Here is a 134862-nt window from a genome sequence, read left to right as displayed (position 1 = left end):
GGAGTCTGCCCTTGGTTAGACTAGTACAAAGCTATGCCTTCTAGGGAATTTGAAATGCTGCTGCTTTTTGGCGTGCAGTGTGGTTTTAATGCACAAACCAACCAGTGGCCAGCTGGCCATTCTGGGAAAGACCAGGCTTGTCCTGAAGCACAAACCAACTATTGGCTAGTCAAACCGTTGACCATAGCAGTTGCTTTTATGTAGGCTGGAGCCAGTTTTAGGTAAAATGCTTAGAGCCCTGTCCCTCAAGTATTAGATTCAGCTGTAGAGTCCTAGCAGATTCTCTTGATCCTAGCCTGCCTTGGCTAGAGAATAAATCTTCCTTCCTGTGCCCTTGGTCCTTTTGTCAAAAGCAGCCTGTTTTTTCAGCTACACAATTCCACATCTGAGCAACAGATATGAGATTACGAATGTAAAATGCTTAGAAATGAAACATGACTTCTTTTGTGCAAAAAAAAAAAAAAACAAAAAAAAAACCCCCTAAGTTTGGCTTTAGGAAAAAGTATGTCTTTTTAAAAAAAAAACAAAAAACCACAACAAACCTTTGTCTGAGAGCATTTTAGTGTCTCTTATGCAAATGTTCTGCCTTTGAAGTTATGGGGGTGGGTGGGTGGGTGTGTGTGTGTGGAGTACAAACAGTCCTGCCCTGAGATGTCTGGACTGCTTACCCATTCTTTTGCAACATCACATTTGAGACTTAACGATGCATGGGTTTGTAAAGCTGGTACAACTGAGACATCAGGCATCTTCTCTTCAAAAAGATAAGTGCGCAGCTCTGGGAGTATACAACACTAGTCACTTCATGGTGCTTCCTCAGAGGCTAATATACTTGACTATTTTTACTAACTTGTTTTCTGGTTATAAAACTGTACCATGGCTGGGCACATTGAACAATCTAATAAAGATTAGATACTTGGAATATGTATAACCAGAATTTTACCTTCGGGGGGGCAGGGGGAATGGGGAGGGAGGGTTGGAGCGTGTGCATGCACTTCTCTGAATACTAACAGGCTTAAACAAATCTGCTCCAACTTTGCTCCTTTCATCTTTATCCAGTAAGAACAGGGCCCTGCCACTGCCTGTCATAGTTTGTTAAACCTACTGTGACCTCATGCTCTCAGACTGTACAAGTTTATTTACACAAGTAATCGTGATACAGCTTATGGGGTAAACTCTGCTACATGTAACTTCTTGATGCCCAGAGCCTGCTTCCTGTGGCAATGCCTGACATAAGGGGGTTTCAAATTTAGTTTTTCCTTGTGCTGAAAAACTGGTTTAAAGGATGTTTTTGGGAATACTAACTAGGATCTCTAGACATGCAATCCTCACTCAGACGCACTTTAAGGGGAGACCTGGCTTTGCACTTTTTATTAAACTTACTATTAACACAGCTGATCTATAGCATGCTGCACGTTTTTCTTTTTTCGGGCAGGGGGCAGGGAGGCTTCTCTCATACTCCTTACCACAAAGTGTGAAGGTAGATGCACTAAACTCTGATCTTTCCAGGGCAGTGACAGAACTCCCTCTTTCTCTAACAGAATGTAAAGTTTCCCTACAGCTAAAGGCTTGATGGGGGGGGGAAACTTAAAATAAGGCTGCACTTTTGATTTGTGGAGTGTGTGGGGAATGGGAGTGGTTGATTCCTTGCAGGGTGAGATGCTGCCACTTGTAGAAAATCTGAAGATTCCAGTAGTCTGGCACTCTTAATTTTGTTTCAAATGTACATATTTCCCCCCTGCATCTGTATCACTTGTCATGCAACGGACTTGACGTAGACTCACTAGATTCTTTAGAATCTGTTACAAATAAATACAGTGTATTAAATTCAACAGATTTGTTGTTTACTTCACACACAAGGGTAGGGTAGCTTTACTATTTCAGACCCTGCCCCCACTAAAAATGACTGATCGATCTACAAATTGGATGAGTTGGCATGAGATTGGAGGACTGTGTGCACAGTCCTTGGAATTTAGGTTCTTTTAATCATGGTGTCTAAATGCTCCTTGTTTGCACTTCAGGCAGTTGAGTCCCTAGAACAGAGGCTTGAGTAAGCGGCAGGAAGAGAGAAGTATGCCAGCACCCAACAAGATTTTTCTACTTCAATATAGTGCACCGTTCCTTCCGGAGCTGCTTGTCAAATCACTGGCCCTGGGAGGGTGTTAACAGGCTAGCAGTAGTTGGTAGGGAATAGTTTATCCCACAACATTTGGCCTCTGTGAAAATTGTGTGGGGAGTATTTAAACACTGCTGGGGGCAATCTTACTAAGTGGCAGCAATGGACTGTAAAACACTGACGGAGCCTCAAGTGGGTAAATTGCTCAGCTGCTACAACTAGATGTGTGAACATGGTCTTAATGTCTCGTGGGGTAGACACCTTAGATAGGTGCAAACTTTCAGAAATGCTTAGCTCCCCTCTGGTCACTTGAGTTTAGCTCTCAATATTGAGCTCTCCTCGTGGGGGTGTGAGCTGTTCTGAAAATGCTGGCAATAATCACCATGCCTAGCCAGCTGCGATACTTCCTTATTATGGGAAATCGAGCTCGAACTGCCTGAAGTTCGGTTACAGTAGCCATGAACGGGATGGCATCTCCAGCAACAAGAAACGCACACTTTTCTAGACCAAACACCTTGAGGCCAAATCCCCTTTGTCCCACGTCCAGTGTGGCTGCTGCCATTGGGCTGGCACCAGCCTAACCCAGGCAGGAATGCACCCGTTGCTGTACAGCTGTTGGCTTCTACTGAAAGCTACACCTAGCCCTGCCTCTTAGGATACTTGCGCACTGCTTACAGCTGATGCATCTAGTTGGTGTGTAACTTTCATGAACTAAAACTTCATATCCCGTTCAAAACTCCTTCTACCCACCCCAAGTGTGCCTTAGCTTGCAGGGGCTGGGGAGAATAGAAAGTCATTTTAAAAGTGACTCTCTCTAGTTCCCTTTCAGGTTGTCTTCTCTATGCTACCCCTAGGTCCCACAATGACTGTGCATGAACTAGTGAATAAGCTGCCTCTCTCAATTGGTGTGAGCCTGAGTGGAGCAACAAAACTCCTGACAGAGTTGTCAGGGCCTTTCATTGTTGGAGCGGATCAAACTATACAAAGGGATGCTGGTGGAAAGTACTAGTTATCAGAAAGGAGCTATCAATGTTTACAACTGAGATTTGGGTCCCTCTTGTTTAACCAAATAAAAATATATATTTTCTCAAAACGTGGGGTCTCTTTCTTGCTTTGAACAAAGAGAGAGGCATGTTACAGCTGCGAGTGGGTTGTATTCAAATTGTGTGCATACCTAAACTCCAGTAGTGGCATCTTCGTCCTAGCTCGGCGATGGGGGACACAGCGGTTCCATTAAGTCTTAAAACACCTGCTCTGGGCTTAATTTCTCATTTATAAAGCGATGTCTTTCCTAGTGTAGCATGTAGAGCTAAACTCCCAACAGTGCATCAGCATCCAGGGCCATGGGAGAGCCTCAGTTTTGCAGGGATATGGATGCAGCAGACACAATCCAATGTCTTGCTGACCGCATATGCTAGTGTCATAATGCAACGCGAGGAGATGCAGGCCATCATGAGCCATATGGTTTGCAAGGGGACAGCGGCAGTCCTGGTGGTGCAGGCTTGCTCTGAAGAACCTGTTGCTTCTTGACCCTTGTTAAGGGCTTTACTCCCAAACTGGCTGCTGGCTTTTCCATCAATCGTAGTAGGTGGCCCTAAGCCCCCCTCCCTAGGGCCATCAGTTTGCCATAAAACCCCCCTCCACCTCTCTCCATTTGAGGCAGTTGATGGTAAATGCCTTTGCTAAGAGGGCTGTAGGTGTTCCCTCTACAATCACCTCCCTCTTTTTGGGCTGGGGCAGGGCTTTCCTGTGGGCTGTGTACGCACAGGTCTCAAGGAGGTGGGGTGGCTGTGGTGCAGTGTGTAGGGTTTGTGTGCCCTTTTAGTGAACACCTACCTGTCAGTTGCTCTAGGAGCAGCACAGATGTCCGACTTATAGACTAAGATCTGAAGTCCGATGTGCCAAGCTTGCGGCACGGGAGCTCAACAGAAGGTCCCAGAAGTTCTGAGTTGCTTCCCTTAGGCTAGTGTCACCACTTTGCAGAGGCAGTTGCGGGCCAACAATAAGCCACCAGAACAGCCTAAGCTGCTGCAGTAACGTTGGCTGGGTGGCAAATATAAATACAGATTTGTCACCCCTACTCAGTGACGTTGAAAGGGAACTCACTGTATTTAATGAAACAGAGAAGGCTCACTGGATAGCTGAGGCCCAAGAATGAGAGTCAGATCTGACGTCTCTTCTTAGCCCTGCCACGGATTTTATGTGGCCTTGGCTAAAGTCATTTAACTTGTTTCCCCATCTGTCCATGAGATAGGAGTGCCTAGGAGGCAGGCCCGTTTTGGCACTCCAGGTCCATAGTAGAAAGTTAGTGTTTCCCAGGGCTTGGGCTGTACAATCTATGTTCATCAAAGTGCCTGTGGCTGCTGTTTCTGCCGTTGGAGGGGACAGGTCTCAGGAGGTGATGGTCTGGGCCAGGCATCTCAGAAAATGAACAAACAGCGAAACCCGGGAGCCTTGGACTGCCGCCAGCTCCGTGTTTTAAGGACACGCAATCTTGTAGCTCTCAGCTGTTGTCCTTAACTTTGGAGTTCAGAGGGTGTCACCCACTTTTATTAATGCCTGCAATTAAGATCCATTTTGAATGCCTGCCGTGACAGGACTAATCTCTGTAATTAGAGGTGGCAATTAGCTGATCTTTTACATTACACTGCAGTTTCCCCTCTAGCCACGCTGCCCCCTTGTTGCTGGTGTGATGCTGGGGTGTTAAATGTGCTAATGTGAGAGCACAGAATGAGACCAGCCTCTGTCTGTGAGGCTCCTCTTTCCATTTATAGCTGTGTTTAGGCGATCCGGCGCACAGAAGCTTTGCAGCCTGCCCGATGCCAAGCACAAGACAAATGTCTCATTGATCTGCAGATACGAGGAAGGCAGTTTGTTCCCAGCGGACCCGGGGCAGCAGGGATAGGACAGAGGACGTCACAGAAGTTGTCTGTCCCTTGACTGTGTTCTTGAGAGTGTAGGCAGCTTGCCTGATTAATGCTGTCCAAGCAAAGAGCCTGATTCTCTGAGGTACCGAGCACCACCTCCATTTCAAAGTAACACATATGCAGACGATAACTTGCCCTACTGCTGACTGGAATGAGCACATCTTGTATTCTGGCATCCAGCCATTGGCTGCTCACTTGAGATTATAGGTTAGGCTGAATTCCCACAAATGGGATTTTATTTTATCCTAGCATGGGCCCCTGGGAACACTTGAGAAACTGAAGGCTTGGCCCGTGGTATCTTCCCATTAAGATCAGCTGTAGAGGCGGTGTTCGCCAGCACGTGCCCTCTGCTTGCAGACTATTTGCCCTGCTTCCCTTACTCTACTGGGGATATTGTTTCTTATGGCTCTTGCACCTGCACCTACTCAAAGGTGTTTAGGCTCCTAACTTCCCGTTGGTGGCTTTTTTTGATCTCCTTTCTCTGAAGCCACAGTTGGAGATGAGCTGCTGCACAGGGAAGGCCAGGGCTCTGAGATGGCACCGAGGATGTTCTCTCTCCTGCGCTTAGCTGGCTGGCTCATGCTCAGGGTCTAACTGATTGCCATAGGTGGGGTTGTGAAGGAACGTTCCCCCAGGTCACACTGGCGGTGACCTTGCAGGCTTTTTGCCTTCCTCTGCAGCATGGAGTGCAGGTCGTTTGCTGGGATTATCTGGGTACACCTCACTTAGTCAACTCCCTGGCATCTCAGGGGCCTCAGCTATTAGCTCACTGCATCTGTGGCACATAATAGTTAGTCTCCTGTGGGCTGTAATACTTTGATCTAATTTCCGTTGTTGGGTTTAGTGTGTGGGTGTTCATAGAATCATAGAACCAGGGGGTTTGAAGGGACCGCAAGGGTCATCTAGTCTAACCCTCTGTGAGTGGCTTATGATATACAGGTGGTCAGTCTAGATGGTCCTTTCTGGCCTTTAATGCTATCTGGGCCCTTGTGCTTGAAGACCAGACACAATGCCTGAGATCTTCCTCTAGGAGGACCCAGCCTCACCCTGCAGGTTTGTCTTGCATGGGGGGGCTAGGGTTGGGAATGGGGATGTTTCCCTCTAGGCTGAGCCACTGACTTGCTATGTGAAGATGAGCAGATTGCACGAATGGTTAGCTCAGCCAAGCTAGTGCTCCTGCTCGGGAGTGTTATTTAAAACAAACCAACAAAGTAAAAAGCCCTAGATCAATTTATTTCCTGCATCTCATGGGTAACCCAACTACACAATACATGCGAGCCAGTAGACAGGTTATACTTTCAGCTCATCCATTGTCTTGGTTTCTGGCCCCGGGAGAGTCTCTTCGCTATTCCATTCCTCAGTGTCCCCGTTGGGAAGATAAGGCCAACGATCCTTACAGAGGTGGGGGAAGCGCTCCACAGAGGCTAGGTGTTCTGTGGGAGCCTTGGTTGTGGAAGCCGGCACGTTGACAGAGCTGGGCCAATGGGAAGGTTAAGATGAGATGTGATAAGCTGTCCCCTGCCGCGGTAATGAGAGGGAACATGCGTTTTCACCCCCTCATGCTAAACTCCGTCCTCAACCGCTCCTAACTGCCTATGAAACTTCTGTCCTCCAGCACCACGCTCATCTCTGCCTAAAACAGGACTGCTCTCCAAGAACACTGACCTGGCATAATCACTATCCAACTTGTGTTTGTTTCCAGCCAAGCAATCCTCATGGCCCGATCCTGGGAGGGTCCGTGGGCAGGCTCCTGACTTCTACTGCAGTCAGTGGAGTTTGGGAGCCCTCAGCACCCCAAAGGATCCATCCCAATGCCTACCGCTCCGGCTGATCCTTGCCCTGTCGTGCCACCACGGCATATTTACATTTCTTATCTTGGCAGTGTCAAAATGTGGTTTCACTGAGAGCAGTGTCACCCTGCCTTGGTTGCAAAGGGAGCAAGTGGTGTCCTGAGTGGTGTTTGTGTGGCCTACATTTTGTCTCTGAGCATGAGGAGGAGTTGGATGGGTTACACCCCTTCCCTTCCCCCCCTTCCCCCAGTAAAGCTAGCAGGGTGGTGGACTGTGGCTGGAACATCTGATTACTTTAAGCATCCTTCTTCTAATGTGCAATTATAGGTTGCTTCTGCTTGAAGTCCCTGTTAAATCCACATATTCACAGAATGACTCATGTAACTACTGCTCTCGTAATGAATGCTGAATGAATTCCTTAAAGACTGGACATCAGGTTAACGTGCTACTTACCAACCCGCCGCCCTCCCTTCCCCCCATTTTCAAATAGCAGTGGTGGAACCAGCTGAGCCAGTCCCCCACCACCCCCACCCCAAACAGCAGTCAATGGCTCATACTGTAGCAATTCCGGTATACTAGCATGGAAATGGCAAATTGCAAAGTACAGGTCACCAAGGGTATAATTACACTTAGCAGAGGGGTTTTCTCATTGCTGCAGCATAGATCTTCCGAAAGCATCAGCCTCCACTCCATGAAAGGATAATTGTCTGCCTAAGTCCATTTTTAGTCATTGAACTCTTTGGCCAGGGCTGCAACCCTGGGAAAAACAACCCTTAATTCTCAGCATGGCTGGACAGGCATAAAGCAAGAGAGTTGCAATGTAATTTGCAGCATTGGATCTACGTTAACATCCGCGGGAGTTGTGGAAAATCTGTGCTTCCTTGAAGGCTTAGGGCCCATGTTGCCGCATCTGTCTTGAGGGCTTTGTAATGGGCCCTGGCTGGGATGATTTGATTGGGGATCGGTCCTGCTTTGAGCAGGGGGTTGGACTAGATGACCTCCTGAGGTCCCTTCCAACCCTGATATTCTATGATTCTATGATTCTATGTACCTGATGGTTCTTTCTTGCAGAATTTGGTCTTTGAACCAGAAATACTAACTCTGGGCCAGAGTATAACTCTGTGATACCTTAGCACGCATGGAGTAGCGCCTTAATCCAGTAGTAATCCCAGTCAGACTACTTGTAGTGCAAGGTACTATTTAACATGAGTAAGGACATCACAATCTGTCCCTTAATGTCACTTAGAGCCCAGTCCTAAGGTGGGGCTTCATCCAGTCACATCAATGGAAACTGAGACAGCCAGCATCTGGCAGGAGCAGGCCTGTTGTTACTATTATTTAGTTCATTTATTATTTGTATTCCGGTAACACAGAAGGATCCAACCAGATCAATGCTCCGCTGTGCTAGGGGCTGTACAAACTTAGCGTAAAAGACATGCACACGAGCTTACGACCTGCATACCTGAGCGCGGGGAGAAAAGAAGGATGAATATTGCTCCCGTTTTGCAAATGGGGCCACAAGGCCAGCAAGATGAACTGCCTTGTCCAAGCCACTCAGGGAACCTGCGGCAGAGCAGGTCTTCTGAGTCCTAGTCTGGTGTTTAAGCTGCAGCCCCAACTTTCCTCTCTCCTTGAGCGGTGGAGACTAAAGAGCCAGTGAAGTTCAAGGCTCTGTTTAAGCAAGTGGAAATAAGGCACTGTGAGTTGGTCTGTGAGGATTTGATTTGGGCCGGAGCTTTTATCCATCTAGTCCATTGTAGGTATTGATCTGCACCGGTCCCTGAAGTGTCTAGTCACCCACAGGGGCAAATGTAGCCAGAGGACCTCAGCCCTGTGAGTGTTGGGAAGCTGCGGAAATAAAGGACTTTACAAAGGATCCATGACAAGATGCAGGGTTCGGGTCTGCTGATCTGATTCCCCGACACGCTGCAGATGGGTAAGCTGAGTATGCAGCAGGCCCTAGCAAAGGAAGCAGGAATTTCGTCTGTGTGTGTTGATGACAAACTAGCCATCTAATACAGAACCGCTCTGGCTTGGTGATAGGCATTGCTTAGACACGGACAATACCCACGTCTCAGGCATTTGCAAAACCACTAACGGACATGGTATCGCTCAGGCCCTAACTGTGGACAGTGGCAGTTACAGGCACTTTGGTCTGTTAAGGAGCTGGGTGTATGTGGGGGCTGTGTTTGTAAACTAGCTCAACAGGCTTTTTGCCAGACTTCTGCTGGTCACCTCTGGGGCCCGTGTTGGGTCGGGAGAGCTGACTTTCGAAGTTGACTCTAGCCTCGGCAACCTGTTCAGGTCGATTAGCCATCTCCTCCTCTGCCTCGCTTCTGTAGAACCCGAGCTGTCTGTCACGCGGAGGCCCCTGCAACCAATCCAGCGGCACCGGATCCCATGCTGCGGGCACACGCCCGGTCCTGTCCACCTCTGGCTCCAGAGTGCCATGGCGGAGACGAACCTTCCTAACAACAGCTCTGTGGTGAAAGCTTCCCATTCCATGCCCTGCAGACCCGGAGCCCTACAACCAAGTGGGCACACAGAGCTTGCTGCCATGGGCAGGTACCGTTATTGGTTCTCGAAGGCAGAAGGGGCTCTGGCATAGCTGGGGAGGGAGTGGGCCCTCATACATTGCTTTGGAGGGAGGGAGCCCCTCAAGTGCTAAACCAGCTCTAGAGATAATCCAAAAAGTCTGAAGGCAGAGAGCTGGCTCGCCCTCTTGAAGCCATGTGCACCTCAGTGGTGGGTCATAGTCACTGGAATGTGCCATTTAGAGGTTCCGCCTTTCTGGCAGAAATTCAAGGAAATACCCCACGGCGGGGCATTGACCCCTCCGAGGATCACAGCCAACTGGCTTCACTCATGAGCAGAGCCAAGCTAGCGTCAGGCCGCCTCCCTGGCTTGCCTCCTGGGTCACTAGCCAAGTTCCTTGTTTGCATTTGTGGAAAAGCTCCAGCTTACCTGGCTTAGTATTTTACAGGGACAGTCATCAGTTGCACACTCTGTTCTTCCCGTTTAGCAAGTACTGAAGGGCTAAGGCAGCCAGGGCCAGTTCAAGCAGCACAAAACCCCTCAGCTCCGGCATTAGACTCTCAACCAAGAAGGATTTCTGCTTCCCTTGGTCCGCTAGGTAAGGGGAAAATGTTATCAGTTACAGGGGGCTGTTGCTATCTCTGCGTGGCTAACAAGGCCAGCTACATGCTCAAGAATAGGACCAGGGAGGGATGCTGGTTTCAGTGCAGCGCAGGCCAGCGGAGGAAGGGGAGATGTTAGGTAGCGACGAAGCAATGTTTTTTCTCTTCCACTTCATCGAGTTGTCCCCGACGGGAAACTTCAGGCAACAATTCTGTTTTCCTTTTGGAGGTTGGCTATAGAAATAGGTCACTTCCAGCCCCAGATGGTCCATATAAGCTAATAGTCTCAAGTATTGTAACAATTCCACCACCAGCAACCAACTGCCGAGCTGTTGCTATTCTGTACCCCACGGGCAGCGACAGCGGGGAGAGAACATGCAGACCCTCCTGCTCTGTGTGGATGTTAAAGACCTTCAGGCCATTTTAGTCAGGGCCGGAGGTTGGGCTGATGTCTGGCGTGCGCTTAGTCGCGGTGATGTCCTAGTAGAGGCCCCAACTGAGACCAGAGGCCCATTGCGCCAGGTGCTGCACATGCCCGGAGTGAGAGACAGGCCCTGCCCTGAAGAGCTGACAATCGAAATGGACAAGGCAGACGAAGGCGGGGATGGGAAACAGGCAGGGAGAGGTGAAGTGACCCGGCCAGGATCAAACGGCAGGTACGTGACCAAGCCAAGGATGGAGCCTGGTGTCCCGTCTCCCAATCCAATGGCCAACTCACCGGTTCACGCGGCCTCCTAACCGGGTGATGGCTAGCTGCTGTGTTTGGGGGGCCTTTGGGCCAGGGGTTCACTTCAGGCCGTTATAACAAGAGAGAACATTTGCCAAAGCAGGATCTGCATTCAAATTGCAAACCTCCCTTCCATCTCCTGGTGTTGTGGGGTGTTGGGAACACAGGGTGAGCTGGGTCATGCTTCTCTCTACGTACAATACCAAAGGAGTACGGCTCACTCTAGGTTTGTGTGGGCGAGAGGAAAGCAGGCCCGACCCACGTTAGCTGTCACTTGCATAAACCTTCGAAGGCTGGAATTCAAACAGTATCCTATAATTGAGGAAAGCCACCCTCTAATTAGCCTGATTGGAGTCTGCTGCCTTGCTGTCTTTCATCCTTTCTTCTCCAGTTTTGTTTCTCTTTCTGGAATCCCGGGCCCCTTTTCCCTCCCCATTGCTGGAATTCCTTTCATGTTTGTTACCTCAGCAGGTGCGGCTGCGATTGCTGCAGGGGGACCGATCACGTGGCCTCCTCCGAAATGAAATCTAGCCTCCCATTAGGAAACTGAAACTTTGCCGGGAGCTCTGTCACTCTTTGCCAGCATCACTGCAGGGTTTCTCCTGCCCTGCCAGCCACAGTTTGCCGATGTGTGAAGAAGGAAGCTTAGTGCTGCAGAGAGGTGCCAATGCCAGACCAGCAGCCCAGGCTTCCCCCTGCAGCCTTCTGCCAGGGTGCTTCCGTCTGGACCTATACCAGGAATAGTTCAATCTCCGCAGTGAGGATTTCAGATAAACCAGACAAGTATGATCACTAAGATGGGGAAACCATTTCTGTATGGAGAGTGTTAATCACAGAATCAGAGGAGTGTGATCCACTTACTTAGTTACGTAGGTCCCTATCAGCATGGTATGTGAACATCTCACAGATGTCCAAGGATTTATCTTTCCAACTAGGGAAGAAATGTTATCCCCATTTTACAGATGGGGAAACTGAGCTACAGACTGATTGAATGACTTGCCCAGTGAGAATGTGGCAGAGTCAGGAATATAACCCTGACTCCCAGAGCACCAAGCTAGCACCTTAACTGCAAGACCATCCTGCCTTCTCCAGGGGAATTGGAGGGGAAGGGAATGAAGTTCCCTGGCTGGGATGATTTAACTGGGAATTGGTCCTGCTTCGAGTAGGGGGTTGGACTAGATGACCTTCTGGGGTCCCTTCCAACACTGATATTCTATGATTCTATGATTCTAAGTTAATTCTTTTGAATCTCTCTGATAAGCAGGCTAATTTTCCACAAGGGGGTCCTCGGTAGATGAGATGGTAAATTTGAAGCACAGGAAGCAACTGGTGTCCCAAAAGAGTCTGGGTTTGTATTCTATCCATCTGATTTCTTAGCGAAGCCAAGCTCAGCTCTATACACAACTTGCTCCACTTCTGAAGATCTCAGGGTTTCCTTATCATAGAATATCAGGGTTGGAAGGGACCTCAGGAGGTCATCTAGTCCAACCCCCTGCTCAAAGCAGGACTAATCCCCAATTTTTGGCCCAGATCCCTAAATGGCCCCCTCAAGGATTGAACTCTCAGCCCTGGGTTTAGCAGGCCAATGCTCAAACCACTGAGCTATTCCTCCACCTCAAACAGGTGGGAACGCAGGCCCCTTCCCTACGAAACCCATCTCTCTCACTGCCTGGCCACCCTGGACATCCCAACTGCTGGCTGGCCCTTTAAATCCGGGAAGGATCTTGTCATTAGGAAGCTTCTCCGGATAGTCAGCCTTTGTCTTTGTTCAATTTCAGCCTCTTACTCCTATTTACCCCAGGCACCATTCCCAGTTACTCCCCTTGGGCCTTAGCCTTCCTACGCCTAATCTATTGCCACAAGTCCTGAGCTCATACTCTGCCCTTGCGAGGTGCCATGTGCAGGTCGTTGGCTCATTACAGCCATGTGACCTTCTCAGCTGTTTGCTTTGTGGGTCTCCGCATTTCACCATAGTCGGGCTTCTCATGCAGGCTGCGAGGGGGATCCTAGGACACGAGCTTTGGGGATTGGAAAGATGGCTCTTTCCTGTAAATGGTTCACAGCTGGAGCCCGTGGGCAAAATTTGAGTAGGTGCCACTGACTTCGGTGAGAGATGGTTGTGTCTCTCTGCACGCAGGGTGTGGCTCTAACAGCTGGGGTGAAGGGGGATGCTGCTACTTCTGGCACCCACATGGTACAAACTCCAGTTCAGCAACAGTCCCGGGCTCTCCCAGAGGTTTGTAAGCTGCAGTCAGTGCGGTGAGTGCCCAGGGGCTCTGATGACACCACCCTGAGCCATGGGGCTCAGACCTGGACTTCTCCAGTGTTTGAGAGGATTCATAACTGGTCATCAGATAAGCCCTTCTCTGCTGGAAACCTCCCATTCTGGATGCATGAATTGCAAGCAAAGCTGCCTCGGGTGCCTGCCAGAGCTTCCTTCCTCCGCCTCTGCCTGTCCGGCTCGCTGCAGGAGAAGCATAATCTGCTCACTGGCTTCCTTCATGCTGGGTATTTCTGTGCTGCTGACTGCTTTTGCTGATGACCCTACAGTTGGCTGGGAGCTAGCACACAAGAGGGCCTGAACTGGAGAGATCTGGGGAGATTAGAGCAATGGGAGACTCAGTCTTAATCAACAGGCAGCCCTGGCCCTAGGAGAGAATATGCCAGGACGAGACCTGTCCTAGTAAAGTGGTTTTACTTCCTTGTCTTAACTGTGTCCCAACATCCTCATTCCATGTCGTGAAGCCCTCCAGCCATTGCAGGGAGGGGAAGTGACCGACGCAGGAATGTGGTTTTTAGGAATGGGACCACCATGTGGAAAAGTCTCAGACCCCCCACAACCTGCCCAAAGGGAGTATGCATACTTTGGCTGCCACTGTATTCACTTTGTGCCCCATGGGCCCTAGCTGGCCAATTGAAAATCCCCTGATGTAGGGAGCTTTCAAGGGATGTATAGCAGTATAGCCAGCTCCTAGCCTGCCCCTCCCCATCATGGTGTAGACAGGAAGGTAGAGCGAGCCGGCACTAGGTCAGTTCACAACTGGCAATAGGGTCCCACAGAGAACTCTGCCTGTTGGAGTAAATTAGAGCAGCCCCAAAATTGCTCTAACTTACACCCCTGGGCCAGGGCCTGTGCAGATTCAATGGGGGCACCAGAATGGTGTGATTTGCACCCTGGTGTCCCCCCGCCTGGGGTGAGCACAGGAGAGAATTTATTTAGAGAGGGACTCTAACCCTGAACACACCTGGGAGCCGGCATGTGGGCCTCGGTGTGTGCACATGTATGTTATAAGCTATGTGCATATGCTGATGGCCACCATCTTAGCCGACCCACCAGAGACTGAGCCGGGGACCTCCAGACCTAAAAGCAGTAGCTGTGACAGCTTCAGCCGCAGAGCCAGGCTTTGCAGCTGGGGCTGTAACAGACTCGTCTCCTCCGGGCTCTTTCCGCAGCTGGGGTTCATGGGCATCCCTCCCGTTCTGTGCCCTAGGAAACAAGCGAGGCGCTGGGAAGGCCCTGCGGAGCAGTAGCTGAGCAGAAGTGCAGCCAGCCATCTTGGTGCTTCCAAAGAGGAATCGTGTTGATGGGAAAGAAAGTGAAAGCAGAGAAGTCCTGCGCCCCTGGCCGGGTGAGTTATGGGGATGTCGGTGTGAGGAAGCGGAGATGGAGATGGGTGGAGAAGGCTGGAGCTGAAAGCAAAGCAGGAGACAGAATCTTAAACTCCCTCCAGCACCAAGTCAACCAGTGCCATGCCCAGACTGCTGAAAGGCATGCAGTAATCTGGAAGGGTCGGGAACCACCGCTCTGGAGCATTAAGGCATATCCTCAGCTGAGGCGGTGGAGTCTGGTTTGACGAATTCTGATCATGGACTGTCTCAAGTGTCAATGCGGTTTCCAATCCCTACTTCAGAGTTAGCACGCTTTCCGCATGCTTTTCTGCACTGGGTAGTTCCATTCCTGGTGAACCAGCACAAAGAGAGTTGATGGCTATTGCCATGTGTTTCTGCCATAAAGGGAGTATCTGGTTATTTGACAGCAGGAATCGCCCCAAGGGAGTCCTCATATTGCCAGCGTAATTAAGACATTAATCTAATCAGAGATCAGTGCGTGGAAAGACAAGTTCTGATGAAGTGGCGGAGGGGGTTGGGCATCTGGAAATGACAAAGCCACAAGTCAAAACAATGAAATTGATAAGAAAAAGCAGATACTAAATATATTACTTGTTATGTTAAATGTTGCCCGAGCCCCACTCACCCAACCACTCTGCTCAATCTCCTACCCTCTGTGTTAAGCAAATTCGTGCTCCACTTTTATCTGTGAACAGACTGGGATGGAAAGCTAAGCAGAGACGATGACTCCCATCAGCCCCCGCTCCACAGCACATCCCCTTCCTCCTGGCCAGGTAAGGGGGATGTTCCTGAACCGGGAAGTGGCTACAGCCTCTACTTGGAGGTGGCAGCTGCATGGCAAGCACGGAGCTGGAGAGATGCTCAGTTCAGAGCAGGCTCCCTAGGAACCATAGGCAGAGCTGGGTGGGGAACAGGCTCTGACTGCCAGATCTTACAGCTGGGTGCAGGTCTGTGTGGGGCTTACAGGAAGCAGCTAGGCAGGGAGCCAGTGCAGAGGGGCCCCAAGAGACACTGAGCCTGGCTTGGAAACCCTAGTTGCTTGCGTAGAGCTTGGAGTAGAGAGAGGACATCCCGGGCCCTGGGCTTGAAGAGCCCTGACTCTCGACTGGGCTGCCCCAGGAACATTCACCACTGTTGGTCACTCTGAACGGTTACTGTTTAAGCCTCAGTACTGAGGGTATTTGCAACCTTCCCCTTTCCTGCTAGCTCTAGTAAAATCCCCTTTCCCTGAGCCACATGTCTGAGTGGCTAGTGGGACTCGCCAGGGCTAGCATGTAAAAGGACTAGCAGCCTCCAGGTCATGGTCCACCTGGCACGCCACTGGCAGCTTGGGGTTTGGTGTGCTCCATTACTGAGCAGCCTCAACATTGGCAGGACACCTTGCAGAGAAACCAATGTGTGTTCTCCAGGCTGAAGCAATTCCCTCCAGACTCCCCCTGTGACCGCAGTAATTATTAAGCAAAGCTCTGGAGGTATGTGAAGAATGCAATGCTTTCCGTATCAGGGACAGCTTGGGCTATAATAGACTACGCTGTTGTAACAAATCTGTGGTCCCCTTGAAATTTAATAGCAACCATGGGGATAGCACTCATCTCTTCCTGCTCCTAAAGGATACATGCTACTACTAGAGCTCTAAGAGAATCTCCATTAGCCACTAGCAGCATAGGGCTGATGATGCACCGTTGAGATGTTTGGATTCCTCCTAGCATAAGGTGCTGGTACCCAGTTCACTAAAAATACTTATCCATGGCGACTCTTGCTCGCATGATCAGCAAATTTAAGGCTAAAAAGGAATTTTCCCAATATCAGCTGGGACTTTGTGGGATTCACCCTCCTCAGGAGCATGGTGGGAAGATGATATGGTAGGATCAGATGGGTGTATCTGATACCAACTTCCTGCTTTTCCTGCAGGTGGACGAGCGAGTTCTTGTCTCTCAGATAGAGACAATTGAGGGGATCTGGGGCAAGCGTGTTCCTGTGTGGGGCAGAGGTAGGGAGTATAATGATTCTGAAGTTTGGGGATGATAGAGATGACTCCCTCCCAGGGTGGGACAGGGAGGGCTCAAGGGATGGATAAGCCCTGTGTCCTATCTAAGGAGGAGCACCTGATTCTCCCAAAGTGGGACTTGGACTGTAATAAGTAGTTCAAAACAATCTGTGGGTGGGTAATAGAAAGTTGTTTGCTTTGTCCTAATGATCTGCCCTATCCCCACGTGTTGCTGTTATAAAATATTTAACTAAGCAAGAGCTCACGCCTGGGTGTGTGCCGGTCCGTGTGCACTCGTCCCCAGCTGTGTCTAAGCACACAGCCCATGCAGCAGGCTGTCTCCGCCTGAGGAGCGTGTGCTCCCCCCGCCCTATTATAAGCTGCCATGCTTCGAAAGGGGTGAGCTGGTAGCACTTGTTACTGTAAACGGTCATGAGCCAAATCCACCTAGCTGGAAAATAAAACACAGCAGAGGGATTTGCACCAGTGGGTAGATCCGTTTATAGCTGTGTTGCCAAGCGGTTTGGATGTGAATGGTGTGTGTGCGAAGGGTGCTGTGCCCCCAGGATTAGCACTAGTTGGACCCTTTGCTGGTGCTGGCAGAGCCAGGGATAAAAAGGAGCCAAGAAGAGAGAGCTCTCTTCTATCTCCCAGAGGAGGGCTCTTCAGGCCAGGTATGGTGGACAACAGAAAGTGATGTTTCCACTGCTCCTGCCCGTTCGGAAGCTAAATAGGCCATCATCCCGGGACACTCGACCCGAGGCCTTTCGCCAGCACTAAATTGACACGAAGACATGTACAAAGAAAAGGAAAACAATGACATGGCTGCTTCTGCTGTGCCCCCCAAGTCCACACGGTGCACCCCCACCTTTGCCGGTGCAGGTGGAGATCTGCCGCCCCCAGTGGGCTGTTGTAACAAATCTGTGCTCCCCTTGAAATTCAATAGCATTTAATAGCCCAGTGGGCTGCTGTGCACAAAGGCTGAGATTTTCCAACATGGCTAGTTGTTTTGGGTGCCCAGCTGAAGACATTTTAAAGGGATCTGATTTTCAGTCAACATCCAGCATCCCGCCCTCTGACAGTCTCCTCTAATCGCCGGGTCCTACACATGCCTATCACGACATGCGGTGCACCTCACCTAGTGCCCTACATGCCCCAGTAGCCAGGGGGGCTGGAACAATGTATATAGTGGGGGTGCTGAGAGCCATTGAACCAAACTGTAAACCTTGGATATGATGGCAACCATTTCAATCCAGGGGGTGCTGCAGCCCCCCCCCCCCCAGCACCCCTAGTTCCAGCACCTATGCCAGTGGCAGCTATGTGGATGAAACCAGATCATCTCTACGCTCTGGAATGAACTCACGCAGGACAATGACAAAAGACAAAACCACCACATCACCGGTGGGGGAACACTTTTCACAAAGCGATCACTGTCCTTCTGACCTGTCAGTCCTCCTCCTCAAAGGGAATGGCACAATGCTTTCAAAGGACAACCCTGGGAGCTTAAATCCATCGCTTTGATAGACACTAAAAATCATGCACTGAACAGAGAGGGAGGGAATTTATGGCTTATTCCAACAATCTATAACTAAGGCTACGATTATCAGAGGTCACGGAAGTCACAGAATCCGTGACTTCCAGAGACAACCATGACATTTTCTGCCCCGGGGCTGGAGCTGTCAGCAGGCAGCCCACCCCCCACCCTCCGCAGCTCTCAGCTGCTCCTGGCAGCGGGCCCCCAGGAGCTCCTAGCTGCCGGGCAACAGGGGGATCCTGTGGGTGCTTGACCCTCCTCCCTTCCCATTTTGTCAGGGATATTTTTAGTAGAAATCACGGCCAGGTCACGGGCGTCCCTGAATTTTTGTTTATTGCCCGTGACTGATCCATGACAAATTCTGAGCCTTATCTATAACCCAGTAACAACCCCCAAGCTGCTCCCCCCTCCCCTTTCCTTTCCTCCCAGTGTCTGGAGAGGTGTTAACTACTTATGCTAAACAATCTGTTCCACCTTGTATTTAGCTGTGACACTCCGAGGAAGTTTCCCAGACCTGAAGAAGAGCTCTCTCTTACCAGCAGACATTGGTCCAGTGAAAGATATTATCTTACTCACCTTGTCTCTCTAGGCTCCTCTAAGGCATGTCAGGTTGGGCACCCAAATTCACTAGCTGCTTTTGAAAATCTTGGCCATGTATTTGAGCATAAGCTTTTGTGAGCTACAGCTCACTTCATCGGATGCATCCGATGAAGTGAGCTGTAGCTCACAAAAGCTTATGCTCAAATAAATTGGTTAGTCTCTAAGGTGCCACAAGTCCTCCTTTTCTTTTTGCGAATACAGACTAACACAGCTGTTACGCTGAAACTTGGCCATGTATGTAAGCACTGGCCTGGGTAATTGCTGGGTTTGGTGGCATTCCAAATGGAAAGACACAATGATGGATTGCTAACGTCTAGCTGGTGTGGACACACGTGCATTTGAACTCCGTGTCTGGAAATTGGGGGTGAAGGCCTTCACAGAGGAAAGATGGCCCAGCGGCTGGGGAGTTAGCTGGGGATTTAGGAGACCTGGGTTCCATTCACTGCTTTGCTACCAAGAGTCCCCTAGTCTCTGCGTGCCTCAGTTCCCCCTCTTCACATTGGAGATGGTAGCACTGCCCAGCCTTACAGGGGTCTGTGAGGCTAAATACCCTAAAGATTGTGCGGTGCTCTGATGCTGCGGTAATGAGGGCTGGATAAGTAGTTTAGCTAGATAAAAGATAAAGGGAAGAAAAAATGATCCCAAGGAAACACCAAGACTTGACGTTTAACTGACCCACAATCTGCCTTTGACTGGTCTGGTTCTTATTGGGAGAGGTGTGGCTCCTGTGTCCGACTGAAGAGTGCAGGGTGCTGGTGGCTGGTTTTTCTACGCCTGTTGTGTAAAGCTACAGCCTCCCTTTACATTACTGACTCGCTGCGTGACTGATTTGAATTTTGCCCTGTCCCGCAGTCAGCCGCTTCTGGTGCAGCAGCTGGTCAGCGCTTAATACGTAAGGTTCACCTTGCCGGGCTCTGGCCGTCTAGTATTTCAGGGTTACAGCAGCCTTTCTGATCTGGCTGTGGTATCCCCGTGCAGGTTCCGTTGCGCTATAAGCTATTACAGCGACTTAGCGTTATTTATGTCCATAACACAGAGGTCATCGGGAAAGCCGAGGGGAGGGAGATGGCAGCATGACAATCGCATTAGTCCACAGTGCAATTATAAGGCGAAATTAATGTGCTTTTAAAGCAAACATTGTGCCCATTAAAGCCTCTGGCTGGGAGAGCCCAGCTGCAATACAAAGCCCTGCAGCCTACTTTAAGTTCTTAATTGTTCTTCGTGTGCATAAAGCAGCTGAATTATTGCTTGGGTTTGATTGGCTGGGGTGGGGGAGGGCAATAATCCAGCTGTTTTCTCTGCCAGCGGGACCGAGATGGATTTCTTACTGAAGGGAGACCAGCCGGGCAAGGGGTGTAAGCTAGAGATGGAAAAGTCCCTTTGACTCCATCCCCCACCGGTGCAATGGGCCTCCCACACCTTCCCTTAGGAGGCCGTTCTACCACTTAAATGATTGAGCTCTCAGGGAAGTTTTCTTGATTGACATGTGCACAAAGGGGGAGGTAATAACGTCCCTGGAGAAAGGGCTGTTCCAGACCCTCTCTAACGGGCTTTAGGCTTGTTTTGGGAAAGTGTCTGTATTAAACAGATGGGACCAGCTGTTCAGATCCGTGCACTAGAAAAGCCATAGCCAAACAGGGGGGTGGAATCAGGCCACCCCAGTTCCGTCTTGTGATTTGCACAAAGACAGCTCCACGGGATCCTCTGGGACTTGCACGCAAAGGACATTCTGGGGTGTAGTCTGCATGGTTGTGCAACATGGGCAATGGGCCCACAATACGTCCAGCAGGGAGGGGATGACCAGTTGAGCGGTGCTAGGGCTGGCCTCAGCTGTACAGGTGTGTTAATGCTGCTTTTTCAGCGTCCATGCATGCCAGAGTGGGGCAGCGGGTTATACCTGTATCTGGGCACCTCTGCCATAAAAAGTGCCCCAAATACCTCTGAGATGGGGTGTCTCTAGCATTCGCTGCCCCCTGCTGGAGGCCCACTGCCTTGGCACACCCTGCCCTGAGAAGGTGATAGTTCAGACCTCCAGGGATTGCCTAGAGAGGCCTCCCATGCACAATTAGCTGCAGGCAGCACCAGCGAGATTTGGTCCTCTGGCACCTAGCAAGGCCCAGAGCAGGCAGAGGCCTGTCACAGCCCAGCAGGCTGCTTTGCCTAGGGGCCAGTTCTGGGTGAAGCTAGGATGGGCAAGGAAGACTGTCCCTGCCCTAACCCAAGGAAGCTAACCCAGTCAGGCCTAGTCTTGACAACCTTGGTCTTGGACCTCTCTGAAGGAACTGTTTATATTATGGACCTTAACACCCTGCTGGTTGTTCTGAGTTGAGGTTTCATTTGTTTTCTGTGAACCCCAGAAGGGGTCTGGATGGAGAACTGGCAGGAGAGTGAGGCCACAGAGGCAGCAGACCATTGTGGAACCAGGCAAAGGGGGTGCTAGAGAGGAAGATTCGCTGCAATGCTGCATCCTGACATGAGAGGGTGCTCTGGTGGCGAGTGCAAGCACGCAGTTAGTGCAACAAACACTATGATCGTGAAAACGTAATTTAGCATTCGTGAATCATGTTTGTCGCCCTCTCTCTGTTAACTCATCTGAAACAGAGATCCACGGAGACTAATGCAGCCTGAAATAGATTCTGCATCTGAGGTTGCTTTTGGTCTCACTAGTGATGTCAACACTTGTGATTTTATCACAAGTCTCATGCTATTTGGTGTTTTCTCCAAAGCTCCAGCTTCTGGAGTCCTGTGATTACACGGAAACCTCAGCTGTCGTCATCTTCTTTTTAAAAGTACGTTTCTAGTAGAGCTGGTTGGAAATTTTTCGAGAGAACTGTTTGTTATTGATAAAAGCTGAGTCATCGAAATGAAAGTCTGGTGGGAAAGGGTGGGTTTCTTGACTCAAGAAAGTTTTGGGAAAAAAATTAAAAATTGTCAAAACGTCCCATTCTGACATTTTCTGAAGGAAAAAAAATCCATTTTTTCTGGTTCAAAATGACTTTCTATTTTTAAATAGAACCTAATTAGAGTAAAAAGATTATTAAAAAATGGTTGATGTCTAAATGAAATGTTTTGATCAACTTGAACCAATTTTTTTTTTTTTTTAAGATTTTCAGTTTGCAAAAACAAATTTGAGATTTTTGACTTTTCAGTCCAATTCAGGACAGGAATATTTTTCAAAATCTTGGAAATTTTAGCAGGACGAGAAAACAGTTTCCTTAATCGGCTCTAGGGTCTAACCCTCCTGTTTGTTGAGAAGCTTGAAAAGATGACCCCAAAACCAGAAGACAAATATAAAGGATCTGCAATTTTTCTTTTTTTAAAGTCTCATTAATTTGTTAAAGCCGATTTCATGATTTTGGGGGCGGGCCTGATTGATGATTTTTTGAAACTTTGGGACTCTGACCAGATGAACTGTGCTGTAATTTGTGTGCCCACCCACTATTACCCACAAGGGTTCAAAAATTATGAGCTGACACACAGAACATCATGAGATTGACTTAAAAACCATGAAACTTTTTTAAAAAATCAAAAATAACTTTTGGCTTCTTTGCATTTATCTTCTGGCTTTTGAGCAGTTAGGGAATATTTTCAGGCTTTTCTCTGCTATGAGGGCTAGAAAATTACTTTAAAAAGGAAAACAATAAAAAAAACAACAACCAGAGATTCTCATGTGATCCACTGACTCCAGGAGCTAGAGCTTCAAGAAAAACCACAAAGATTTGCAATGTAGTGTTGCCAGCTCCCGTTTGCCTCTTCTTCCCCCTACTGGATAAGAATTTAGCAGTGTAAAAGAAAATCCCTCCTTAAGAAGCTGGTCCATAGCCCATTAAAGTTAATAGGAATCTTTCCATTTTGGATCAGACCTTATGTGAACTGGTCCTGCAAGCCGATAGCAGGCTAAGGGCTTTGCACTCTCTGGGTTTGTTTAATGTCAATCTGATTGGGAAAGGGGCGTTCCATTTCTATTCACCTCCTGGGCCTCCCTTTGTTTCCATATTTGCTGTTCTAACCTGTGGTTTCAGGAGCAACCTGAAATGCCCAGCACTTCCGCTCAGCCCCTCGCTATGCTGTGGGTTTTGTTGTTTTTTTTTTTCATTCGAACCAGAGGGTCAATCAGATAATGATTATTAAATATTGACGCTCAGAGGGCTTTTTTTATTTAATGCCATGTACACACTGAAGGGGATTCATTGTTCAATAGGTTTCAGAGTAACAGCCGTGTTAGTCTGTATTTGCAAAAAGAAAAGGAGGACTTGTGGCACCTTAGCGACTAACCAATTTATTTGAGCATGAGCTTTCGTGAGCTACAGCTCACTTCATTGTTCAATAGTGGGCTAGAAGTTAAGGCATTGCAAACAGCTGCTCCCTGATACAAAGTGGCAATAAACGGGCTGTAAATGTAAACCCTACATGGCAAGGAGATGAAGGGAATTAAGTCTCGGCCTGCATGTGGAACTGTTATTCTGTGAGGTGATCCTAGCAGTTCAGTGATGGGGCGCTCTTCTCACTGAGTCAGAACTGAACCAGGGCTCCAGCATAAGGCTGGCCTGCTGGACTTGGTGTGTGGTGACTCATTTGGCCATGAATAAAAGACTCCATGCAAGGAGTAGGGGTGTTAGCCCTGGTGTCCTGGTGACATGCCATCTGGACAGGTAGGGTGACATTGTAGCCCCAATGGGAAGTTCGCCATTGACTTAAAGAGAGCTAGGATTTCATCCTCAGATTCTGCCTCCTTAAAAGGCCCCTGTAGTTGCAGCTGCAAAAGGCAGTCTTCACTTTCTGTGGAACTGTAGTGTAATAAGCTGTGCAAAGGGCATCCTTTCACCCCAGAGGTGGCTGCATTTCAGAGATGGGAGAATTGAGCCTGTGTAGAGTGTATAAATCAGTGTAAGTTTGTAAAGCACTCTTGGATCCTTTGGATCACTCTGGATGTTCATTGTTGTTGTTTCTCAATTGACCTGAGTCACCAGCTCCACTTCCCTAATGTTTGGAGCCTTGGAGGTGAATCATTGATTAGACCCATTATGTGGATGCAGACCGGCTGTGAAGTTTAGCTTTGGATCCAACATTCTCCAAAGACCTGGGGGTGTTTTGATCATAGATGGAAGATGGTTAATTTGGGCCCGTCTCTCTTCGTAATATTGTTGTCTCTGAGTTCTGTCATCTTGGAGATGAGCCTAATATGGAAATAGGAGTGGAGCTCTCTTCCTTCGTAACTTCATGCCAAGTCTTGTGCCTTTTGCTTTGATGTCATTAATGAAATGTGTGGCGATCTCCTTGAGGCTCTCACATCTGGTGCTGAGGAAGCTAATGGTTGTTTTCTAAAGTATTGGAATCTCCATCACTTGAAGTCTTCCAGTCAAAAGTGGATGTCTTCCTAAAGAGATGCTCGAGTTCAACAGGAGATACTGGGCTTCTGCAGGAATCACTGGGTGAAATCTATGGCCCGTGTAGGCAGGAGGTCAGACCAGATGATCACAATGGTCCCCTCTGACCTTAAAAGCTGTGACCGATCGACTGCAACTTATAAATCGATGTCCTCCTTTCTAGACAGGACACAGGCGGTGGGTTTTTACGTACGACAAAGCCAGCACCGCTGCAATTATGCTCTTCCTCACTGGATCCTAGACTTGCCTCGCTGCTGGTGGTGGGCCCCAGGGATATCAGCAGAGGGTCAGTGTATTGTACCGACGCTGCAACACTGCATGCCGTTGTCCCAGTCCCAAGTGCAGGCTGGTGTCTCCGGGGCACATGGTGGGGTTTTTTCATAGCAAAATGGGCTGCTGGAGTGACCCCGTTTGTGTGTTAAAGGTCCTCGTCTATGCAGAGGGGATGAATGCGTTACGCCACGAGGCAGGGACCGGAGCTCTGGCTCTTTCCCCCCAGTTGTAGCAGCTCACGCTTTGAGCTCTGGAGGTCCCGATGTGTTGGCCACAATAGTGGCCCTCACTGGGGTGAATTAAAACAGGAAGGTTGGGGGAGGTGGCTCAGACTGAATCTGACGCAGAGCAGGGGGTAGATCCGTTCTGCCAGCTGGGCCAGCTGCTGGAGTGGGCTGGGCTGCATGAGCTGAAGGGTAGGAAGACTGAGCCCCCCTTGAGAGGGACTGGAATGGGGGGCGCTGGGAGGAAGTGTCTGCCTTGGGGGGGGTAAGATTGGAACAGTCAGGGCTGTGCAGTCCCCGTTAACCCTCCCTGCGATAATAATGAGGCCCCAGTTATGCCAGTGACCCTGTTCTACGATGCATCGTCGTCTTCCAGCAGCTCCCGGGGGAGCCCCCTACCAGAATCGCAGCCTCACACAGTGACGTTGCAAGGACCTTTACACACGGGTCCTAGGACTGGCCCGGTTCTCTCACGCAGACCGTGAGCGATGCTTGGGGCTGGCGAGTTGCAAGCTGCGAGAGGTGAGAGCTGTTGTTTGAGTGGATTGTTTAATATTCCAGGAGAGGGTTTATCGGTGCAGGCAGCAGGAAAAACAACTATGCCCCCTGATCTGCCTCTGTTTTCTGATACCAGGGGCAGCGGAGTGGCCACCGTGCCTGGATCGGGGGCACAAAGGTTCCCTCCCTCTGGAAAAATGCTGTTTGCTTTTCTCACTGGGAGACAAAGGCAAATGCAGATGAAAAATAGAACTAGAGCTGCAGGGTTAAGCCTCCAGGGGCTTCCCCTGACCCGTTGGTATTGGTTAATTTTCCATGGAAATTGGTGACACAGTACAATATGCTTTGCCCCTGTGTGTCACCCTTCCTCGGAACGTCTTGCAGCATTTTACAAACATGCATGAATGGAGCCCCACGCCCACTCATGGAGTAGGGCAGGAGTAAGATCCCTGCCTCCCTGGTGGGGAAACTGAGGCACAGAGCTGTGGCATGACTTGCCCAAGTTCTCAGGAAGCATGAAGCCAGAGCCAGGTTTGGAGCCCAGGTCCCCTGACTCCCAGCCCTGTGCTTTCCTCTCCAAATCCATCCCAGGGTACAGTGGGAAGCACCTGCTTCATGAAACAGCATGCTGGTTGCACTCCAGCTGGAGGGTCCTGTAATGTTCTGGGGCAGGTGAGCCGTTAACCCTGGTAGGAATGATATTTCAGGAGGACACCTGTTCCAGGTTAGTTCTTGGCAGGAGGGGGCAGCAGCTGTAACCCCCTGCTCTGGTGATAGGGAGAACTGCAATCTGGATCCACTGCGAACCAGGCGGTGGGGGCTCTCCCTTGTATTCCGCAGGCAGGACACCCAGCCCCTGGGGGCCAAAATGGTACCGTCGTGTGTGCGGAGGGAAGCTTTGTTACCGTCCTTCAGCACCCAACCTCTCGCTCCACTGCTGCTGTCGAAGGCTTTGTCTGCACTGGCACGTTTGTCGGTAAAACTTTCGTGGGTCGGGGGTGTGAAAAAAACACACCCCAACCGACAAAACTTTCACCAACAAAAGCCCCAGCGTGGACAGCGCTATGTCGGCGGGAGATGCTCTCCTGCCGACAAAGCTACCGCCGCTCATTAGGGGGTGATTTAATTATGCTGGTGGGAAAGCTTACAGCGGCACAGCTCCAGCAGTACAGAGGTCCCTAGTGCAGATGCGGTCTAGGTGTGCTGGGTCCTGCGTCGGAGCTGGGGGCTGGACGCTTGGGATCCCTTCCAACCCGACATCTCTACGATATCACAATGCACCTATCTCGGGCACACGAGGCAACGAAGTCACCAAGTGCAGGCTTCTCCAGGGACTTCAGCTTCTAGCACACGAACCTCTGTCCTTATCCACCAAGCGCCCTGTCCCCTCCTTCAGACCCGCTCCTTCCAGCCTTCCTGGCCTCACCATTCATTCTCCTGCATCCTCCCTCTCCTGGTGTTGGCTGTTGTCGTCACACGACACCTGGCTTGGGCAAGCTGCTTGCGTCCAGGACCAAGTCTCTCTCTGTTTGCCCACGGCCTGCACTGCAGAAGGGAGCGTCAGTAATAAAGGATGTTTCGCTCCAGCACCACAGATCCCTTGGTTGGGATTTTTCAAAGGCGCCTAAGGGAATTAGTTGCCCGAGTCCTGTTGAAACCCCATGGCGGCTGGACACGCCACTCCCTCAGGAAGAGAGACATTAGTGCATCAGCCAGTGCTTCCGCGCTGTGCTTTGAGGTGAGTCTCTCATTCCAGAGGAGTCAGTGCAGAAGAATGGCACTTCCGTTCATCCTGGGATGTTGGGGTGGGGCTGTTCTGGACTCGGGTGCGACACAAGTTATATATTTCCCCCCCTCCCTTGACTCAGGGAGATGGGAATTTGCTTCACAGCTTCTATTCCTGCATTTGGAATCACCCACTTAATGAAGTCTGGGTAGGCAGTGTGGTCTAGTAGAATCATAGAATATCAGGGTTGGAAGAGACCTCAGGAGGTCATCTAGTCCAACCCCCTGCTCAAAGCAGGACCAATCCCCAATTTTTGCCCCAGATCCCTAAATGGCCCCCTCAAGGATTGAACTCACAACCCTGTGTTTAGCAGGCCAATGCTCAAACCACTGAGCTATCCCTCCCCCACAGCTTGGCGGTCAGGGCTCCTTGGGTTTACTCTTGACTCTGTCGTTGACTCACGAGTGACCTTGGGCAAGCCACTTCAATCTGTGCTCCAACCTCTCCATCTCTACAACAGGGGATAATACTATTCACCCGCCTTCCAGGGGCATGCGTGGTGGTGGTGATTAATGTCGGGAAAGTGCTTTGAGATCCCAGCTAAGCAGTGGTATAGATTTCTGAACAGCAGCTCTACACAACTGCTTGAGCGAGGAAATGAACAGCGAGCGAACCAGCTGATGGGTGGGATAATGTAGGTGGACAGCACATGGTTGTCTGAGTTGGTATTTGGCCAAGCTAATGCACCTGCATCTGGGGAAAAATGCCCAGGGATCCTTAGTGGCCCAAGGGCCAGCACCCCCCAGGGGAATGATTTGGCTCTAACTCAAAGGGGAAGCATGCCCCCTATGCTGCTCCCTAGTAGGGCTCTGGGTATTGACTCAGAAGGAAGAGAGTACCACCTTTATGCAGCATGTGGGTGCTCCTGGCCAGTCTCCCATCCGTAGCGTGACTCAGACCAACGCTGCTTAGGTTGAGATCAGAACAGATTAACCTTTAAGCAGGACAGCACGTTGTGCTCTTAGCCAGGGCGGCCGGCCAAACCAGAACTTCCTTCCCTACAACCCCCCCACACACAATGCGGAGAGGAAAGTGAAGGATCCTTATGCAGGAGTGGAGGCCTGGTCTCCTTTTACCCTGGATGTTTTAAGTATCACATAAAGTTCATCTCTGACTCACCAAACGCTTGTTAAAAACATTCAGCAGCCGGGAAGCTCCTTTCTGTGGTCTCGGTCCATCCAGCTGCTCCAAGCCTGTGCCTTGGTTGTTTAAAGACAAAGGGATTTTTGTCCCTACTGCCCCAGATGACAAAAGAAAATTTCAGTCCAAGTCCAAGAAGGTATTTTAAAATGCCTGAGAACGTTGCCACATCTCCACTGACATGCGCTGGGTGATCCCAAGGGAAATTGGGAATCAACTGTTTTAATGTTAATTCCACTAGGAAACCCTGCCTGGTGAGGCATGTTGAGACAGGGAGATAAGATCGGCCATGCTGGGTCAGACCAATGATCCATCTAGCCCAGTATCCGACAGTGGCCGGTGCCAGGTGCTTCGGAGGGAGAGAACAGAACAGGGCAGTTTATCGAGTGATCCATCCCCTGCCGTCCAGTCCCAGCTTCTAGCCATCAGATCAGCCATGCACTCAGAGGCCTGTGGCCCTTTAAGCCAGACAAATGGAGAACTTGCCTAAAAAGAGTGATGGGACTTTCCTGCTGCCTGCCTGAGTCTCTGCCCGTTTCTCTGAGTTTGTGCGTGTCAGCAAGTCCATGAGCTGTCCACCTTGTGTTTCATTATTTCCATCTTTGATTTTTCTTTCTATAGGGCACTTTAAAGAAGTAATTATTAGTGAATCAGGCATGTTTTACACTGGATCGAGTGACGGGCAACTACTCGCTACCCCTCTTTGTTCCTATCCCACAGCTGAGCACTACAGGTTCCATTGCAATATTTCCCCTTAGTAACCTAGTCGCTTGCCAGCTTTCCCAAACCCCTGTTTTATATGTAGTGATTGTAGCAGTGGGGGGTCTTGCCCAGGTGGTTTTGGAGAGCAGCAATCTCTCTCCAAGGCACACGAGTGTGCTTGGCAGGAAGGAGGGTGTTATGATAAGGCCCTGGCTTAAGACTTAGGAGATCTGGGTTTGATTCCCAGCCTCCCCAGAGTGGTGTTAGATAAATCACTTATGCTTGTTTGCTTTAGTTTCCCCATTTTCACAATGGGGCTGACAGTGCTGTTCTACCTCCCGGGGTGCTGTGAGGACAAACACCTTAAGGACGGTACAGCTCTAGGACTAAGGGCCCAGAATGGGGACAATCTTCAAGGCAGGAAGAGAGAGAGAGAGAGAGAGAGAGAGAGAGAGTGTGTGTGTGTGTGTGTGTGTGTGTGTGAGAGAGAGAGAGAGAGAGAGAGAGAGAGACGCACTGGGCCTGCCTCCTTCCCGGGGGTGTGTTGGAAAGCAGTCCTGAGTGCTGAAATACAAGATGTGGCTGTCACATCAGCAGCCTGGCAATGAAAGGCCATTGTTGCCCGGGGAGTATAAATCATTTCAGTAGCAGCAGAGGGTGGCGTTAGCAGAGGCCGTGCAGGGAGGGAAGCACTGGTACAATGCATATGAGGCAGATCCTGAGGGGGCAGATAATTCTGTATTGTCCAGCCCTTCCCACCCCAGCGTTTTCCATTCTCTTCCAGCGAGTATTTATCTTGGCCTGGCTGAGGACACCAGGCCAGGAATGTTTCCCCATCGCAGAGTGAAAGTGGAGGCTGGAATTGTTGGAATAGCATCCGGCTGAGTAACAGTTCTAACTTTATTCTCTGAAACAAAGCCCAGTGTCCCAGACACTGAGGTCTGTTCCAGCTCCCAGCTGGCAGTGTGTCCTGGGGCCAGGGCTGGGGAACGCACTGGGAAGGGAAGAAAATACTGTCTGTTAACAGTACAGGTCTCCCCCTGAAATTCTCATCGTGAAACCAATGGGAGCCCCCTTGCCCCACCTACACACCAGCACCAGAGGCAGCTAAGGGTATGTTTCTAGGGGCGAGCAGGACAGGAAAACACTGTCTGTCACCAGCAGGGATTTCTGAGACGTTAGCATACAACTTCTCTGCCACTGCTTGTTCCTAGGGGTGCGTCCCAGTGCAGCTCTCTGCAATATCTTTCCTCTGCTCTCTGGGCCAGTTGCTGAAATCCCAGTCAGCCCCTCAGTGTCCTCACTTACTGCCGTGCAACCCCAAGGAAGTCAGTGGGATTGCACAAGTGTCACTCAGGGTAGAATATTCCCCAAGTACATACTGGGCAGGGGGGCTTATGAATTGCAACCCAGTGTCATTGTGGGGGGGGGGGGGGAATCCAGGGGAAGTGGGGGCACTGTGCTTGCCTTTGCATTAGTGCTTGTGGTCATTGCTGGGGAGGACGGCAGTGTTTTTCCAGCAGGAGTTTCTGGCAGAGGTGCAATTAGGACTGCCCTCTGGAAAGCCTGGCAGGGTACTGGGACTGGCGAGAATGCTATTGCAGGGGCCACCCTTCTGGCCTCTGGTGGGAATGCAGGGAGGGGTGCTGCTGAGGTACTGCCTGGTGACTGAGGAGCAGCGCTGAGCCTCGGGGAAGTACTCCCAGGGCTGGCCCATCCAGCCCTGTCCGGCCTAACTGTTAGCAGCAGAGAGAAGAAATTATACCCACAGGGACTTGGAGAGAGGTGGGAAAATAGCACTTTCCTTTGGAGGGAAGAAAGCTAATGTTTTCTTGAGGACCCTCCCTCCCCTAGCCCGTGGGGTGGAAGGACTGCCCAGGTAACCCACTGATCAGCACGTGGGGCGTCCCCGATCTGCAGGGCAGGTGAGTCTGTTCGCGCTGTCAGCTCTTTAGCTCAAGCTGTAGCCACTGATGCTTACGGTGCTCGAGCGGGCCCTTGTTCAATCCTCAGTGCTGGCCAAGAGAGTAGTTTTCCCACCTGCATGCTCCCGAGCGCCTGCAACATTCAATCTATCTGAGCTGTTTATCCTGGTATTTGGGTGGTACCTCTCCCTCCGGGGAGACTCAGGCATTCCTGGGCATTCTGGTACTTCTGGGAACACCGTGACCCCACCCCTGCTGCTGTGACCTCGGACATACGGTGCATGTGAGGTCATGCCGCACGGGATCAGGGGCACCATTTTTTAAGAGTGCACAGCCCTGCCCCACCCCTGCCGGCGTGACTTTGCATGCCCCGTGAGTGCGAGGTCATGTCAGCGAGGGCGGAGAAGCGCACTCTTCCTAAAGGGCATCCCCCAGGCCATCCGATACTGCACAAAACCAGAGTCTGAGTACCGGACAGGGGCCAAACCCTAGAAAAGCAGGACTGGCCTGGTCCATACCGGATGAGTGCCCTGCCTAGTGCAAATAAAGGCAGGATTGTAGCCAGCCTGGGTAGCATCCCTATTCTAGCTTTCATCTAGCTAGACCCGGTGAACACCAGCAGCATAGATGTGAAAGGTCTGCTCTCAGCATCACTTCAGTCTCTGACCGGCTGCTCTCTACCCAGGGGCTGATTTTTGGGAAGACCCAGCGAGCGCCGGTCAGAGGAGAGGTAAATGGGGGTGTGCTGCAGAGCTGGGTGTTGTCTGCACCCTGTTGTCCCAGCAGGGTTCCCAACAGCTTCCTTAGATGTTCGGGGTGTTAATTAACGAACCACTGGCCGCCGGCGCCCTCCGGGAAGTCAGCCTCCTCTTCCTTGGCCGGGCCAGAGCTCAGGGGAGTGATTCCTGTGTGTTCTCGGGCTCCATCAGAGCCCGAGGGGGAGAATGGGACTCTGGCTTCTCGTCTTGTGCCAGAGGGAAGAAATCCAGCCGTCTAACAGGGGCGATGCTCCTTGTCTGTGAACTCTCGGCTGGCAGGCTGGGGAAACAGGACTGACAAAGGCCTTGAAGGAGATTCCCCTACTCTCATCTCCAGCTGGCTCAGCTGCTTCTGGGACCTACACAAACCCACAGCCAAGTGGGGGAGGGAGCCCCAGTTAATGGAGAGCCCCCAAGTGGGTGAGTCTCCAGTGAAGCATGGGGCTCGGGGGGGCTGATGCTGCCTGTGGTCGTGAGGTGATTGCCAGCAGTTTGAGGACTGTGTTTATGGACGCTGTCCCCTTCCCAGTACGGGGCTGGGGAAGCTGTGGGGTAGAGCATGGGGGCAGCCCCAGTGCGTGATGGAGGAAACCATGGAAACTGCCCCCTCCCGGGGCAGGCTCTGGAGCGGAGGGGAGGATGACCTTTGAGGGGTGAAAGGTGCAGAGAACAGCAACTTCCAGGACTCTGGGGGTGAGGTACCTGGCAACTGCCCCAGGGCCGTATCACCCAATTGGCCATGAGACCGAGGGCCACAATGCTCTGGGAGGGGGGAGGCAGAAGAGGGGTGCGGTAGGGAGCGAAGCAGGTGGGGGGACCCAGCAGAGCAGCTGTGCCAGCCAGCCCAGGGGACGAGCTATAGGAGCATGTTGGCTGGCAGGGGGTGGGCTCTCGGAGGGAGGGGCAGGATTGACAACTGGCCACGGCGAGCTGGCTCAGCCGAAAGCAGCGCCCCCATGAGAACACTGCCGACCTCAGGGGCATCGGGCACCAAGAGGCTACACGGGTGCCCACGACTGTAGGGTCTTCGGGAGCTGGCTGGCCAGCTGCAGCCCTGTGTGGGCTGAAGGGAGCCCTGGGGTTTAGAGGTAGTGAGGCAGCCCCCGCAGCCCAGGGCAGAGCCGATTCTGCCGGTCTGAAGCAGTGGGGACGGCTGCGCTAATGAGGAACAGCGATGCCATATGTTGTTTTCCTTAAATGAGACCAAGTTTTGAGTTGGAACGGGATCCATCCTTGGTGCCTGGCCCACAGGCAGCGTTCCTGCTGGAGACTCCATTGGGGTCTGGGTAAGAAAGCACTTGCCAAGACAAACATCTGAACAGAGCCACCACATATGTGAGAACGGGAAGGAGAGTTTTGGTTCCCTTGGCTCAATGCGGGCCGAGCCTCCTAACAAAGAAGTGCTCAGGCGTGCAGGGGCTGGAAATGGTGAAAAACCCAAAAGCCAGATCCCAAGGGGGCTGCAGCATGGAGTCCAGGCATCAGCCAAGGCTAGAATCTCCCCATGGCGCCCTGAGGTCTTGTTCTCACAGGGCCTGTCTATACTGGGGATTTCTGTACCTATGGAGCCGCGCCCATGCACTCCCCCCCAGGGCAGAAACGCCACGGTAGTGCAAACCTCGGAACCTCTTTGATGTTTCTTCCTGGCACAAAGTGCCCTGTTGGAGGCAGGCCCTTTAGCTGGACTGCCCAGGCTCGGTTTGATCGGATTGCCCTGCACCTTTCTGGCAGTGAGCCGATTCCATTGCATCTTTCTCTCCCTTGATAGGGTCATTGGCTTGTTATGGCTGGCCAGGTCCTCCTTTGCCCCCTCCAAAATAAATAAATAAATAAATAAATAAATAAATCGGTCAGTGGCCTGTTTCCTGGAAGAAACCTGTTTGCACAAACAGCCTTCAGAGGTTCCATTTTAACTGAATTGTGACCCTTTCCTGTAAGCTGAACACCAAAGAAGGCGTGAGTCAAACTGGCCTGGTCCACGGAGCGGTGAATGCAGGATGGAAAGTGTTAACGTAGCCTGGAAAATTCTGCTGGTCCCGAGCACAGATACATTTAATCAGAAGCACTGAAACCGTGAAAGGACAAAGCGACTCAAAGTCATCATTGTACTGTGACAAATCCATGGGTACGTAGAACTTTTTTATTGCCACCGCACTGCCCACTTTGAACTTTGTGGCAGCAGCAGGGATAGAACTCAGATCCTCCAGCTCAGAAAGCCCAAGCCCCTGTCACTTGACTTGAAGGAGAATCTCCCTTACCTTCCAGCAGTATAGGGCTAATGACACACAGTTGAGAAAATCTGGTCACACCTATAAGAGGGCACCAGTATGCACATACATGCTAGTCAGTTCATTACACTATTGTTATAAATCCAAGGTAAAATAATGTCAGCTTGTTAGAGCAACAGGGATCGGCTAGGGTGGGGTTTTACGAATGACAGATAAGACCACTCACTGTAGCCCTGGGCTTAGGAGGGTGTTGTCAGATCGAGGCTTGAGACGCAGTTGGAAGGAGGGGCTTTGCTGGTTTTGCCTGTGACTGAGTCACAGGTAAGTGTGGTGTTGGGCTACGTTGTAGGATTGTGAGGCGGGCAGCTGGCAGCTGAGTGATTGCACTGAAGGGATTTATAATTCATGTCGGGATACTGCCTAGCACTCCCAAACTTTGGCGCAGGACCCGTGGCGCTAGGCCCTGTACAAACACAGAAGAGAAAAACAGTCCCTGCCCCACAGCACTTACAACCTGAGTAAACACTGAGAAACGGAACTGGGGAATTCTTTCCTGCAGTCTTCACCAGCCCAATTCCAGATCCCTGGATGGCGGGGCAGGACCTCACTGACTCCCCACGGCATGCCAACAGCTCCCTCGGCTTTCCCAGCATGTCGAGCGAGGTACATCGGCTTGCACAGCCTGCTGACTGAGCTCTCCTTGCTTTCCCTGCTACACCATCTCAGCGACCAACTGCCCGGCCAAACCACAAACATTCGTTTGTATGAGTGGCTCAGCTGTCATATTGTGTTTTCTTTATTTTACCCTGAGAACAGTGACAGTATTTTCCTGGTGCCAAAACAAACCCGTCCCCCATCTCCATGGCTGTACGTCTTAGAACAGCTTCGCTTGCTGGCTAAATTCACCCCAGGAAAGCATCTGTGTGCGCTGGGCCTGCACTCTTCCTCATCTGTCTCCCCTTCCTTCTTGGCGCCTCTGTGCATGGTGGACAGGGACCATCCTCTCCCTTGGCTCTGCTCTGACCAGGTATATTTCACCCCCCAGGATGAGCACCCCTTCTGGGAGAGCTCGGGGTCCCTTTGGGGCTTGTTTATCAAATCCCCCGGGGGGAGCGGCAGGATTGCCCTGTGCACTCTGCTGCAAGGCGAGGAGGCAGTGAAGGTGGAGAAGGGATACCACCCAGTGGCTTAGTCACCAGCCCTTCTCCCTGCTGGAGATGCCAGCCACAGGAATGATCAACAGGGATTAGTCAGGGATCTAGGGTGGGGCAGCAGCTCTGAGAGGCTTGGAGAAGGTCCCAGCATCCCCATAGTCAGTGGGACGAATTCTGCTCTGAGTTACACCCCTTTGAGGTCAGTGGGCATGCACAGACACGGGCAGCAAAATTCAGCCCGACAGACCCAATTCTCCTGGCATGCCCAGGTAGATCAGGAGCGACTGCTGGAATCGCTAGCAAAAAGCCAGGGCCAGGGCAGAATCAGGCCCACTGTGTTTATTTTCCCACCCGTGTCCTGATCGTGTCCCCCGAAATGAATGCCATGTGCAGAGGCGCTGGAAGGGACACAGCCTCACCCAGCATCCCACAACAGGAGCGTTGATAGGAGGGGTTGAGTCCGCTCTAGCATTGGCGACAGGTGCTCTTTTGCCAGCCCCAGGAGCAGAATCCTTTGTTCCGTGACCAGCTCTGGCCTAGGCAGTGGCGTTGGGGAGGGAAAAGGCTGTGGTCCCGTGGATGGGGGGCAGTCATGGGACCTGGGTTCTGGCCTTGCCACTAGCTCGCTTTATGGCCTTAGCAAGTCACCTTAGTTTTCCCATCTGTAAAATGGGGATGATGGTACTAACCCACCTGCGGCTAACAGATGGGAAGGGCTGTAATATGAAGAGCAGGACGTAATTCCCAACAATTCCCTCTAGCTATGCTGAGGCAGAAACCTCTAGCTGCAGGCTTCCTGGGCAGCCAGTCCTTCCGGAAACACACCTTTTGTCCTGTCCGGCTTAGTCACTGACAAAGGGGGAAAGTGAGAAAGGGTGACAGGCCAGTGGAGGGTGAGAGAGAGCGTGGCAGGGTGGGATTCTCTAATCCCCATGGCAGAAGCCGCGGGATGCCACACAGGACTTTACCTCCCCTTCTCCAGACCACACAGAAATGGGGGAGAGGGGGATAAGCTAAAGAAGGGAGCTCAGGGTTGCAAGAGATACTTGGTGTGATGCAAAAACTCTCATCTTCACAGCCCCGGCTCTCTGCGGAGTGACGCAGCTTGCAGAGCTCAGTTTAGCTTGGGTGCAAGCAGCTACCTCTCCACTGGCTTCAGGCCTGCTTACAGCCGGGCTGGGGCCATGAGCCACATGGGCAGAGGGGAAGGGACACAGAGGAACCCCGAGGAGAGAGAGTCTGGCCCTCCCCAAAGCACACTCAGCCCAATAGGTTTCAATAACATTAGTAGGTGACTCCTGATCCTTCCCCCCCACTCCATTCCCTCTTTATTAATTGCTTCTGTCTCTTAGCAGGCCTGTCTCCCACGGACAGTGATGGATCGGAGGTCGTTGGGACTCACTAGAGATTGCTCACGTTGTCCGGGAGTTTCTTGTTTCACCTGCTGGACATCTGATACCCCTTCTTCTCAGCTCACGCCGCTGGCCAGCCTTTGGTACATTGACTCCCTCCCTCCAGGCGGAATGGAAGCCAAAGGGAGAGGGTCTTTTTCCCTGGGCTAGGGCAAAGTGATGCTTTTCCAGTAGATCCAGGCTTGCTTTCATACCATTTGGTTTCCTGCTCTGCTCGCTGGAAAGGCTTGTGAGGCCCAGTAGCCAAAGCCACCGGGTTCTGAGCAAGCAGCTGCAACGTGTCACTAAAATCCAGCCGTCCCCACACCCAGCACATTGGCCTGCGTGCGGCCACGGGCTCATGTTTCACAATTCCTGGTGCAATGTGTTTGTGGCCAGTGGTCTTTGGAGCTTTCTGTTAACATACAAGGGGGGGGGGGGGTCAAGTTGGTGCTGGGAGTCCAGGCCTTGATTGGAGATGGGGGACCAGAAGCCACAGAGCTACAGAGATTGAGTCATCTCTAAAAAGGCAGCCGCGTGGCAATCGGGAAGATGGTGGGAGGCCATCAGCTGCAGTAACGTTACACCAGGAAGGGAAAGAGGAGCAGAGGAAAGAGCAGGAGAGTGTGGTGCAGTGGGTAGGGCAAGGCACTGGGAGATGAGACCCATGGGAATATTCCCACTGTGCCGTTTAGGTAAGACACCTGATGAATCTGCCCCTCAGTTTCCCCACCCACCCTGTGCCAGCCGCAAACCCTGACTCCAGCATCCTCCTCTCCCTTCCCCTGCCTCGGGGTGCGATGGGTATTTCTCAAAAGGTTCAGTCTTTGCATCCAGTTTGGTTAAGCACCAAATATTCAGGTGCTACCCAGCATAATCTGAAACCCCTAGGTCTCCTGTGACCCCTCTTACGGAGGCTGTCCATAAATGACATAACAAATTTTTTGGTGATTTTTAAGACCCACACACCTCTTGTAACACCAAAACACACAAAATTAAGGAACCAAGGACCCATCCACACCCTAATGCGTTATGTCATTTATGGACAGCCCTACTGGGTTCTGCCCCAGACCAAGCCCCATAGATATGGAAACAACTCACCTACCAGTGCCCCCTTGTGGCTGGGTGTGGGTTTGCTGGGCCTTTCCCTTGGTCATCAGCTGCTGCCAGGACATGTGAAAGTTGAGTCTGCTTCTGGGGCTGCCAAGTCCAGCTGTAAGTGGTCAGGCCCCCAAGCTGTCTTCTCTCAGCTGCCCTCTTCAAAGTCTTTAAGATGTTCTGAGCAACCATGACCCCCCTGGAAGCCAGTGGCTGTTGCAGATGCTCACTGCCTGCCTCCTGAGATCAGGCCCGTAGGCAGGATCACATCAGTGACATAGGCTTATATTGTTTGGATTCCCCGCCTGAGACACCACGAAAGGGCCTAATTTCCAGAAGTGGGTGCTCTGTCTTTTCTGCAAATCTAGGCCTCTTCAAGGTGTCTCATGAGGGGCACTGAAAATCACTAGCCACTTTTGAAAATGTAGGTCAGTGAATTGCCATCCCAAACCCAAGCGTTCAAAACATGAGTCAGGCCCCTCCCCCAAAGTCATGAGATTGGCTTAAAAACCAGGGGATTTTCAAAACAGTATATTTGGGGCTCTTTTTATTTGCCTTTGGTTCTTGAGCCATCAGATGTCACATCTTGAAGTTTTTCTCTGCAACCACCGGGGCTAGAAACTTGCTTCTTTTTGTAAAGGAAAGCCAATAGTCTCATGTAATCACCTGAGTCCAGGAGCTGGGGCTTTAAGAAAAGCCCCCTAAAATCAGGAGACTCACCATAAACCCATGAGAACTGGTAACAGTGTCCCATAGCCGGTAGCTTTTCACTGCAGTTGGACAGCGGCACAGGTTGGCTGGCCTGGAGTTGGGCTCAGCTTTGCCGATGACACAGTAACTATTCCCCAGCTGATCCTGCTTGGATAGATTAATTGCAGGAATTGGATGCACCTGGGAAAGAGTCAGGACTGGGACACGGGGGCAGTTTAAGAAGGATGAGAGCTCAAGCCTGAGGAAGGCAGAAATAGTTTGTATTTTCATGTGGGATTTGCTGGGGTGGGGAGTCCTGTGAGCCGCAGCCCCAAAGGAAGGGTGAACCTTGAGAGACTGTAGTGTGAATACAGGTACTCAGTGGGCCTAAGAAGAGGTTGTGAGAAAGGCAGGCTGAGGTAGGAAGAAGCTATGTGGGGGTCCTGACTAGACAGACCTTGCCTGCTTGTTACTGGGTCCCTGGCCTGGAACCCAGAGGAAAGGGATGGCCTGGGTTCTACTGAGGAAGGTAGTGGAAAGACCTTGGAGACTAATGGAGTAATGATCTTGGATCAAAGACTTGGTGTGAGGCTGTTGGACTTTGTTACCCCACAAGCAGTGGGATTAGATGTGAGCTGGCTGGAGGGCTGAGTCGTGAGAAGAGGGGGCGACTGGAGGGGCTATCGGGATGAGGTGCGAGAGAAGACCCTGCCATGCCATTCCCAGTCATAGCCGGTAAGTGACAATTTAGCAGATTGCAATTTATTTACTGTCTTGTTCTCGCCAGAGTGAATCGTGGATGTCAGTGGGTCCAACTTGTAACCCTTGATTTCCTTTTTCTCATGTGTTTTGGAAAGAAAGCTTTTACCAGGAATTTTAAAATCATCAGCAGGACCATAGTGTTTCCTTATAGCTCGTTGCAGCTTCAGGGCACTGTGAAAACAGTCGCTAATGAGTGAATCCTTAGGAATGATCTGAGTCTTTTTGGCAGAACTGGTGAGAATTTATTTTACATTTAATCCTTGGAGAGGGAGAGAGTTTCTATAAGTGTCTTCAAAAACCACAATAACGTTCCTCTCCATGAGCACAATCAACTGTGGCTGCTTGATTCTCTGTGATTTTTTTTTTTTTTTAAGCTTCTGCCTGGGTTTTGGGAGTGGATTAAAGTGTAGCCACACAGACCTGTGTTTGGAACCCAGACTCGGGGTCGAACAATGAGATCAGAATCTCAGCTTTCACTTAAAAAAAACAACAACAACACTGCCCCAAATCCCCAACACCTCGCTTACTTATGGAGGCAATGAAAATCTTGGAAAATGTGGGCTGAGTATAACTGATTCTCTACCTGAGTCTGCAGAGAGCTTGAAACACTAGCTCCAAGAAGTGTGAACTACCCCCATTCATCTTAATTCAGAAACTTGCTGCCATCCCACCAGAGGTGGGAGAGTACCACCTAGGGCTCTGGCCATGGGAAGCCCTCTGTGGGTTGTGCCTGAGGCCCTGAGTTTCCTTAGTTTGGCCCTGTGTCTTGCGTTCATCACCTGTTGGTCTGCTGAGTGGAGTCAGTCTCGAGACTCCAAACACCTGCCTACAGCGTGCCAGCCTGTGTCTTGTACCCTTTGCCTCAGTGTGGTTCTCCTGGGCCAGTTCAGTGCCAACCATGGAAACTCCTGCAAAGATTCAAGCTGACTACAGCCCTGCATTACTTACTGCTGCCTTTGGGCTGGGCTCCAGTGTTTGGTCGCTAAGGCGTGTCACTTACTTGTTAAGCAACATCTCCCAGCATCAACACAACCTAAGAACAACTTCGCCTGCATGCCAGGAAACCAGCTCCTTACCAGACATGAAATGCAGGAGCAGATCGCTCAGCAACCAGACAGCCATCCCTCCAGAGAGGAGTGAGCCATGTTGGAGGGGACTAGACCTACCTCCAACCCTGGCCCCATTCTGTGCTGCCTGGTGCCAGCAGCTAGGACAACCTGTTATAATACTGAACTGATCCCATTTTATGAACCCTCTGAAAACCACTTACAAATGGAAACTGAATGTAAAAGCAACCAGGAGTCCTTGTGGCACTTCAGAGACTAACAAATTTATTTTGGCATAAGCTTTCGTGGGCTAAAACCCGCTTCATCAGATGAGTCCCACAAGTGGTTTGTAAGCATCTGTAATACCTTCTGCTGATGTGCCTAATAACGAACTATAACACGTTCCTCATGTCTGTAATATGCTTATAACAATTATTAATCATTTAACCCTCCATAGAAACCATTTACCCCTGGACCCTGTAATATAAAGCGTGACCATTGATGAGTTGATTTCATCCATAACTCCCAAAGGGCTTTACAAAGTAGGGTACCATTGTCCCCATTTTACAGATGAGGAAACTGAGACAAAGGCCCAGATCCTCACAGGTATGTAGGGGCAATGAAATCAATGGGAGGTAGGCACCTAAATACTTCTGAGCATCTAGGCGAATGTGACTTGCCCAGAGTCACCCAGCCAGTGAGTGGTAGAGCCAGGAGTAGGACTTGGGTCTTTGGAGTCCCAGTCCACTAACCTGTCCAGTGGCATTCCAAGCTCCTCTGGCTGGCCTGACCAGGGCTTCATGTTGGAAGCAGATGCTCAGCGGTGGAGGTTCTGAAAGGTCCAAGATGATCAGGTACCCTAAAGGAATGAGGGCAGGTCGGGTTAATTATCTCATTGCCCTGAAGCACAACTTAAATCTGCAAAACCTCAGCACAAGCCTCTCTCATTTCAAAGCATTTCTGCATATTTATATGGCACCCCCCCCCCAACCTGGCGCTAGGGTGCAGCATACTTTAGAACTGTGCTTGTTTGTTACATATAATGTTGCCATAGCAGCAGTCCCTCTTGACTCTCTCTAAACAATGGCAGGAGTTTGACGCTGTAAGCGGAACTTTATTTTCATGAGCTGGCTGCAGTGTCTGTGTATTGCTATCCTCTGCTGGTTGGAATCCAAACTGTGTGTCATAGGCCCTATACTGCCCACACCTCACAAGAGAGTCTCTTTTTCTCGTGTGAGTGGCAGCAGGCTGTTGGAACAGGAGGATCAAAGATCCTGTTGTGACGTGCTGAATGGCCCTGGTGTGCAGCATGGTGACAAGATTTACGGTGGTCAGACATGCCATTGCATGGTTCTGCTGCATGGCGTCTTGCAGGGAAGGGATATTTCCTCCTTGTCATTGGCCTCCTGTGGATCAATAAAGGCAGCCTGTCTGTGAGCAGGATGTTCCCCAGCAGCCCTCTTCTGGTTAGGTTAAACCCTTCCCAAATGTCAAGTTTATGCTTTAAAGCAGCTGAAAGAGAAACCCAACTCCACTCCGCTGGAGTTTTTTCTTTTGGCCGCCTGTGTGCTCCAAGCCAGGCATGCTGATGGGTGACTCAGAGGGAACGAAAAGGAGGGGTGAGACTGAAGTGAGGAGGACGGGGTAATGGGAAAAGGAGGGGAGGAGAAAAAATGGAAAGCCATGGATCGAAGAGGTTTGAGACGGGGGGAGAAAGATGGAGAAGAAAAGGAACAGTCAAAGAGGAGAAAGAGAGTGGAATGAAGCTGATCATCAAGAGCTGAAAATCTGGCCCCATCTGTGGGTGCTGAGCCCTCAGAAATCTGGCCCTGAGCTCTTGAAAATCTGGCCCTTCGCAACTTGCTGTCTTTGGCAACCAGGGGCCACCTTCACAAACTGGGATGGGGTCGGGGCCGGGGGAGGGACTCTCAATGATGCACAACTTGGAGGGTGCCTGCTGTAGAGAACGGTCTGCTCTTATGCAGGTGAAATGTATCGTTCATGTCCCCCCCCCCCCTTTTTTTTTTTTTTTTTTTTTAGTGCACTTTATAATTTGTGGCAATTAGTTCATTTAACCCGGTTCCATGGAAACGGAGCTGGTGGCCAGAAACACTCACTCTCCTGGACTCAGCCATAGCACCTCCAGCTGTGATCTCATTAGGTTTCATGAGCTAAGCAGTGTTGGCTTGGTTAGCGCTTGTCTCGGAGACTGTCCAGAAACACCTAGGTGTTACAGGACATGGTGCTGGATGAATCATTAAGGGCGCTAACGCTGGGGGGCTGTGCTGCCAGAGGGTCTGTATTTCAGGTGACACATAAAACCGAGACACTCCTTGCTTGTTGTTAAGGATCCCGATGAGACACTATGTGCAGGAGTTGGGTGTTCGGACGCTGAGTTTAATTGCACTCCAACTTGGGTAATTATGTCGGACGCCTAAATTCTCCCTTGCGATCTCATTCACCCCTTCCTAAAAATTCTCATAATCGATTGCTGCGTGCTGTTAACAGCTGGCGTGTTCCACCTCAGAGGGAGTTGCATATGAGCCGTGGGGCGCTTGGGTAAGTGTAACTTTACAGCCGTGGCGAGTCTAGAGAGGGTCTGGTGCTGAACACAGTTGCGATTTGATATTTTTTTTTTTTTTTTTTTTTTTTTTTTTTTTTTTTTGGACGTGCATGGATCTGGATCTGAACTTCTTGGCTCAGGCCTGCGAGCTGGTTCAGGGGCAGGGGGCAGCTAGCTTGAGAAGTTCCTCTCATTCCGATTTGCAGAGCAGCCATCATTCTCTGCCACTGATGCACATGGCTCCCCAGTGCACATTTAAACAGGACTGAGAGCCTGGCGGGCGACTGGGCAAGCTCACCACAGACTGACAGCGCACGGAGAATAGGACTTCCCCGACCTGCTTCTCCATAAGAGGAACTGTTGAACCACCACAGTGACGGGGCCCAGACAGCCCCCCATCCTCCCCTCCCTTGTGCTCCATAAGAGGAGAAAAAGAGAGGGGCCCCCTGCTTGGCTCCCCTGGCACATTCCATTCCTGCCTGTCACGGACCAATATAGCCACCAGCATCACTCCACGCACACGCCAGAGGTGCTGAGGCAGGCTGGAAGGAATTCAGCTGCAGTAAGTGCTCAGACACTCAAGGCAGCAGGCCCAGCCACCACAAATGAGGCGCGCCTCTCGTTTGGAACCAGGATCCGATCCAAATGCCATGGGCTTTGGGATTCTCAACTGGGAACTGGAAGCACGCCTGGGTGAGAGAGAACTACCACCATTTACAAATGGCACCCGCAGGATTCCCAACCCCAAGGTGCTTCGTGAGCAGTGTTTAGGAATCTCTTCTCCCCCCCCCCCTCCACAATGCAGCTGCTTCTGGGGTGGAACACTGTAGCAATTTAACAGCCCATAGCAAAACAATTTAGTGAAGGAAGTGAAGCATAATGTATCCGATTAAAACTGCTACGGAAACCTAAGGAGGTGAATGTAATAATGTAAACTGGAATTTATCCAGGACTCTGGTGATTATTAATCCTTTCCATGAGCAAGGGCTAGCCTGTGTCCCACCTGGTGTGGAGAGGTTGGGCTGCTTGTGACAGCTGTCAAAGGGTTAATTAACTCTGAGAGGTCGTGCAGTTAGGTAACAGTGCCCTGCCCCGGGTTATTTTCAGCCAAAGAAGTTTGTTCTCAGGACCTCATGCTTCTATCTTTGTTTGAGTGGCTGGCTGTGTTGAGAGTCAACATCTTGCTGAGGGAGGGCCGTGCCACACCTTCAGAAATCATGGGTAGGGGCCACATCAAAACATCAGGAGATCGGCTTCAAAAGCATGAGATTTTTTTTTTCTTAAATTCCTTTGTGGATGGTTTTGTATTTGCCTCCTGTTTGCCGTGCCTTTAGCCTGCCCTCACACCAGATTTGCATGGGTTGCTCCACAACCATAAGGACTAGAAACTTGCTTTTCTATGAGATCCTTACAGAATCACACGGCTTCAGGAGCTGGACCTTTAAGAAAAACACCAAGTAGCCTGAGAGACGGCAACCCAAAATCCCCAGCAGTCTCACACTTGCTTGTGTAGTGCAATTGATCTCCCCTAAAAAATACAGATGAGGTTGGTTTTTTTGTTTGTTTTTCTCTCTTTTCTAATTCCCTGTGGTGGCCGTGGATCTACTGTGTAACAAGTTATGAATACTGCATGTGAGCTGGTTATAAGGTGTTTGGGTTTTGTTTTTGTTTTTTTACTGTATGGATATTGTTTGCCATGTGGGAAAACAAGCCCTGGTCTACACACGCTGTCCTGTGTTGACCTCATTCTGTAAGTGTCTAGACTCCCGCCAACATAACTCGCCCTCTACACCAACTTAATAGCGCCCTTCCACAAGCGGCACAGAGTCAAGATTGACGTATTTAGGTCGATGCAGTGTCAATGTGGATGCCGTGTTGCCTACGGAGACTGTTGCTGGCTTTCAGAAGCCGTCCCACGCTGGCAATTCAAGCAGGGTAAGTGCTCCTGGTGAGGACATGCACCGCCGACACAAGGAGCCTAGTGTAGATGTGCACAAGTGATGTAATGCTGATTGTAAATTAGATCAACTTAATTTTGTAGTGTAGACATGGCTCAAGCAGGAAGAATAAAGAATGGCTCAGGATCTGCTGGTGAACGCTTCAGGGTTGAGAGACCCTGTCTCAACTGTTAGCTGTGAAGATCCTATCTCCAGGCTCCAGCCAACAAACAAAACCGGTTTGGCTGCATGGGGGTCAGTGCTGAGAACCAAGTTCAAAAGGACTATACACCATTAAACAGACTCCGTCCTGAGACTGGGGGCAGTTGCGGGGAGCTGTTCAGGTTCACAGTCAGGACCTGCTGGTGTCTGAAGAAGCTGGGCCTGCCGGGCTCTAGGTGAGAGGGATACATGTGCAGGAGTGGCAGAAGCTCCTTAAAAGTAGGGGGGCCACCGGTGCCTGAAATGTGGCTCCGCCCCCTTGCACGGCCCTTTCGTCCAATTCCACGCCCTCATGCCGCCAATCTCCGAGGCCCTCCCCCCGTCACTCGCCCTTGCAGCCAGTAAAAAGCGTGGGGAGGGGCTCTCTTCTGGGGCTCCCACACGTGTGTGTGCGCTGTCTTATTTCGAGGAAGAAGGATTTAAAACCCTTTATTCCTACTCGTCAGCCAAAGTCGCGTTTAAACTGAAGAAGGCCTGTCTGATTACTGTCCACCACTGCCGACAGCCTTCTGAAGGGAAGCACCACAAGTGATGCTGAAGGCAATAAGCCCAGTGGATACATAGCGAACTGTAGCCCAGTCTGAGAGTGGGAGAATTGTGTGATTCCACCCCAGGAGAGCTAAAGGCACGAGGCCTGATCCGTGAGGGACTCCGAGACCAAAGAGGGAACAGAGGTGCAGCCAGCCCTGTAACCGACCGTCCCTTCTGGACAGCGGCCAAACCAGCCATGGATCAGAACTGTCCCAACTCCAAACAGTTTTTCTAACCGGTGTGCGCTGGGATCAAAAGCCATTGAACACTGATTTCAAACCCGAGTTTAACTAGATTCAACAAGGGCAGGATACGTTTCATCACAGTGTTGCTAACTCTCATGATTTTTATTAAAAAAAGGAGTACTTGTGGCACCTTAGAGACTAACCAATTTATTTGAGCATAAGCTTTCGTGAGCTACAGCTCACTTCATCGGATGCTTATGCTCAAATAAATTGGTTAGTCTCTAAGGTGCCACAAGTACTCCTTTTCTTTTTGCAAATACAGACTAACACGGCTGTTACTCTGAAACATGATTTTCATTGTTAGCCTCACACTAGTTGGGGTTTTTCCCCCTCTTAAAGCCCCAGCTCCTGGAGTCAAGTGATTAAAATGGAAGCTGAGCGCCTCATATAAATAAAATAAATGTCTGGCCTTCATGGATGAAGAGAAAAGCCTGGAAATGTGACCTTTGAGTAGCTTAAAAGCTCAAAATCTCAAAGGCAAATAAAGATAAGATCCTTAAAATTGGGGGGGGGGGATGATTTTTAAGCTTAAACTCTCAATTTTTTTGAGGCCTGACTCGTGAGCTCTGAGCGCTTGGGGCTGTTGGTACTGCTACTCCACAGCCTGGCCCCTGGCCCCACAGCCAGGCTGCAGTCCAAGTGGTGTGTAACCCCCTTTGCATATGATTTTCCAGTCTTCCCCACAGCTGGGGAATGAAGGCTCTTCGCTTCCCGTCACTGGAAATGCGTCCCAGCATTGGAGAGGGGAGCACGAGGGTGGGAATGGGATGTTGCCCTTCTGAGTGATTGCCTTTGGCAATTAATTCTCTTACAGCCCTTAATGGACAAGTGACTAGGCGACATCTCTCTGGGAATGGCAGATGGTTGCAGAGTAGTAGGAAGGGCCTAATGAGTTAAATCCGTTTCTGTGCCAGTTAGCTTCTCTGCTCCAAATCTCTCTATCTTGGGAAGCACTTGCACTTAAGGGGGAAGGGGAGAAGGTGCATGGAGGTGTTTCATGTGCCCATCACCATTGCATCTGGCTCCAGGACATTAATTAGATGCAACAATGAATGCAATGAAATCGTCACAGAGACCCACCCTACTAAAAATCCAAGTGTTGGTCCAGCATCAAGCAAAAAGAGGTGCCTTTGTCCGATGATGTTCAGCAAACTTAGCCTCTGACAGGTCACCAGGGGAGTTTATAGGACTCAATAGCCCCATCCTTGCTACTGCTAGTCTGAGTTATATGAAAAGGAGTACTTGTGGCACCTTAGAGACTAACTAATTTATTTGAGCATGAGCTTTCGTGAGCTGTAGCTCACGAAAGCTCATGCTCAAATAAATTAGTTAGTCTCTAAGGTGCCACAAGTACTCCTTTTCTTTTTGCGAATACAGACTAACACGGCTGTTACTCTGAAATCTGAGTTATATGTATCCAGGCTCTGCTAGGCTCACCTGACACTCGGGCTGTAGATGGCCCATGCTGCAAAGCGTGGTCCAGAATCTGACCTTTCCCAGACTCCAGGGGTTTTCAGCTTCAGGGGTCTGATTCTGGCCCATCACTAGCTTAGTTGGTCAGTGTGGTCCTTACTACAGCTGCAAACATGGCTATTCTAATGCAGCTTGGTATCCCCAACACTCACTGGCCAAACTGGGCTTCAACTCCGCTTCTGTTGGACAGCGTTTGAATTGTGCTTTAGCTGAGATTTTTGAATCACTAATTTTGGCCAGTACGGGCTGGGCCAGAGATTAACCTGTCATCCTGCTCACTCGCTCCTGTCCCAAGCCTCTCTTTTCCTCCCCCGCAAGCAACCTTCCTATTTTAAACAGGATTTGAGGGTTTGTTTGTTTTCCCAGTACAGCTGTGTCCCTGTCCATCCCTGTCACGCTGCATACCTGTGTTAATATTGGTGCATTCTGGGGAAATCTGGTCCGCACTCCCATACTGCCTGAGTGGCAGGCACCGTGGAAAGACGACCGTGGCTGTTTTTCCACGCGGGGCAGTGACCTTCAGCATCTCCTCCTGCCCAGAGCCACAGGAGATGGGAATGGATCCATGTGAATGCCACTACCCCGGTTAGGAATTCTGTGTGAACCGCGCATGCCATGTCGGAACTGAAACTGTAACCTGGGCAAGGCCTTGAAATCTATGCTTAATGCACTAACTCTGTGTGATGCCTACAACCAACTCGGCAATGGCTAGGCAGCTAGTGGGCTGTGACAGCTGCTCACCATGCTGATCGGATTGTCTCTTTTTTACCTTGTTCTTTCCCCAGCTATTTGTTGAATCTACCTGTTCTCGTCTCTTATACTTAAATTGTAAATGTCTCATCAGGGCAGGGCCATCTCTTTGATCTGTGTTTGTACAGCGCCTAGCGCCCTCGGGTCCTGCTCCATGACTGAGGCTCGCAGGCATTATTCAATATAGAAATAAAACCTCTGAGTCTGGTTGGCAAAGCTCAATGCTGAGTTAAAAGCAGTTGACGTTGCTGGATTTCTTGCACCTTCCCCTCGCAGGTCCCTGTCTAGCCATGAGCCTGAGCAGTTCTGCACAACTCAGTCTCTCCATCACCTGAGCGCTTTCATGCCTCGCAATCCTGGGAGTGAAAGAGGGGGAGAGGGGAGACTCCTTCCGATGCAGTGCGTAAGAACTGTCTCTGAGGCTGTCCAGGGCTCCTGACAGAAATGCTTCCTCTGGACAATGCAGCAGTTCCTGCCAAGAGTCATTAATAATGCCCGTAATGTAAACCACTCTGAGCCTGCTGGAAGGGGCTGCCTGACCACAGCATGAGTGATGCAGTGTGATCAGATTCGGGCAGCCAGACTGAACGAGATGAGCCTCCCATTCCTGCCTGCCTTGTGCAGCTGCTATTCTAAGGCATGCGCTCAAGAGCATTAAGCCAGCTACCCAGGGCAGGGGACAAGGGGTGAGTCCTCTTTGAACCCTTGGAAAAATCTCTAGATTTGGACCAGAACCCACAACTTCCACGTTCTCTGGGGCTGCTGCATTCTGGGGTTTTTACAGTTCAACATCCCCTCCCTCTTCCCAGACTTCTTAGAAGCAGGGCCACAAGAATCTGAGTTCTCGATCCTCCACTTAGCGGAAGGAACGTGCGGTTGGATTAGTGCATTTCCCTTAAACAACTGGTTCAAATTATGGGGAAACTTTTTTTCAAAACACAATGGGGGGTGTGGGAGTCCAAAACCCACATTCTGCCAGTTTCTCCCCTCCCCAAAATGCTGTGTCAGGATTGATAGCCAGGCTGTGGGGGCATACTGTGCCAATAGCAGACTGCTGAGACATGCACAATGCATTCTGGGATACCACTCTGGGGAGCCGGTGCCTGGAGGTGGAGCCATTCCCTGACCACACCCACCCAGTCCTGGGTGGGAGGCATACTGGTGGGTGCACTAATATAATCAAGGTGTGAAGCTTTCTCAGCCAAGGGGCTGGATGTGTGGGTAGAGCAGGTGGGCTGACCTGGGGGACAAGCTCCTTGGCTCTCTGGATGTTTCCTACTTGAGCCATGGCAATCGAAGTCTTGGTGCTGGCACTGATTTCCCCAGCTGCCCTGCTGGTGTAAACCGCACCCACGCCGTGCATATGGGCCACTATGTGTCACACCGTGGCCCTGCAGGGGCTGCTGGCACCAGAGCCAGAACCTGGCACCTGTGGATCCAAACCCATGAATTTCTGCTGCCCAGCCACCAACAGAGAGGCCAGGATGCTACACAGGCCTGGGGACTTTCCATGCCTGCCCCATTAATGTGAGATTGCACGGTTCCTGCCCCCCAAACCGGGTCACCATCCATATACCTGACTACCCCGTGAGCTCGATGCTCTGCTTCCACCTGCAGAGCCATGGAGGGGTCGCGCGGCTGGTCCGTTGAGCGCTGAAGCGGTTAAACCCGGCTGGATGCCAGGAGCAGAGAGGCCAGGGGATTAGGTCCATTAACTTTCAGACAAAACAAACTGATTTCTGAGGTTTAACCGGATCAGTGACTTAAGGAGCTCAGGTGGGAAGAGGAACTAGCACAAGCCAAGCTTAGCACAGTAATGCAAGTGGAAGGAGGGGTGGTGGGGATCAGACCGACCGGCAGAAATAGGCTCTTGATACGTGGCAACCTGTCACCGAGTTGGTTACAGGCCGACACGTGGCCTGTCCCACCTACACCCTCTTCCCCCAGGTGAGGCTGGTGCTGCCCTCAGAGACCTGCAGTGCTGGCTGGTGGCGACGCTTGTCAGGCTAGGAGAGCTATCAGCACTGAAATGGCTAGATGGGTGTGAGGAACCAGAAAGGGGGAGACAGGGCAGAGGAGAGGAAGAGAGACGGAGCAGGGACGCTGGCGTTTGGCACATTGTACTCACCACAGGGCCCTGAGGGCACCTGTATAAGCCAGCAGACAGTGATGGGGAAATGGAAGAGGAGAGCGAATGAGAGGAAAAGCAAGAGAGGCCTTTGGGGTCCCTTACTGAGGGCAAAATAAGGAGAGCTCTCGACCCAGAAGAAACGGGTCTGCACCCAGCTTACGCCGGGCTGACCTCCCCCAGGAGGGAGCTACCGTCTGTCTGCACCCAGCTTAAGAAAAGCAGCCACTCCCGGAGGCACAGCGTCTCCACCACAGCTCCCTGGGCTGGAGTCTGCCATTTGGTTGGGGCGTGGCTCTAGCCCCGTGGTTTGGGGCTGAACCCCTGTTGGAATTTGAGATGACAGTTGCGAGGGCTGAGCGCCTCTGAGACTCAAGCCCTCTGTTTTTAAGGTGGTAAAACCCGCTGCAGGCAAAGCACCGATTCGCCCACCTGTTGAACCCACCCCCTCAGCCCTGGACTCTCTGCCCTGCCCGTGCCCTCCCACGACTGGGCTCGGCTGCTTCGCAATGCCTGCTGCATGACTGCAGCCTAAAAGGCCGTCGCCATGAGGAGGGATTGTGGGGCAGGGGCTAGAACAGGGGACTGGGAATCAAGGCTTCTGGGCTCTGATAAAAAGTTCTGCCAGACTCAGGAAAGGATGAGCAGTTGATATGAATAAACAAGAATATCCAGTTACCTGAGCTAGAACAGGGGCTGTATGCTGTCCTTGGCTGGGCTGTAACTTCCCCCACAGACCGCACATTCCATTAAGGAGACTCGTACGCCTTCCTCTGCAGCATGGGCCACTAGTCACTATCTGAGATGGGACCCTGGGCTAAATGGACCCTAGGGCTGATCCCATGTGGCATCCCCTCTGTCCTTACTCCTTTTAACTCGCTCAGAGCCATGGGGCAAGTTGCTCAGCCACCATTTCCGCATCTGTAAAATGGGGACACTGATCCCAACCTGCTTCTCTGAGGTGTTGAGGCTCATGGGCTTTGAGAGCCATGGGCTAGAAAGGCAGAGAATTAGTGCTGGTTCTGTGGTTTTTGTTAATAGCCTCTTGTCACCTAGCTAGAATTATTCCTGGAGTCATAAAGGCCCCTCTTCCTCTTCCTGCATTTTGGAAGCACAGGCCAGATGGGTACTCCAGCAACACACCACCTTCTTGGCTCTAATCCGCAATGCCTGCATCCTCCCTGCTTACGCTGCAGAGGGATTTGTAAGAAACTGGATGGCTTCTAATCCCACGGTTCTTGGGGCAGGCTGACTCAGCAGCCAGCTGCTATCTGGCTGGGACTGGCAGTTGTGAAAGAACTAATGCAGTAGTCATGGGGTGTGGTCCCAGAGGGAGCTGTCATGTCCCCAGCTCCTCCAGAACTTGACCCAAAGCACCTGACTTTGCAACACTTTATCGTGGGATATTCCTACCTGGCTCCCATCCAGAGACCAGTTAACACCCTGAAGCAGGACAGACGGGGAGCCCTGATTATTTTATTTGTTTTATTTTTTAAAATCCTGGTGTCCACATAAGAACGGCCATACTGGGTCAGATCAGTGGTCCACATAGCCCACTACCTTGTCAACCAACAGAGGCCAGTGCCAGATGCATCAGAGGAAATGAACAGAACAGGGCAAATATCAAATGATCCATCCCCTGTTGTCCAGTCCCAGTGGCTGGCAGTCAGAGGTTTAGGAGCACCCAGGGCAGCGGGTTGCATCCCTGACCATCTTGGGTAAAGGCCATGGAGAATAGGTCCGTCAATGAACTTATCCAATTCTTTTTTGAACCCAGTTATACTTTTGGCCTTCACAGCATCCTCTGGCAACAAGTTCCATAGGCTGACTGTGTGTGGTGTGAAGAAATACTTCCTCATGTTTGTTTTATACCTGCTGCCTATTCATTTCATTAGGTGACGCCGGTTCTTTTGTTATGTGAAGGAGCAAATAACACTTCCTTACTTTCTCCACACCATCCTTGATTTAATAGATCTCGATCACATCCCTCCTTGGTCCTCTCTTTTCTGACCTGAACAGTCCCCAGTCCTTCTAATCTCTCCTCATACGGAAGCTGTTCTATGCCCCTCATCCTTTGTGTTGCCCTTCTCCGTACTTTTTCCAATTCCAATATTTTTTTATATGATGGGACGACCAGAACTGCACACAGTATTCAAGGTGTGGGGGTACCATAGTGGCATTATTGATATTTTCTGTTTTGTTGTCTATCCCTTTCCTTATGGTTCCTGACATGGTTAGCTTTTTTGACTGCCGCTGCACCCCCGAGCAGATGTTTTCAGAGAACTCTCCACAGTGACTCCAAGGTCACTCTCTTGAGTGGTAACAGCTCATTTAGACCCCATCGTTTTCTGTGTATAGTTGAGATTGTTTTCCAATGGGCATTACTTTGCATTTATCAACACTGAATTTCATCTGCTGTTTTGTTGCCCAGTCACCCAGTTTTGTGAGGTCCCTTTGCAGCTCTTCACAGTCAACTTTTGGACTTACAAAATTACTCAAGATTGCGATCATCTGCAAACTTCATCACCTCACTGTTTACCCCTTTTTCCAGATCATTTATTCATATGTTGAGCAGCATTAGTCACAATACAGATCTGTGGGGGACCCCATTATTTACATATCACGTTTGTCTCAGTGTCTGATCATTCTGTTCTTTAGTATAATTTCAACCAATTCTCCTGGCACTGAAGTTAGGCTTACCAGCCAGTAATTGCCAGGATTGCCTCTGGAGACTTTTTTTTTTAACTCAGTGTTTCATTAGCTACCCTCCAGTCATCTGGTACAGAAGCTTATTTTAAGTAATAGGTTACATACACAGTTAGCAGTTCTGCAATTTCATAAGAGTTTCTTCAGAACTCTTGGGTGAAGACCATCTGGTCCTCATGACTTATTACTGTTCAAATTATCAATTTGTTCCAAACCCTCCTCTATTGACTCCTCAGTCTGAGACAGTTCCTCAGATTTATCACCTAAAAAGACTCTTCCTCACATCCTCTGCAGTGAAGACTGACGCAAAAAATTCATTTAGCTGCTCTGCAACAGCCTTGTCTTCCTTGAGTGCTCCATGAGTACCTCAATCGTCCAGTGGCCACACTGGCTGTTTGACAGGCTTCCTGCTTATGATATACTTTTAAAAAATTTGCAGCTGGCTCTTGTGTCTTTTGCTAGCTGTGTTTCAAATTCTTTTTTGGCCTTCCTAATTATACTTTATTTGATAGATTTATGTTCCTTTCTATTTTCCTCAGTAGGATTGCCTTTTAGTTTTTAATATACCTTTGTGTTTCCTAACTGTCTCTTCTATTCTGTTTAGCCATGGTGGCATTTTTTTGGTCCTCTTACTGTTGGGGGGGGGGGGGTAATTGTTATTATTTGGGGCATACATATAGTTTGACCTTCTGTTATGGTGTTTTTAAAAAGTTTCCATGCAGTTTGCAGGCATTTCACTCTTGTGACTGTTCCTTTTTAATGTCTGTTTAACTAGTCTCCATATTTTTTGTGTAGTTTCCCTTTTTTGAAGCTACATGCTACTGTGGAGGGTTTCTCTGGCATTTTCCTCCTATAAAGGATGTTAAGTTTAATTACATTATGGTTGCTATTACCAAGCAGTTCAGCTATATTCACCTCTTGGACTGGATCCTGTGCTCCACTTCAGACTAAATCAAGAATTGTCTCTCCGCTAGTGGGTTCCAAGATTACCTGCTCCAAGAAGCCATCACAAATGGTGTCTAAATGTCTAAGTGAGTTTGTTTGTGGGAGGGTGGAGGGTGAGAAAACCTGGATTTGTGCTGGAAATGGCCCAACTTGATGATCACTTTAGATAAGCTATTACCAGCAGGAGAGTGGGGTGGGAGGAGGTATTGTTTCATGGTGTCTGTGTATATAATGTCTTCTGCGATTTCCACAGTATGCATCCGATGAAGTGAGCTGTAGCTCACGAAAGCTCATGCTCAAATAAATTGGTTAGTCTCTAAGGTGCCACAAGTCCTCCTTTTCTTTTTGCGAATACAGACTAACACGGCTGTTACTCTGAAAGGTGTCTAAATTCTTATCTCTGCATCCTGGCCTGAGGTGGCATGTTCCCAGTCAACATGGGGATAGTTGAAATCCCCCATTATTACTGGGTTTTCTGTAGCCTCTCTAATCTCCCTGAGCATTTCACACAAGATGCAGATAGGGTGAAATCCTAGCCCCAGTTAAATCCATGGCAAAACTCCCATTGAGTTCCGTGGTATCAGGATTTTACCCATAGCGCATAATCCTGCTTTTGGATCTTACTAAATTGTTTGGCGCATTAATCCCCTGCAGCAGTGGGTCCCACGGGTTAAATGCACACAATGTGTGTATCTCTCTGGATTCCCTCACCTCCCAGCGACTGCCCTGAACTCAAGGGATGAGCACAGCCCAACCTCCACTTCCAGGCAGCCTGGATCAGCATTTGCTGGGAGCAGCGATGTTTTGGAGAGCTCCGATTCTCACTCCCCTCCCTTTCCCAGCCAGCAGGAGCAGCGTGGCACCTATTGATATTATCCCCCTGAACCCAGAGCCTCCTCCCCTGGGAGACCCCATGGTCACTTGACTACCCCTCGGGAGGGCGGGGGACACTGCAGATCCATGATCATTTCAGTTCTCCTGCTTCCTTAATGGCTGTTTCTAATCTGCACGAAGCAGCCTTAGGGTCCCTAGTTATTTCCTCAGACTATTGCCCCTTCGATAAGAGGGGGAAGAGTGGCAGCAGCCAGAGGACGGCTGCTCTCTACTGTGGCACCCCTGTAGGTGAGGCAATGGTGAGCCCCCACCTTGAGCTGGCTCCAATAGCAACAGGGGACTCTGTGGCCGGAGCTGCGCTGCCAGGATGCCCGGGGGAGGTACAAACCAGTGCAGAGGCCTCTGAGGACTTGGCATCTCCAGATTATACTCCAAGATCTGGATGGATCTCCAGGGATCCACTGACTAGGGGGAGGGCGGTAAATTACATCACAATGCCCAAGAGACAGATGAGGAGGGAGCCCCCTCTACTGGGGACAACATGGTCCAAGCTCTGAAGTTCAGGACCAGATCCTGTCTTCCTAGAATGCAAAGGGTTTTTGAACCCATCTCCAAGTCAGGCTCTAGCAACACCTGGGAAATACCAGTGGGATTTAGCATCAGTAGCAGAAGGCAACGTGACGATACCAGAGACAAAATGGCAATTAGTCCTTCTGCGTGTCGGAGTTCTGAGCTAGGGCAGAACCTGATGCCTTGAGTCAATTGCCTGTGCACAGAGCGAGGGACCTTTCTGTGCTGCGTATGGCCTGGCGCAATTGCCCTGGGGCAAGATGGTGGCCTTTTGCCTTCCTCAGAAACAGGGTTGCCCCAACTTTGTCCCAATGTGGGCAACTTACCAGAAGCCCTGCTCCGCTGCATGAAATTGAGCAGACTGCAGTCTCTGTGACTTTTAAGCAGAGCTGTGGCCTTTGGTAAATACAGGCCCCAGCAAGCGATGCTCAGTTGGAGCATTCTGTAGCCAAATGTGACTGCCCGCTCCCAGCCACCAGAAGTCATCCATGGGGATCAAACAGGGGACCTTCGGCACAAGCCCTTACCCAGTAGTGTACTTGAGGGTAAACGCAAGTAAATGGAGTTGACCCACTTCTCCTTTGGGGAATGTGGCAGGTACCCACTTTTCATGGAAGGAATAAAGCGTTTGCTCCCTCTTTCTCTCCTGTGAGAAGCAAATCCTGGCTGCACGACCAGTCAGCCAAGGTTCATGTTGTCTACCAGCCGGTAATGCTCAGCAACAGATCAGTCCTGGAAATCGTGGCCTGCAAAAGGCCATCCTGGGCTACTTCCCATGTGGTTTGACTGAATGCATTTGCCAACCATTGATAGCGTACAATATTTATTTATTTTTACAACTTTATGTATCTTACTTTAAACTGGGCTTAGGCTAGTAAGGGCATCACTGCACACCCTTTGTGCCTACCTTACCACTGCCCGGCCTGGAACACCAAAAAGGTTACGTTAGCCACTTCATTAGTTTTACCACACTCCCACCACCCTTCCCGCTTGAGCGAAAGGCGCAAATGTGTGAGGTTACGTCTACATTGTACAGCACTGGGTGTAATGCACATGTAGCTACACAGCAGACTGAAAAGCAAGCTGCGTCCTTGCTGCGGTGCGTAGCGACACACAGCAGGGAAAGACTATATCTGGATGGAGGCAGCAGGAAAGACTCTGGCAGCTGATGGAGCCTTTCCCCGCTGCCTTCCCCTCCACCAGCCTTTCCCTGTTGCCAGAGTCTTTCACGGCAGTGGGGAAAGGCTCCTGCAACAGGGAGCCAGCAGGACGCGACACTGCTTAAAATAGACGTGTAGACAGGGCAGGCACTGCTTGGGCTTGTAGAGAGCTGTGTCGGGTACGTACCCACAGGGTTCAGGCATGTCTTTGCTCACCTAAGCAGTGCCTTACCATCCACACTGCTATTTATACCTGCACTGGAGGGGGGTGCAGTGTAATATTCTACATGCCACCATAAGATTTGTGCAGTGTCGGCATACCTTTAGTTGCAAATAGCAGGGCTCAGCCACCGGAGGGAGACATGGTAACAGACATAGTAATGGACTGTTATAGCTGAATTCTGGAGCCCGTACTCTGTAGGTGGCATCTGTGGATTAGAACTGGGATCGGCTGTAGGACCAGGATAATGAATGCTGAGCTACACTTGACCCGCAACCACGGTTGGACCACTATGGGTCTGAGTCATCAGTACAGGGTACTGCTGGGTTAGACGGACCAATGGTCCGATTGGGTATAGCGAACCCTCTGTTTCTAACCTCTATTTTTATTTATTTATTTCCAAACAACTTGATGTTTAGTGAGAAAAAGCTAGCCAATATAAATGACAGATCCATCATAGGCAAAGGGTTTATGCCTATGCAAACTTCCGGACAGGGTACAGGCGCTCTTTTCGCTGCTGTTTTTTGGTCTTCAAACTTTCTTCGTACTTATTTAATCTGCGGCGCATGGCACGAGTCGTCTTTGGCCGTAGGTCAAGAGGCTTGTACTTTTTGCCTTTGTAAAATTTCCTCAGGTTCTATGGAAGGCAGATATTGCATCCCTGGACTTCTTGGTAATGCATTTGATCAGTGGGGTCGTAACTTGTTGCTGTTATTTCATACTGGTATTGCGGTAGGGCCTAGATGCCTCTACCACATCTGGGCCCTGTTTCACAAGGGGCTGCACAGATATATAGCCGGCCTGTACAAATAAACGGGCTATTAATTAATGTGGCATTGGAAGATGGAAAAAATAGCCTTTCTGGCTTCAGATGCAGGGCCTGTAGGATGAAAGTTTCCTCCATCTCTTCCCAGAGCTCTCCATCTCTTCCCATCTCTTCCCAGATCTCCATCTCTTCTTCTCGGTTGACATGTGGCCCTGGAGCACCCTGTAATATACAATCTGTTCGGTGTATTGGCAGCACATGGTTATCCTGAGACTAAAGTCCCTGTTCCAAAAGTTTGTCCAAACTGGCTTCCTCCCAAGCTGATTTCTATGCAAGGTATCCAGGGAGATTTCATGCTCTGCAGATGGCTAAAGGGTAGATTTGGGTGGAGTTTCTTGGGGGGGGGAGAGTCAGTTGTTTGCTTTGAGACAACACGCTTGAGCATGAGTTTCCCTTAGCAAAGACAGGGATGGTTGAATATTCAAGGGGTGGTTACAAGGGGAGTGGTTTGGTTTTTTTGGGTTTGTTTTGTTTTGTTTTGCTTTTTTGGTTTGTTTGTTTTTTTGTCAAGCCCTTCATTGCGGGGGAAACAGATGGGATTTGATTTTACGGCAGCTTCAGGGAGCCGCAAATAACAGCCCTGAAATCAGTGCTGAGGCGGTGGAAAAGCACAAGAAAAACACCTTTGTGTCCATCTGGACACTGAAGTGAGGAAATATGGCATGACATGCAGAATAAGCGCAAGTGTGACATGCCTTCTTGATGACAGGTGGGTCATATGACAGCCCTACATTCGTATTATTACAGTAAGCGCCTAGCTCACTGGGGAGACGACTGCATAATGAATGTTAACATTGCTGACAGGTTTCAGAGTAGCAGCCGTGTTAGTCTGTATTCGCAAAAAGAAAAGGAGGACTTGTGGCACCTTAGAGACTAACAAATTTATTTGAGCATAAGCTTTCGTGAGCTACAGCTCACTTCATCGGATGCATACTGTGGAAAATACAGTGGGGAGATTTATATACACACAGAACATGAAACAATGGGTGTTACCATACACACTGTAACGAGAGTGATCACTTAAGATGAGCTATTACCAGCAGGACAGCCCCCCAACCTGAAGCAAATACTCACCAGCAACCACACACCACACAACAGAACCACTAACCCAGGAACCTATCCTTGCAACAAAGCCCATTGCCAACTGTGCCCACATATCTATTCAGGGGACACCATCACAGGGCCTAATAACATCAGCCACACTATCAGAGGCTCGTTCACCTGCACATCTACCAATGTGATATATGCCATCATGTGCAGGCAATGCCCCTCTGCCATGTCCCTTGGTCAAACTGGACAGTCTCTGTGTAAAAGAATAAATGGACACAAATCAGACGTCAAGAATTATAACATTCAAAAACCAGTCGGAGAACACTTCAATCTCTCTGGCTACTCGATTACAGACCTAAAAGTTGCAATTCTTCAACAAAAAAAACTTCAAAAACAGACTCCAACGAGAGACTGCTGAATTGGAATTAATTTGCAAACTGGATACAATTAACTTAGGCTTGAATAGAGACTGGGAGTGGATGGGTCATTATACAAAGTAAAACTATTTCCCCATGTTTATTTCCCCCACCCCCCACTGTTCCTCAGATGTTCTTGTCAACTGCTGGAAATGGCCCACCTTGATTATCACTACAAAATTCCCCCCTCGCCTCCTGCTGGTAATAGCTCATCTTAAGTGATCACTCTCGTTACAGTGTGTATGGTAACACCCATTGTTTCATGTTCTCTGTGTATATAAATCTCCCCACTGTATTTTCCACTGAATGCATCCGATGAAGTGAGCTGTAGCTCACGAAAGCTTATGCTCAAATAAACGTGTTAGTCTCTAAGGTGCCACAAGTCCTCCTTTTCTGTTAACATTACTGTTACTAATAGTATTTATTAAGCTCCTGGAGCATGTCTAATTCACCCTCTGATTAGGGTTTTCCCAATTATCTTTTGCTGCTGCTTGGCTTTTTGGCTCCGATCCACAGGTCCACCAACTTACTGGAGGGTATGTCAAATACAGCTCCCACCAGTGCAGACTAGCAAGCCTTTTCTCCAGGGTTTTGTTTATTGACAAAGCAAATCAGTGTCAACTCAAACCACCCCAGAGCCTGCCGTCTGCCCCCTTTTAATGCCTCATCCCATTGATGCTTCTATCACTACTCCCTGCTGGTTATCTTCCCTACCAGACTTTCCAGCTGGCTGGTCCCAGGTCCTTCACCTGATCTCACCTCTGCCTATTTGAGCAGGTGCTAGGCTCCCTCTTCCAGGAAGGACTGCCTCCAAGCTGTCCCATGACCCTGTCTTGGTCACCTGACTCAACCCATCAGCCAGAGCTTTGCAGGACGTGGATTGCATGCCCCAGGGCCCTGTTCCACCCACTCGCGCTGATGTCCAGCTTCTCCCATCTTTGTGAAGCAGCTATAGAGACCTGAGTCCAAATGGCCCATTCCTCCCTGCCTAGCCAGGTTTGCAGTGTCCAGCAAATAAAAGGTCTCCGAGTTATAGGCACCACCCACGCTGGCATTGCAGGCGCTGTGTGTCCCATGGGCGTTGCACGCTTCTCACGCAGTTGAATGCTCTCTGCCGTCGGCTTCGGCCTGAGACGCGTTGCACAACTGTCCAGAAAAGCCCTGCCTGCCACATCCTGTGTTCTGATATCCATCCCCGAGGCTTGGGAAATAACCCAGCCATTCCCCCACGTTGAGATCATAATTAACGCCCGCCGTAAATCAAGCTGTTTCCTGCAGAACAGGACTGGCAGCCCCAGCCCAAAGACTGGAAATGGGGCCTTGCAGCCAGCCCTTTCTGTTCCCACAAACCCCGGGAGCAGTTCCCCAGGGCAGGGGATGGGATGAGGTAGGTGGATATTAGCCCAACACAGCTCCACCAATTCCCATAGCTCTACAACCACTGGAGCTGTGTGACCCCCTCCTGTGATCTGCCGAGGACAGGAATGAACGCTAGAGTGGAGGGCCGAGAACAGGGGAGCAGTGGTGTCTAGTGGGTAGTGGTGTACGGAGGTCTGGGTTCGGTTCCTGGCTCTGTCACTGACCTGCTGTGTGACCTTGGGCAAGTCGCTCCCTCACTCTGTGCCTCAGTTTCCCCTCCTGCCTTTTGTCTGCCTTGTCTATTTGGACTGTCCGCTCTTTGGGGCAGAGGCTGTCTCTGACTATGCCTCTGTACAGAACCTACCACAAGGATGGCCTGATTTCGGTTGGCTCAAGTCTGAGCTCAGTAACGACAAAAGGAAGGTACTGGTGCTATCTAATCTCTCTAGGCAGCGGTGTGTGACAGGGGTAAAGAGTCGCTTTCTTCCAGCGCTGAACAAGGAACTCTAATAGAACAAGGAAAAGAGACTCATGCTTAACCCTGTTCAGTCTGTCTCTGCTTCCCTGCAGCCCGCCCCCAACTGGGCTTCCTGCTCCAGGTTAAAGAAGCAGCCTGGGTAATCCCACGAGCAGGGAGATAGCCAGCTGGTCCTCCCTGTATTACACCCCCCTCTATCATCTTTCTCTGCAGCATTTCCCAAGGCTGGATTCCTCCTTGGGGTTGGGGGGGAATCGTACTGCTCAGGTACTGTCAGCACCAGGGGCTGCCTGCAGTTTCCCCACATCCTTGGCCGTGCTGCGTCACGCAGGGGCTCTGACTGTGACTTACCAGCCCCGGCCTGGCCCAAGCAGGGGCCATGAGCTCTCCCTTCGCTCTTGTGCTCGTGTGGAATCCTTTGTCTCCATCCTCAGCCTCAAGCCCTGCTCTGGCCGTGGTGGGGGATCCCTGGACCGGCCCTGAGATGATAGATGAAGGGATGGCGGGGGGAATCATGAGCTCTGGGCTAGCCCTGAGGTGATGGGGAGGGAAGCAGGAAACTTGAGCTTCCACGTGATCTAAAATGATAGCAGCCCGTGTGTTGGGCTCTGGGAGAAGCACTTTTGGAAGTTGGTGGCACACGAGAAGGGTGCCGGAGCACGGAGGCCCTTGCTCCTCTGGACCGCAGGAAGGGCTGGTCCGTGGAAAGTTAGCCGGGTCAGCAGCCCTGGAGGGGCCGTGGCTGTGGCTGGGGGAGTGAGACGGCAGAGCTGGCTGCTCCCTGCTCTCTGAGGGCAGAGGAGGCCCCTTTGATCCCGTTGGAAGAATTTTTCCTCTTCTGAGAGAGCCCAACAGTACCACCTGGTGGGCAGCTCCTGAGGCACAGCCTGCCCTTCACCTGGCTGCAAAGGGAGTCAGTCTCCAGCTAGGACCTGGCGTTCTCTCACCCCTCGGCTTGATGGACAGCTGCTGAACCAGGCCAGCCGTCCAAGAAGGCACCGAGCTCCAGCTCTTGGGGCATGACTCCTGCTTCTGGGCCTGATGGAGCTGGCCACCATCCTGCCATATGGAAACTAACATGGTTAAAAATAACCAGGGTGAAGCTAGGGTGACCAGACAGCAAGTGTGAAAAATCGGGGGGGGGGGGGGTGTATTGGAAGCCTCTATAAGAAAAAGACCCAAAAATCGGGACATCTGGTCACCCTAGGTGAAGCTGTGGCAATCGCAGGTTAGGCCCTGGAGGCCTGTGTGTCTGCCATTGTGGGCAGGTCCATTGCTAGGATCATCTGGGTACATCTCACTAAATCAATTCGCTGCTCTTGCAGTGGTCGGTGCACCTCAGTCCTTCCTGTTCGCTGCCTGGGACTTGCAGTAGTCAGTCTCCTGAGGAATGTAATACTGTGGTCTAATCCTGGGGGTTGGCTTGGTGCGGGGATGGTGAGTAGCAGCCTGTGATATACAGGGGATCAGGTCGGATGATCCGGTGGACCCTTCTGGCCATAAACATTCTGAGTCTGGGTGGGAAGTGGGGGTGCAGTGGGAGGGGAGGGGGTTTGGGCATTATTCTCTACTCACAAACCTCAGGAACGATATTTTCTGGATCTGTTCATTTCACTTCCCCCACGCTGACTGAGGGGCGCAAGCGCAAGGGAGAAAAGAGGGAGGGAACGGAGAGAGGGAACAGAGACAAGGGGGAAGAGAGAGAGAGGGATGCATTTAGAGGGGCACGTTCCTAGCAGCGTGGCACGCGTTGCTGTACTCGCTACAGGCCCCGGGGCACCATCCGTCACCGACATGCGGCTGCACTTCACCAGCCGAGAGTAAAGCAAACCCAGTTCCCATGGACGGGGAGTCAATATCCCACCATGCTTACTGCCCACAGAGGCCTCCTTTGTTTGTCCAGATGTGGCGCTCATGCTGCATCCCATCAGAGGTAATCCGACGGCAGAGCAGCAATCCTGGCAAAATGATCCAGTCGCTTGTAACTTGAGCTCTTAGATTAGACAGCTGTCTGGAGCTCCCCCGCAAGTCAGGCTGCTCTCTGAGTGCAGTTGATGCTCTGCATGTCCTGTGGCTATTGCTCACCTTGTTACAAAAAAAGTCATTCCTTAATAATGTAGCATTTTGCAGTTGTATTTCTCCAAAGTGCCTAACAGCAGTGGGTCTGTATTGTTACCCCAGAAGAGGAAACTGAGGCATAGAGAAATTAAGTGACTTGCCCCAGGCCATGTTGGCCAGATTCCAATGGGAGTTACTTTGAGGATCTGAGCCTAACTGCTCAGCACACCCCCAGTTGGGGCCAGATTTTCATGAGCTCAGCCCCCTCAGACACCTAAACTAGGGCCAGACTTTCCAAAGAGCTCCACACCCAGGGTGCTGGCCCCGACTGAGGGTGCTGATCTCTTGCGCAAAGACCAGCCGTGGTAAAGAGAAAGCAGTGCTGGGGTCAGAACCCAGTGTCGTGACTTCTAGCCGTACCCTCAGTCCACTCAATCACACCTAGATCCCGTAAACCACGATCCACAGGTGTCTTGCCCTGACAGTAGGAAGCTGCAGCCTGACTTCACAATGCTTCTGGTTTTTGCTGCTGTTGGAAAAACCTTGACCAGGTGGCGTGGAGGGGGACTCAAACTTCGGCTTATAGAAATATTTCCGGGGGGCGGCGAGAGCATTGTTTGGATTGTCTTTCCTCCCAACGATGCTTCCAAAGCACTTATATCATGGCCCCGGCTTGGTGCGTGTCTGTTTATTGGGCTGGGATGGATGATTTTTGGAAGAGGAAGGCTCTTTAGCTGTGCGTTGACGCTGATCAAGGACATCCCATGCACAGAGAGGGAGGGGAAGTGGAGATGGAGCTCATGTTAACCACGGGGTTGGCACGGAGCCGGATCTGTGTGGAGCCCCAATCGCTGGTAAGATCAGCAGTAAGAGTGATGCCCATGCGAACGTGGTGATCAGTACAAAGCCCTCAGCAGGCACCTCCTTGACTCCAGGATAAAGGCTGGGAAAATCACTCCCCTATGGACATGGCTTCGGGGGCCTTTTGTCAGTCAACATGCCAGGAGGCCTGTGTGTGCTCTGCCCAATAGCCCTCATCCATGTCCTTGGCTTTTGTAGGGGGAGGATGCACCCCACCTCGGATCAGCCCTTGTCTTTCCAGAGCATGGCCCTGCCCTCCTGCTCTGGCATAGACACACACAGCTACAGCCGTAACCCAGAAGCCAAGGAGCGAAGAGCAGGGTTGGCATGATGAGGGGGAGGGGAAGTGTTCTGGGGCTGTGATTCAGGCAAGTCACTTCCTGTCTCTGTGCCTCGGTTTCCCCCAGCTGTAAAATGGGAGCAGTGTCATCACTCCCATGGCAGGGGCCTAACTCTGCAGCAGAGGAGCAGGGCCCCAGAAGGGCTGGCCGGCTCAAGGAATGCATGTGAAGTGCAGTGAAATCCCTGTGTGGAATTGCTAGGGCAGGGCACAGTGTCACTGATTCACCTGCTGTTACTAGGGGCAGGTTATTTTCATCCTGCTCACTTTTATCACCAGCTCCCCCCGCCCCCTCCCCCAGCCCTGCTGCCCCAGGTGGGTTCCCTCCTTTCCCAGGATCCCTCCATAGTCCTGGGGCCCCTGCCTGTCATTTCTCAATATTCCAATCCCACAGCTCCTCTCCCCGGGCTGCAGCAAAGGGGACCCCCCTGTCTCCATCTGTCCCCATTGTGCTAGCCAGTGAAGTCTGCCCAGGGTCGCTTGAGCTCCTCTGCAGTGACTCTCTGCCAGCAGAGACCTGCTGTGCACGCAGCCAGCTGTGTAGGAGGCGAGCGGTGTCACGTGCCAGGGGATTGTGGCCTCAGCCTCTGGGAACAGCAGGGAGACAAAGCAGCGGACTGTGAACCAGGCGGAGGGCTCACCGATTCCAACAGCAGGGAGTTGGGGCACACGCAGCACAAACCATGGAAATGTTCTGTGGGAGACCACAGCCCTTTCCCCATACCCCTGGGCCCAGAGGGGAAGGCAGCAGCTTGGTTAACAGCTCAACAAATCTCCCTGTGGTTGTTCGCTGGTCTCTGGAGGGCGTCTCCATCCCAACCCTATCAGCTAGGAGAGAAGGTGCTAGGACAGAGGGGACACCAGCCTAGGGACTCACTCCACCTGCTTCCTCCTGGCCTGTCTCAGGCCCTAGCTCTCCCCAGCCGCCAGATCTAATGTATGGCCAGGGGAGGGGGGACTTGGCTGCACCAAGGTAAGCTCCCCCCCCCCCCCCCCCCCCCCGCTTCTTTCACTTCCCATCTCCTGCCGGCCACCCTCGCCCTCTCTGGGATCAGGCTGCACCCCAACTCTTTGTTGGCACAGAACATGCCTGCTAAATCCGGAGGGATTTTCCCTGCAGAGCTGGGAATAACCAGTTTTAGGAGACCTGGCAAGGGGCGCAGTCTGCCCCGCACAAAGGCGCAGTATATGTTGCTGTAAAACAATAACCAGCTATGACAGAAACTGCACTTGGCCCAATCCTTCTCAAGGAAAAAGTCCATGCTCCTCTTGGAGAGGTATCCGAGCACCTCAGTCATTAATGACAGGTTTCAGAGTAGCAGCCATGTTAGTCTGTATCAGCAAAAAGAACAGGAGTACTTGTGGCACCTTAGAGACTAACAAATTTATTTGAGCATAAGCTTTCATGGGCTACAGCCCACTTCATCAGATGCATAGAATGGAACATATAGTAAGAAGATATTTATACATACAGAGAATATGAAAAGGTGGAAGTACCCATACCAACTGTAAGAGGCTAATTAATTAAGAGGAGCTATTATCAGCAGGGGGAAAAAGACTTTTGAGGTGATCATCAAGATGGCCCATTTCGGACAGTTGACACGAAGGTGTGAGGATACTTAACATGGGGAAATAGATTCAATTAGCGTAATGACCCAGCCACTCCCAGTCTCTGTTCAAACCTAAGTTAATGCGATCTAGTTTGCATATTAATTCAAGTTCAGCAGCTTCTCCTTGGAGTCTGTTTTTGAAGCTTTTCTGTTGCAAAATTGTCACCTTTAAGTCGGCCACTGAGTGGCCAGAGAGGTTGAAGTGTTCTCCGACTGGTTTTTGAATGTTATGATTCCTGATGTCAGATTTGTGTCCGTTTATTCTTTTGCATAGAGACTGTCCAGTTTGGCCAACGTACATGGCAGAGGGGCATTGCTGGCACATGATGGCATCTATCACATTGGTAGATGTGCAGGTGAACGAGCCTCTGATAGTGTGGCTGATGTGATTAGGCCCTATGATGGTGTCCCCTGAATAGATATGTGGACACAGTTGGCAATGGGCTTTGTTGCAAGGATAGGTTCCTGGGTTAATGGTTCTGTTGTGTGGTGTGTGGTTGCTGGTGAGTATTTGCTTCAGGTTGGGGGGCTGTCTGTAAGCAAGGACTGGTCTGTCTCTCAAGATCTGTGAGTGAGGGATCGTCCTTCAGGATAGATTGTAGATCTTTGATGATGCGCTGGAGGGGTTTTAGTTGGGGGCTGAAGGTGATGGCTAGTGGCGTTCTGCTATTCTCTTTGTTGGGCCTGTCCTGTAGTAGGTGACTTCTGGGTACTCTTCTGGCTCTGTCAATCTGTTTCTGCACTTCAGCAGGTGGGTATTGTAGTTGTAAGAATGCTTGATAGAGATCTTGTAGGTGTTTGTCTCTGTCTGAGGGATTGGAGCAAATGTGGTTGTATCTTAGAGCTTGGCTGTAGACAATGGATCGTGTAGTGTGTCCTGGATGAAAGCTGGAGGCATGTAGATAGGCATAGCGGTCAGTAGGTTTCCAGTATAGGGTGGTGTTTGTGACCATCGCTTATTAGCACAGTAGTGTCTAGGAAATGGACCACTTGTGTGGACTGGTCCCGGCTGAGGTTGATGGTGGGATGGAAGTTGTTGAAATCATGGTGGAATTCCTCAAGGGCTTCTTTTCCATGGGTCCAGATGATGAAGATGTCATCAATGTAGCGCAAGTAGAGTAGGGGCGTTAGGGGACGAGAGCTGAGGAAGCGTTGTTCTAAATCAGCCATAAAAATGTTGGCATACTGTGGGGGCCATGCAGGTACCCATAGCAGAGCCGCTGGTTTGAAGTTATACATTGTCCCCAAATGTGAAATAGTTGTGGGTGATCCTCTGGGTGAGTGAGAAGTATTATCTGCAGTTCGCCGATGGAGTAAATTTAAAAATCAGCAGTTCTCAACCAGGGGTATGCGTACTTCCAGGGGTACGCTGAGGTCTTCCAGGGGGTACATGAACTTCTCTAGATATTTGCCTAGTTCTACAACAGGCTACATAAAAAGCACTAGCTAAGTCAGTACAATCTAAAATTTCATACAGTGACTTGTTCATACAGCTCTGTATACTGAGATGTAAGTACAATATTTACATTTCAGTTGATTTATTTTATAATTATATGGTAAAAATGAGTGTCAGCAATTTTTCAGTAATAATGTGCTGTGATACTGGTTTGTATTTTTATGTCAGATTTTTGTAAGCAAGTAGTTTTGAAGGGAGGTGAAACTTGGGGTATGCAAGACAAATCAGACTTCTGAAAGGGGTACAGTCGTCTGGAAAGGTTGAGAACCACTGAATGAAGTGGCTTGCCTCAAGTAACACAGGAAATCACTGTCTGAGCCAGGTTTCAGAGTAACAGCCGTGTTAGTCTGTATTCGCAAAAAGAAAAGGAGTACTTGTGGCACCTTAGAGACTAACCAATTTATTTGAGCATAAGCTTTCGTGAGCTACAGCTCACTGAGCCAGGAATCAAACCCAGGTCTCCTGCTGGCTAGTCCACTGCCAGAGCCTCTAGGCCAGCCTTTCTGCCCTAAGTGGTCAAGCCCAAGAACAATCACTTTTTAAAAGTGTCTTGCATAGCATCGCAAGACCGGTTAGGATTAATTTACAAAGTTGCTAATCAGAGGCAGGACAGGACCGAGAGAATGCAGCTTCTGCACATGAAACTGCTGGAAATCAGCATTTCAAAACTCTAAATTCTGGCTTTGGGTGGCGGGTGAGGTAGTTTAACAGCGTTGCCTAATAGTTTCCTGTTTCTCCTCAGAAAGAAACCGTAAGATCAGTGGAGCAAATAACCCCATTTTAATTTGTCTGGTTATACGGCAGGATTTTACCCCAAAACTGAAAAAGGGCCAGAGACCCTCACCAAGTCCACTAAGAACATTGCTTGTTGCTACTGATTTTATGTGGATGGTGCCCAGATGCTGCGGTGATAGGCAGCAGTATAAAACACTAATATTACAGTACCACCAATAGGCTCCAATCAAGATCAGGGTCCCATTGTGCTAGTTGTTTTACATACACCTAGTAGGAGTCAGTCCCTTCCCTGATAAAGAGATGAGGGCAATACACAAAGAACATATTATTATCCCTAATGCGCAGATCAGCAAACTACATCAAATGACTTCCAAATCAGCAAATCAGTAGCAAAGCCAAGACATGAACCTAGATCTCCTGAGTCCCAATCCAGTGCTTTAACCACCCCCAGCCCCTTCTTCTCAAGGCCCAGGGCTTCAAAGGAAATGCTCCAGAATGTCCATGAATTCATAGAATCATAGAATATCAGGGTTGGAAGGGACCTCAGGAGGTCATCTAGTCCAACCCCCTGCTCAAAGCAGGACCAATCCCCAATTTTTGGCCCAGATCCCTAAATGGCCCCCTCAAGGATTGAACTCACAAGCCTGGATTTAGCCGGCCAATGCTCAAACCACTGAGCTATCCCTCCCCCCAGTTGTTAGGCTCTAAGGTGCCACAAGTACTCCTTTTCTTTTTTTCATGAATCTATAATAACCCTTCCCCCACCCACCCCTTGCACGTTTGCCTCTGGTCTAAGTTCCTGCTCATAAGCCTCACATGTACTCGTATTTCTATTCCCCTGCAAAAGCTGTGTCCTTGGACTGTATCAATGCATTACTCACCGTCTGTCATTTCATCACTGCCAAAATCTTCGTGCAGCAGATAAACCTATGGCTGTGTCCCTAATGGGAGTTCTTACACTGCCCCCTTGTGTCACCACATCGACATGAACGTGGTTTCAGCATCTGCAAACAGCTGCACCGAAGGAAGTGCAGATTCTTTGCGTTCCACTTTCCTAGCATCCCACGTTGCGTGCACCCTGTGGGCTTTGCAGTTAATATTCAGTATTAGGCCTGTGTGTTTTAAATCAACATAGTCTCTGGTTTTTTGCATTGTTTTCACACCGAACATTAACGAATGGGAGAATTTCACATCTTTGCCCAAACCTTTCTGAGATAACAACATTAAATGTCAGTGTTAAGAATTTAACAGTTCTCATCCACCTCACAAGCCTGTGATCCAGCCTTGTCACATTTTGTTTAGCAGGACAGTCTCTGGTCTGCCATTGTCTATTTGAATGAGGCTGCAGGCTGTTTGCCTACAGGGTTGTGATGTACAAATGTCACAAAAGGACTTCGAAAGAACTGAAGTGGAGAGGTCCCAAATAATCCATCCCAGTTTTTACATGAGACGACCGCCCACCACCACCACTCCACCCTGTCAATCTAACTAGGAGTCCTATGTTAGCACAAATAATAATAACCAAAGTGAGTGAGAACCCTCTGCTGATCCTGCCCCCTCCCCAATGCTCTTCACTCCCATTCCCATCCTATCTGAGACGGGCAAGTCTGAAGACTCTCTAGTTCTTTGTCCCGAGGAGTGATGGGGTATCCAGGGCTGCTTGGCATTCCTCCCTTGGTGCGATGCCAGTGCTCTATCACTGACGTGCTTCATCAGAACTAAACCACAAAGCACAAAGGAGAAAATCTGGGCTTAGGTATTAACATCCCACATTAATTTTTCTAGAAAGACTGTAACGAGATAAGCCTGGAGAGCCAACAAGTGCCAGCGCTATTTAGGGAACATTATTGCTGGCCATTGGCAAGTGGACCACACTACACATAGGTATTATGGAAGCCCTGGGTCAGAAGGATGCTCCCTCCATGCAGGAGGCAACGGAATTTTTATTTTTCCTTTGAATTTATACTGCGGTTGCCAAGTCTTTATCCATATCTGTGGCCAGAAAATCTGCTAGCCCACCCACTCTCGCCGATGGGATCTCCCGCACTGGATGGGGGTTGGCATTTCAGCCCTCACTCATGCTCTCTCCTCTTTCACCATCATTTTTAATATGTATTCTGGCAGCCCCTAGCAACCCCAGTCAAGGATCGGGGCCCTGTTGTCATAGGTGCTGTAGAGTGAAATAAAGAAGACAGCACAATTTTACAATACAAGTTGTCCATGCTGTAGGATCCATTAACAGTAGCCGAGAGAGGTTTGAGATGGTTCTTCCATGGATTTCAGCCCTGGAGCAGGCGTGGGAGTTAATAGGCTGTGAGAGAACAAGTGTCTTGTCGGAGAATTTAGCGGTAAAGGGGATCAGGGGCATGGCTGGCTTGGAGTAAAAAGGCCAGTTGTAATGAAGCCTGAGAAATCTTGAAGGAATTAGCTATTCGGTCCAGGTGGGCCATAGATTGAAGGTGGTAATAGGAAGGATGGTCACGTGGCTAAGGCACTGGCTGAAGATTCAGGAGATCTGAATTCTCGTCTTGGCCTTGCTACAGGATTCCTGCGTGACACTGGCTAAGTCAGTAATGTGAAAAGCAGCCAGGGTATAGGGTGCCTTGTTCTTGGGCATGCACCTTGGCCTAGTTTTCAGAGCAGCTGCAGCTTCCATCCGTGAAAGCCGCTGTTGCTCAGCACCTCTGGAAACCAAGCCCTAGGTACGTTCCCAAATCTGTGGTCACTTCTAACGCTTTTACCTTCGTTTCTCTGCACCTCCCTATACCAGTGGAAAGGGGGAGAAGAATGATGCTTCTTTGCTGCCCCACAGGAGGGAGTCACCTTCCAGAGTGGGCATGCGAGGTTGTCACTCCCCACCCTCCCTCCAGTTCTCTACCGGGATTGCAGGTTTCCCTGCGTCCCAGTGGGGTGGTTTGGTGCGAAGTGCATTATATTTCATGTGCAGTGTGTTTTCACTGAACACGTCCAAGTAGCTAGTGATTAGAAATCAGGATGCCTGGGTTCTTTTTTTAGCTCTTCTACTGACATCTCCTGCAATCACAGACATACTTGACCACCCTGCGTTTTTCCGATAATACTATGTAACCTCCCACCATGGGGGTGTTGGGAGGTTTAATTAATTAATGTTTGAGCTGAGCAGTAAAAGATGCTGAAGAAAAGCCGTTCATGATGAGACTGTAATTGCACTGTGACCAAGGGGTGAGGGAAAGAGGCTCCTGCATTATTTCAATCCGTGTCATTTAATGGAGCGTGGATTTCTTTTTGAAAGGTCTTTCCCTGCAATTCCTTTAAGTAGGTTCTCCTATAATTGGGTCAAAAGCTGATTTGCAAATAATCACCAGAGAGAAAAAAAAATGGAAGGATTTAAGACCAAGCTGTGCTTTTCATACTATTAATTGAAAACCTCTGGGAGATAATGTGTTCCTTCTCACATGTGAAACCTGTAAGCGGCTATTAAAGTCCCCCTTTCTGCCCTGCTTTTGAAGAAAGGGTCCCTGATGGGATTAAGGCTGCAGCAGGCACAGAGAACCTTCTTCAGTATTCTTCCTTCAGGTGTGAGTTGATTTAGAAAAGGGTCAGGAAGTTACGGGCTGGAATGGGAGCAGTCTCAGTGATGGGATGTGCAAGGCTGTGCAGGGTTCTCTCTGCTGCAGAGTTGCAAACACAGAGTCCTGCAAACTGGGATCATTTTAAATTCAAAAATAAATGAAAGCATTTCCTGACGCATAATAATACTAAGAATTCCTAGCACGTTATCTAGCATTTGTCATCCACAGATCTCAAAAGTGCTTTACAAAGGAAGGAGAATTCATCATCCTTGTTTTACAGATGGGGAAACTGAGGCACACAGCAAGGTGAAGTGATTTGCACAAGGTCACCCCAGCAATCTAGGGGCACAGCTGGGACTAGAACCCAGGTGTCAGAGTCCTACTCTAGTGCATGCACATATTTTCTATCTATCTATACAACTTCCCCTAGAGTGCAGGCAGTTATTCCAGTGTAAATGGACTTGTACCAGTATAGCTTATTCCCCTATGGGAAGGGGACTACACTCTACCGGTATACACACACACTTATACTGGTATAATTACGCCCACACTAGGGTTGTGCTGGTGTGACTATCAATAAAACAGCACACCCCTAACAGACAGAGTTATACTTTGTGCAGACCAGACCTTCAGCTACAATCCTGGGAGGGAATCTGTGCCCAGTGATGAGCCCCGCGCAGGGATAGGGTGACCAGATGTCCCGATTTTATAGGAACAGTCCCGATTTTGGGGCCTTTTTCTTATATAGGCTCCTATTACCCCCCACCCCCTGTCCTGATTTTTCACATTTGCTGTCTGGTCACCCTACGCAGGGACAGGTTGGGGGTGGCTTGTACTTCCCCTGTCCTGGGACAGCTGTTCCAGCCCCTCTGGCAGTGCCTCCTAGCAGCAATAGCCCCATTGTGCCACCATAGAATAACCGGGCCACTTCCCCTCCTCTCCCCGGCCAGAACCATCCCTGTGGCAGTGAGCAGCATGGAGTCGGCTGTGGCATTATGAGGTGACTTTATCACCATCATAAAGTGGCTGCAACACACCCAAGAATCCCCCACCCCTTCGAGTCTTAGAATTCCTCCTGCCCTGCTGGGGTTTCCCATCAAATAGCACTGAATTCCTGTTTAAAAACAAACAAGACACATCAACTTCCTCCAGGCCAGGTGGACTTTGAAGGCTTCCAGATCAGGTGCTGAGCACTGCACAGGCCTTACTTCATATATGAACACCCCCCACCACCGGAGTGGCCAATTTTTGTAATACTAGGTGTTAACCTGAAAGCCCCAGTTCCTGGAATCATGGGATTATCTGGGCCTCTCAGCTTTCCTTTAAACAAGAAAGTAAGTTTCTAGCCCTTGCGGTGGCAGAAGCTTGAAAATACAGTCTCTACAGGTTTACAAACCAGGAGACAAATATACATACATACATACATATATATATTTAAAATCTCATGATTTTGTAAGCCAGTCTCATAACTTTTGGGGGGTCTGGTGATTTTTTGACTACTTGGCCATGCCGATCCCCTGAAAGTTACTGGGAGTGGCACCGCCCGGAGATCACTGTTGTTTGGTTTCCAGGGCGGTCAATCTTTGTCTTTGGATAATTGAACATTACAAATGAAACAGAGCAGGAAAGTTGCCCCCAGGCACAAACAAACTCATCAGGTACTTAACTAGATCACAAGCTGATATGTGTGTCTGACAGAAGGAGAACTGGGTGACTATTGTTTTCATGGAAAGAGGCCCAAGAGTCTGAGTACATTATAAGCAAAACTGGTTCAAAAAATACTTTAACAAAGAGTTTCTTTACTGTAAAATGGCCTAGCACTGAAACCTGGGACCCAGGAGTCCGCTTATGTAGGTTTTGCTCTTAACAGAGCTATCAAGTCACTTCAGACCAAATCCTGGAAGGTATTTAGGTATCTAACTCCTATTGAAATCAATAGGATTTAGGTACCTAAAACTTCTGAGGCTCTGGGCCTTCATTTCTTAGGGCCCATTTTATAGAAGTGGGATGATGATACTGACCAATTTCCCACGCTGGCTGGGAGGCTCAATTCAGTACTGTTTGTAAAGTGCTTTAAGATCCCAGATGAAAAGGGCTAAGATCACGTGAAGTCTTAGCATGGGAAAAAGCCCCCTCCGGTGACCCTGGCACAAGCAGACTGTGCACTCAGAATCCTGTGCAGCTGTGGCCCTGTCGGTCCCAGGATATTCGAGGGACATGATTGGGGAAGGTCTTTTTTTTTTTTTTTTTTTTAATTGGACCCTCTTCAGAATCCCTGAGTTTTACTGTAAAAGAGAAAAGGCAGCTTACACTTTCCAAAATACATTGTTAATTTTTTAAAATCCAAGATGCCCAAGTGTCCCGTCCCCATTCCCTGCTCTTCTTTCCTCCCCCCCACCAAAAAAAAAATTAGTCTGGTCATGAAAAGAAAAGGAGGACTTGTGGCACCTTAGAGACTAACAAATTTATTTGAGCATAAGCTTTCGTTTTCTTTTTGTGGATACAGACTAACACGGCTGCTACTCTGAAATCTGGTCATGAACACATCAGAGCCATTTAAAGTCCCTTCATCGCTGCCCTGATCCTTGTGCAGTCACTGACACCAGGTGTAAAATGCTACCAGCCTGGAGTGGTAGCGTCTCACATGCACCGTGTGCTGCTCTAATTGCAGACACAACAGTGATCTGGGCTCCTGGGGGTTTCTCCCCAAAGCCCAGCTGGCAGCTGAAGTCACCAGGTTGTGTTTGGGAGCGGGGACGGGTGATGGGGTGGAGCTGTGGGGAGTTTTGTGCTGGGTATTGCAGCTGCAAACAACGATGAAGTATTCAGGTATGAAAGTGAACTTTTTTTGGAGCAAAAATAGCTGTTATCACACTGAAGCTGCAAGCAGAAAAGAGCTGGTTACTTTACTTCTAAATGTTGCTCTTTTGCTCTCAGACTGAGTCATCTGCCCTGCCCCTCCCCCAGCTCCTGACTCCCTAGGGTCTTAACGCTGACCCCAATCTTTGGAATAAGACTAGAGTGAAAGGGCCTGATCCAGAGCCGGTTGAAGTAGATGAAATGACCCCCAGGACTCCAGTGGGCTCTGGATCTGGGCCTAAATGAGACAAACTCCATCCAGGTGATTTTCCTTCTAGGCTTTGCTCTTTCTTTTAGTCCAGTCTAGCAGAGGGGCTGAGTGAGTCTGTGATGTCTCTGCATTTCTATAGGCAGACTCCTGAGGTGTTGGCTATTACTCCACCTTTATTCTGGCAACCTCTCATTGATTTCAGTAGGATTTCACCCCAGCAGGGACAGATTAAAGCTCATAGGGGTTTACTCTGTTTAATCTGGTAGGAGTCCTGTCGCCAATGCATTGAATTGCAGATGGCATTGTTGGCCGGGAAAGTTTTCAAAAGTGACCAGGGGATTTAGGAGCACAGGCCCCTTTGACTATCAGTGAGACCTGTGCTCCTAAATCTCAGAGGTGTAATGAGTCATTCAAATTATTCCTTCCAATGTGCATCAGTTTTCACTCACCCGTATGGAATTTCATCTGCTATGGTGCTGCCCAGGCACCTAGCTATCAGGTCCCCATGGTCTTCTCTAGTCACAACTAACCTACCTGTTGGTCTTCTGAAAATGTTGTTTACAGCCTTCTCCAGACAATTAATAAATACACTAACCTCAGACTGGATATGGAACATTTCACCATGATCAAAATATATTCCTATTCTCCGTTCTCTCTCTCAGCCCAAGACTGGACTTAACCTCTCTTAATAAGTGCTCGATTAGGAGGGGATGTAACCATTTCAGATAGCAAGGGATTTTGCATTAGTGAGGTTGTACTGTAATGCCAACACTGTGACAAGAGAGAGAGTTCAGAGTCGTGTGCGTCCTTGTCCGAAAGCTCAGGAGCAATGAAAGTTTCCCCTTTAGCATTCTACTACAAGAGCTCAGACAGGGCCTTGTGCAGGCAACGAATGGGGTTTATTGCCATATAAAGCCAAGTCTACCCCCAGCCTCTTGCAGGCCATGCCCTAAGAGAGTCCCCTGTCCTGTACGCTGCCATCTCACTACAGCCCAGCAGGTGGCACGCAAAGATTACTACCAATGAATACGTTTGTTACCCTGTCGGCCTCTCTCCACACAGCGTGCGGTTGTGTCACCTGCTTATTGTGTCTTGTCCTCAAGGTGCAAGCTCCTCAGGGACTCTCCGTTACTAAGGGCAAGTCTACACTGAAAACGCTGCCTTGGCACACCGTAGCGCTTTAACGCAGACGCTTTAAGCCGATGGGAGAGAGCGCTCCTGTCGGCGTAGTTAATCCACCTCCCCACGAGGTAGTAGCTGTGTCGACAGGAGAAGCTTTCCTGCTGCCACAGCGCTGTTTACACAGGGGGTGAGGTCGGTATAACTACATCGCTCAGATGCAAGGATTTTCCACGCCCCTGAGCGATGGAGTTATCCCCATATAGGGCTGTAGACCAGACCTAAATATGTGCCCCATGCCTGTGCACAGAAAGATCCCAGTCACATTCATGTCCCAAGGCACCAGCACAATACAGATATTCCTAGTCCAATCATCGTGGTTCTGTTGCAATTAACACAAAATATTAAAAGTAAGAATACCCAGGTGACGGGGAGGCCAAAGGGATGCAGAGCCCAACTAGCAAACAAGCAGTTGTTTGGCTTATTTTTCAGTTTTCCTATCCCAACCTCCCCTTCCATATTTAAAGCAACCCCTCAAGACACCATATATAATGAATAAAATATATAGCTATTTATTTATGTACATGCCGACTTCCAGAAAGTGCCCGCTATAAAGCACCAAGTGCAACATGTGTATATTCAGCACAAGTCCAGATACAGCAGCTGCTCTGGATCTATCCAGCATAAACACGAGGCAAAGATTATATAACAGACCTGCTGTCTCGCTCTCCCTCTCTCTCACACGCACATCAAGGTAGTCTCTGAACATTCATGAGTCAGTGTGATCAAAAAAGTGATCCAGTTTAAAAAAAATAAAAGGGATGAGATAAGCCTCTTCTGGCAGAAGAGTCAAAGAGTCCCATGCAAAGTGAACAATAGAAGCCAGTGATGGACGAGGCCCGGTGCAAAGAGATACTTTAACCATCGTTTTGTGACTTGTTCCACGTGGTTGATTCTGTTTCTGCACAGGGCTTGAATCGTGGCGCTGTTCTTTGTATCCAACCTGAAACTTGCAAGCAACATTACAACCTTGCCCTGAAGGACTTCCAGCAGGGAAGTGTCAACGCTGCTTATTGTACTGCTCGCTCAGACTGAGCTCCACCCTTGTGCAGCGGGCCAGCACAAAGCATCTACACCACTTCAATCCCATACCAGTGGGCTTAGGCTAGGCGAGCTCAGGCAGAGGACATGGAAGGGCAAGTCAGATGTAAGCAATGCCTAGGCCTAGTGCTAGCCCTCTTCCCAGGGGTAAGTTTCACCCTGAGGGCACAAACCTCTTGGAGAACTTGAGGCCAAATCATGGCCCCATGAAAGTCAGGGGCAAAATTCCCAAAGATTTCTATGGGATCATGATTAAGGTCTAACTCAGTTCTAGGGCACCTCAGAATGTAACAATTAGATTCTGAATGTGAGAGTATATTGCTTCTAAATTGAAACATTCATTCAAAGCTGCGGGAGACTCTGTTTGGGCACCTTTGTGTCCCAGCTGGGAGGCTTTGTGGTCATTACAATCACTGAAGAGGGGAATGTTCCTTTTTGGTCTCTGTCCCACTAAGCTGTCTCAGTGGATACTGGTCCATGAATAGAAACATTGTCCAAAACTGCAAGAGAGCTACTGACCAGCTGCAGATACTTCAGGTTTGGTGCAGTCCAGTAGCGATGTCCCCAGGTGGATTGCTGAAGTCTCAGGCTGGAGATGTGCAGGGGTAAATTAAGGCAGGATTCTTGGATCCAGTCCCCCCATTAGAAAGGGGACCAGATGCAGCAGAGAGTCAGAGCAACAGGCTGGTTGCTGCCAGCAGCCTGATGAGGTGGGAGAAACAGATGAGTCTTTGCAGGAGCCGGTAAGGACAGTCTGTCTGGGCGAGGCAGTCTCTCTCTAGAGGGCCCATTTGGTCTGAAAGCACCCTGGACAGCAAAACAGATTGGGCCATGACAACACACTGGGGTCTTCTACATGTGACTGTCCCACATTGGGGTTTGTTCTGCTCCTGACGAATTGAATCTTCATTCATTTCTTTACAGGTCAGAGCTCTTACACTTGTGAGGAGCTGCCTATGGTTCAAGAGGCCAATCTACCAGCACTGGTGCTGTCATGGACTAGATGGGTGAGTACTCATGGAACAGGAGTTCTGCAAGCCAAGGTGGGTGCTCCCTGGGGCCCCACAAGAACTGAACCCTTCTTAGGATGGGTGCTATGGAAAGTCCCCAAGTGCAAGCCCAGAGTGGATGCATTTCCCTATACCTATGGGTGCTCTCCCTCCCAGTTTCCCCCAGGTGACACGGGTGCTGACTTAAAGGCAGGTGGGTCAAGCACAACTTTCCATTTCCCAAAAGGGCCCAGGAAAGACAGTTGCTGAGTGGGGTCTACCCAGGTCCCAGATCAGAGTGCTGTGGAGGGGGAAGCTGCTCCTTCCCACAGGTCCCAGCTGAAGTGGGTGCGCCTCCCTCCCACCCACCCAGGATGGTGCCCCTCACTATAACAAGGTGCCCCCCCAGCACAGGGGTCCTCTCCCTCCCACCCACCCAGGATGGGGTCCCTCGCAAGGACAAGGTGCCCCCCCAGCACAGGGGTCCTCCCCTCCCTCCCACCCACCCAGGATGGGGCCCCTCGCAAGGACAAGGTGCCCCCCCAGCACAGGGGCCCTCCCCACCCAGGATGGGGCCCCTCGCGAGGACAAGGTGCCCCCCCCAGCACAGGGGTCCTCCCCTCCCTCCCACCCACCCAGGATGGGGCCCCTCGCAAGGACAAGGTCCCCCCCCAGCACAGGGGTCCTCCCCTCCCTCCCACCCACCCGGGATGGGGCCCCTCACATGGACAAGGTGCCCCCCCCAGCACAGGGGTCCTCCCCACCCAGGATGGGGCCCCTCGCGAGGACAAGGTGCCCCCCCAGCACAGGGGTCCTCCCCTCCCTCCCTCCCACCCACGATGGGGCCCCTCACATGGACAAGGTGCCCCCCCCCAGCACAGGGGTCCTCCCCTCCCAGGATGGGGCCCCTCGCGAGGGCAAGGTGCCCCCCCCCGGCACAGGGCTGCCCCCCCGCTGCTCTCAGGCCGGGGGCTGCCCCGGCGGGCTCCTCTTGAAGGGGGACTCGGGCGGCTCCGGGGCGGCGCCCCCCCGGCCGCGGCGCAGCCGGCCGGCCGCCCAGGGCACGCAGCCGCCCAGCGCCGAGGCCAGCAGGGCGGGCGGCCGCGCCTTCCGGGAGCGCCGCAGGCTCTTCTTGAGGCGCTGCCCGTGGGCGGCCAGGCGGAGCTGGGCCTGGCCGGCGCCGCTGCCCAGCCGGGCCAGGCTCTCGGCGCGGCCGGCCACGCGCAGCTCGGCCTGCACCAGGACGCGGTGCAGCTGCTGCACCCGGCTCTCCAGCTCCAGCACCAGCCGCCGCCGGGCCTCCGCCTCCAGCAGCCGCCGCCGGGCCTCGGCCAGCTCCAGCCCGGGCAGCGCCGAGCCGCCCGCCGCCGCCCCCTGCGCCCGGGGCCGGGGCTTGCCCGCGCCGGCGCCGCCGGGCATCGGGGGGCTCCTGCTGCTCCCCGCTGCCTTCCCCTGCGGCTGCTCGCTTCGGCCGGGGGGCCCCGGCCAGGATGCGCCCGCCGCTCTGGCAGCGGTGCCGGGCGCCGGCAGCCCTTATAAGGGGACCGGGGGCTGGCGCGGAGCTGAGAGATGCTTCCCCGAGCCAGTCACCGGAGCCGCAGCGCCGCCGCCCCACCCGCCGCCAGGTGCCTTCCCCTTCCCAGCCCCCTCGCCCCCCTGGTCCACTAGCTTCCCCTCTTCTCTGCAGCCCGTTCCCAGCCCCCCTCGCTCTCAGGAATAAACTCCATGTGAAGGAAGGAATTTACAAACTGGGTTCAAAAGCGAATTAGACAAGTTCCGCCGGGGAGGGGGGATATCATCAGTGGCTATTAGCCAAGATGCTCAGGGAGGCCACCGCATGCTCAGGATGGCCTGAAACCGCTGATTCTCAGAAGCTGGGGCTGGACAACAGGGGATGGATCACTTGATAACTGCCCTGTTTTGTTCCTTCCTGCTGAAGCATCTGGTACCGGCCGCTGTGGGAAGACAGGATACTGGGCTAGGAGGACCGTAGGTCTGACCCATTATGGCCGTTCTTATATTTGTATGAATTCTGAGCACAAACACTGCTCAAGCAGCCCTCACGACGCTCCCCAAAACCTTAGTCCCACACACCCCATACCCTGACCTAGACCCACAGGCTCTATCCAGGCATACACCCCTTCCTCAAACACACATCCTTACCCAAGTATACACAACCTCCCCATACACACACAACCTGTACAGGTGTACACCCCTTCCATAAATACCTCTGTATCCATACACGTCCCTTCCCCAGACATCCCCCCACTCATTCCCCAAACCCACACTCTCCTCAAATGCAACACTCTCCTCACACACTCACACTGTTGTATTCTCTTCTGTTCAGGCCATGCCCATCACCTTGGCGTCTGAGGGCACTAGCCTTCCCCCAAACCTCCCAGACACACACCCCTTTTTCCCCAAAAACGCACACAGCTCTGCTTGACATTGAATACTCTGCCCTAAGTAATGACTTTGTGTTCCTGGAATGGTGATGTTTATTGTCGTTTAACTCTGTGGGTATCATCAGTAAATAGACTGAAGGGAAGGGAGGTGGGCAGGGAGCTGACTAGAGACTATCTTGAGAGGCACCTAGAGACATCCGATATGCCTTCAGAGCTCTGCTGAGATGAATATATACAGCTTAAAATCATCTCCATTTACCAGCCTAGCCATGAGAAGAATTCTTTACATTTGACATTGTTTTTGGTGCATTTATTCTACAAACCTCCTCCATTCTTCTCCCCTCGTGAGATTCTTGGGTGCGGTAGGGCCTCGAAGGGCTTAATAGAATAGGGATTTCTTTCCTGGACTTAGTGAGACAGGTAACGAAGATTCTGGGGCTGATGGTTTTTTCTCTGCAGTTTGCAGAATTCAGGTGTCTGAGCGTCTTGCCATGCTACCGGAAAGAACAAATGGAGAGGCTACCACAAGCCTGATTCAGTTTCTCCCAGGCCTGTAGCTTCAGGCATCCTCAGTCACAGTGTTTGAGTTTAGCCATTGGAAGGTAGAGAGAAGCTGATCCCTTTGCAGCTTCCTCAGGGAAATGTTTTGCTAAATCTATACGGGCTGTGGATCACAAAGGCAAAATATCTGCTCTTCAGATGTAATGCTATGAGCTAGGAGGGAAAGTCAGACTGACAAAGCAGGGGTCAGCAGTAACTAGGAAGGGGGTGAGCTCATTCCAGGATCCCCTTATTGCCCAGTGAGGGTGGTCCCCATCTTCATAAAGATGTTCAATAGGAAAATAAAGGTGACTTGTCAATAGAGCCCAGTGGCCTGGAACTGCAGATCCTCTGTTTCATCATTCACGCTGTCATAAATATAAAGGAAAGGGTAAACCCCTTTAAAATCCCTCCTGGCCAGAGGAAAAATCCTCTCACCTGTAAAGGGTTAAGAAGCTAAAGGTAACCTCGCTGGCACCTGACCAAAATGACCGATGAGGAGACAAGATACTTTCAAAAGCTGGGAGGAGGGAGAGAAACAAAGGGTCTGTGTCTGTCTGTATGCTGCTTTTGCCGGGGATAGACCAGGAATGGAGTCTTAGAACTTTAGTAAGTAATCTAGCTAGGTATGTGTTAGATTATGATTTCTTTAAATGGCTGAGAAAAGAACTGTGCTGAATAGAATGACTATTCCTGTCTGTGTGTCTTTTTTGTAACTTAAGGTTTTGCCTAGAGGGATTCTCTATGTTTTGAATCTAATTACCCTGTAAGGTATCTACCATCCTGATTTTACAGAAGTGATTTCTTTACTTCTATTAAAAGTCTTCTTGTAAGAAAACTGAATGCTTTTTCATTGTTCTCAGATCCAAGGGTTTGGGTCTGTGGTCACCTATGCAAATTGGTGAGGATTTTTACCAAACCTTCCCCAGGAAGTGGGGTGCAAGGTGTCAAGGTTCCTCCCCCACTCTGAACTCTAGGGTACAGATGTGGGGACCTGCATGAAAAACCTCCTAAGCTTATCTTTACCAGCTTAGGTCAAAACTTCCCCAAGGTACAAAATATTCCACCCTTTGTCCTTGGATTGGCCGCTACCACCACCAAACAAATACTGGTTACTGGGGAAGAGCTGTTTGGACACGTCTTTCCCCCCAAAATAATTCCCAAAACCTTGCACCCCACTTCCTGGACAAGGTTTGGTAAAAAAGCCTCACCAATTTGCCTAGGTGACTACAGACCCAGACCCTGGATCTTAAAAACAATGAACAATCCTCCCAACACTTGCACCCCCCCCTTTCCAGGGAAATGTTGGATAAAAAGCCTCACCAATTTGTACAGGTGACCACAGACCCAAACCCTTGGATCTGAGAACAATGAAAAAGCATTCAGTTTTCTTACAAGAAGACTTTTAATAGAAATAGAAGTAATTAGAAATAAGAAATCCCCCCTGTAAAATCAGGATGGTAAATACCTTACAGGGTAATTAGATTCAAAACATAGAGAACCCCTCTAGGCAAAACCTTAAGTTACAAAAAAGATACACAGACAGAAATAGTTATTCTATTCAGCACAATTCTTTTCTCAGCCATTTAAAGAAATCATAATCTAACACGTACCTAGCTAGATTACTTACTAAAAGTTCTAAGGCTTCATTCCTAGTCTATCCCCAGCAAAGACAAAATATAGACAGACACACATACCCTTTGTTTCTCTCCCTCCTCCCAGCTTTTGAAAGTATCTTGTCTCCTCATTGGTCATTTTGGTCAGGTGCCAGCAAGGTTACCTTTAGCTTCTTAACCCTTTACAGGTGAGAGGAGATTTCCTCTGGCCAGGAGGGATTTTAAAGGGGTTTACCCTTCCCTTTATATTTATGACACAAGGGTTGGGAGGATTTTGGGGGGGAAAGACGTGTCCAAACTACGTTTCCCAGTAAACCCAGTTAGAGTTTGGTGGTGGCAGTGGAGATCCAGGGATAAAGGATAAAATTAATTTGTACCTTGGGGAAGTTTTAACCTAAGCTGGTGAAAGTAAGCTTAGAAGGTTTTCATGCAGGTCCCCACATCTGTACCCTAGAGTTCAGAGTGGGGGAGGAACCTTGACACACGCTGATAGTGCAGCATGACTGCTAATAACATTATTATATAAGACTTTATTAATAAAGCTTAAAGTGGGCTGGGTTGACAGGAGATCACAGAACCGTCAAAAAAGGGGAGAGAGAGCATTCTGGAGTGAGAAGGTGACATTTGCTCCCAGCTGGCAAACAGAGGCAGCAGAACTGGCCATCCCCGTCCTGGGGTATTTTCCTCTTAAGTTTCCTGCTCTGATCGGGACACAGTGCGGCTAACAGCTGGGCCTTAATGCACATGGATATGTGCACTGGGGTCAGGGTGGGCATGCATTTCACATTGTTAAGAAACAAACTCTTGAGTTTGATGATGCTGCCACATGCCAGTCAGACATCAGTGCCACATCAGACTGTTGCATCACCTCTCGGCCTGCCCCTGGCTGCCAGCTAGTGCAATCAACAACAGCCCTCTCGCCAGTTAGCAAACCTGTTTTGATATCACCTCTGCTTCTGCCACAACGCCTAGGACTGAAAGCTCTTCCTTGCTCCTCCAAAGGAAGCAGCCGTGTTCTAAGCACCTGTCATAAATATAAAGGGAAGGGTAACCACCTTTCTGTCCACAGTGCTATAAAATCCCTCCTGGCCAGAGGCAAAACCCTTTCACCTGTAAAGGATTAAGAAGCTAAGATAACCTCGCTGGCACCTGACCAAAATGACCAATGAGGAGACAAGATACTTTCAAAGCTGGAAGGGGGGGAACAAAGGGTCGGTCTGTCTGTCTGTCTGTATGATGCTTTTGCCGGGAACAGATCAGGAGTGCTCTTCATAACTCTTTAAGTTAGTAAGTAATCTAGCTAGAAATGCGTTAGATTTCCTTTTGTTTAATGGCTGGCAAAATAGCTGTGCTGAATAGAATGTATATTCCTGTTTTTTGTGTCTTTTGGTAACTTAAGGTTTTGCCTAGAGGGATTCTCTATGTTTTGAATCTGATTATCCTGTAAGATATTTACCATCCTGATTTTACAGAGGTGATTCTTTTACTTTTTCTTTAATTAAAATTCTTCTTTTAAGAACCTGATTGCTTTTTCATTGTTCTTAAGATCCAAGGGTTTGGGTCTGTGTTCACCTATGCAAATTGGTGAGGATTTTTATCAAGCCTTCCCCAGGAAAGGGGGTGTAGGGCTTGGGAGGATATTTTGGGGGGAAGACGTCTCAAAGTGAGCTCTTTCCCTGTTCTTAGTATCACAGACTATCAGGGTTGGAAGGGACCTCAGGAGGTCATCTAGTCCAACCCCCTGCTCAAAGCAGGACCAATCCCCAACTAAATCATCCCAGCCAGGGCTTTGTCAAGCCTGATCTTAATAACTTCTAAGGAAGGAGATTCCACCACCTCCCTAGGTAATGTATTCCAGTGTTTCACCACCCTCCTAGTGAAAAAGTTTTTCCTAATATCCAACCTAAACCTCCCCCACTGCAACTTGAGACCATTACTCCTTGTTCTGTCATCAGCTACCACTGAGAACAGTCTAGATCCATCCTCTTTGGAACCCCCTTTCAGGTAGTTGAAAGCAGCTATCAAATCCCCCCTCATTCTTCTCTTCCGCAGACTAAACAATCCCAGTTCCCTCAGCCTCTCCTCATAAGTCATGTGTTCCAGTCCCCTAATCATTTTTGTTGCCCTCCACTGGACGTTTTCCAATTTTTCCACATCCTTCTTGTAGTGTGGGGCCCAAAACTGGACACAGTTCTTTGTTTAACATGCTTGGTGGTGGCAGCGTAGGGTTCAAGGACAAGGCAAAGTTTGAACCTTGAGGAAGTTTTTAACCTAAGCTGGTAAGAATAAACTTAGGGGGGTCTTTCATGCAGGTCCCCACATCTGTACCCTAGAGTTCAGCGTGGGGAAGGAACCTTGACAGCACCCTTGAACAAGACATTGAGCACAAAAACGTTGTTACGGACTAAGGCGATATTGAGGAATGATACCTATTCTAAACCTGAGTTGTTGCTTTATATATGTGTGGAATGTGCTGTATAAAATCTAAGGCAAAATCCAGGCTCGGTTTAACTGTGTGACCACTGTTAGTGCCATAGCATATTCTTTGTTGTTATTTAACGAGGCCCCTTTTGTAAGACGCACCTTGTTGTTGCATACAAAGTTATCTCCTCACCTTCTATCCACCACTCCAAAACAGCCCTCCACAGGGTGAGTGGTGCTAGGTATAATTTATGAGTCAGAAAATCCTCCTCTGTAATTATTGACTCTGCTTTGATGGAACTTGTACCCCCAAGGAATGAAAAAAAACATCTTGAAAAGGCTGGTTGCATCTTCCCCCAGCCCGTGGGAGCAATAAAGAAAGGAGAGAAAGAGCCTTGCTCCCCTTGGATAAAAATCTAATGATGAAATAATTGCATGTTGTTCTGATTTTTCCCTCTTTAAGCTGGAGAGCAGAAATTCCCTTGGCTGTATTCGTGCTCTCAGGTGAGCTTTTGAGCCATGTTCCGCATTAATTTGCGATAGCTCGGCTACGAAGAACCACACACATCACACAGGCGCCTGTCTGTGACTGACTATCAGGGACTGAGAATTACTTTGTTTATTTCCTTACATATATTTCATCTCTTTTCACATCAACTGCACCTGGTGAAACATGCCGCAGGGAAACGAAAGGCGGACAGGCAGAAATATAAACTGAGCGGACAGGAGAAAAAAGACAGGAAGCTGGGAACTGGACAGAAATTTGCTGAAACGTGCAATCATTTGGGATTGTGAATTGCTGAGCACCACACTCAATATAGATGCAGATGTTTGTTGGCTGCGAATGTTCATTTTAAAGGAAAAACCTCAGGAATTAGTTACGAGGCCACATTTTCAACCGCACTCAGCTGCTTTCATTGTCCCCAGCAGTGGCGGAGTTGTTTTGAGTTGACTTATTCTTAGGGACTGATTCTGCTGCCATTTAAATCAATGGCAAAAATACGTTTGATTTAAAGTAAAGCAGTATCCTATTAATGATACTTCATCCATAGATCCCAAAGCACTTTACAAAAGAACTTAAGTATTGTTATCCCCATTTTACGAACAGGGAAACTCAGAGGGGAAGTGACTGCCTACAATAATTTAGCAGCTCTGTGGCAGAACTGGGATGAGAACTCGGATGCCCTGACGCCTAATCCAGTGTCCTGGCCACTGTACCACACAGCTAAAGCAATCTCTAGAAGTGTATTAGCAGATGGATGGTCAGACTGTTTTTAGACATAGCTCTCCTTGTTTCATTCTTTCCTCACCCTTGAATGATGCTGGGAGCTGCCCTTTTGATGATATGTTAGACTCCTGCTGGGAAATAATCCTTTGTGCTTCTCTAGCACCCTTCGTCTAAGACAGCTGTTAATATTCACCTCTCCCCTTTCAGGCGGGTGAGTATTATTATATCCAGTTTACAAATGGGTAAACTAAGATTAAGTGATTTATCCAAAGCCAGTCAATGGTGGAGCTGGGAGTAGAACCCAGGAGACCTGACTTCTTCTTCCTTGCACCATATAACCCTTTGACTAGATTCCCTTCTGAATAATAAATAAGAATAAGTGACATGACCAAGGCTTCTTTTTTTAATAATAGAACTTTCCAGACAACAGCTTTGGAAAGTCTCCTGCCTTTCTTATGTATGCAAATCTGAGCTGCATTTATTGTGTCTTCACTATAAGCCATCAGACTGTCAGTATGACAGCTTCCTGTTTGAATTTTAATCATTCTGCTATTTTAATGTTCAGTGTACATTTTATTTCTGGTTTTGCTCTTCTTTGCACTTGGATGTAATTAGAATATTACAGATCTTGCATTGCAGCTTGCCTTGTTCTTCCCTTTTATCTGTTCTTCAATCCCTGGGTCTGGCTTCCAATACACCGCTATACTGTGGCAGGCTGTGTGATTCATCGGCCACAATATAGCCGTGATTCAGTCAGACAGCAGGCCCCTGCTCTATTTAAATGAGCTATTCTCAGTACATCATCCAGAAGTAATCAAGATCAAACGCAACTGAAGTCTCAGTAATTGTGAGCTGAATCCTGAAGCTCTTCAAGGGGAGTTTTGCCTCAGTAAGGATGACAGAATTGCCCACCTTGTCAATATCTATCACTTGAGTCCGGAAGTGTTGGATTACATTGCCAGCCACTGGAACGTGGATCTTCTTTCTGACTTTTCCTGTATTTGCTTTTAGACTGGTTCAGGAAACTCTGGGTCAGGGAACATCCCCTGACCCCAGCACCCAATCTGGCTGTTCCCTGGATCCGAGTACTTACAAATCTGACCCTGTTAGTTCACAAATTTTCGCACAAATAAGGCATGTCCCCTCTTCGAAGCACTTCACACATGTTAATCCATCCCCCAACACCTCTGGGAAACAGGTAACTAAAAATTACCCCTCAGTTGCCAAAGGCAGAGAAGTTAATGGCCTGATCCTGCTCCCACTGCTGTAGAAATGACAGTTTTGTCTTCTCTACAATGGGTGCAGGCTCAGGCCCTCAGTGACTTACTCAAGGCCAGACAGTGAGCCAGTGGCTAAGCATGGATTTGAACTCAAGCCTCCTTGAGGCCCTGCCACTTCTTTAGCCACCAGGACCCCACTGCCTCTCAAAACTAAGGCCGGCCTCCTGAGCTGGAGCCATCCAAGGAGCCCTCTCACACTGGCACGGCTCTTCTCCCATCGGTAGTTCTGGATCCAGGGCACTCCTTCCTTTTTCCGCCCCAAGCTTTCAGTGATAGAATCATCTGCCATGAGGATTCCCCCCACCGTTGCCTAGCACTGGAGCAGCTCCAGGGCTCAAGTGTTTTAACCACCTCATCCTCTAAACCTGCACAGAGCAAGGGGTAAAGAGGCCAGCAGCTGCTGCATACTCGTGCTTCCATAACCACCTGTGCCAGCATCCGAGCAAAGCAGGGAGAAGTACAAGGCTCCCAGTTAGACCACAGAGGAGAGATCTCGGGCGTTCTGCTCCACGGCCGAGTGTCTCACAGCCCTTCCGACGGGTCGTAAAAGGCTCCAGACGTCCCATCCGTCACTGATGCACCGCACAGTCCAACTGCCCACAAGCAGAGAGAAGATGGATGAATGCAAACAAAGGGAAAGCATTATATTAAAGGCCATAGCCGCCCCCCCCCCCCCACACACACACATACGAGCACCCACCCTCATCCCAAGAACAAATGTTACCCCGCAAGCCCTTTGTGCCTGGAAATAATGCCTCCACCATAAGAGACAGGCTGCAATGCTGATGGATCTTTGCCCAGGCTGACAAGCTTTTAATAATTTAGCAGAGAAGTCTGGATTTAGCAGCACTCAGAATAAACCTCTTTGATGTAAAAGCTGGTTTGTGAGCCTTGCCAGTAACGGACACTAGCACACATGCTTATACAGGTAATTTGATACCACCACTTTGCAACCCAAGACACACAAAAACACACCCAACCCAAATGTGCAGGTATATGTGATAATTATTATTTAATACACTCGATACCCAGCTGCTCTTGCATTGTTCCCAACCCTCATGATATTATTCTGAGTCTCACGATATCTGGTGTTTTACTTCAAGCCACAGCTCCTGGAGTCATGGGATTATGTCAGGCTCTCAGCTTGTTCTTAAAAAAAAGGTGTCTAGCCTTCATGATTGCAGAGAAAAACTGGACAATGTGACCCACAGGTGCCCCTAAAGTGTCAGAAGCCAGAAAGCAAATAAAAAGTACTCCAGGTTTTTTAAACTCACTTTTAAACCAATGATACTGTATACTACATCAAGTATGGAACAGAGAGCAAGACACCGAGTGGCAGGGAAGTGACTTGCTCAAGGCCACAAGGAGAGTAACCAGGCTGCTGCCTCCCATGCACCTGAGGGTCACACAACAGGTAGCCGGCCTCAGTTTCCCCTCTTGAACTGCTAAAAAAACTAAAAATAAACCCTTTTGTCCATTCCTGTCCCTTCTCAGCTTGTGCTTTATTAAATTAACAAACATTAAACAAACATTAAATTAACAAACATTCAAAACAAAGTTTTCAAGTGCATCCAACTACAAAACAAAGTTTTCTTGGCTTTCCTGCCTGGGGCCTTTACTACTTTGGCAGGCAACTCCCAGGCTGTCTTCACTCCCAGGAGTCTCTAGTCCCTGAAGGAGTATGTATGTATTTCTCTCTCCTTCCCTCCATTGCAGCCTCCTGCTGCTCTTTCTAGGGCAATCACCTTGAGCTCTTCCAGGGGCTAGCTCATTCTGTGATCAGGACTGGTTAGCCCGAGCCCTCCAGTGGTGAGCCACCTTGTTACAGAGAGTCAGTAGCAGAGTGGGGAATAGGGCTGGGCATATTGACTCCCAGTCCTAGGTTCTATTCACTGCCTCCCTGGTAGTAAGACCTTAATTTTTCAGCTTGCAAGAAGCCACAGGAGCAACTGCCCATAGCAATAGATAGACCAGGGGTTCTCAAACTGGGGGTTGGGACCCTCAGGGGGTCACAAGGTTCTTACATGGGGGGGTCACGAGCTGTGAGCCTCCACCCCAAACCCTGCTTTGCCTCCAGCATTTATAATGGTGTTAAATATATAAAAAGTGTTTTTAATTTATAAGAAGGGGTTGCACTCAAAGGCTTTCTATGTGAAAGGGATTACCAGTCCAAAAATTTGAGAACCACTGAGATAGACACATGGCAGACATTTAGAAAAACACCTGAGAGCAATTTGCAACCATTCATACACACAACCTACCATACACCCTCCAACAGACAGGACAGAAACAAGACACACAATCCCCCCTTGCACACTGATGTCCACATGCTCTAATGTGCACACCTTCCCCCCCACCTCCATTGGTGACACATTCATACAGATAAGAGATGGGGCCATGCCACAGGATTAGGGCTTCCCTGAAATGTTTGGGGGTGTCATGGTCAGACCTGGGGGCAAACCCATTTCAAACATAGATACATCCCTTCCTCCCCTGCTGCGGCCTGTCTCTCCCATCACCCTCTGGAGTTCATGTTCCAGGCAGGATATTTTCCAGGCTAGTCTGAGTCCTGATTTGTTTCAAACAGATTGTACTGTGGAGACTAGGCATTTGGAGAGAACACATTTAATCTGCTTTTAGCGTTCCGTGATTCAGCAATAGCCCAGCTGTTGCTGGTGCTCTGATGCATCCACGCTGCCTCTGCTTCCCTTGGCATACCCTGGTTCACCCTCTTCACCCATTTAACCCCGGGGGCAAAGGTAACTCCAGCATCCTTGCCATCTCTGCACTAGGAAGGACACTGTGCTTCTCTCTGCTTCAGAGTCTGACATCCTCTCTGCGAGGCCTGTGGGCCTGGAGTGGGCATGAGACACCCTGCCTCAGTCAGTGGACTGCAGCTGCATGCTGCCAAAGGGGGGGCTCATGCCCACAAGGAATCAGAGGTAAAGCTTTAGGTATTGGGCAGATTTTGTCTCTGTTGTGTGCACATGAAGGAATTGGGGCGGGGGGTGATCATGAGCAGCATGGGACAAACCCTGTTTCCCTCCTTCCACAGCAGAACCAGCTCGGGGCGGGGGGAGGGGGGGGATGCATGGGGAGAAGGCAATGTTATCTGCTGGTTACAGCTGGAGGCTGGGTGTCAGGAGTCCTACTTCTAGCTTTGCCACTGACTTGCTGTGTGTAACCTTGGGTAAGTTACTTAACCTCAGTTAAATCATCTGTAAACTGGGGAAAACAGTACTGCCCCACCCCTGACCAGGTTGGGAAGCTTTGCTGATGTGTGTACTCCTCACATGGGAGCCCCACAGAAGGACTAAGTTGTGTTATTACAGACGGGGTGGGGCGGAGACAGCCTTTGGCAGAGGCTGAGCTAGTCGCTGTGCTTTACGAGGACCCACTCCCGTCTGACCTGATCTTCTCCATCTGCACATCCTGGTCCCCTGTCCAAGCAGGAGTCCAGGTTCCTGCTCAGTAATCTGCAGCCGGCATCCCTCTGCCATTGCCAGCAGGTGCAAAGGATCCTGGGAGCACATTTGGGAACTAGAGGTGTCCGTTGCAGTATCTCAGCAACAGCAAAGATGCCCGTGGGGGGGAGGACAACTTGGCTGATAGGGCCCAGGATGGGCTGGGAGGAGGGAGAATGGGAATGGAACAAGAAGAAAATTCCTAGGGGTGCCTGGTTTCAGCTTTACTGAGGGCCCTAATAAAGTTTTGGTTTCACCTAGGACACTAATGGACCTGGGGAGAGAGAGGGAAACAGAGAGGGGGTGTATTGGCCCTTCAGTTCTTGCTGAAAGCAGCGTGTTCCTGGGCTTCTCTTTGCAAAGCTGACCCCAAGGATGGGGTTGGCTGGTCTGGTCCCTCTGGCTTCCTCATGCCCTCACGCTGCATTACTGTCTGGAGCATCGGCCGTACTGGAGCTTCAACCCCCCGACGGGCCAGTTAGCTTGAGTTTAACACACCACCTACCTCGAGCTGGTGATTGTTGTGTGGGAATAGGAGGTGGGTTCAGGGCTACCCTGGAGTTATACCAGGAGCTAACACTGCAGTGAAGTCAAGTCCAGAGAGCCATGGGCTGGCCCTTACTATGTGCCAACCATTTAAAAGCTGGTGGCTGGTGGACTCTTTAGAAGTGCAGAATAATATAACCTTCATGAATTAATTAATGCGATTACTATCACTTCCCCAGTTGCCCAGGAGCTTCTCCCATGCGTCACCGGTGCCAGCATGGGGAATCTAGGAGCTGCAGCTTTCCCCTCTACTCCACAGACCCTGATCTAGCTAAAGAAGAGAGCAGAGAAAAATCACATCTAGTGGTTAGAGCACATTAGGGTGACCAGATATCAAATGTGAAAAATTGGGACAGGGGGTGGGGGGTAATAGGTGCCTATATAAGAAAAAGCCCCAAATATCGGGACTGTCCCTATACAATTGGGACATCTGGTCACCCTAGAGCACATGACTTGGAGTCAGGCTGCTTGGGTTCATTCTCAGCTGTGCTGCTGACTCACTGCATGACCTTGGGCATGTCCCTTTCCCTCTTTGTGCTTCTGTGAACTCATCTAAAACAGGGATAATGACACTGGATCTGAGGATGGACAGGAACTGTGAGGATTAACTTGTTAATCTTTGCAAAGGGCTTTGAGACCCTCAGATGGAAACAGGCTAGTGGAGGGCAAATTGCTCCTGATAAAGAGGAAATGTGGATGCACTGCTGGACTATTGCTCATGTGCAGCTCCTGGGGCGAATCCTGTGACCCCCCCCGCCCGCCATGAGTGACCATGGTATGGAATTATTGTCAGGGGTGTCTGGGGTCACTGAAACGTCCTGGCATAAACTGGAGCATGTTCAAAGTCCTCCTCCAGCACCCGGAGCTCCAGAAGGAGTAAGGACCGTGCCAGAGTTGCTAGCAATGAAAAGAACAGACGTTAAAATTAGCAGCACGCCTGACCTCCGCTAAAGATGCTTTCAAGCACTTTTAAAAGCCTTTCAGTCTTCTGGGAGCTCAGGCCATGCACTGCACAGACCCTGATGAACAGGCCTGACGTCAGCAGGTGCCTTGCGTGCTGCGAGCTAGGCAGCTCTGGCTGATGCATTCGCCTCCGTGCTGCTGACTAATGCAGCTTCCTTGCCCACACTGTGACGCAGAACAGTGCTCAGCAGCAAACTGATCTTCTCTTCCTACCCAGGCCACGTTCCTGCTGTCACTAGGCTTAAGAGTCTGCTCAATGCCCAGCGCTAGCATGACAGCCTTTGCACTAGGGAGAAGAGTGGAGAATGTTGGTCATAAACTTGGAAGGAACCAACCTGAGCTGTGTCCATCGCTAAAGCACTGCATATTCCCTGGAGCTGCAGTGAAGATCAGCTGGATTCAATGCATACCCTTATTCCAAATAAAGCCCAGAGCACTTCCAGTTTAGAAGGTGACTGCTCGGGTTGGAGGAATCTTATGAGCAAATGAAAACCAGTGTCCAGATATTTTTAAATAGAGCTGGAGCCAAAGTGAAATGCCAGAGCCCAACAGCCCTGAACTCAGGGGACGTTTGAACTTCATGGGCCCGTCTCTAATAATGCAAGAATAATAAATTAATAATGCCCGGGAGATGTTTTCGCTCTCTTGACCGGCACTCTGGACACCTGACGAGGAAAAAGGCAACATGTTTCCAGGCAGCGCTTTGAACTGCACACAAATCAAACCCCAGCCAGCGAAATGACATGAGCGGGAGTGAAGCACCATGCTCCCATTGCAGCAGCTTCAACAGATCCACTCAAAGTCTCTGTGCTCTTTTGAAAAGGAACCAGCCGCCTGGTACTAACAGCACATTGTGATTTTTCTCTCTCTCTCTCCTTCTAGCAGCCTGGCTGGTGCATCTCACACAATCCCGTGTCAGTCACAGCTGCTGCTGGGCAGGGTGCTTTGGTGTTCCACAGATGTCAACCTCATTCTTCTCAGACCCTTGCCAGCCAGCTGTCCCGGGATGGGCTTTGAGTATGAAGTGCCCTGCACCCCATCACTTCCCTCCTTTCCCCGAGCCCTGGAGCAGAACTAAGCATCCCCCACCCCTACACTCCAGGCTGGTGAGTCATCAGCATTCAGAGATCCAGTGAGTCACTCAAGGCAGCAGGAAAAGAGAGTGAATGAGCCGAGCTGCCTGGCAGGTCTGCTCCGTGGAAAGCGCAGTGCGTCTCCAGCGTGCATAATTGCACGCCACCACCATGCAGCGAATGACACCAAACCAAAGCAACAATGCCCGCAAGCTCCTCTCTCTGGTGAAAGCAGCGACTGTGTTTGTATGGGACTTGTTTTTAGCCACCATCGCCTTGTTAAAAGAAAAGGAGGACTTGTGGCACCTTAGAGACTAACCAATTTATTTGAGCATAAGCTTTTGTAAGCTACAGCTCACTTCATCGGATGCTGTAGCTCACGAAAGCTTATGCTCAAATAAATTGGTTAGTCTCTAAGGTGCCACAAGTACTCCTTTTCTTTTTGCGAATACAGACTAACACAGCTGCTACTCTGAAACCTGTCATCGCCTTGTTGTTACCTGGAATTCTTTTAATCCAAAGCTCTTAGTAACGTTTATTCTGTGCGAGGTGGTGTCAGGAAATAAATCAGGGAGGACACGACCGTCCGACCTATAGATGGCTGGCACAAAGAGGACAACGCAAGAGTGCTTTTACTTAAAGCTAAGCCTTTCTTAGTCTCAAGCAATTACACACGTCCGCAATAGGTTAGTAAAACACCCGCAATCCTCAATAATTACCGAAGCTGAGTGTGGCTTTTGAGTGGCACCGTAACTGGCTTCTGCTGGCCAGGCTTCCGTCTGCCAGTGGGGACCAAGATGCATCCAGAGGGAGCGTTCCTGAAGAGCCCCCTCTGAGAGAAGTCTAATTACCTTAAACTTTCCCCCCTTATTTATACATTAGTAATACCATGACATATTCCTTAAAGAAAACTTGCTAAGCAAGCAGTTTTAAAAGGTCAAACACCTTATGATCGTCAGTTAACCAGAGATATTTTTTTTTCAGAGTGTCCATGCCTTTGGGCCCTGACAAACATTCCCAGGGGCACGTATAAACAGACTTCTTGTTTTTTTTAAAATATTTGCATCAGCAATTCCAACACTCTTAGCAGGAAGGGCGCGGGGACAAGCAGCCCTGTCCGTGGCACCTAAAACCCCCTCCCCTGCTGCCTTGGTTACTCTGAGGCAGCTGCATGACCAATTTACGACCTGCTGACTTGGCTACTTTTAGCAATAAGCAAGAATGGCTCAGTTCGGCCTGCTAACTTGACTACTGTTAGCAACAAGCGAGAGTGGTTTAGGCACTTTACTGGTTTGCCAAAATCTCCCCAAACACTGTCTACACTGAGGCTCCCATCCTGGCTCCCACAGGCGGGGCTGCTCTGGCTGGAAATGATCAAGACAAAAGTTTAGTGGAGACAAGGCCATGAGACATGCAACTCACCCAGAGCCTGATCCAAAGGAATGACCCCCCACCACACACACGCTTCAGAGGGCTTTGGATCAAGCCCACAGCTTGCATATTCCCGTCCCTGCCACATAGCAGCAGTTTGTAGAGGTGCATATGAGGCTTTTGACCAAGTTTTGCTTTGTGTGGATTCCTGCCTTTTCTTTGCTTTGATCCCTGCCTTTGTCATTCCCGTGAGCTCAGACCCTCAGCAGTTATTACCATTTGACATTGTTCAGATAGCACCAGAGGGGCACACTGCACCTACCAAGTGTCTGAACTGCACCCATGGGTCTTACAATCAGGCCCAAACCTGCAAACTCTGGCTACTGGGCATAGCACTTACTGCCAGGCTATTGACTCCAAAGCAACTGGGCCTGCCGGTAAGCAGTGTGCCTGGTAGTGTTGCACAATCAGGTCCTAAATTAGATCTAGGATAAAACAAATGGCAAACCTTTAAAGCCCTGATTTAGGAAAGCATTTAAGCACACGCTTAACTTTAAGCATGTAAGTCCCCCTGGATTGCTATTGCTGTCTGGCATTTTCAGAGGAGAGTTCTTCATTCTGGAACTCGCCTCTCCTCTCCTTCATCCAATATGGTCTGAGATCGTCAAGTCTCAGGGCACAGAGTTTACCCATAGGAGGCAGCAAGGTCCAGTCAGGAGATCTGGATCTGTTCCTGGTTCTGCAGTTGACTGGCTGTGTGACCCGGGCAAATCACTGAAGACCAACATTTGCAAAAGTGGCCTCTGATTTCGGGCGACTCCGTTTCTGGGTGCCCTGAACCAGCCACCATGAGCCTGGTTTTCAAGCCTTGAGCACCCCTCAACTCCAGATGAAGTCAATGGGAGTCATAGGAGCTCAGCACCCCAGAAAATCATGCTCAACGGTGTCTCAAAATGAGCATCCAAAAATCAGAGGCCGTTCTTGCAAATGTTGGCCGTAAGGTCTGTGCCTTGGCTTCCCCGTCTTTAACGCAGGGATGACTTTTGCGAAGAACTTTGAAATCTATGCACGAAGAGCACCAGGCTGAGTGGATGACAGTGAGGTGGACTTTTGCTTCAAGCAAAGAGTGGGGTTGGGTGTTTGGCATTAGCCTAGTGAATTTTGTGGTGTTATCTTTCACATATGGGGCTGGGAGACCACAAGATGGTCCCTTCTTTTTAAAAAAATCTCAAAATATAAATAAAAGGCTAGGGTGGGTTTCGCTAGATAAGGGGTCGTGTGTGGCAGCAGGGTTAAAATATTAGTAATTAGGAAGGGAGATTTGCCCTTGTGGGGGACGGGCTGTTATTCCCGCAGAGCAGGTTATTTGAGTTGATTAGTTTCATTTTGGTTGTGCTGTGTTTTCATATGTGTGGATTACTTTAAACTGTCTCCTTGGTACTTGTTGTTTCCAGGCCTGTTGAGAGAAGCCTGTTTGAAGGTGGGGTTAAAGCAGAGCGGGGTGCGCACACAGCAAAGCGTGACTCAAGGATGCGATCGCTGCAGACCATGCTTTGGCATATTGCAGTGGCACGGCCCTCATAAAAGGGCTTTGGAAGTCCCCCTCTAAAGGGAAGGGGAGGGAGCGGTGGCAGTGCTCTTGTACGCATATGTGTAAAGAGAGACATGAATTTACCTTTTGCCCTTCTATGGCAATTCCCATCAGAGATCTCAAAGCACTTTATAAATATTAATAATTTGTATTATTGTAGCACCTAGGAGCCTGAGACAGGGAAATACTATTTCCATTTTACATGTGGGTGAATTGAAGCAAAGAGATTTGAGATGATTTCCACAGTATAATGGAGGGAGTTCATGACAGAGCCAGGAACAGAACCAAAGTCTTGATGCCAAGCCTCTGCTCTAACCACTAGACAATGCTCCCTCTCTACATTGTTACAGGCTGATGCTTTGAGTTTGTATTGTGGTGTGAACAAAGCTTTACGTGGCCCTCTGCAGAACCATGCTAGTCTGACGGCCCAGACAGTCCCACAGTGCACAGCACCATGCCCTCAAGGGAAGCCCTCAAGGCCTGCTTCCCGCCCAGCAGCACAGTGCAGGTCAGCAAGAATGGTGTGCGGGATTCCTTGTCTTGCCCCAGGATTCCAAACACCCTGCCCTTTGGATGCAGAAATGCTTTAACTTAATATGGTTACAGTTTAAACCATCCAAGTAAACCATTTTCAAAGTGATTTAATTTGGTGCCGGTGTGGGGAGGGCATAACAGTCCAGATTACCCGTCGCTGAGAGTGGATCAGGGCACTGCCGGCTCCCTTCCTTTGTCAAGACACTGCCACTTTGCTCCAGCCTCTGCTTGGTTTGCTATATGCAATGCCACCATTCATTTCTCCTCTCTGCTCTCCCACCCCATTTCTGAGCCCCCAGATGTCAGCACATACAGAAGTACAAGGACATTGCTATCAGCAGTAGGAGCTGGTATCTTGGCAACAGTATCAGCTAAGACAATTTAAAAGTAGAGGGGGTTCTGAGTGTCTCTGCTCTGCTGCAATGGATGAAGAACTGTAAAAAACTCCAGCCCCACTTCCATTTCTCAGAATGGCAGCCATGTTAGTCTGTATCAGCAAAAAGAACGAGGAGTACTTGTGGCACCTTAGAGACTAACAAATTTATTTGAGCATAAGCTTTCGTGGGCTAAAACCCACTTCATCGGATGCATGCAGTGGAAAATACAGTAGGAAGATAGATATATACACAGAGAACATGAAGAAATGGGTGTTGCCATACCCACTATAACAAGAGTGATCAGTTAAGGTGAACTATTATCAGCAGGAAAAAAAAACAACCTTTTGTAGTGATAATCAGGATGGCCCATTTCCAACAGTTGACAAGAAGGTGTGAATAACAGTGGGCGGGGGGAGGGAAATAAGCATGGGGAAATAGAATCATAGAATATCAGGGTTGGAAGGGACCTCATGAGGTCATCTAGTCCAGCCCCCTGCTCAAAGCAAGACCAATCCCCAATTTTTGCCTAAATGGACCCCTCAAGGATTGAGCTCACAACCCTTTTACTTTGTGTAATGACCCATCCACTCCCAGTCTTTATTCAAGCCTAATTTAATGGTGTCGTTTGAAAATTAATTCCAATTCAGCAGTTTCTCATTGGAGTCTGTTTTTGAAGTTTATTTGTTGTAGTATTGCGACTTTTAGGTCTGTAATCGAGTGACCAGGGAGATTGAAGTGTTCGATTTTTGAATGTTATAATTCTTGACGTCTGATTTGTGTCCATTTATTCTTTTACGTAGAGACTGTCCAGTTTGGCCAATGTACATGGCAGAGGGGCATTGCTGGCACATGATGGCATCTATCACATTGGTAGATGTGCAGGTGAACGAGCCTCTGATAGTGTGGCTGACGTGATTAGGTCCTATGATGGTGTCCCCTGAATAGATATGTGGACAGAGTTGGCAACGGGCTTTGTTGCAAGGATAGGTTCCTGGGTTAGTGTTTTTGTTGTGTGGTTGCTGGTGAGTATTTGCTTCAGGTTGGGGAGCTATCTGTAAGCAAGGACTGGCCTGTCTCATTTCTGGATCTTGTTTGAACTACAGGTGAAGAAGAATAATTACTGGAGGTCAAGGCTGCCACCTACTGGCCAACACACTTCAGTGTGGGCTACCACTTATTTCTTCATTCTAGTGCTTTGCTTTTCTGCAGCTTCTCCCGCCTCAAGATCTCAAAGCCTGTTACAAATCTTAATTAATTAAGCTTCCCCGTCAGGTGGTCAGTATCATTATCCCCATTTCAGGGATAGGTAAACTGAGGCATAGAGCGGGGATGTGGGTTGCCCAAGCCCACACAAGAGATTAGAGTCAGGTGTAGAACCCAGGAGTCCTGACTCACTCCCCTGCAATAACCATTAGGCCAGACTCCCTTTTGCACGCGTGGTCTGTACATCCAATAGTTTCAGTGTTCAGATACTAACTATAGGGGAGTCCCGGCTGAGGCCTTGTGAAGCCTGGTACTTGGGGGAGCAGTAGGACTCAGGGGAAGAGCTCCGGAACTGGGGGTCAGTGGGTGAAGGGATCTCGGGGTGTGGGGTAATTCCTGGAGGGGAGTCAGTAGCTGCAGAAATTGGGGGGAAGGGTGAGAGGAGGGTTTGGTGGACACTCCATGGGGGGGGGGGGCAGGAGCAATGATTGGGAGGAGTCAGTCCCGGTTAGGGGTCCTGGGGAGGTGTCAGTGTCTGGGGGGGGGTCAGTCCTGTTTGGGGCTCCGGGGGTGTCAGTGTCTGGGGGGGATCAGTCCCTGTTAAGGATCCCAGGGGGTGTCAGTGTCTGGGAGGGGGTCAGTCCCAGTTGGGGGTCCCGGGAGTGTCAGTGTCTGGGGGGAGTCAGTCCTGTTTGGGGCTCCGGGCGTGTCAGTGTCTGGGGGGGATCAGTCCCTGTTAAGGATCCCAGGGGGTGTCAGTGTCTGGGGGGGGGGTCAGTCCCAGTTGGGGGTCCCGGGGGTGTCAGTGTCGGGGGGGAGTCAGTCCTGTTTGGGGGTCCTGGGGGTGTCAGTGTCTGGGGGAGTCAGTCCCGGTTAGGGGTCCCAGGGGGTGTCAGTGTCTGGGGGGGTCACTCCCGTTTGGGGGTCCCGATGGGGGTCAGTGTCTGGGAGGAATGGGGGGGAGTCAGTCCCAGTTAGGGGTCCTGGGGGTGTCAGTGTCTGGGGGGGGGCCACTCCCGTTTGGGGGTCCCGGTGGGGGTCAGTCCCAGAGCGGGAGGAAATCAGTGGCTGGGGATCCCGGGGTCCGTGGCTGGGAGGGTCCGGCCCGGAGAAGCGGGAGGTCCCCGGCGGGGCGGGGGCGAGAGGCTGGGTGCAGGGCCCAGGAGCTCAGTCCCTGGGCCCTCGTCCGCGGGGCGGGGAGGAGCTTCGCCTCTCCGAGAAGCGTGTCCCGAGCGGCAGCCCGTAGCGGCGGGTCACATGGTCTCACCTGGCTCAGGTGAGGGAGGGGCCGGACGCCGTTCACCTGGCTCGGCACAGGTAACTCCAGGGCCGGGCCTGGCCAGCGACCCCCCCCCCGGCGCGAGGGGACCCGCTTGGTGAGCCCCCCCCCCCGCGTCTGGGGGGAGCAGGCCCCGCCCTGCCCAGGTCGCTCCTCCCCCGACACACTGCGGGGGGGCGGGCCCCGCCCCTGCCCGGCTCGGGGCGCCCCAGACTCACCTCAGAGACCCCGCCGGCGGGGGCCGCCCCGGGGGAGCCGTTCAGACCCCGCGCGGGGGGAGCGGGGGCCCTTGGAGCCGGGGCGGGGTTCTCCCGCCTCTGCTCGGGGGCTGGGGATTTGTGTGCCGCGGGCAGCGGTTGGGTGTCGTTTGCGGGCCCCCGACGGAGGTGCGGGCCCCTGTGGAGATCGTAGGCATCGTGCGCAGCCCCCCCAGGGGTCCGCGGACCAGAGGGTGTAACCCACCGGCCTCGTGGGATCCAAAGCCGCGGATTCCTCGCTGCCTTGAGGCAGGGGGACCTCTCCTTCCCCCTCCCCGCTGAATCGGTCTCCGCTCCTTGTGACAGCCCTTCTCCAACACCCCCCCCACACACACACACACACACCCCCACCAGGCTGCCTGTTTGATGATGTGACATTCACCCAAGCACTCTGTGTCCCCCTCCCTGCCTCCCCCAGCCTGCTCGCTCTGGGGGCGGGGGGGACACGCATGTTGTGCTCCCTTTGTGTTGCTGGGCTTGGGAGGGTCCTGAGCTCCATGTGGGATGACAGATCTGGTGTGTGTGTTCAAGAAATGTGATCAGCTTTCTAGGGAGGGTGTGATTGACTGGAACCACAAACGCCAGTGCAGCCGTTGCCACTTCATGTCCTGTCCTCTGAAAGAGCTGCTGTGGACCCAATACCTACAGTGCCATCGCTACACTAGATGCACGTCTGTTACTCTTTCTTTGGAAAATATTTTTAGTTAAGTTTTTAAAAAGTAGCAGTGTGCTGTGTTGTTGGGAACGCCCAAGGTGTTTGTGTCAGAGGTAGATGTACCTCCGTTTATGTGAAAATAACTTTGTCTCTAGTCGCAAAAAGACAAGGAGGACTTGTAGCACCTTAGAGATTAACCAATTTATTTGAGCATAAGCTTTCATGAGCTACAGTTCACTGCATCCGATGAAGTGAGCTGTAGCTCACGAAAGCTTATGCTCAAATAAATTGGTTAGTCTCTAAGGTGCCACAAGTACTCCTTTTCTTTTTGCGACTACAGACTAACACGGCTGCTACTCTGAAATTTGTCTGTAGTGAATCTTCAGGAGAATGAACAGTTTATTATGATTTGTACAACAGTGGTGTCTAGGATCGCCAACTGAGATTGGCAACTCCATTGTGCTAATGTACAAACGTATAGTGAGAGAGGAGCTTTTGATCTAAATAGACAAGACAGATGTGAGGTGGGAGGGGAAACTAAGGCACAGCAGCAAAGTGACTTGCCCCAGATTGCCCAGCAAATAAGTGGTAGAGCTGGGAATAGAACCTGGATGTCCTGAGGCCCAATCTACTGTCAGCAAAACCACTGTAAGGCAGGTTTGAACCATGGCAGCAATGTGGTTTTTGAAGAAACTGTAAAAGCTATTGAGGGTTGTGTGTGTTTGGATGCAGGTCACATTAGAAATCAAGAAAGGATTAAATTTGAAATACAGCAGTTTGGATGTTCTGAAAGGCCCCCTTTTATCCAGTGTTTCCAAATCCTCCAGTACTAGATAGGGATGAGTCAAAGCTGTGGCCAGCCTGGTTATTGGCTTACTTGTTTCGATAATTCAGCTAAAATAACAAGGAGTCCGGTGGCACCTTAAAGACTAACCGATTTATTTGGGCATAAGCTTTCCTGGGTAAAAAACCACTTCTTCAGATGCATGCAACTGAAGAAGTGGTTTTTTACCCATGAAAACTTATGCCCAAATAAATCGGTTAGTCTTTAAGGTGCCACCGGACTCCTTATTGTTTTTGTGGATACAGACTAACACTGCGACCCCTTAATACTTGATAATTCAGCTCGTTCTTATAACTGATTTTGAAGGAGATTTCCTCTCCCTCTCAACAAGGAAGATCTTAAACCCTGGATAATTAGAAGTTCCAACTACTCACAAATACCATTCTTCTGAAATGGATGCTTAACCTCTTTAGAAGGATCTTGTTGGTTCAAATAAGATTGATGCTTGAGGAGGAAGAAGGCTACCAACTTCATTGTCAGTGTCAATTTGGCAAGTGGGTTTTAACCCAAATATTTATTTTCCATTGTTATGCAGCTGGTTACAATTTAGCATCTGGGCTTACGGTCAAAGGGAACACGTCTTTGGAATCCTGGTAGTTGGGCTTTGACTGTAGTTTGATATCTGTGTTGGTTGAGAAGTCTTTATAGTCTTAAACTTGTGATCTTGTGGTGAATACAGTGTGCAGCTGTGATCTAATGGATTGAGCACAGGATGTGAGCAGGAGATAGGTTCTATCCCTGACACTGTATTTTGCACAACCTTAGATAAGTCATTTAACTGCTGTGCCTCAGATATTTTTTCTTCTGCAGTGGCAATAATACCCACTTTATAAGACACTTTGAAACCTCAGGATACTAAGCGCTATATAAATGACCATTACTTTATGGGCTTTGGATATATGTCATTCTTTTAACATGACCTCTGTATTATGACTAATCTGTCTTCCTGCTGACCGGTAATGGCTCTCCACTTGGAGAATTTGATCAGCTCAGATGGGTTTTTTGGTGCATGAAAACTTGATGAAATTGAGCAAAAGCTGATGGCCTGACTCAACAGTGCCGAACACCCACAGCTCCCAGTGAAGGCAATGCGAGCTGGGGGTGCTTATCCTCTTTTTCAGAAGGTGCTATCTGAGTTTTTATATTTAAAATGTCTAGGAGTCAGGGAAGGGGAACTCTCAGGGTGTGTGTTAATCTTATAAAATACATAGGTGAGACCAGATGGCCTGAAGAAGAGCTCTGTGTCGCTCAAAAGCGCGTCTCTTTCACCAACAGAAGGTGGTCCAGTAAAAGATACTGCTTCACTCACCTTGTCTCTTTTATATCCTGGGACCAACCCAGCTACAACACTGCAAGATACATAAGTATCAGCCAAGGCTAATGAAGCCAAAATGTCCATGGAAAACAGCGGCACGGAGGCTAGGGAAGCTTGTCCCCAATGTATAAATATCTGCCAAGCACTCCCAGTCCCCATGTCAGTTACTTTGGCAGGGCTACTTTTAAAAAGTGGCAGTGGTCGCCCTAGTTAGGGTAGGAGTAGGGAGGTTATATTACCTTTGTATTTGACACTGATGTGACCACTGTTGGAATACTGTGTCCAGTTCTGGTGTCTACATTATAAGAAGGATGTTGATACGTAATACAGAGGGTTCTGAAGAGATCTGCAAAAATGATTAAAGGATTGAAAAGCATGCCTTATAGCGATAGACTCATGGAGCTCAATCTGTTTAGCTTAACAAAGAGAAGGCTAAGGGGTGACTTGATCCCAATACCTATAAGTACCTATATACGGAGCAAATATTTGATATTAGAATCCTAGAAATGTAGGGCTGGAAGGGACCTTGAGGGGCCATCAAGTCCATCCCCCTGCACTGAGGAAGGACCAAGTAAACCTAGTCCATCCCGAACAGGTGTTTGTCCAACTCATTTTTAAAAGCTTCCAAAGATGAGGGGAGGGATAGCTCAGTGGCTCAAGCATTGGCCTGCTAAACCCAGGGACCACCCGCCTTCTGAACAACTTCAGAGTCTGAATCTCCTTCCATGTATGCTGGGAAGCATCTTCTGAAGGTTATAGTGACTCTGATGCCGCTAAAAGTAGCATTTTAAAAAATAAGTGGCTTTTCTGACTTTCTGCTTCCTTTTGGAAGGCACTTAAAACTCGATGTTTAAAGCACTAGTAAAAGTACTGCAGGGAACATTGCCCTGGACAGGGGTTGGGCAGTGGTTCTCAAACTTCATTGCACCATGACCCCGTTCTGACAACAAAAATTACTACATGACCCCAGGAGAGGGGACCGAAGCCTGAGCCTGCTTGAGTCTCACTGCCTAGGGTGGTGGGGTCAAAGCCCGAGGGCTTCAGCCCTTGGTGGGGGGCCTGTAACCTGAGCCCTTTCTCCACGGGCCGAAGCCGGAGCCCTGCCGCCCAGGGCTTGAAGCCCTCAGTCTTCAGCTTTAGCCCCAGACCCCAGCAAGTCTAATGCCAGCCCTGGTGACCCCATTAAAACAGGTCGCAACCCACTATGGGGTCCACACCCACAGTTTGAGAACCACTGGGCTAGATGATCCAGGTGTCGTCCTTCTCTGATGATTCTTAGACGCTGGCTGGAGACAAAGTTACTGTGACAATGGCTCTAAATTTGACATGAGACCTTCTTGTTCTTCAGGTGCCTGAGGTGGTGAGCCATGCTGGGCAGGAGAACAAGACACCCCCAAGAAATAACCAGCAAGCACCGGATGAACCTATCCCACCAGGATGCTGTGCCCCAAAGGATCAACCCATCCAAAGAGTGTGACATCAGCCTGGAGGTGTTTAGCAAATCCACACCTGAACTCAAACAGAGCCGCAAGTTGGCACAGCAAGCACGGGACAGGAGAGCCCGCAAAGCTGACCTCAAAGACTCCAACGGGAGGGAGGCAGAAACAATTACCTTTATTTCTGGCACAGCAGAGGCTCCCCAGACCCAGAGCTTGTGCTGTCTTTCTTTGTCTCAGGCCTGGAACGCCTCCAAGGCTGTTCTCTGCTGTATAGTGGCCTGTGGGGGCTGCTTTAAGAATTGCAGCATTCACATCCCCTGCATGGGTCACACGGAGACTTCAACTGATGATGGAAGAAACAGAGAGCAAAATGGACGTGTGCCTAGCAACAGCCCTGCCAACATCTCCCCTGTTGAAAAGAATGGGAACCAGATCAAAAAGAACACCATGGGGAGCAGCTTCAGCTACCCAGATGTGAAACTGAAGGGGATCCCTGTCTATCCGAACCGGAGCCCTGGCAACCATACAGATGCAGATTCGTGCTACAAAGAGCCCCTGCCAGAGAAGACCTTCAGAAACAGCATAGAAAAGCCACCACTCCCCAGCAGCCACCGGAGCTCGGAGGAGTATTACTCCTTCCATGAGTCTGATCTGGATCTCAGTGAGTTGAGCAGCTCTATGTCCAGCAAAGAGATTGATGTCTTGATCTTCAAGAAACTGACAGAGCTCTTCAGCGTCCACCAGATTGATGAGCTGGCCAAGTGCACATCAGACACAGTCTTCCTGGAGAAGACCAACAAGATCTCAGACCTGATTAATAGCATCACTCAGGACTACAACCTGGATGAGCAGGATGCTGAGTGCAGGCTAGTCCGAGGCATTATACGCATCAGCACCCGGAAGAGCAGGGTCCGGCCCCCCATTTCCATTCCTGCCACCAAGAGCCACGAGGAGAAGATGAGCAGAGGAAACCCACCGGACAGCGGCAATGAAACCATGCTGGAATCCCTAATCCCCAGCCAAGACGGTACGTTCTAGTCCCTTGTCCACACTAGCTTTGCAGCTCAGCTCCCAGTGTTTGAGAGCTGGGTTCAGCTTGGGATATGGAAACCCTGGTCTTGTGAGAGCTCCTACTTTGGAGTTTGCAGGGAGTGGAGTTGGAAACTGAACTGTAGCATCAAGGTTATTTTCCTGAGTTAGGGGGATCCTTATTCCCCTTCTAAATCCTGAAGATAGCCACTTAATACTGTCCAAGTCCCTGAGAACCCACTTTGCAGCTAGTATCCTTCTCGATAACTCACCATACTTTACTCTGCCAGAGGGGTTTGTGCTCAGTGATATAAGGGGCTGGCCATGCTGGTTCTGTGCTAGTCCTGGCTCTCCTCCCTAACCTCATCTTAGGAAGCCAGGCCATGAGTCAAACTCAGGTCACTGGGATGATCAGATCTGGCACATGCCAGAGCACTTCCACTAAGGCTAGTAAGCTGGCCTTCTTAATTAAGCTTGGCCAATGTTGTTCTTGGATAATGTTCACCTCCTGATGCTTTCTTCCCCATGTCTCATTCTCAAGCCAAAGGAATCTCAGTTTCTCTGCCCGTAGCATGAAGGAACTTTCCCAATCTAGTAACAAATCTGAAACAATTGTTTATCAACAGTCTTGGAAAACTGGCTGGGTGTGTGTGGTGGGGTTTCACCATGTTAATTTTCTAATCTCTTTCATTCCATTTCCGGAAAGCCTTTCCTTCCCCCCCTCTCACCCTTAACTTAGAGTCCAGTAACGTAACCGTATACACTTCCAGACTTCTGAACTGCACATTGAGGCCGGTCACTAGCTTGTCCCCTATCGTTCTTCTCTTAGGTGTTAGTTACCTGCAAGTATCTCAAGTGCTGCCTAACCCTAAAAGAAAAGGGGGAGCTGCTGACAGAGTGGGAGGGCCTCTTTCTTTGGAATGTTCACCCCCTGTCCGAGTACCTGAAACTGCTCACCTCCGGGACATGCCACAAGGCGCGCTGTCTTAGGGCTCTTGAAGAAGCAAATATTGTTGGATGTGATGGGGAAGAAGTAAGACTATTCTATTTTTGGGCTCACTGGTTACTTAGTTATAGGGTTGCTGTTCCTTTATTGTATTTCAATAGTTGTCAGAGACACAAGAATGTTTCTTAAAACTAAAGAATAAAGAAGTAGTGAGCTTAGTCCTAATACTCAGCTGGATACATGCAAATGATAGTGGCTGTTGGGAGAGAACTTTATATGTTGCTGGCAGGTTTGTCTGCTCATGGCACCATATACACCTTCAGTCTCTCCCCTCTCAGCACTTCTGAATTCTCTTTCCAGATTTGGCTGTGCAGATATCGGAGGAAACCACAGCAGATGTGATAGCCAGGAACATGAGGCGGTTCAGCGCTGCAGGTAACACCTCTGTCTCTGTCATAGTGAGAAAGCAAAGGTTACAGCTCTTCCAGCTTCCATCTGTGACTTTGGGATGCGGCACTTGTTGAATAGAGGCCATTTCCTTCATTGGGAGGACCCAGGCTAGTACGTATGTACGTACACGCATACTCTTTTCTCCTGGGGCCTGAGACCAAGCCTGAGGGTTTTCAGTCCCCAAACCTCTTGACAAAGTTTGAAGGGAAGTGAAAGCATAGTTAGGATGGGATTTTGACTTCAGCCTGAGGGTAACTTACAGTGAAGTGAAGCAGCAGGGGGGAATTATTTACCAGCAGATGCCTTGGGCTCTGTTCCTCTCCCATATTGCTTTTAATGTTTTGCATCAGAGAGCGGCCGTAGGCTGAGCTGCTAGTTCCCCTGTGTGTGTGAAGTGACAGGATCTCTTCTGAAAGTTGCCTCTGATACTCTGGGCTGTTCCCTGCCTGAGGGCGTCAGCTGCTTTCTCTTCCCTCGCCATACGTAAGCCCCTTCATGGCAGCTGTATCTGTCTAGCTCCTGAGGATTTTGCTGCTGCAGTCTGTGCCATTTTATTTGAACTTATTCCCCCCCCCCCTTTTTTTTTTTCCCAAGGGTCTCCAATGAGCAGAGCTTCCTCCTACCAGGACACAGAGACTGATTCGTCTGGAGCACCGCTGCTTCAGGTTTACTGTTAGAATAATGGACCGAGGCAGGACTCTGTGGCGGGAGAGGTCGCTGGGCCTTACAGCAAACAGAGTTCCTCATCTCTTTTCATATAGAACATGCTATGCCACTTTATTTTCTTCAGTTCTCTTTTCCCTTGTTAAAGTTCAACTTGCCCCTCAGTCTGTGGGGTGTATTGGATTATTTTTCTGTGTGTGGGGGATCATAACAGAACCTTGAGGAAATGGACCATGAATCTAGTGAACTTATTCAGACAGTGGGATGTGAGTTCTGGGAACAGAAGATGGACAAGGGGATACTGACAAAGGGAACATGTTCTGCCTTTGTGGGAACTTGCGGTACTACTTCCACTCTTGGAGTGCAGTTTTAGTACCCAACCAGACATCCAGCTGTTGCCCAGCTCCAAGAGTCAGCTGTACAGTTTTTGCCCTTCTGGTACTGTAGATGTTAATGTATGTTGTGTAGCTTTGTTGATGATAGGAATGTCTTTACATTTGCAGCAATTCTGTTGAGGTGAACTCCAAGGCTGTAAGAACACCCGTTTAAGATCCCAGATGTCTACTTACCGTTGCTGGCCTTGATTGTCCCAGAGGCTGAGTCCTCTAGGCACAGTAGCCAGACAAGCTTTCTTGACAAAGTGCCTTACACCTGTCCTGGAGGGACCACCTCAGAAAAGAGAGGGTAGTTCAGCCTTCAGGGTTCATTTAATCCTTGGCCTCTTTGTAGTGGGTGCCAACAAAGCAACCAAGCCAATTAATGCTAACTACAATGTGGACAACTTGTTGACGAGACTAACTGGACTGCGACCCAACTCTTGTCTCTCAGGTTATCGTGCAACCATTGAATAACAACTTTAAATCACTGCCAGTCTGGTGAGAACCACTGACATGAGGTATTAAATAGACAAAGGTGTTGATTTATAACTCATTTGCCAATCAGCTTTTCCCTCACTCACCTGCCAAGGCTTACATAGCCCTTGGTGATCACATGAACTGCTGGAGAAAGCCCTGACCTTGGGTCTTAGCAGGTAAGTGAAAGATCAGACTTTTTTTAAAATTACAAATCAGTCCTCCCTGTAACTCTGCCTGTGTGTTTGGGATCTTAAATGCTCCTTAGAAATGCTCCCTGGAAAACTTTGCTGTTGCCTTTAAAGGGAGGGAGAAGGGCTTTGTGGGGGAACTCTCCATGTAGTATATGTAGGGAACTGATTATTGCTGTGTAAATGTGACTCTCACCCCCCTTCGCACAGGGGTGTTCAGTGTACTCAGCCTCTTTCCTAGGAGCTGTGGCCACCCTAAAGGCAGCAAACTGGGTGACCTTGAGGGCTGCAGCTTTGCAGAAGCCTGAGGGCTGCACCTCATTGGCATCTCCACTGGCTCGTTTATCAGAAAGTAAACACACCCAGCCGTGAGATTTGTTTATACACCTCGGTGCCTTAGCAGGGGAAAAGGAAATGCTCGTTGGTGGAATTAACCAGCAGTGAAACCGGTGTCCAGTGTTGCTAGAGACAGACAGTGGCAAAGGTGGGCTCTTGCCCTGGTGTATGCCGCACTTCTGTGCTTAAGCAAAGGAAAGGTGTCTTGAGCTTGTAGGTTGGGACTCTAGAGCCTGTGTTTGCCTCCTGTGCTTTTCAAAGATTTGGAGCTTTTGGTTCCTCACTTCACTAAGTAGGGCTTATATAGCTGCCAGTTGTGGACAGAACCCCTTTGAAACATACCATTCACCTGAGCCACATTTAAGTCCCACTCAGACCTACTTGCTGTTCTTGTAAATTACTTGCTTTTAAAAAATACAGATTCAATCATATCACTTGAAACATCAGAAACACTAGCTCATGAATCAGTTTTGACTCGGCAATGATATTTAGGCTAAATAACTGATCCCACATCACTTCAAAGCTTCTTCCACATTTGCCTGTGTTTTCTTGTGGCGCTGTGTTCCACGTTTGGGCCTTTGGCGGGCTCAGAGGGATGGTCTGGCAATGCGGGGGCCACTGAAGTTTTGGTGAGTTCGATTGTATTTCCTTAGGCTTTGTTTTTAAAGCAATGAAATGTAAATTTGAAAAGGCCCTCCCGCTTGTTCATGTGAGGACCTGACTCCTGGCAAACAGAGACTGACTGTAAATACGTAATATTTTACATACTACATTTGATGGGCCTTGCTGACTCTTGGCTTCTGAACTAGTTTGTAAATATGTATTTGGATAAGTTTGCTTTTTTTAAATGCACATTTACGTGACAACGTAGCCTGGCGCCTACTGCTGGAACAAACTGGTTCCATATAGCACCTATGACGAGGCAGTTTCAGGAAGAGCTGCCAATGGCTGTTGCCCAGATGCAACAGCAGACTTTTACAACTGTTTATACAGCCACTATGCCAATGGTGCCTGACAATGTATGCGTCTTAAAACTCCGAGTGAAAAAACCAGTGGGTGTTGGAGGTGTAAAACAATCCCTGAAACTGGCAAACCTGTTGTATGTTATGTCGGACTCCGTCTTTCTGTTTTTTGTTTTTTTAATTGCTCCCTATTTAATTATGCTTTAAATTTCAGCCTGAAGCAGATTTTAAGCACATCCTTTGCTGAAGGGTCTGGGAGAGAAGGGCGTGTGTAGTGCCCTGCAGCTGGCAGACAGCAGTGCTCCAGCTAGAAGTTTCTCTTGTGGTTGACCATTGTGTTAATGACAGGTTTCAGAGTAACAGCCATGTTAGTCTGTATTCGCAAAAAGAAAAGGAGTACTTGTGGCACCTTAGAGACTAACCAATTGTGTTAAGTCTGTATATCTTTTTTCCCCAGTTGATTTAATGCAGCCTGGTGTCTGGGGAGCAATGAGGGTCTGTGTAAATAAAGTAGTCTCTTGGGAGCTGTCTGTGTGCAGGGAAATGTGTGGGGGGGAGTTAATAAAGGGGAGACACTGTCAATGACAATTCTACAGAACTGAGGCCAATCTTCTCTACAGTGTCTCTCTTCTCCCCCCCACCCCCAAATCTTGTACTCATTTAATCCATCTGGAGGAGCCACACCCTCATGAAGCGGGGTGGGGGTGGGGGTGTCAGAGCTTTTTGTTCTCCTGACCCTCTGACTTGAAGGACCAGTTTTGCCTTTTTAAAGTCAGTTACTCATCTAGCAGCTAGTTTGCAAAGTCCTGCTCCTGCACCTGCTGTCGCGCTCCTTTTTTGGGGTGGGGAGGGGATGGGAGGGAGATGGTCAGTCAAAGGAACTCCCATGTCTCTCTAGCCTTGTCATTAGACGAGGGAGTGTGGCTGCTTGTAGGGTAACTACCTTGTCATACACTTTTTCAAAGGTATGGGGGTGTGGTAAGAATTGGTGCCAGACCCTTCTTTCTCCTCTTTGCAAGACACTTCCTAGTGACAGTGGGGCTCCATTGAGACCCGATTGTTGGATTGGAAGGTGGTTGGTTTGGGGAGAGGGAGGGATTTAAATCCCCCTTGTTAGGTCAGGGGTTGCTAGGAGCCTTTCAGTCTGATCTGAAATCTGGAGCTTTCGACATCTAAGTTGCCATTTGAATGGTGCTGCAGGCAGTAATGATTGAAAACTCCCCACTGTTGCGTGGCTGGTGTGAAACAAGGTGTCAAGCCAGTGATTCCCAGCACAACCCCCTGTTCCATTTGGGAGCTACGGCTCTCTGTCTAGAGAGGCAAAAGATTGAGACCAAACTCCCCACTTGCTTCTGCAGATAGACCCTCCATGTGGAGGTCCAGGGAAAGACGTTTGGACTGCATTTACCCGTTGGGCTAAGTAGAGGACATCAGACTGTAGACCTGTCAAGCTGCCATCTTCCACCGGCACTAAATATCCAGTCAGACCCCTGCAGGGAGACAGCCTTCCTTTTTAATGTTCTTTATTTTCATTTAAAAAATATGAAGGGAGGAAAAAATCCTTGCTCTAGGCTGGCAGTGGGTCTTGGCTGGAAGGGCTCTGCCAGGGAAGAACCTTTGCTTGTGAACAGAGCTGGTTTATTGATGAACCAGGGCAACAGGTATATAGAACTAATACGGCCAGCTCCTCTTAAGTGGCAGTAACTTAAGCTGCCTTTCAGCCAGCTTTCTGAATAGCTGCCTCATCCGGGTCCTGCAACTGGGCTCTGGCCACAGAATGTCTTCTCCACCATCCCAGTCTGTTTCGAAGCAGCTTTGGAAGAGGGCCCGACAGCTTGCAGCCAGCTAATCACAGGGCAGCCCCCTCACAAAAAGCCACTCTAGGATGCGCCACTTACTCTTTTCCAGCTGCTTTATGGGACCCAAGTAGGTTTCCCTTCTGTTTGGCCAGCTTCCTGTTTGGGGTTAGCTTATTTTGAATTAGTGGTGGGGAACGGCTGATTACCACAGAATTGCTCTGTTGTTTTGTACTAGTGATCAAGCATATTTTTGACGCACCAGGCCATCCTAAAAACTGTGACTCAAGTTATTACTTATTTGTACTGCAGCCGTGACTAGAGGCCTCACCCACAATTGGGAGCCCATCAAGTTACCCACTTTGTACCCACATCGTGAGACATGTCCCGGCCCCCAAAGAGCCATGTAATCATACCAAGCTGGCCCTTGGTTCCAAACCCTCATTAATTGCTGTTCTCAGAATATTTCTAGGGAGTAACTAGGATGTCTTCTGCCACCTTAGACTGTTTAAAATAAAGATCTGACAATGCATCCATCTCACTTCTTGGTTCCTTGTAGAATAGCAGTGAAAGTGCTTTAAATTCTCACTCCCGAGCCTGGGTGTCACTTTGTTTTTTGACTGCTGTGTTCTCCCCATTCATGCCTGGGTGTTGAATGAATTTGCAACATCTTTTTGCTACTGGAAGAGTTGTCATGTTTGTCAGTCCAGCAGTTTCTTAGGCTGTGCCTACGCTACACAGCTTTTAGCATAGCTGCTGTTTGTCGCCTTTTCTGCTGACAAAAAACTTTCACCCCCAACGAACGGCATTTGCCGGCAGCTCTCCTGCTGACAACACGCAGTTCACGCTGACGCTTGTCGAGGAAAAACTTTTGTCTTTTAGGGTTGTTGTGTTTTTTTTAACACCTCTAAAAGACAAAAGTTTTGTCATTCAGTTGTCAGTGTAGACCTAACCTTAGTTGCTGTATCTGGATCCACTCTGAGTTTCAGTATTGGGCGTGGTACTGAATGGGGCAAGTGATCTTTTGGGAAGAATATGGTGACTAGGGAACTCGTGCCATAACACTAAAAGAGACCAAGAGCTGAGCAACACAGGAGGACAGGGATTTTTAGGCAGACTGGTTTTAACATACATTTACCTCCAATGTCTAAATGAACACCTGTGAGAGAGGATTTCCCCCCTCCCACCGCTCAGTTGAGAGCTCACAAAACCTTCAACTTATGGGTGTTTCCTTAAAAGAGAGTCTGATTCATGATGAATCTAAGTGTCAGTGCTATCTCATTGTCTCACACCTGTTAGTTACATAAATATCTGTGGATTTAACCCGAAGCGGTCTTCATGATGAACATACATGCAGCTAAAATCAGCAGGAGCAGGACTGAGGTTATGTTGGGAAACCACCTGTGAATTTACTTCCTTTTGGGAGCTTGAGTCAGCATCTTTATTTCACTGTTGACGTCTTTGTTTTTTTGGTTAAGTTTTTCAGTGAAATAAATAGCAAGTCTCTACTGAGCATGTGTCTTAATCACCATTGGAAAACCACCTAATGGCGCTCTTCAGAGATTTTATGATCTGTCACATGACTATGCCCTTAGCAGAAATCCAGGACCATGCAGGTCATTGACCTGAGCAACCATGGTCCTATTGGCAAACCCGGGAAGTGGGTGGGCGCAAGCCCATGGTAGCATCTTCATCCTGGCTGTGTTTCTCTGCATACATATGAATCTAGAACATCCTTGTGCAAAAATCAACTCTATATGCACAGGCCCCTGCTTTCAACCCCCTTGGCAGTGATTCAGTTTTATTTTGTTAAAGTTAGCAAAAAGCGATTGATCTTCCTGTGAATGAACAGACTCTGGTTAGGTTTGGCAATTTTGATTGTATTCCTGGAGGTTTCATCACATGACATCTTTAATTCCTGGAGACTCTGGGACAATTCTGGAGGGTTAGCAACCCTAACTCTGGTCTGTGTTTTTTTAATTACTGTTTGGAGCATGCAAAGAAAAGCAAATAAACGCCATGTTCCTCTCACCCACCCACCTCTTGAAAATGACTGAATGGTTTCTTTCCATGTGGTCAAAAAGTGATGTTGGAAAATGGACTGTTCTACCTTGATCCTTTCCCAGCCCAGTCCTTATTAGCTTCCCCCCTTAAAGTGGGAGCTGCAGCCTCTGTTCAAATTAAAAAGCAGTGATTTTAAATGCCTAGTACTTGTTCTTTCTCCTGCGAGGCTTCGCTATTGAATAGTTTGTTTATAAAGCAGTACCACAGCCTGGTTTGCTTCTCGTACTGTTTAAACATGTAGCTTAAAAAGCTACACCAGGGGCTGGTGTTAGAAAAAGGAAAGTGGGAGGGGGAGAGAATTGTATTTCAGCCTGGAAACACCTCTACAAAGAGTCTTCAGGGCTTTGCCTAAATATGTGGGAAGGGAAGAGCTGAGGCCCCCTGAGGATATGTCTACACTGCAGCTGAGAGTGAGCATCCCAGCCCAGGCAGCCAGATTCAAGCAGGGCCTGAGCTAGCCTGGATGTTGCAGCTTGGGCTGGAGTTCAGGCTCTGAAGCTTAGGAAGTCAAGTGGGCTTGAGAGCCAGAGCCCCAATGTATACATGACAATTGTTAGGATGCTAACTCGAGCCCTGCTAGTAAGTGTCTCTACCCGGGCTGGGAGCCTTGCTCCTAGCTGCAGTGTAGACATAGCCAAAGAGGTGCATGATAAATTGCTGACCTAAGGAACCATTGTTGAACCCAAGGCTCGAGTAGATCTTTTGTGGGTGTTGGGCTGCTTCTGTTGTTCCTGCTCTTGTCTGTCACCTAGGCACAGTGCAGAGCTCGCTCCCCTGTCTGCTCTCTGTAGAGTTCTATTGCGTGGAGGCATGCTTGTCTTCGGCAACTCCAGCTCCTGTCACAGGATGATTGATTTTGTTGTGCTTCCTGCATGCAGTTTGAGTGTCCACAGCAGGGCAGGGAGCCTGGGGACATTGCCCCTATCTTGAAAACCACCTTTCAAGTTAAACCTGCTTGGGAATGGTGACTAGTATTAACATACTTGTGTGCTGAATTCTCCTTTCTTTGCCAAGGGGTGGCAGCACTGACCCAGATGATTGACTGCTTTGTAGCAAAGCAGTGATGAGCTGCCAAAATCTTAACAACCGGTTCCCTATAAAAAGTTCTGATTTAAGGGATGTGCCTCTGTCCTGCTCCCTCCTGCCTCCCCAGGCCCGTTCTCCATCCCAGGTGCCTGCTGGTGGTGCAGGAGTCCCACCACCCCCGATTCCACCCCTTCCCCAAATCCCTGGCCCCGACTCCTCCCCCAGGCGTACCACATTTCCCCCCCCCCCCCCCGCCCCTTGCTTTCTACGGCTTTCCCCTGAAACCCCCCGCCCTAGCTCACCTCCGCTCCGCCTGCTCCCCTGAACACGCCACCGCTCCGCTTCTCCCCCGTCCCTCCCAGGTGTGGGAGAGGCAGTGCGTTCAGGGGAACAGGTGGAGTGGAGGTGAGCGAGGGTCACGGAGGAGCGCAGGAAGTAACGGGGGGGGGGGGAGGAGAGGAACCGCTCCCCGCCCCAGCTCTCCTCCACTCCACCAATGCCGCCTCCCACAACTGAGCCGCGGCTCGGCTTCTCCCTCCCTCCCAGGCTTGCCACGCCAAACAGCTGTTTGGAGAAGCGGAGCGGCGGCGGTGCGCTCAGGGGAGGAGGCGGAGCGGAGGTGAGCTGGGGCACATTTCCAGGGGCAGCACGGCACCGGAATGCCACCCCTAGAAATGTGCCACCCCAAGCACCTGCTTGTTTTGCTGCTGCCTAGAGCCAGCCCTGTCTCCAACAGCCCCCTTCTATAGCCCTACCCCATGCACCCTCCCTAGCACAGCGAGTCGGGGCCCCCTTGGCCTGGGGGGCTGCCCCAGCCGAGCCCCACCCTGGCTGGGACTTTCTGGGCCAGCGACTGCCTAGCCAACCCCGCCCTGTTCCCTGACCGCCGCCCCCCCCCCCCCCCCCCCCCCGAACCTCTGCCCCTGCCAACCACTCCCTGCTCCTTATCCAACCACTCCTCCCAGCCCCGGCTCGGCCCCCTTATCGTGCTGCTCAAACGGCAGGCGCTGCAGAGCTGCCCGGGAGTGGTCCAGAGCGCTGGCGCCAGCGGCATGGCATGCTGAGGCTCTGCGAGATGGGGGATGGGGGAACCTCCCCGGCTGGGAGCTCAGAGAGCCCTAACAACCGGTTCTAAAACTGCTTCTAAATGTAACCACCGGTTCGTGCGAACTGGCTCCAGCTCACCACGGTACTGGTGGAGGTCTAAAGCTTTCATCGTTACCAGGGATTGCTAGCAATTTAGCTCTGGAAAAGTTTTTCCGCTGATGTATCAGGGCTTTTGGGAGCCTACCTACATCATGTGAAGTATGACTCCTGGTCCCAGGAAGTGTCTACAACGTGTGTAACTAGACCGCTTAGCATCTGCAATTGTGGCTCCACCTTCATAGCTGCTTGGAACCAGAAACCCCCTTTCCCTGCTTTGGTTTATTTCACTCCAGCATGACCCATTCAGTTGGGGGTGTTGTTTTTACTGACCTTTCCCCGGCGGGAGTCAATGACACCTCAGCAGTGGCACAGGACAAGGTCAGCAGGGAGAAACACCTTCCATTCCGCTGGCTGGAAGGGTTGAAGTCCAGGGGCTTAGGCCTAAAGCCAAGCTTTGATTCACAAACACAACCTCGGATGTTAGCCTCTGCAGTCTATTCCCATAACTTGAGCAGGGTCATTCTCATGGGAGGGGTAGATTTCCCTGCACACATGAATAATAAAGCAGAACTATTCCCCTGAATCAACAGCAGCTACCTGCTAACGTGATGGGGGTGCTGCTGTAGCAGATTCTCTCAAATCCTGGGTGGCTGGCACTTAAAATGGGAAGTCTGGTGCCAGATTGGACTAGAAAATTGAGATTTAATCTCTTAAGGGTATGGCTGAGGTTAACCACCATCATGTGCTGTATAAGATGGGTTTTGTCCCCCAACAGCCATGAAGTGAACAAGAACAGCGGCTAAGCTCAGCGTCAGGCATTGTCTCAGTCAAAGCAAGGGGGAGGTTCTGTATTTAAAAAAAAAAAAAAAATTAGTAGAGGTGCTTGTCAAAAGGTTTCTCACGTCAGTTCTAGAGACAGCTGCATCTCAATGACTTTTGCTACCTTTGATCTGCTTATTTCCATTGCTAGGTTAGCAATAACTATTCTTAGGGCTGCCTATGGATGCGAGAGCCCTGCTTGCTGCGGACTGAACCCTGCTCCCATGTGGGGTTTGCACTATCTGAAGCAAGAGGTGCAGTTTGCTCATCTATCTTCCTCCTCACCTTTGATCTGACCCTACTTCCCTCCACAAAACAGGGTGACCGAACCCGATTTCTCCCACACCAACCCCTGCCAGCCAGGGATGAAGTGGGGCTGGTGAACTGAGGACATGGTTCGAGGAGGGCGGTGCTACAGGCAAGTCTGGCCTCTGACCAGTCTCTGCCACCGCAACTGCACCTGCCAAAACTTGACTCGTTAGGAGGGGCCTGAGGCTGGAAGCTAAGCCTAGTGCAAGCATGGAGGTTAGCCTGGACTTTCCCACTGCTCCTGCTGTTCTCCCACCTCAAGGGACGGACAGAACCCGACAGGCACCTGCCCTCAGTGACTTCCTCTTCCTCCCCACAGTTCAGCATCAGGGTAGGCTCTCAACACACATGCCGCAGATATACTGACCTGATTTTTTGGCCTGCTATACATCAGAACGGGGCAGAAAAGTTGGCATATATAAACCCTACATTCCAGGAACTTAATGTAGCTGCTCAGCCTGCACAGGAGAGAGAAATAATGCTTACACACGTCACGTTAGTGGGTGGCCCAGTCAGTTTTAATGTAAGACCCTGAAATACTTTTTTCTTATGTCTGCACACTTGACTTCAGTGAGGGCAGAAACGACGAGAACTGGTGGTGAAGCAACAGCATAGCCTGTCCAGCGGGGGTGGAAGCTCAGGCAGAGAGTGTAAGGAAGCACCCCTGCACCACAGAGTGGCAGTTGGCAGGGCAGGTGCCCAGCTCCATGCTCTCTGTTACAAGGCTGCTGCTGTAGGGGATTGTGCAGGCAGTACTGACATCTGGGGCCAAAATGTACAAAAGCTGAGACAGAACAGACTGGCCTTGGCTCAGCTGAGCGCAAACAAGCTGCCGTGTCCCGCTGCTATAAACCGAAAACAAACAGCCCAGGCCACATGGGCAGAGGGGACTTTACCCCTTTACCCAACTACCCATTCTGTCAGTTTGACTAGCCCCTCCAGTGATACTAAAAGGCAACTTTTCCACTCCATCTGATATAGAGGCAGCTGATGTGAGAAATAAAGACCTGCTGCTCTCGCTCCATAACCACACCAGGGCTCGGGCCTAGTTCCTGCACAGCAACGTGTGTGGTGAAAAGAAGCCACCATGGCATGTTATGCACCAAGCCTTTTTCACAGGCGCAGCACTGATCAGGCAGGGGGGCAGCTACTTCAGATCGAGCACCAGGGCTGCTATAGGCAGAGGGTAGGCCAAAGAATAGGGCCGTTGGTCAGCCCGGACTAAAGTGTACAAGCTGGGCCCAGGCTCAGTCACAGCCCGAGCTGTGTGCTTCAGGTAGTGGCAAGTCAGAGGTGGTGCCTGGCCTTAGGCAAGCTGAGTGTTAAAAGTCCCAGATCAGCAGTGCACCAGCCTCTTCTTCCTGCAGACCCCACCTCATTATTGCTTTCAAATGTTTCAGACAGGGCACTGCAGCTCACAGTTGGTCCAGGCAGAGTTTGAGACTCCTTGGCCTAAAACCTCTCATCAATCCAGCCCTTAGTGTTCTCCATTTCCACCTTCTACTGCTTTCAGACCAGGTGCTGCCCCATTATCAATCCCCACCCTACTTACCACACAATTACACATGCACGTCCCCCTATTTCCTTTATTTTACAAGTGCAGCTTTAACAATGATATGAACATGCAGAAAACAAGTTACTCAAGTCAGCAGCACCCCAGAGAGGAGAGAATGTAGGGGACACTTGCTGGCCAATCAACAGGTGAAAGAGAGGAGGCCTCTTGGAAAACACTAACTTGACATAGGTGGAGAGATCAAGCTTCCAGCAAGAGCGGTCACTGCCCAGAGGGCTCCCTCCTGCCTACCACCCACCCCCTCCCTTTGCAACAGCAAGAGGGCCTAGGTGTTCCTCCTTCACAGGACAGCAGAATTTCAGCACACCCCTCTGTCACTTTAGTGACCTCTCCCCTCAACTCTGTAGTGAGCTGCTTGTCCCACTTTCACCAAGCCCAACAACAGCACTAAGCCAATCCCATGCAGTGGGCAGCTCAGCCACTGAACCCTCCTCACTCCCCAGGCACAATTCAGCTCTAGGGCTTCCCCCAAGCTAGAAAGGCCATAAAGTCCCTTCCCCACTAATTTGAGCAGCAGTGTGGTGACTAGTGGCGCAATGTCCTCTGATAACTGAAATGGATTTGTACCAGTGTGGACTGGGAGGAGTAAAAAATCCTTCTCTGTTGTAGATAAAATGGTGTTTAATTGGCACATTAGCCTCTACTCCAAAGACCAAGGGTGAAGGCAGGCCTTATTGAGGAGCTCCCTCCACGGCAAACAGATGAAGGCTAGGAAAGCGTTACAGAATAAGCCAACTGTTCCTACAGGAGAGCAGAGCAGTCATGCAGGAAGAGTTAAGGGACTTACCCACTGTGAGCAGTGCTGTATTACTGAAGGTAGGACCAAGACCCCAAATGCCACAGCTGCTCCACTGATAAACACGGCGGGGGGGGGGCTTAGCCAGGGTGCTGTGTCCTGTAAAAGTTTTACAGGTGCAGCTTGCTTTGGAGCAGGTACATATGGGGGGCGGGGGGGATGGAATTTTGCCCATAAAGCCTCCAACTGCCCAGTTTCAAAGCAGGAGCTGGGAGGACAGCTGCATCAGCTGCCCTCCTGTCACAACTAGACTGGTTCTTAACCAAGGACTGGGGTTAGTGGGTCCCAAGAGGCAAGTGACAGTCCCACGAGATATTCAAACATTGCTTTAGCCTGACTTGCCTAGCCTTTTTTGCTTTACTTCCTCCTCTCTGCCAAGCAAGGTCCTCGGGATCTATATAAATGTGAGCCAGCTGGCTACGGGTCTGACAGGCGCTGCTGCTGCTGCAAACTGATACAAGGGCCTTGCATTGTGCTGGACTGACAACAGCGAGGATGCCAGTCATGAAGCTGCTTCCGTGGCAAGTTCACTTGGGGACGACAGGAGTGTTTACTCGCCCAAGGTCAGGAGATGACCCTTCCCTCCCCCCGGCCCATGCACATCCTGCCCCATTCCATGGTATGTCTCAAAGGGGTGGAGGGGGAAAAGAGGGGCTCAGTTGAATTTAGCCTTTGAAAAGTCCATTTCTGGATGTTGCTCCATGAACCTGTAAGAAAGAAAGGTGCACAAGCGAATGAGCTAGGTAGGCTGCACGCTACATGTTACTCTGCAACACCAAACACACCAGAGAGCATGACATTTCCTAGGCACTGTTCAATCTATCCTCACAACAGCCCCTGTATAGTGGGGAGGCATTAATCGCTGCTTCCACATAGGAAGAGGATAGCAGTGCCCCCTCTGCTGTCACTTTCACTTGCTATCATGATGGCTGCTGCCCTCCCCTTCCCCAGGCCTGCAGGTCTCACATTAGCCATGTTGATTTGCAGAGCTTCCCGTGCAAGGAACTGGACACCACCTCACTCCTTCCTGCTCCTGTTAGTAATATCAGTAACGTTACCCAGTCATCAAGGCCAACAGGTGTAAACGAGCAACGGTTATAAATGGGACACACCCTTGGGAACTATTACCTTCAGGCCAGACAGGTAGCAGCTGCGATGTTGATAATGAGGGTGAGGGGATTCTGATCGAACCTTAGAAGTATTACTTAGTCATACATATTACTGGGGATGTTGGGGATGTCTCCGCTACTGAGGTAGTGAGAATAGTAGCAAGAGAAGGATAGCACAGAAACCCAGCTCCAGTAAAGCTAGGCCAAACCCTGCCCAAATGTACAGCTCTTCTGGCAGCTTTGATTAGCTTCATGCTCCGTCTGCCACTGCAAGCAGGTTTGGAAATACTGCATCATGCAATGTGAACCATATTGTACAAGGAGGCGACCCACCAATGTAGTTCAGCACGATGCAACCGCTGGCTAGGCAGAGGGCTATATGCAACCACAGCCCCATTCTGCATGACGCTGGAGAAGTGCCATTGCAGCAGCACTTCTTTTGCGTGTCCGCAGAGAGGGCTTTGTTGCCAGAGAGCAGGAATGTAGCTGGACATCACCAAAGCCCACTATGGGCCGGACAGTCTAACCTTCATGCCCATTCTCCACCAGTCAAAGAACACCGAGACTAAGCTTATGGAGAACATTCAACAAGTGGTCTCGTGTACAAGAGATCCCGTCTACACTGCTCAGCGAAGCAAGGGCAAGCCCAGATTCTTGGTGAGAGGAGACCATCTCGGTTTCGAGTCTGATGTACGTTTTGGAACAACAAGTCATCTCACTAGAAGCACACAGCACATAACCCTGATGGACCTTTAGCTTGAACAAGCCCCTATGGTGCTGATCAAAAAACTACATCAGGTAGTACTGCCAGTAAAGTCTGCAGAAAAACCAAGGAAGGTGAGATGGTAGCAGGAGAAACTGTCCTGCTAGACTAATCCTTGCTTCACCCCAGGGAAAAGAGGCCGTTTTGCATTTACAAGGGGAAGCTGCACAACCTACAGTTACCCTTCGTCTCATCACCAGCAGATGTGGGCACTGACCCCATATGGCCTTATCAGGAAAGTTACTCACAGGAACTCCAAGGTGCAGTTACGCCAAACAGGGCTATAAAGATATAAACGTGCTATTGGCTTGGAGACAACTGTCTAATGTAGGATGTGTGGGGGAGGAAAGATTATCTGGGCTACTAGGTTGAGGGAGATTAATGAGCTTTTATGTGATCTCACTGGCTCCATAGAGACAATACCTCCAGCCCAGACACCACCTGCTGTGTCTTACTCCCTGCACTTGAAGCTAGCCCTAGAGCAGAGCTGTGCAACACAGCACAATTCACGGAGGGTCAATGTCTAAAACATTGCATTCACGTGCAGAATTCAGTTGCAGACAGGTTCCAAGGCCAAACCTGTCTCACACGCCATCAGTCATTCTCCCTCCTCCCATTACTCCATGACATATGGCTGACACACAAAATTGCTCAAGGGAGGTGGGGAAGAAAGTACCCATGGATGAATTCTCTGTACGCACTTTTTCAGTATATCCTGCTTCTTCTGTTCATCAGATGTGGGGAGCCCCATGGATTTCTGACGTTGATCATACATCATTTTCTCCACCATGCTGCGAGTTTCACTGTCCAGGTCTGACAACTAAAACCCAAAGAGATTCTGTTATAGATGGAGGAACAAACCACAGGCCCCATGGCCTATATACAGAACCTCTGCTTACAGTGAACTAAGACACAGTAAAATTTCAATGCAAACTGACAGATGCATCTGAAGAAGTGGGGTTTTTACCCACGAAAGCTTATGCTCAAATAAATCTGTCAGTCTTTAAGGTGCCACCGGACTCCTTGTTGTTTTTGTGGATACAGACTAACACGGCTACCCCCTGGTACTGAACTCATGGTATCAGAAGTCAGGGGAAGGGGTTTTCCTTACACAGAGCAGAGGTTTCTTCTCAGACTAATGCAACATTGTCACCATGGGCAGTGGCAAGTTTACACCTTATTTTCCCAGGACACAAGAAATTCTATAGTCCCACTTCTAATTCAGACCAGGTCTCTCATGGGGCACTGAGACGAGTTGTGTGCCACACTTCTTATAGTTCCACAGGTCAACATTTCTCCCAAGTCTTCATCCCCTTTGGATTCTGTGTCCTTTGGCCCCATTTACTTTGCTTGCAGATTGAATACATGGTAGAGGCCAAAAGGTTTAAGAAACCTTGATCACAAGTTGATCACCGTACACAGCCCCTGTTCACTATGGCTAATGGGGTGACAAACAGATATTACCTTTGAGTTCTCTGGGTTAATTTTCTTGGTGTTGATTTCTGGGTCCGTGAGGACTAGCTTACTCCACCATTCCATCTTGTTGATCTAAAAAGAGGAGAGGAGGCAGTAAAGAACACTTCACAAAACAGCACGTTCTCTGAAAATGCTCATCTGGAATATGTAGGTGGGTTACTTTTTGTTACAAAGAAACAGAGTTACTGGAATCAAACCCAGCTCATGTAGCCCTTAAATGACAATGACCGCCAAGATAAAGCCTGGGTATAAGGTGGCTTTCCCATTCTCAATCACCGCAGTTTAATCCCAAATGGCGGGAATTATCAACGCTAGCAACAATCTGCAAGGAGACAGCGTCCAGAATGGGCAAACCCATGCTCCTGTTATTAATCAACTGCAACTGAAACGACATAAAAGGAACACTGCCACACTGAAACCTGCCAGCACACGACACACCAACTGTGCCCAGATGTTCACATACCACAGGTGAAAGACAGACCAGAACTTTGCTCCAATAATACACCCAACTTTAAAGAAAAGCAGACTCCATTCTCAAAGAGTGAATGACCAATCCAGGAGCACGGATCAATTAAAAGTTACTGCTGAAGATCTGGTCAGACTCTAGTCCTCAATACACTGATGTTCGTAAGTGGAGCAGTATATAGGCTGAAGCAATACTGTACCAAAGAACAGGAGTGGAAGTACAATCTTAACTCTCAAGGTTCCTGGCTCTAGGGGATGTATAACAGACATGAGCCTGAATGCTATCACTGATTCATCCTGCTTACCTTGTACAGGATGTGAGAAAAATTTCCAGACCTGAGCCATTCTTTTTAGGTGACAAAACTGAGGCCTGGTCTACACTAGGAAATTAGATCAGTATAACTATGTCACAGTAAAAAATCCACACCCCTGAGCAACACGATTAAACTAACCTAACCCTAGTGTAGACAGTGCTAGATCGATGGGAGAATTCTCCTGTTGATCTAGCTACCTCCTCTCAGGGAGGTGGAGTACCCACTGCTGCACCATTTTAAGTGTAGACATGCCCTGAAGAACTATCCAAGATTGAGGTGTCAAAATACTGTGTGTATGGATCACTGGTCTGACCCAGTATGGCATTTATGTTCTTACCTTCTCCAGGTGCACGGTGACTATTTTACCATCCTCAATCAGCCAGGAGCTCTCCTCCACCTTCACTTCATTGTATAGATCGCCTTCAATCACTGGGGGGTGACCCTTCAGCCCCACTTTCAGGTGCCGTCTCTGAACGTCCACCACCACATCCTTCCCCTTCAGCCGGAAGCTCACCTTGAATGGGATGGCCAGCTGGACAAGAGAGAGAGAAAGGGGGATCAGAGAGATCTCTTACTTCCCCTTGTGTTACTGCTCCAAGACTTTCTGCCTTGAGTTCATCTGAGCTACATGGTATATGCCAGAGTAGGACATGCTCTTTGTGCATTAAATATATGGATTCTGTGGGGGCTGAAGCAGACATTTGGCAAGATGATGCCTGACAGGTCTCAAGTGGGTTGCACAGGATGAGCAAACTATGAGTGCTGTCTCACTTCAACAAGGTCAAGATTGAGGCAGAATGACAAAAGGGCCTCAAAGCATCTTGTCTACTAAGCTCTCTCCCTCTATGGGTGTGCTACAGCTGAACACTGTTACTATTATCTTCTTGGACAACCAGAATACAAAGCATATCATTGAGCTAGCTGACCTTGTTACTCATCAACGGCTCCACAGTTCATAGCAGTGCCTGCCCTCAAGTTTCAAGGCTAGAATTCCTCACATTCCCAATCAAAGGCAGCACTTACATCCAGTTCAGAAAGGGTCTGTGTCCACCTATAGTTTGGAAGGTCAGCCCCATTCCCAGAGTTTGGTTTAAGTTTTCCTTTATCCTTCTCATCTTCTTCTTCGTCATCAGTCTCCTAAACAGACAATTTAAGCATCAGTAAAGATGTTTTCAAGCCTGCATATACATTTCACTAGTAAGAATGGCTCTTTAAATTCATATGGGATTTTCCAGTTAATTATGTTTTTTGATGCCCAAGGCACTCCACATAGATCCAGTCTGGAATTAGAGGGCAGAGATTTCCTTTTAAAGCATCAGATTTTTAAAAAATTAGGGAATGTCTTTGAGAATCTGTTGCACTCTCCAAATGGGCAGGGAGTAGAGATGGCAGAAGCACTGAAGACCTCCAGCGCACACTCTCACAGAAAGAGGACGCTCCGCACTGTTCAAATGGCATACTCCTCCACATACTGAGAGGCCACCTCAATGTTGTTCAGATGCACACTTCCTCCTCCCCAGAACTGAGAAAGTCTCTGGGAACACATTACCTGTTTGCTGGGCTCTGGAGATTCCGTTTGATTCTCACAGGGTTTCACTGAGACATCTTTGGGCTCATCTTGTTTTCGCTCTTTTTTCTGTTTTAAAAAAAAAACCCCAAACCCCCAGACTGATTATCTGATGTCTGTGAAACTCTGACAAGTGAAATGTACTAATACAGCACTAGGTGGCCCCATTTCCTTCTATAGATAAAGCTGCAGACCTGCACATGACTCAGAACTACAGGAAACTTGGGGGGGTTTCCAGCTCTACTGCACCACATAACAGGAAAGCCCCACTCTCCGAGAGGCAGTCTGGCATGGTGACAGCCCTCCTCTGCTCCTTTCCCCAGTGTAACTGCACAGAGAGTTACTCAGAGACTGTGCCAGAGCGCTCTGTTGCAATAAGAGCACTTGCTGAGAGCACTGGGGCAAAGTAACCTGTAAGAGAACCAAGGAAAAGAAAGATTGGACAGGTTTAGATTAACTTGGAAATGCAACAGCTGCTCCAGCCTGGTATTCTGGATATTTGTACAAGCACAAAGCTTCTAACCGAATTATACCAGTCACTACTGATTGGGCTGCACACAAGCCAACAAAGAAGGCTGGCTCTAGCCCCAGACAGTCTCCTTTGAAAAGGCAGATGTGTGTGTGCACACACGTGCACCATACTGAGCTCTCACCTGGTCAATTTCCTGTTGCAACCTTTCCGCCTCTTCCTCTGTAAGCTCCTTGATCCTTGGCTCATTATCTTCCTGCTTCTTTTCTTTAGCGAGTTTGGCAGCTCGCTCTGCCTTTTCACGCCGTTCTGCCTCTTGCCGGGCCTTTTTCTCCTGCCGCTCTTTCTGAGCCAGCTTGTTGTGGTGGTTGAACGTCTCTGTGATTAACTGAAAGAAAGGAGACCAATGATGGAGGAGTTTTAAGACTGCACCATACTCCCGAACCTGGGTGGCAGCAGCTGAAGGGAGACTTCACCTCCCTTATAAGTCTACTGCAGAGCAGACACGTTCCCCAAAAGCACTGACCTAGGGATATTTCCCCCTCTTTTCATCCCAGATTTAAGGTGGTGTCTGACAGAATATCTGGGAAAGTTCAAAATACTTTCCAAGTCCCTGCCCATAGGAGAAAAGTACTCCCTGAGCTGGATTCTCCATTGCCCTGTACCTTGTGTAGTGTAAAATCCTACCATTTGATTTGGCAGTGTTTAACAGCTACTTTGCAGAGGTGAAAGTGCAATGGAGATTCAGGACCCTAGTTTGTATATTCAGCTCTGTGCCAAGGATTTGTAGTCTCACCTTAAACTATTCATGTAGTCTCTGTGCCTCACTCATCTGTAAAATGAGAAGAATACTGTCCTAACTCACAGAGGACCAGGAGGCTCTGATAACTAGTGTTTGTCAATGCTTTGAGATTCCCCCTGTGGAAGAAGTTATAGGAGTATAATAACTGGATCCGGATGCTTTCCAGGTGGAGTACACTGAAGACCTTTCCCATCTGAAGCATCCCCATATACTAGATGGATAATTATCCATTTTAATATTTAGATGGTAAGCTATTTAGGGTGGAGAACTTGCATTCATACTATTTTTTGTAAACACCTTGCATTGTTGGCAAAATGGGGGGGGGAGGGGGGAATAACAATGAATACTTAAAAACCTAGAAGCATCAATTTTTACCTGAAAGGTATAGTTTGTGAGAGAGAGATTTTAAAAATTTGAAAACCAAATTATATTGCTTGGGAACAAGTTACCATATAACCCTGCCCCAGGAGCATCCAAGAAAGGCAGAATATCAAGGTCTGTGATGTAAATGGCTGCACTGCTTGGAGGGAGAGTTGAGTAAACAGGCAGGAAGCCAGAGAAATAACCCAGCTGTTGATAATGCCAGAGGTACTGTGCAAGGCAGCACGTAGTGAAAACATAGTTCTACTATGGAAGACACACAAGCTCTTCAGACAGGAAGGAGAACATCTGGGGAGAATGTAATGCAGGGCAGGTGGGAGCAATGCTGGGTACCCCTGGTAACCATCACAGATAGGAATCAAGAGGAGGGGAAGAAGAGATTCCCTATATCAAAGGGTATGAGTTTAATCAGAAGAAGTGCCAAGGATGTGATCGGCACTTATCAGGGTGAACTAGCCCAAAGCAGCTCAGAGATTCTGGACCTCAGCTAATTATACAACTGACTGCAAACCAGTACAGGGGGAGAAAGATACAATTATTATTAAATCTTTATGTACACAGCAGGAGTGCAGTACTCTGTTCCCTCTAAGCTGAGGGGCCACCCAGGAGTGAATCACGCACTTGATTAGCAGAGCCACGGCAGCATGTGCTCAGGTGGCCCTCCCCTCACTGCTCTGCAGTCACATTGCTCCTGCCCTCTACCTTGGAACCCCTGGACAGCTGCTCCTGGGACCCTCCTGCTTGCTGTGGAGGGGGGGGACAGAGGGGGTGCCGATATCAAGGTGTCCTGCTTCCCCTGCCTCTCCCCCCGCCAATGTACCCCATCTCCACAGAGGGGGAGGAGAACACAGGGCTCAGGAGCAGGAGAGCTGCTGTGATGAGTGAGTGCCTTAAAGAGATAGCGCACGGTCCCTGACTTCCCCAGCGGCCAGCGCATGCACACTGTCTCTGTGTCTCTCTCACACACACTCTCTCTCACATGCACACTCTCTGACACATTCACCTTCCAACACATACTTGTGTTGTTGTTGGTACTTCTTGGTACTTCCTGCAGTGCACATATATTCTATGTAATTTTATTCTTTCAAAGTGCTATTATTTTAGTTTCTGGACTGGTCTATGCATTTCATAATTTTATTTCTTTTATGCTTAAAATTTAATTCTTTGAGTAGTGAGTTCTAAAATGCATAATTATCCCTATGGTAATTAATATATATCTCTCTAGGCTTTTTGTTTCTACTGGTGACACAGATCTGCACATTACCTCAATATTGGTGCACATAACAAAATTTATTCCACACATGGATGGAAAAAATTAGAGAGAACACTGGCCTGTAGTATCTTCTTTGATATGATATTCAAAACACACTCCCTCTGTTGTATACCTAGAAGTGGAATTGAGTCTCCAAAAAGCCAAAAGGATGGTACTACTAAAATAGCATTCTAATTCATTTGGGGAAGGGAAGTGAAAAGGAGACAGGTGTGTCACAGGGTAACACTGGCCCTTTAAGAGGGAAGAGGCCAGTGCACCTGCAACTGGTCAGTTGACCCCAAATTAGGCTTAAGAGAGGGCATCTGGGCACTTGAGGGCAGGAGATCGGGAGAGTCAGAACAGGTGAATGGTGCCTGAACCTGCGAGCGTGCAGCAAGGAAAAGGTGGCAGGAGTTGCTTGGAAGAGAGCTGAATTCATATAAGAACTGGAACAGAACTGCTGGTGAGAACTGATTGAAGTAGGGAATTCTAGATGAGTGGAAGGCTTGGGTAGTGGCTCCTAGGAAAAAGGGGATGATACAGCTTGGTTAGGGGAAGCCAAGCCTTGAAGAAAGAGGGTTGATGCAGGAAGTGGATCCCCTGCCAAGGGGCAGGACTTACAGGAAGGGAGGCCTGGAGGAGTGGAACACTGCAGGAGGGGGAGCTCTTAGGGCAAAGACCTGAGTGAAGGGCTGCAAGAAGACTGGTCACTCTCAGGCAGGAAGGCCTGGAGAGAGGGACTCTAGACTGGTGTAAAAAGAACTCGGAACAGAGTGCTGTTATTGACTTGGGTCGGTGATGTGGCAGAGCTAAACCTGAAGAGGGGAATGGGAAGGGGGGGGGGGGGGAACACACTGTATCTTCATATGTTTACTGTGGAAACTGCAGAATGGTTTTATTACAAGGTTTTTTGGGAATTACTGCAATGGTGTGTACCAGTTATGCCCGGGGCAAGCTTTGTATCAGAGACAGACTATGTTCCCTTCACTACAAGAAGGATGTGGATAAATTGGAGAGAGTCCAGCGAAGGGCAACAAAAATGATTAGGGGTCTGGAACACATGACTTATGAGGAGAGGCTGAGGGAACTGGGATTGTTTAGTCTGCAGAAGAGAAGAATGAGGGGGGATTTGATAGCTGATTTCTACTACCTGAGAGGATGGTTCTAGACTATTCTCAGTGGTAGAAGAGGACAAGACAAGGAGTAATGGTCTCAAGTTGCAGTGGGAGAGGTTTAGGTTGGATATTAGGAAAAAAATTTTCACTAGGAGGGTGGTGAAACACTGGAATGCGTTACCTAGGGAGGTGGCAGAATCTCCTTCCTTAGAAGTTTTTAAGGTCAGGCTTGACAAAGCACTGGCTGGGATGATTTAATTGGGGATTGGCCCTGCTTTGAGCAGGGGGTTGGACTAGATGACCTCCTGAGGTCCCTTCCAACCCTGATAGTCTATGTGTGGATAAGAAGGAGAAACTGAGGCTGAGAGAACCTGTCAGGCGACAGCCTGTTGTGGGGGTGCTGCTTGAGGTGGAGCTGCCCTATGAAAAGATTTTCTCTAGAATCTTTCTCCCTCCACAAGAGGATTGAACATTATGGTTTCCCTGCCTCTACAGCTAGTCAAATTCCAAGCTATGATCCCAAAGAGCTGCGTGAAAGAGGCTCAGTGTTCTTTCCCAAACGGAGGTGGGAGAAGCATGCTATTTCTGTCCACCTAACCTACATCTCAGGAGAGTCACGGGCTGAGATCAGGGCACTGATGCATACCCAGCAGCAAGTGGCAGGGTGTTCTGCAACCATTTGACGGTGGAATTGGCTCTGTTTCAAATGTTGGAAGACCCTTAAAGTTGCTTCAGCATTTGAATAGCCATGACCAGAAGCACAAAATATGTATTTGCATGTAGTATCATTTACTGCCTGTATAGTGACTTGTCAAAGACTTGCCCTTACTGAGGAATGAATCCAAAGTGAGGATGATAATCTTAAAAACAAACCCTCAGTCAAACACAGGAAGGTTCTTTTAAAAAAAAATGGGGAGGGGTGTCAGTCATCTGAAACTATCAGGAGTGCTAATCACATTTTCTTTCTATAACTATATGCCAATCTCTTTGTGAGCTTGAAGATTTCTAACTCGTCTCTCCCCAGACTGGGGCGGGGGGGGGGGGAGAAGAAGAGTTAATCATTTGCATCATTTTCATCCTAAAGCTTCTTTTTCCATTTCATAGATTATGCAGCATTGACAAAACCATATGGCAGTGGTTCCCAAACTCTGGCCTTCAGATTAGCAGTGGTTGGTAGAGCACTTATCTGTGGCACACAGAATTTGTTAAACTGCATTAAAGCACCTACAAATATATTAATTTCCCAATACTGATTTTTTTTTTCCATGCAAGAATGGCTGTAGTTGCCGGCCACAGACGTTATTCAATAGCCAGTAGGAGGGGATGTGATCTGTATGGAAATTAATGTTTCCATGAGATGCTACTAAGACATAGTCAACAACGTGAAGAAGTTTGGAACTCCTGCTATGTAGCTAACTACAGAAGGCATTCAGAAAGTTTGGGTACTTCATATTTGAGCACTTAGGTCTGTTGTGAGATTAAATATGAAATGTAGTACTCTGCAGTAGGGTCAGGAGTGCCAGCCTGCTGGAAACTGAAGGGTCCAGTTCTCCCACACCCACACAGCGACCACCAGCCTCACACCAACACTGTCGTATCCTGCAGCTCAGAGACAAAGTGGTAACTGCATATGCAGTGAGACGGACTTTGTGCTTTTTCTGAAATGAACAAACAAGGTAACCTGGGGTTATCAATCCTGCGGTGTCTGTCACAGTTAAATCAGTATGTCTGGCAGGCTTGCTTTCCAAACAAGCCTTTGGCCAGAACATAGCCAAAAAAAACAACAACCTTTCACCACTGATGCCACTCACACAAGCAAACATGCTCAGCTGTGGATGGGGCAGTTTATTATTACCTTGTTTCCTTAGTATGTTTCAGCAGTTTCACAGAAAGTCAGGCCCACAGAGCAGTAAAAGAATCAGATGGCAATAGGAGAGCACGTGGGGGCAGAGCAGTAACTGGAGAATATGGAGAACTCAGTCTGCCACAGAAATGAGTGTTTCCAGATAGAGCAAGCTATGCTCTATATATGTAAGAAATCAATCATGAAGATATCAGGGGAGTTACCTTCTCTGCTACTCCCTCTTCTCCTCCTATGAAGAAATCAGTTTTACGTCTGAGGAAACTGAAGAACGTGTTCACAAGCTGAAAGACAAAAGACAGGTAGTTTCAGGAGACTTGAAATAAAGACTTCAACTTCCCAAGAGAAAACAAACAAAATAACTTTACTCTTGGCCTGCCAGGACACCAAACTGCCACCAGATCAACAGGAGATGCTAGTTCCCATCAGTACTTCTCGCCTCAGTAAGGAGAGTTGGTTTTTTTTTTTTTTTTTGATCTGTACTGTAATCCCCAGCCAAGTCTACTTGGAGATCTGTTTAAATCTTGACATCAAACTCCAGTACCTATTTGTCAGATAAACAATTAGCGTATTTTGCAAAGATATGCCTTCTGGATTCTCTACCTTCAAGAGATTTTCATGAGATTATACAATGGGCAAGGACTGAAATTCCTTTTGAAGTCACCTTCCCTTAGAAGCACCATGACTACTATAGTTACAGTGGGGGCTTCTAGAATTATAACCTTAGAACTTATAACTTTTAAAAATCTCTCTAACTTAGGTCTCTTTACTCATGTAAAAACCCCAGTAGTTCTCTCTCTCTCACCAAGTCATTCCTCAGCTCTGAGCAATGCTGTAGTAGCCATAGGAGACCTTATGTGATCAAATCTTATGGTTTTTTTAAGAGAGACTACAGCACACTTACTTAAATAAGAATTATAAACTGCAGCTATCCTTGTAAGAAGTAAAGCACATGTGAATCAGTACCTTGACTTCACTAAATAAAGAAAATTAATCTGTAAAATTTTGTAACTAACAACGGCCAACAATGCAAACTAGAACAGGAGTACTTTTGGCACCTTAGAGACTAACAAATTTATTAGATGGGTTTCAGAGTAGTAGCCATGTTAGTCTGTATCCATAAAAAGAAAAGGAGCACTTTTGGCACCTTAGACAAATTTATTAGAGCATGAGCTTTCGTGAGCTACAGCTCACTTTATCGGATGCATAGAATGGAACATACAGTTAGATAGATATACACACAGATAAGTTGGAAGTTACCATACAAACTCTGAGAGGCTAATTAGTTAAGATGAACTATTATCAGCAGGAGGAAAAAAAACATTTGTAGTGATAATCAGGATGGCCCACTTAGACAGTTCACAAGAAGGTGTGAGATATTAACTTAAGGAAATAGATTCAATATGTGTAATGACCCAGACACTCCCAGTCTCTATTCAAACCCAAGTTAATGGTATCTAGTTTGCATATTAATTCAAGCTCAGCAGTTTCTCGCTGGAGTCTGTTTTTGAAGCTTTTCTGTTGCAAAATTGCCACCCTTACATCTTTTACTGAGTGGCAACAATGCAAACTAGGGTCTTAATACCTACTGCACTGGTTTAATAAAGCCAACCTGTTGCACAGCTGCAAGAAAAGTCTGTAGGTCTTGAAACAGTTGTTACAATCCCTTATCACTTTTTCCTAATCTTATTAGTATCACACTGAACAATTTTTTTTAAACAGTCTGGTGAATGAGAACTATTTAAGCAAGTATTCTCATTTCCAGGCCCTAAACCAAGAAGAGTTCTTACTGTCCAAGGAAAGGATACATGGACTCAATAGAAGCAGACAAATAGATGCTCTAATATGGCACAGCTAAAGGATAGCATTGCATAATGGTCCAGATGCATGGGATGCAAAAAGGAATTGCTTCCATCGGACATCTGTAGGGCCATACAAAATTCACAGCCATGAAAAATGTATCACGGACCATGAAATCTGGCCACCCGCTGTGAAATTTGGTCTTGTGTCCTTTTACCTTATACTATATAGATTTCACAGGGGAGACCAGAGTGTCTCAAATTGGGGGTCCTGATCCAAAAGCGAGTTGGGGAGGAGGGGTCACAAGGTTATTTGGGGGAGGGGGGGGTGTCACACTACTGGTCAGCCTTCTGCACTGCCTTCAGATCTGGGCAGATGGACGGCGCTGACTGTTAGCCGGGCGCCCAGCTCTGAAGGCAGTGCCCCGCCAGCAGCAGTGCAGAAGTAAGGGTGGCAATACCATCCACCCTTACTTCTGTGCTGCTGCCTTCAAAGCTGGGTGGCCAGAGAGTGGCAGTTGCTGACTGAGGGCCCAGTTCTGCAGGCAGCAGTGCAGAAGTAAGGGTGACAATACCATACTACACCATCCTTACTTCTGTGCTGCTGCTGGCAGTGGCTCTGCCTTCAGAGCTAGGCTTCCAGCCAGCAGCTGCCGCTCTCCAGCTGCCCAGAAGTAAGGGTAGCAGAACCCTCCCCTCTACAATAACCTTGCAACCCCCCAACTCCTTTACGGATCAGGACCCCTAAAATTACAACACCATGATTTAAATAGCTGAAATCCTGAAATTTACTAATTTTTAAAATCCTATGAATGTGAAATTGACCAAAATGGACCTTTAATTTGGTAGGGCCCTAGACATCTGACATATGACAAGACTAGACTATATAGGTATGTTTCAGCATGGCAATTTCTGCAAGAAATTTAAAATTTCTGGGAGATGGTAGAGGAAAGGAAAATAGTGCTCACTGAGACTAAATCCTACCCACACCTCAGCTAAAAGCTATACTATGTCAGTAGGAAGTGCTGTTGCTACTATGATTTCCCTGACTGATGTGGGCAGGGACTTGATCCTGAAACCCATGGTAACCTCACCATCCTATTTATCTTCCTAGGTCATTTGAAACACCATGTAACAGTCATCATAACATTTTGGGATGACTGTCAGTACAGAAATCTCTGTGGCCAAAGAAACGGCTCACGTTTAAACAATTTTGCTTGTATCAGGGTTGCAACGCTAGAAGCTGGGACTGGATGACGGGATGTATCACTTGATAAATTGCCTTATTCTATTCACTCACTCTGAAGTACCTAGCACCAGTCACTGTTAGAAAATAGGATACTGTGCTAGACGAACCATAGGTCTGACTCAATATGGTTTTTCTTAGGGTCACAACTCTCCAGGGATAGGACTCAATGACATGATTGACAAACAAGTAACCTGCCATATAGATACTAATATATGTAATGTAGCTGTGTTGGTCCCAGGATATTAGAGACACAAAGTGAGTGAGGTGATATATTTTACTGAACTGGGATGATAATTTCCAGACCTGAAGAAGAGGTCTGTGTGGCTCCAGAGCTTTTTTCTCTCACTAATAGAAGTTGGTCCAATAAGAAAGATTACCTCACCCACCTTGTCTCTCTAATATAGCTACTCATTCAACTTACTTTTATATTACATCCCTTTGCTTGTATTTTGTCTATTGAAATTGTAACATGGGTGTGGATTTTGTCGTCTTGGCTGTCTCTGAAAGTCCATACATGTCAATAGCACCATCTTAATGAGAAATACATTCAAGTTAATGTCTTCCAGCCATTACCCCAGGCACCCTGAGTCCTGGGGACTTTAGTGGAAGCAACAACAACGTGTGTAGAGGCTGTTAGCAAACAGCAACATGGCAACCTCTGGGTGACCAACAGGAGCATGCCTGCCTCTGAAACGACTATCCCAGCCGCAGACCCAGGACACAAGCACCATACCGACCCCTTCCTCTTTATTAAGAATCACCGCTTCCCGTACCAAAGTCGCCACGCACGAAGGCAGGAAGGGAAAGAACGGGCACATCAGATTCGGGGGGGGGGGGGGGGGAAGAGAACCACATGGCTTAATGCAGCCACCAGAGCACGTGCACAGGAGCTGGGGGGTATCACAGCTTTATTCCAGACTCATCTCCAGGGGGCTCCCAACCAGGGTGGGGTGAGCCCTGCACCCCAGCTCGCCCCGCACCCCAGCTCGCCCCGCCCCCGTTCCCATTTCACGCGGCCCCGGAACAGAGTTCGGAGCTCAGGGGGAAGGAGTCGAAGGTGGGGGAGGGGCGGCCTGACGAGTGCGTCCAGCCGGGCGTTACCTCCCGCACGCCGCCCTGGTGCTGCTGGGCCATGGCCAACAGCATCCCGTCGAAGCGCTCCTCCTGCTCCGCCGCATCCGCCGCGCTCGGCCCCATCATGATCCCACCCGCCGCTGCTGCTGCCGCTGCTGCCGCTGCCGCCGGTGCCTCACACCGGAACCGGAAACCCCGCCACCACTCGGCCGCTGAGCCCGCCAGCCAATCCTCGCGCCCAAATCCCCCCAATCCGCTAGTTGATTGGCTGTCGCCGCGGCCAATCCACAGAGAAGAGGCGGGAGCCCCAGCACAGGTTCTGCGCTTGGCGTTGGTTTCTATGGTTACTGACAACGTCCGGGGCCTTCCAGAAAAATCTGCGCAGGGGCCGCGTAGTCCCAAGGGGGAGGGGTCAAAGGTCAGGGGTTATAGGGGCGTGAGGGGCGTAAAGGGTTCTGGTTCTGGGGTGGGAGCCCTAGGGTGTCTGGGGGACTCCTGTATTAGGGTCAAAGGGAGAGGCATGGTGGTAGATGCCTGTGATGGGGTCAAAGGGGAGGAGTCATGGGCCTTGGTGATCAAAAGGGAGAGGTTATGGGACTCCATGTTCCTGGGAGGGCATCGTGGGGGTTGAAGGGGGGGGCGGGGTGCTACCTACCAAGGGAGGGCTATGTGGGGAGGGGTACCACACTTTCTGCTCATCCCACTTGGGTAGGGACTAGAGGAGCCTGTTTCCTTTCCCTCTCCTCACGGGCCCGGCGGCCTTGATGTCTGGGTTGCAAACGCTGTGAGGGAACGTTTAAACCAGGGCTTCTCAAACGCCTCCAAAGGATAGGTCAGCCTCACACATGGAACCAAGGGCAAAGAAGCAAAACCGAGGAAGACAACTCTCTGTTGCCCGAGGGCAGCCAGATTGCTGATGACAAGCTTGCGTCCTGACGGAAGGAAGTAACATGTTCCTGTCTCTAATCACAATGAAAAACACCAGGAGCAGCAAACAC

At 49.5% G+C, this 134862-nt stretch overlaps 4 protein-coding genes across 10 annotated transcripts in view; 2 read left to right on the top strand and 2 right to left on the bottom strand.

Annotated features, from left to right (window-relative positions):
* TENT5B (terminal nucleotidyltransferase 5B) overlaps positions 1–1829 on the top strand; it is a 10711-nt gene extending 8882 nt beyond the window's left edge. Inside the window, exon 2 of the mRNA XM_037881843.2 lies at positions 1–1829. This exon is cut by the window's left edge and continues 1901 nt beyond it. The gene's annotated coding sequence lies outside the window, so the exon portion shown is untranslated.
* A 34046-nt stretch (positions 1830–35875) lies between these two features.
* KDF1 (keratinocyte differentiation factor 1) lies at positions 35876–113091 on the top strand. 7 transcript variants are annotated; one of them, XM_043532327.1, is made up of 5 exons: positions 35876–38434; positions 76746–76828; positions 103121–104238; positions 105547–105621; positions 106231–113091. In XM_043532327.1, the coding sequence occupies exons 3-5, from the start codon at positions 103140–103142 to the stop codon at positions 106311–106313; spliced, it is 1257 nt and encodes a 418-aa protein (XP_043388262.1). In that variant the 5' UTR covers positions 35876–38434; positions 76746–76828; positions 103121–103139; the 3' UTR covers positions 106314–113091. The 7 variants fall into 7 exon arrangements, with proteins under 7 accessions (XP_043388262.1, XP_043388260.1, XP_037737840.1 ...); XM_037881912.2 differs by lacking the exon at positions 35876–38434 and adding an exon at positions 42727–42763 and having other exon boundaries at positions 106231–113090; XM_043532325.1 differs by lacking the exon at positions 106231–113091 and having other exon boundaries at positions 37825–38434; positions 105547–105725.
* On the bottom strand, positions 77718–78304 carry TRNP1 (TMF1 regulated nuclear protein 1). Its single transcript, XM_037882051.2, has one exon. It carries the CDS (start codon positions 78227–78229, stop codon positions 77771–77773), a length of 459 nt encoding a protein of 152 aa, XP_037737979.1. The 5' UTR covers positions 78230–78304; the 3' UTR covers positions 77718–77770.
* Positions 113092–117371: 4280 nt separating the features above from the next.
* On the bottom strand, positions 117372–134200 carry NUDC (nuclear distribution C, dynein complex regulator). The gene is made up of 9 exons (XM_027827216.3): positions 133892–134200; positions 129949–130026; positions 124516–124719; positions 123845–123931; positions 123319–123432; positions 122633–122827; positions 121505–121588; positions 120742–120860; positions 117372–118875 (listed from the first exon to the last, which is right to left on the bottom strand). The coding sequence occupies exons 1-9, from the start codon at positions 133988–133990 to the stop codon at positions 118824–118826; spliced, it is 1032 nt and encodes a 343-aa protein (XP_027683017.2). The 5' UTR covers positions 133991–134200; the 3' UTR covers positions 117372–118823.
* Positions 134201–134862: the final 662 nt, after the last annotated feature.

Source organism: Chelonia mydas, chromosome 19 (assembly GCF_015237465.2).
Source record: "Chelonia mydas isolate rCheMyd1 chromosome 19, rCheMyd1.pri.v2, whole genome shotgun sequence".
In the NCBI taxonomy this organism is placed as follows: domain Eukaryota; kingdom Metazoa; phylum Chordata; order Testudines; family Cheloniidae; genus Chelonia; species Chelonia mydas.
The sequence above is the reverse complement of the archived record's forward strand: the minus strand, read 5'-3'. Positions and strand labels throughout refer to the sequence as shown.

Bases quoted from the DNA above. Each gene is read 5' to 3' on its own strand.
- TRNP1 (XM_037882051.2), bottom strand. From the start codon at position 78,229: ATGCCCGGCGGCGCCGGCGCGGGCAAGCCCCGGCCCCGGGCGCAGGGG.
- KDF1 (XM_043532325.1), top strand. From the start codon at position 103,140: ATGCTGGGCAGGAGAACAAGACACCCCCAAGAAATAACCAGCAAGCAC. The intron at 104,239-105,546 runs GTACGTTCTAGT...TTCTCTTTCCAG, and splicing joins CCTAATCCCCAGCCAAGACG to ATTTGGCTGTGCAGATATCG.
- NUDC (XM_027827216.3), bottom strand. From the start codon at position 133,990: ATGATGGGGCCGAGCGCGGCGGATGCGGCGGAGCAGGAGGAGCGCTTC. The intron at 122,828-123,318 runs GTAAGTGCTGCC...TCTCTTGTCCAG, and splicing joins AGACCCTTTCTGAACTGGAT to CTGGCCATCCCATTCAAGGT. The intron at 120,861-121,504 runs GTAATATCTGTT...TTTGGGTTTTAG, and splicing joins TTAACCCAGAGAACTCAAAG to TTGTCAGACCTGGACAGTGA.